The sequence below is a fragment of the Mirounga angustirostris genome, unplaced genomic scaffold (assembly GCF_029215605.1).
Source record: "Mirounga angustirostris isolate CCGP_5_RB_7025 unplaced genomic scaffold, mMirAng1.0.hap1 SCAF_12, whole genome shotgun sequence".
NCBI lineage: Eukaryota > Metazoa > Chordata > Mammalia > Carnivora > Phocidae > Mirounga > Mirounga angustirostris.
Window position 1 is genome coordinate 53,927,544 of NW_026991720.1, and position 144,179 is coordinate 54,071,722.

The following is a 144,179-nucleotide window of genomic DNA, read 5'->3' on the forward strand; positions in this document are numbered from 1 at the left end:
TGATGGCTGCTGACTGATCAGACTGTGGTTGCTGAAGCTGGAGTGGCTGTGGCAATTTCTTAAAATAAGACAGTAGTAAAGTTGGCTGATTCAATGGACTCTTCCTTTTATGAACGATTTGTCTGTAGCATGTGATGCTGTTTGATAGCATTTTACCTACAGAACTTCTCTCAAAATTGGAGTCAGTCCTCTCAAACCCTTCTGCTTTATCAACTAAGTTTATGCAATATTTTAAAACCTTTCTTGTCATTTCAACAATCTTTACAGAGCCTTCACCAGGAGTGGATTCCATCTCAAGAAACCACTTTCTTTACTTATCCATTTGAAGCAATTCCTCATCCATTCAAGTTTTATCACAAGATTGCAGCAATTCAGTCCCATCTTCAGGCTCCACATCTAGTTCTAGTTCTCTTGCTATTTCTACCACATCTGCAGTTACTTCCTTCACTGAAGTCTTGAAACCCTCCACAACATCCATGAGGGCTGGAATCGACTCTTTCCAAACCCCTGTTCATGTTGATATTTTGACCACTTCCCATGTACCACAAATGTTCTTAATGGAATCTAGAATGGTGAGTCCTTTCCAGAAGATTTTCCATTCACTTTGCCCAGATTCATCAGAGGAATCACTATGTATGGCAGCTATAGCCTTATGAAATGTACTTTTTTTTTTTTTTAAGATTTTATTTATTTGACAGAGAGAGACACAGCAAGAGAGGGAACACAAGCTGGGAGGGTGGGAGGGAGAGAAGCAGGCTTCCCGTGGAGCAGGGAGCCCGATGCGGGGCTCGATCCCAGGGCCCTGGGATCATGTCCTGAGCCGAAGGCAGACGCTTAACGACTGAGCCACCCAGGAGCCCCATGAAATGTATTTCTTAAATAATAAGACTTGAAAGTTGAAATTACTCCTTGATCTATGGTGCTGCAGAGTAGGTGCTGTGTTAACAAACATAAAAACCACATTTATCTTATTGTACATCTCCACCAGAGCTCTTGGGTGACTAAGTGCATTGTCAGTGAGAGGTAATATTTTGAAAGAATTTTTTTTCCTGAGCAGTAGGTCTCAATAGTGGGCTTAAAATATTCAGTAAACCATGTTGTAGACGGATGTTCTTGTCATCTAGGCTTTGCTATTCCACTTATGGAGCACAGGCAGAGTAGATTTAGCATAATTCTTATGGGCCACAGGATTTTCAGAATGGCAAATGAGCACTGACTTCAACTTAAAGTCACCCAATAGCTTCATTAGCGCCTCTAACAAGAGTCAGTCTGTGAAGCCAGCCTATGAAGATAGGCATTGACTTCTCTCTAGCCATGAAAGTCCTACATGGTGTGTTCTCCCAATGTAAGACTGTTTCATTTACATTGAAAATCTGTTGTTTAGTAGATACCTTCATTAATTATCTGAGCTAGATCTTCTGGGTAACTTGCTGCACATTACGTCAGCACTTGCTGTTTCACCTTGCTTTTTTTTTTTTTTTTTTTTTTTTGAGAGAGAGAGAGAGAAAGAGAGAAGGAGAGAACAGGGGAAGGGCAGAGGGACAGGGAGAGAGAGAATCTCATGGAGCCCAATGCAGGGCTTGATGTCACGACCCTCAGATCATGACCTGAGCCAAAATCAAGAGTCAGTCACTTAACTGACGGAGCCACCCAGGCACCCCTCACCTAGCACTTTTATGTTACAGAGATGGCCTCTTAAGCCTCATGAACCAACCTCTGCTAGTTTCAAACTTCTTCTGCAGCTTCCTCAGATTTCATAGAATTGAAGCGAGTTAGGACCTTGCTCTGGATTAGGCTTTGGTTTAAGGGGATGTTGTAGCTGGTGTGATCCTCTGTCCAGAACACAAAATTTCCTCCATAAATCTGTTTCACTTTTTTATCGTCCTTTGTGTGTTCATTGGAGTAGAACTTTTAATTTCCTTCAAGAACTTTTCCTTTGCATTTCCAACTTGGCTAACTGGTGCAAGAGGCATAGCTTTTGGCCTATCTTAGCTTTCGACATGCCTTCTTCATTAAGCTTAATCATTTCTAGCTTTTGGTTTAGAGTGAGACATGGGTGACTCTTCCTTTCACTTGAACACTTATGGCTATTGTAGGATTATTGGCCTAATTTCAATATTGTGTCTCAGGGAATAGGGGGGCTTGAGGAGAGGGAAAGAGATAGGGCAATGGCCAGTAGGTGAGGCAGTTAGAACACACACACATCTATCTAAATTCACCATCTTAATGCGTGTAGTTTTTGGTGACCCAAAACAATTACAATAGCAACATCAAAGATCACTGATCACAGATTACCATAACAAATATAATAATAATAATGAAAAAGTTTGAAATGTTTTGAGAATTACAAAAATGTGACGCAGAGACAGGAAGTGAGCAAATGCTATTAAAAAATGGCACCGATAGACTTGCTAAATGCAGGATTGCCACAAATCTTCAATTTGTAAAAAATGCAATATCGAGGGGTGCCTGGCTAGCTCAGTTGGTAGAGCATATGACTCTTGATCTCAGGGCTGTGAGTTCAAGGCCCACATTGGGTGTGGAGACTACTTTAAAAGTTGAATTGCAATAATGAAGTGCAATAACAAAACTCTATAAAATGAGGTATGCCTGTGTTTGCCAATCTAGGAGGGATTACAGAATTGGAGCCTGAGGTTCTCCTGCTCTGAGGCTTTTAAGCAAAGCCATACAGTACTGTGCTTTTCCTCCTGCCCTCCCTACTCTGGAAACAGAAACCACCGAGACCTCTATATCCATGTATAATAGCAAAGTAGCCACAACAAAAGACATGAACAGGCATTTCTCTCCAAGAAGACATACAAATGGCCAAGAGACACATGAAAGGATGCTCAACATCACTCAGCATCAGGGATGAGATACTACCTCATACTGGTTAGAATGGCTAAAATTAACAAGTCAGGAAAAAAACAGATGTTGGTGAAGATGTGGAGAAAGGGGAACTCTCTTACACTGTTGGTAGGAATGCAAACTGGTGCAGCCACTCTGGAAAACAGTAGGGAGGTTCCTCAAGAAGTTAAAAATAGAGCTACCCTATGACCCAGCAATTGTACTACTAGGTATTTATCCAAAGGCTAGAAGCATAATGGTTTGAAGGGGCACATGCACCCCAATGTTTATAACAGCAATGTCCACAATACCCAAACTATGGAAAGAGTCCAGATGTCCATGGACAGATGAATGGCTAAAGAAGAGGTGGTACACACACACACACACACACACACACACTGAAATATTACTCAGCCATCAAAAAGAATGAAATGTTGCCATTTGCAACAATGTGGATGGAACTAAAGGGTATTATGCCAAGTAAAATAAGTCAGTCAGAGAAAGACAGATACCATCTGATTTCACTCATATATGGAATTTAAGAAACAAAACAGATGAACACAGGGTAAGGGAAAGAAAATAAGACAAAACCAGAGAGGAAGGCAAATCATAAGAGACTCTTACCTATAGGAAACAAACAGAGCTGCTGGAGGGGAGGTGGTTGGGGGGATGGGTTAATTGGGTGATGGGCACTTGATGGAATGAGCACTGGGTGTTGTATGCAACTGATGAATCACTAAATTCTACCTCACAGTATATGTTAATTAAATTGAATTTAAATAAATAAAAAAAGTAGCCACAGGCTTTCAGTGTTAATGTTTCTAAACAATAAATCCGTTCTCAACCCCCACTCCTATTTTTATTTTTCATTTAAAAAAAGTGGCATATGCACAAATGGTTTTAGTTTTTTTTTTACAATATTTCTGATTATTGGCAACTGGCTGTGTCACTGTAAATGGAAGAAGATACAATTAAAAATAGAGATAATATCACTAGATGAAATTACATAAGTAAGTGGAAAATATGACTCAGTTTACCAATATTGTTATTTACACTGAACTTTTAGATAATATATTACATAAAATAAAGTACATGTAAAATTTAAACAAATTACTTGATTGAATAATAGAAGATGGCTTTTAAAATTTTTCACCAATAATAAAACTAACTCTTATTTTAAGTAAGTAAGTGTTCATACACAAATATGCCTGTAATTCTGCAAAACCTAAAGCTTGGAATAATGAAATCTTCAGGATGGATCATGTGAGGCATTTCACTTACTGGTAAATTGGAAGATAACTATCTAATTCTGCCAGAAATTTTACATTGTAATCCTCCCTATCCCCCTAATAAAGGGATATAGCTGAATTTTGGGAACACTGGATATTCATTAAAAGAAACATTGAGAGAGAGATGAGAGAAAGTCCTATGGTCTGAAGAATAGGACTTGCTCAAAGTGCTTTAATATGTGTTACAAAATGCTGGAAGCTCCACGGTAAAATCATTCAGCCCCAATTACATCTCTCTCTTTACTAAAATCTTTCAATTCAGTTAACTGGATAATTTTTCTCTCTTGGAATATATTCCCAATTTTATAGTCGAAGTTGACAGGAAAATAGATTCATTTTGTAGGAAACTTCTTTACAAACACATGGGTCAGAACATTTTTACAAAGGAGGGAAGCAGGCATTATCTCACATGAGTTTAGCAAATTTTGTTTCCTTTAAAAAATCTGAAGAGAAGATGTTGTGTACACAGAACGTGTCTGTACTTGAATAGCATGATTCCGGATATTGATACATGTAACAAAAGAGATCAAAGCATGCCAAATAATTACTAAGTACTTTCTTTGCATTACACAAAGATAAAGTATGTGCTAACTCCAACAGCATCACTGCACTGACTGTGCATTTACTAATTTAAAATACATATCTCGATTTCTCAGGAGTTCTTGATGAGTTCCCTGTTCCTTTATTTTCCCATTGTGCAGGACCACTATCAGATCTGCATTCTGTATTGTGGAGAGTCTGTGAGCAACCACTAGGCAAGTCCTCCCCTTTCTGGCCTTATTGAGGGCATACTGAACCACCTGGAAGAGAAAAGGACCTGTGATTGCTAGCTTGACTTAGATGCTAATAAACTTACCCAAATCAAATTGGTAAAGGTAATCTAATAACATTCTTTGTGTATTTGCTTATCCCCAAAGGCAACTGCCCTGCTTTGTGAAATACTCACCATACTCAATAGAAATCTAGAAAAAGTAATTATAGACACATTTAGACTTCTAATTAGAAAAGCTTTTGTGATAATGAATAAAAATGAGGTGGTTGTCTGTATGTAAGTAGGTGGTTCCAAACTCAAGAGTCAGAAAGTAATATTTCCACACCTAAGTAGAATGTCTAATTTACTTACTCCATTTCTTCTCATAGCATTTATTTATTTATTTTGGTAGAATTTAGCTATAAAATTATTCTGGCTAAAGTCTCAGCTATGATGGGTTATAATGTTGTACAGAAGAAATGAGAGTGAGGCTGAAAACCAGTATTTATTGAATATATAAAATATTCATCCCAATGATGGATATCTAATTTAAGTCCCTGCAATAACCCCATAAGGTGGGGGATATTTTTTTTTGTGATGAATAAACTGAGATTCGAAAAGTCCAGGTCACTTGACCAAGGTCATACTGCTAGTAACTGATGAATCCAGGATTACAGCTCAGGTATGTCTGATTCAAAAAATCATGTTTTTTTCTTTCATTAACACATTGTCTACTTAGAAGTCAAGAATGATAATCATTTACAAATACCAATTGTGTGATGGTTAACCACATAAACTCTTAGATCAGACACCCTCTATTAAACTCAGGGAAGTTACATAACTTTTCTAAGCCTTAGTATGCTAACCTATAAAATGCATATGGCTAATAAAATAAGCTAATTCATCAAGTTGTGAGGATTGAGATAATAGCATATAATGGGCACTTGGTAAATTACCAATGTTCATTTAACAAATAAGTGCCTACTATGTGCAAGAAACCATTAGAGCACAAGGACATAGCAAAATTTAACATCCGAAGGAGCCTGCAATGTAGGTCTATTGTCAGTCTCTTTTTTTCCCTTGTTTTCTTCTCAAACAGAGCTAACTGTCTATAGAAGAGGGAGTAACTAGCAGGCTCTGACACTGTAGTGTAGATTACTCTTTTAAGGCATGCAGATTGCCTTATTAATTTGTTTGGTATCATAAACATAATAATAAATAGGAAAGTTATTTTTCTTGGGCTTTTTACTTGACTGGAGAAACATTTCAAGAATTGGGCCTTTCTGATAAATCAAGTGAGAAAACCCTTCTAGAACATAAGATGCCCTGTGTCCCAACTCCCTCCCACCTACCCACCAGCCTCTAACATTTTTTTTTTAAAGGCCAGAACCTTAATTAGAACTTGTGACCCTATGATTACAATTCTCTCCAGGTCTTTCTTGCCCCAAACTGACCTTGATTTCTTCCACAATACTCCACTCTCTTATTTGATATAATATTCTGAGATGAAATAAGAGAAAGTTACCTTTTCACTCTCATTATCAAGGGCTGAAGTGGCCTCATCCAACAGTAAAATTTTTGGTTTCCGGAGAAGAGCCCTTGCGATAGCTAGTCTTTGTTTCTGGCCTCCAGAAAGCAGTGTTCCTTTCAGTCCAACTTGTGTGTTGTATTTCTATTACAGGAACATGCAATTAAGAAAGCAAGGCTTGGTTATTTAAATTAGCATGGCAACAGTGGGCGAGAACCATCTAAATATTTCAAATTTTGCTACTCTTGAAAATTTGTGTCCCAACAAGTGCTGAAATCTATTCTTGGGCTTTGTTGCAAATAAACGCTAAACCAGCAGTAAACACTACCATCTCATTTACATATCTACGCAGATCACAAACAGCAGACCTTTGCCATTAGGCTTCTACAAAGGGATTGTTTGAATTAAAGCATAAGAAAAAAATTACTGGCGAATGTTTTCAGTAAACACAAATCTTTTTGCATTAAATTCTATTACCTTCTATTTTCAGGTCAAAATGATTTAAAGTATATAAAAACAAGGAAATCATTGGGTTTCTTCACTCTGGCTCTCACCAAACTCTAGGGGCACACCTCTCCAGGGACTGAGATCCTGTTCTCCGTCCCGCAGGTATCTTCCTAGCAGTAAATTAGGCTGGTGTCTGTAGACAGTCCGTTCATCTTTTCAGGCCATAACAGTGACATTTAGCACTCCCAATGTTTCCATGGCCCTCCTACTTACTAGTGACCTTTTCTCCAGTGTTTTCCTCCACAGAAGAATAAAGAAACTGCTAGAGGAGTATCCTGAAGCTGCTGTAGTCTGCTAAATCATGACCAGTCAGTTCAGTTGGTACAAGCAGGCTCCCACTTGCTTTCTAGATTGTCCCATTGACTCTACTTTCCTCCAAGGTTTCACACTGCTTTCTAATACCCCTTGACAGTTGTCTAACAAATATATACTATTGATATCTAGACAAGAATGTGTGGATGGATTGACTCTCGTGGGAAAGCAAGTCTAATTATACAACCTTCTAAAGGTGGATCCTGTAGCAGCATCATAGAGAAGATGCAGCATGTGATTAACATGCTGTTTGTTTGTCTTAGTGACTTAGAGAAGCTTGAATTAATTGCCTTTCCCTTCACATCTGACTGCCTTCAAGGGGTACCATTTGGGTGGAGTGGGTATCGAGAGAGCCTGTGACACAGCCTTATGATAAATGTGTTTACTTCACCTCAAAGTTCATTTTTCAATTTAAAATGCACAGTTGTTTGCTTTATATAAAACAATGGTGTCTGAGTTACTAAAGCCCAGTAAAAGTGTCTTCTCTGAAGTGAATGCTCTCCAAAAAAAACCAGACTTTATCTCCTCTGTGCTTTTATCTAGGACTGCCAGCACACTGGGCCCCTTCCTTCTAAAATACATTTTATTAAATTTGGAATCACAGGACAGGATAATCAGATAAAACTATGTCATTCATTTCCACACACCACAAAGTTCCCATCCAAATTAGAGAATCCAACCCTAAACCAAAAACTGAGAGAGGATTGGGTGGAAATGATAATGGTTTATAGCTCTTCCTGCCAGTCTAGCTTAAATTGTACACGGGTTATTCTAGTGTAGCTGAAGAAGATAACAATACTAGCTTAGAAATCACTTTGCACTTCTTGGCCTTCTCTGGATTGCAGGAAGATCTTAGCATCAAGAATGAATTGGATGAAAATTAAATTCAGATGTTTTTGTCCATCATTAAGCAGAACAGATTATAAATGTCAATATACACATTGTCTCAATACCAACCTAAAAACATTTTCAGATACTCAGAGTGAAGGTTTTCATTTTTTAATGAAGAATTACAGGGGCACCTGGGTGTCTAAGTCGGTTAAGCGTCTGCCTTCAGCTCGGGTCATGATCCTGGAGTCTTGGGATCCAGCCCCGCATTGGGCTCCCTGCTCAGTGGACACCCTGCTTCTCCCTCTGCCCCTCCCCCTGCTCATGCTCATGTGACCTCTTTCAAAAAAATAAATGAATAAAATCTTTAAAAAAAAAGAACTACAGAGTTTCACTTTCCTGTTTAAAGATTTTATTTATTTTTATGAGAAAGAGCGCACAAGAAGAGTAAGTAGCAGGCAGAGGGAGAGAGAGAAGCAGGCTCCCTGCTGAGCAGGGAGTCTGACTCAACTCAGGGGGGCTCGATCCCAGTCCCCTGAGATCATGACCTGAGCCGATGCTTAACCAACTGAGCCACCGAGGCGCCCCTCATTCTGCTGTTTAAACTGAAAATCTAAATCAATTTTCTGGCAAACACTGGGATGGATGGTGAGTGTCCTAAAATATGCAACCTGTTTATGACATGCTTAAGGAACAATGACTCCTTGATACGAACCTGGGGCTAAAAGCCAATTGGGTTCTGGAGAGAACATCAGAAAGTCTAATCCTAACCAACTGTATTCTAGAGAATCCCTGCAAACCCTGGAGAGAAATTTAGGGTGGTTTCAGTGGTTGAAGTCTTATTCAAGGAGCCTTGATGTGTCCTGATCGAGAGCTACATCTATACCTGGTAAGTTTCTCAGAGGATCCTCAAGACCAAGGCCGTGTTGCTTCAACTCCCCTCCTAGGTGGGTATTTCTGGATGTCTGCAGGTCATCTCCATAGTATATAGTATAGATGTTACCCTTAGCATTCTCCAAATTGATGCCTTGCTATTCACCCTCTGAGTTTGAGTTGCCAGTCAGGTCCACAATCCCTTACCAGAAACCCTTAGGTCTTTATCTGTTTAAGAATTCTTTTTTGGGGGGCACCTGGATGGCTCACTTAGTTAAGCTTCTGACTCTTGATTTCGGCTCAGGTTATGATCTCAGGGTTGTGAGATCGAGCCCCTTGTTGGGCTCTGTGCTTAAGATTCTCTCTCCTGCTCTGCCCCTCCCTCCCGCTCTCTCTCTCAAAAAAAAAAAAAAAAGCAAACAACCTGTTTGACTTTATTTATTTTGTAATCTCTATACCCAACATGGGGCTTGAACTCACAGCCCTGAGATCAAGAGTCACATGCTCTACCAACTGAGCCAGCCAAGTGCCCCTTGTTTGTTTGACTTTAGAAGAAAATATACTACAAATTGTATATACTATAATATATATTTAGTATGTGATATATAATAACACCCCCAGAAGTTCTGGGGAAGCAAGTGGTAATCAAACATATGAATATTTGTGCAGAAATATTTGATTATTCATTCTAAGTAGGATTAATAAAGACTACATATGGCTTCACATCATTTTGGCCACCAAATAAGTCTGCACCAAACATACAAAATTTGTGTGTAAGGGATGGAGTTTAACAGCTTTTGGAAACTGGAACTGGGGAACAGAAAGTGTGGACCTGCACTGCTCTCATCCAGAATGTTGTAAAGCACCAGGGCTTGTCCTTTTAATGCCAATCTCTGCCATTACCACAAAGGCCACAGTGCCTCCTGGATGAGCAAACAAGAGGCTGAGTTTCGGCAGCAACTTTTTGCTTTAAAATCTGATCACATTATTTCTTTGCCTAAAAATGTCTAGTGGTTTCCTATTTCCAATAAGACAGAGTCCAAGCTTCTTAGCCTAGTATATCAGAACCTTCACATTTAGTCTCTGCTCATGTTTTGGCCTCTTCTCAATTCCCCAATTTATGCCTTATGCTCAGGATTTTAAATTTATTTCCTTCCAAACACCTGAAACTCTTTTATATATGTATGTTTCCATGTGAGCCTATTCTGTCTTCTAAGTATGGATTTGTCTCCTCTCTGCCTGGGGAACTTCTACTCATTTTTCAAAATCCGATTTAAAACAACATCTTCTGTGTGATTTCCTCTGAGCTCCTAAAGAATTTGTCACTCCTGCCTTTGTAAGCTCATCACACACTCTGTGTGCTTTTATTCCAGCAGGCTGTCGAGTGTATCGTACACTTTCTTGCTCACTTTTCACAGACATTCCTGAGCCATGTTTTGGTAATTCCACTTTTCCAATATCTTTTAAATCCTTTTCCTTGTTTTATTTCACTTTATAATTACTAATTCAGGCATTCATAACACTGGAAATAGCTCCTAAATCATCTCCCAACTCCCTCTCTTTTCCTCACTACAACAAATGATCATTTACATTGCTGCTAGATGTGATGTCCAATGTCCTATTCCAAAATGATATTTTGGCACCAGATTTCTTTATGGTTCTACATATTTTTTTTTTTTTTTTTTTTTTGGGTAATGGTGATATGAAGGTAAACTAACGTTAAAAACACTGAGAAACAAGTCATTCTTTCTTTTAGGAAATAACATCATCTTGGTTTCTAAAGTTTATTGTAAAAAGTTAGCATACTGAGTCTCTGCAAAATGTAGTTTTGGGTAAATTTGGGAAATAGGACAACAGAAATAATGAAAGATAACGAACAATTTAAGAGTAAAAGTCAAATGTTATGAATATGTGGTAGGTGACAGGAGTGGTGGGGACTCTTCTAAGTAAGGTGGCCATGGAGGGTCTCGGCAAAGATGACATTTCAAGGAGCTCGAAAGTTAAGGAGTTGGCTCTGCAAAGAGCCGGAGGAAGGGAGGTCCTGGCTGAAGAAACAGCAAGTGTAAATGTCCTGACGTAGGGAAAAACTTGGTGTGTTCATGAGATAGAAAAGAGGACAGTGTGGTTGGAGCAGAATGAGCATATGGTAAGGAAGGAACTGGAGAGGCAAGCAGGACCAGATCACAGAAAGCTTTGCCAGCCACATAAGAAATTTGAACATTTTTTTAAGTGCAAAGGGATGCCATTAGGAAGTTTTAAGCAGGAAGGGACAGAATCTAATTTATGTTTTTAAAAGATCCCCCTAGTTAGTGTGAGGAAGAAGAATTATAATGGGGCAGACTGGCAGCAGGAAGACAGACTAAGATGCTATCGGAGTGGTCCAGGGGTTGGAGGGGATGATGGTGGTATAGACATGAGTAGAGTGTATATGGATAAAAGGTAAAGAATCAAATCAATCAAATCAATTAATATTCAGTGAATATTAATACAGTTTGGTCTTGGAAAAACTAGTCCAGAAACATCTCAATCTTTGCTTTTTACATATAACTTTATATTAGATGCTAGCAATAAATAAGTTGTATAATTCAAGTAGCACATAAAAGCACTTAGGCTTACTTGGCAGCTTTGTAATTCAAGATTTCAGATATTTTTCTTACCTCAGGGAGACCTTCAATAAAAGAATGAATATTTGCTGCATTTGCTACTTCTTTTATTTCATCTAATGGCACAACACGGCTGTTATCACCATAGGCAATGTTGTCGGCAATGCTACAGTTGAAGAGTACAGGCTCTTGAGAAACAACTGCTATTTGGGAACGGAGCCACTGTACATTCAGTTCCTTTGCATCCACACCATCAAACAGCTGCCAAGAGCAAAATGGAGAATGGTATGTGAAGATCCAACAACTGTATCATGTTACAGTTCCTATATTCAAACATATACAAATTATAACAAGAAGGGTAGGAATTCAAGCTGCCTCACAGTAAAATGCTACCCAAGGATGTATCATAAATCATACTGCACAGAAGCAGAGTGTAACTGACTAAAATGCCAACTCCTAAACTTACTTGACATTTCTACGAACGGCCACATAGTCTAGAGACTTGCCTGGAGTCCAGAGTAAAGCTGGTGCTTTGTGCTGAAGTCAGATGGCAAATGAACAACCTCTACTGTAACAGGACCCCACTTTATTAAAGCCCAGAGAGAGAAGGTGTAGACTGATACAATAGTCCACATATAGAGGTATGTCATTTTGTACACAACCATGCTTATTCACATGAACATATAACAACATTCAACTGGCATTTGATGAGGATACCTACTAGCTGATGGGGACTTTTCAGGTACCAGGGAAATAGTGGTAAGCAAGACAAAACTCTTGCCCTCCTGCAGCTTATATTCTAGTGGGGACAGGCAGTCAATAAACACACTAACAAATAAGCAACTCAAAAAAGAGTGTCATGAAAACAGGATAATGGGATTGAGAGTGACTGAGGATGTGGGGAGGAAGTGGGAAGCAGGTTGGTGAATGTGTTATTTTCTACGGAGTAATCTAAGAAACCCTACCTAAGGAAGTAGCATTTAGATTGAGACTTGAATGGTAAGTAGTCAGCAAAGAGGTTAGAGCGAGAAAATTCCAATCAGGGAAACAGCAAGAACGAAGGCCATTAAGTGAGTTTAAAGAACACAAAGAAGCCAGTGAGACAACACACAGTATATAAGGTGGGGAGTGGTAGGAGAGGAGTTTGGAGAGAGAGGCAGGGACCAGATCATGAAGGACCATGATTGATGGAATGGACTCTGTTTTATTCTAACTGTGGTAGGAAGCCATTGGAAGGTTTAAAGGAGGGATGTGCTATGTTATGTGCAAATAGATGACTGTTACCTAATTTTGGACTAATTGTTAACTCAGTGTTACCACTGGTAACAAGGGAGCCATTCTGGACCATTTTATTTTGCAAATAGTCATTGAGAATCTGTGATGAGGGGGAACCACCCTGTAAATTGCAGGAGAATGAGGACTAATATGACAGTCTTTGACTTTTAGGGGCTTAGGATTTTTTGTGGGGAGGAGGAGGCAGAACAGGAAGGTGTGTGTGTGTGTATGTGATGTGGTGCTGGTTGTGGGGAGAGGATATTGAAAACCTGAATATATGGAAGAGTAAGAAAGGTGCCAGGTGAGAAAAAGTCACTGGGATTCTAAGGCAAGAGAGGTTGCATCTTTTTTTGAGATCAGGATGCAGGACTTAATGGAGCTGATTTAGGTAAGCCCTAACCATGCTTAAAATTTTGGGAGTTGGTGGGTGGAGAAGGCCAGTGGGAAGAGTAGGAAGCCTGAAACAGGGTGGCAGAGGAAATTTATCTCTGTCTTAAACCAAGAGAATAAAGAAAGAGCCTAGATACAGATATTAGAACCCTCCTCTAACATCTGTATTCTAAAAGAATTCCATATCTTTTAAGATCAAAATTCCTTTTTTTCTTTTTTAAAATTTCTAATTTGTAGACTTTTAATTTTTCTTAAATTTTTTAAAAAATTTGAGTACAGTTGACACTCAATGTTACATTAGTTTCAGGTGTGCAATATAGTGATTCAACTTCTCTATACATTATGCTATGCTCACCACAAGTGTAGCTACCATCTGTCATCATTCAAGGCTAGTACAATATTACTGGCCATATTTCTTATGTTGTGCCCTTTATTCTTGTGACTTATTCATTCCATAACTAGAAGCCTCTATCTCCTACTTACCCCCCTTCATCCATTCTGCCCATCCCCCTCCTTCCCTCTGGCTACTATCCGTTTGTTCCTGTGTGTTTATAGGTCTAATTCTGCTAGTTTATTTGTTTATTCATTTGTGTTGTTTTTTAGATTCCCCATATAAGTGAAATCATATAGTATTTGTCTTTCTCAGTCTGACTTATTTCACTTAGCATAATACGCTCTAGGTCCATCCATGTTATCACAAATCGCAAGATCTCATCCTTTTTTATGGCTGAATTATATTCCATTGCATATATATATATATATATATATATATATATATATATATATATGTATATGCATCTCACATCTTCCTTATCCATTTGTCTATCAATGGACACTTAGTTTGCTCCATATCTTGGTATTATAAATAATGCTGCAATAAACACAGTGGTGCACATATCTTTTCAAATTAGTGTTTTCATTTTCTTTGGGTAAATATCCAGTAGTGGAATTATTGGATCATATAGTATTTCTACTTATAATTTTTTGAGGAACCTTCATATTCTTTTCCACAGTGGCTATATCAATTTACATCCCTACCAACAGTGCATGAGTGTTCATTTTCCTCCACATTCTTGCCAACATCTGTTATTTCTTATCTTTTTGATTCTAGTCATTCTGACAGGTATAAAGTGATATGTCATTGTGGTTTTAATTTACATTTCCCTGATGATTAGTGATGTTGACCACCTTTTTATGTGTTGTTGGCCATCTGTATGTCTTTGAAAAATATCTCTTCAGGTCCTCTGCCCATTTTTAAATTGGATTTTTTTTTTTTCTTTTTGGTATTGAGTTGTAGAAGTTCTTTATATATTTTGGACATTAACCCTTTACTGGAGATATCATTTGCAAATATTTTCTCCCATTCAGTAGGCTGCCTTTTTATTTTGTTGTTTTCCTTCACTGTGCAAAAGCTTATTTTGATGTAGTCCCAATAGTTTATTTTTGCTTTCATTTCCCTTGCCTTAGATGACATATTTAGAAAAATGTTGGCTATAGCCAATGTCAGAGAAATTACTGCCTGTGTTCTCTTCTAGGACTGTTGTAGTTTCAGGTCTCACATGTAGGTAATCTACTTTGAGTTGTTTTATATATGTTAGAAAGTGGTCCAGTTTCATCCTTTTGCATAACTGTCCAGTTTTCCTAGCACATTTATTGAAGAGACTGTCTTTTCCCTATTCTATATTCTTCCTTTTGTCAAAGGTGTGGCTTTATTTCTGGACTCTGTATTATGTTCCATTGATCTATGTGTCTGTTTTTGTGCCAGTACCATACTGTTCTGATTACTACAGCTTTGTAATATAACTTGAAGTCTGGAATTGTAATGCTTCCAGCTTTGCTCTTCTTTTTTTTTTAAGATTGTTTGGGCTATTTGGGGTCTTTTGTGGTTCCATACAAATTTTAGGATTGTTTTAGCTTTGTGAAAAATGCTGTTGGTATTTTGATAGACATTGCATTAAATCCATAGATTGTTTTGGGTACTACAGACATTTTAACAATATTTGTTCTTCCAATTGATGAGCATGGAATATCTTACCATTTGTTTGTGTTGTCTTCAATTTAAGATCAAAATTTCTGTCACCATCATGACTGAAGAATCTTTGAGTCTTTGTATTTTGTATTTAGCCTCAAAGTCCTATCCATCATTTTTGTTATTGGTTTGCTTGTCCACTTAGTTAAGGGAGAGAGATTTTTTTTTTTAAACTACTGCACTGTTTACCCTATTCAAACCAGTAAGGATGATTAAGCCCAAGGGAATGTTTAAGAATAGCACCACTAAACCCTAGATAAGCAGTACTTAAAATCAGTCTTACCATTTGTCCTTGTACAGGGTCATAAAATCTCTGCAGAAGTTGGATAGAAGTGCTTTTTCCACAGCCACTGCTCCCAACAAATGCTACTGTCTTCCCTTTCTCAATACTGAGGGATAAGCCACAAAGGATGAGAACATCCTGGCGACATGGATAGAAAAAAGAGACCTCTCGAAACTCTATATTCCCTTCACATGTATCCTGCGAAAGAAAGTTGGCAGGGTTTAGAATGATAACTTAAAAGATTGTAACACATTATAGCACATTGGCTGAGTGCTTCCTGAAAATTATGCATATTTCCACAACCATTTTATTTTAAACAGTATTCCTCTCTATAGAGCTGTTGACTGCCTGATCATTTCTGTCACTTTTGTTTAGGTTTTTACATCTGTACTTCTTGTCTCCATTACTGGACTTCACCAAGTTCCTAAAAAGCACTGGTTTCCTTTGGTTTCACTACCTAGACATAGTCTAATCTGCAGACTAGCTGTTTGACCAAATGTTCTGAATAATTGTAAATATCTTTAAAAATTTAGTTTGTCTTTTACAGACCTTTATTGCTTAATTTGGAATAGCTGGGGTCCTCATAAACTATATGTATAAATGTTATTTTTCTAAGTTGGACCATGTTTTACAGCTAATATATATTATGCTTTGAATTTGGGCTTATCTTTGTTTTCAATTGATCATTATTCAGCAGTGATGCCTAAAAGTTTATTTTTCTGGGGCGCCTGGGTGGCTCAGATGGTTAAGCGTCTGCCTTCAGCTCAGGTCATGATCCGGGGTCCTGGGATTGAGCCCCGCATTGGCCTCCCTGCTCGGCGGGAAGCCTGCTTCTCCCCCTCCCACTCCCCCTCCTTGTGTTCCCTCTCTTGCTGTGTCTCTCTCTGTCAAATAAATAAATAAAATCTTTAAAAAATAAATAAATAAAAGTTTATTTTTCTCTCTATGCTTCAATCTCTTTTGTTAATTTGTAAACCAATACTTATATATATACCAAGGATGTTTACAAAAGACTTTCCAGAACTATCACTAAATGATTAACTTTCCCTTTATATATTTGGTTCTAAGATTTTGGATTCTTTTGAACTTCATGTTTGCTTGCCCTCATTCAATTGCATTTTAAATAGTCAGGTTTAATAGTCATGCTCAGCATATTCTGAACCCAGCATACAGGCAGAAGGCAGGGGTATGTGGAGGACAAGAGCATCAAAAAATGTTTGATGATGACACTGTGTTGTCAAAAGAAAGAAATGTTAGGATATATGCCAAAATGTTAAGTGCTGTAGTAGCTTATTTTTAGCTTATTCAGTGCTTTCTGCTTTTCCCTGAAATGAATATTATTTATGCAAAAATGTTTAACAAAATCAACCTGGGAACTACAGAATAATGAAGAGTGCATTATTTTTGTGTACGCTCTGTGGCTCTGGAAAAGGCATAGAGAGATTTTATACTACTAGACTTTAATACATTTTAAAATTTATTCTTACTATTTTAAATATTTTTTTAAAAGATTACTTATTTTTTTGAGAGAGAAAGAGAGAGCTTGAGCAGAGGGAGGGGCAGAGGGAGAAGGAGAAGTAGACTCCCCACTGAGCAGGGAGACTGACTTGGGGCTCAATCCCAGGACATCAAGATCACCACCTGAGCCAAAGGCAGACACTTAACCGACTGAGCCACCCAGGCACACCTATTTTAAACATTTTATTATGGAAAATTTCAAACATCTACAAAAGCAGAGAGAGAAAAATGTAATGGATTATCTCCCAGCTGCAATAATTATCAACATTTGCCAGTTTTGCTTTCCCAGATTTTAATTTTTAAAAGCACAGGGAGTGATATTTAGAAGTATTTGTATATTAAATAAAATGATTAAATAAATTAATTTTACAGTCTTTATAAGAAACATTTCCATATTCCATGCCATGTAATGTAGTTCTATGAAGACATTTATCTGTGAGATACTCAATCCCTTTACTGTAATGTTCTGAGAGAAATGAGTAGCAATGTTATTATACATCTAAATCCTAAGATTAAAGAGAATTTTTCTATATCCTTTACTTTCTAAAAGACAAATATGAAATCTTACTTTGACTATGATGCATTGTTGAGCATTTTATTTTGAGAATTTCAAGATCTTTTTATTTCTGTAACTAAGGACTGGCATTCCTTTTAATAATTAAGTAGCTTTAAGGATAATATACAATTTTAAGCTATCATACATATAAATCTACTGTTAAAATTCTAATGGGGAAATAATTTTAAATGAAAAATTTCTTCTAAGTATATACCTAATGGCTATTCTTACTTTTAAATTTAAACTGTCTAGATAAGTCTTAAAATTGAATATATATTTAATGTATAAGATACTATTAAGAGGCTTGTTTTGAAATTATACAATCTCACTATTATTTCTCTTTTAATATTCATGGTCTTTTAGAGTTTGTGGTTAAATATGTGTGTCTGTGTATGTGTGAATTTAATAAATATAGTTCCTTTTTTTCCCTCTTCTTATTGCAGATATATTTTCCATAAAATATGGTATCGAAACAGCAGGCATTATTCACTTTGTACGAATTATCAGAGAAAAAAACGAATTAACTCTAATGCAAATCTTCATCCAAGACTTCATCCAATACATCCAGCCAAAGTTTCAGCTGTCTAAATAAAATTAAATATATAAATCAATTCTTTGTTCAAGAACATTCTCAAGGCATCAGGCAAATAAACTAGAAGTATATTTTTTTAAGATAAAACATGTATATGTTTTAGTAGTAGAGGTGAAAATTTGCTTAAGACAAGGCCCCCTTTCTCTCTTTGTAGCCATAACAGTTATTTTATACAAGTTTTTAATTCTTTATAGCACTATCTTTTCCAAAGTTATCAAATAATGCCTTCATTTAAGTCTCTATATAGAGAGCATTCATGTGTATAATTAATAATGTGGACATTTAAAATCATATTTGTGCTTACTGGTTTTTTCCCTTCTTGACTATAGCTGTCTATAGTTGGTTTCTTTTCCAGCAAAGCAAACAGATGTGCAGCCCCAGATTTGGCTCTCGAATATTCAGGTGCCAAAACAAGTGTTTCTCCAATGGCCATAACTCCATAAGCAATTGCAGTAAAAACTCTATCAAAAGATAAAGCATTTGAATCTTAGGTCCATTTTCAAACAATAGAACTCTAAAAAAGTAAAAAATAGAACTCTGAAAAAGCAGGCACAAGAATATAAATAACCTTTTGGTACAGAAACACCACTAATGTTGAAGCCCCAACAATGATATCTCTTTTGTTTGTTTGTTTTTAGTAAATTTATTTATTTTAGAAAGAGAGAGGGAGAGAGAAAGAGAGAGAGAGAGAGCACAAGCAGGGGGAAGGGCAGAGGGAGAGAGCGAGGGAGGGAAATCTCAAGCAGATTCCCCAGTGAGTGCGGAGTCTGACGTGGGGCTCGATCCCATGACCCTGAGATCATGACCAGAGCCAAAACCAAGAGTCAGACACTTAACCAACCCAGGCGCCCCAATGATATCTCTTTTGTAATTTTCTACCACACAGTGATCATCCCTAGCGTTGTATACCAAAATAACCTTTGGAGTTCAGGTAATCTTAAAAGTTTCTCTTCCAATTAGAGACAAAGATCAAAGGCACTAAACTAGTGAATATAAAACTTCTTAGCCACCTTGATATAAGGCTCACTCGCTTGGAGATTTGACAGAGAATTCAACTGACAATGGGAAGAATGAGTCTCCAGTAGTGAGATCTGAATTTACACAGGAGATATGAATGGATATTTTTCCCTCTTTTTTTGCATATAATGTAGTTAGAACAGACAATTGATGCCAGATGATTTGTTATCTGACTGAAGTGCTACATGTCTTAAAGAGAGCAAAGCGTGGAGATTGTACTTTGTTAAGGTCCTTGAAAAAAAATCTGACTAAACCATACCTTAGCAAGCCTGGAAGAAGAGCTTTGATCTTTTAGGTTTGCTATACAAATTATGATCTCAGTTTCAAAACATGTTTTAATTATAAAATAGTAAGTATGCAAATGATGTCTGAAAGCATATAGAATATTCACAGATATGTGGCATATCATGTGGCCATGGTCAAATATTTTTCTCTCATTTTCATTTTAGCCATGGAAACATTTTAATAGGATAAAAAATAATGTATCTCCATAGCAGAACTGAAAGTATAATTCAGCTAAGACTGTACAAGTTCCAGTGGCAATATTTGTTTATTTATTATTGAAGTATAATTGACATACAATATTACATTAGTTTTATGGGTACAGCATAGTGATTCAACATTTTTTATACATTATAAAATGATCACCACAGTAAGTCTAGTTACATCTGTCACCATATAAAGTTACTGTAATATTATTGACTATATTTCCAGTGGTATACTTTATATCCCTGTGGCTTACTTATTTTATAACTGGAAGTTTGTATCTCATAGTCCCCTTCACCTATTTGGCCCATCCCTTTACCCCTCTCCCCTTACTGGCAAGTAAAAAGATCACAGAACCCAGTTTCTCATTTGCCGTGCTGGATCACAGCAAGGTAAACATGTTCTGGTCTCCTTGAGAATTTCTCTGGAGATGGAACCTACCAATGGGTGGATGTTGATGCAATCTCTTCAGTGACCTAAACCTCAGATCCTGAATCTTGTAGTCTTTTCAAAGATCAAGCACAATATAAAATATAAAAACCAGTTTACTTGGATGTCTGACGCTTATTGTAGCCATTAGTTCTGTGATGTCAAGGCATTTTTAGTACTAATGTATATGGAAATTGTTTAAAGCTCAAAATGCCATTCAAAATACTCAATATCCAGTTATAAATATCAGAAGTGATTACTGAGTTTAGGTAACACATCAGAGTTTTTTGTTGTTGTTGTTGTTTTTTTAATGCAAGGGAAAAATCTGACTGAATCAGACTTAAGCCTCAGTCTGATCCGAAAGTCAGCAGGTGAGATAGGAAGATCATTGGATTATCAGTCAGGAGACCTGGATTCTAGTCCCACAGGGATAGAGCCTTCTCAGAACAAAAGAGAACATCCTTCCTCCTCTGATTTCAGACATGCCAAAATATCTACCTGTCCTAAAATTTCCACCACAAAATTCAGTTTAAGCATTAAGGATAAATATACAGAAGGCAATGTCTTTGTTAGGTCCCTCTTTAAAAAAAAAAAAAAAAAGATTTTATTTATTTATTTCAGAGAGAGCGAGAGAGAGCAAGCAGGGGGAGAGGGAGAGAGAGAATCCCAAGCCGACTCTGTGCTCAGCATGGAGACCAACTCAGACCTCGATCCCACGACCCTGAGATCATGACCTGAGTTGAAATCAGGATTTGGATGCTCACCCAACTGAGCCACCCAGATGCCTCTGTTAAAATGTCCTTCTCTTAAAACGGAGGTTTACTGAGAAGGGGAGAAAGGCCTTCCATTTAGAACTTGTATCTGCGAGAGATAAATGACCCGAAGGATGCACATTAGAGGAAGGAAAGTTTCAGTAGACAAGGGAGAGTATCAACTAAAAGCCCCAATGCTGTCTTTATTGTGTATGTATTGAAGGGAGGGTAAGTCCAGATGGGGGTTGATGTTAATGAGGATTATACTGAGGAGCCTAATTTTGTGGTGAAGGAACTATCTGGGGGTTGAGTCAGGACATTAATCTTCTATATGTTTTTTCCCAGGTGGGTTCTGTATAAACATAGGCCAATGCTGGTCTGCTACAGAATGTGCCCTAGCTGACTCTGGCCCAGTTAGCTAGAATGAACTAAATTGCGATTCAACTTTATTCAAAACCTATTTATTGCACAACGAACAGTACTTCAACTTTGTGGGTTGGCCAGGGTTGAGGGAGAATATTGAGCAGGAAGAGGTCTGGAAAGGATTTTCAGGTGCTGGGCTTCTTTTTCCCTAGTTTTATGGGTTCCCCATGGGCTCATGGAGCCATTATCATTGCATCCTCACTACAATGATTCTTTCAAGCATGTCCAAGCAATGGGGGAAAATCCCCTTGCCTATCACTGCTGCTAAAATCAAATTGGAATTTTACAAAGATTCTTTGTCTAGGAACAACACAAAAAAGCACAGAAATGAATAATCCTAATTTTAACGCTGCTGATCCAAATAGGAATAACTGAAGAGTTATTGGTTCAAATCTATTTGTCTCCCCTTAATCTTGCTTCCATACCCAGTTTGTAAAACCTTTGGTGACTTACTCTAAGAGTAAGTATACTGGGGGGTTCAAAGCCTGGGCTCTGAAGCCAGACCACTGAGACTATATCCAAACTCCACTGTTTATTTACTAGCTGTGTGAACTTGGGGCATGTTCTGTGCTTCTGTTTCCTTATTGGCAAACAGGAGATAATAGGACTATCTACATCTTACAGCATTGTTGTGAGAATTAAATACATTAATAATATAAAGTGCTTAGTACAGTGCTCAACAAATGTTTAAGTTGTTATTACTCTCAGAACTGAAAATTAATGGGACACTTTTTGTTGGCAAATAAGCTCTCATACTTCTATAGAGATACATCAGCCCACCAGGTCAAATCACAACTTCTGAAGCCCACACTCAGTAAGTTTTTTCTTTTTGACTGGAAAGCAGAGTACTTTTCCTCACAGAGGTGGCCATTATAATTGTACCCATACTCATGCTCTTTTCCCCTAACATCCATGTAACACTCCAAAGATTCTTTTCTTCCCACCCTAAATCCTTTCCTCAACACATGGAAGAGAGAAAATACACAACTTTTATGTGGTACTTTGGGTTTGAGAGAATGTTTTCATATATATGATACCACTTGATCACCTAGGAGATAACTAAGGCAGGAACTCTTATCCCTTCATAACAAACGAGGAGACTCGAGCTCAGAGAAATGAAGCATTGTCCAGGATCACACAGTTATAAACATGTAGGGCTGGGACCTGAAACTCCTTGTTCACTGTACTTTCCCTTACCTGGTGTTCCTTCCAGTGGAAACTTGGTCTGAACTATCTCTCCCTGCATGTTGGGGCTTGTTACCACTTTGTTTCCCATTTTAGAATCTTCAGAAGGCCCTCGATAATCCAATCGGCCTTGATTTGTCTCCTTTAGATCCCTTCAGTGGTTGATCACTCTATCTACTCTCCTTATCTTGTCTTCTTCTCTTCTGGATAATCCCTGAGGAAGAGCTGGGTACAAGTTGGGTGGCTGCCACAGCAGTGAACACTGAAAGAAGACTTTCCTGTTTTCCTTGTTTTGGCTACTTAAGGCTGCTCTACCAATTATAATGATGACACACACAGTTCTTCCATGGCTGCTTGGCCTACCAGAGCAAAGATGGTGGTGGAGGCCTAGCTTGTCTCCTTCTATCCCTTAGTATTTCAAGGCAACAACCAACTATTAATAATCACTGAAAACCCACTTATGTTGATTATTATATGGCCAATAACCACATTTAATATTCAAAGTCCAAAGGATTTCTTGTCAAGAACTTTATTTGGAATTCTAGAGGACTAGGCCACAACATATGAAATGCCTGGTTCTGCTTCTCAGCAAGTTTTCAAAGTTGTGGCTTTTATTATTACTGCACTGAAGGTTGCTGTGCCTGATTCTTTCTTACCTATCTGCTTCCTGCTAATATGTATAGCAAAGAAGGAAGAAATAAAGATACAGGGAATTTCTGAAGTGGAGGTATGGAAAGTTACAAAAACCTCTGCTTGGACACCTACTGGTTTCTGACCTATATTGTAAAAGGCAAGTCAGCTAGAATCTAACCCAAAGGTGCTAATGGAAAATCAGACAGGAGAAAATAAACTTATTTTGTATTTTTCAAAATCTACATTTATAGTGTACATCAAAAGTTTTGCCAGGGCTAACAGAGGCGGGGGAGGTGGGGAGAGTTTTACTATACATAGGTGTGTGAAAACCTAAACAAGAGATTTTCTAAATGCCTACCCAGTGCTGCAAGCCAGCAGAATGAAAATGTTATCACCTTTTTAAAATGCTTATCTCAAGGAAACTTCTATAGTAACAGAGATGGATGAAGATAGCTTCTACCATTAGAAATGTATGTTGTCTTTTTTTTTTTTTAAGAGGAAAAAGCTAAGGCTGATAGTAGCCTTGCTGATAAACTAACATTATGAGTACATCAAAGGATTCTGCTGTTAAAATTGTGCATTTTCCTTTCCCAAGGCACACTGTCATTTCTGACAGAGACAGCTTACCCATTCCTGTAGCTATAAATCATGAAAATACATTCACATTTATTAGATGAATAAAACATCTATTTTTTAAACAATAAATTAAAATATGACTTTACCAATTTTTACATAATTCTAGGAAAGTTTCTGGTAGTGGCCAAAAGAAAACCCTAAGGTTTTAAGCAGGTATGGAGAACAGCCTGGCATTTAGTTCCTATGCTCATATTTCTTAAAGTGTGATCCTCAGATTCTGTGCCTCAGAATAATCTGGATGTTTGTTAAAATGTAGATTCCTGGCCCTATATCAAATCTACAAATCTCTGGGTTAAGTTTGTGAGGTGAGACCTGGGTATCTGCAATTTTAACCGGCTCCTTGATTGTTGAGTTGGGAAACCGCTGATTAGAGAACAGCACAAAGTTCTTTTTACCTAAGGAGGGTTCTAATAGGAGGAAGTTTTCTTTGTAAACTCCTTCCATTCAATTAGTTGATTAGATAGAAAACTGTCTGTCACCCTAGATTCTGGAAGGCACAGAGTCTACTAGGCCAGGTATAATTGAGTGTGTCCAAAGGACAATTGTAACACATTCATGGTAGTTGGGGGCCACAGTGAGTCTCTAGCTCACCCTAGATTCTGGAAGGCACAGAGTCTACTAGGCCAGGTATAATTGAGTGTGTCTAAAGGACAATTGTAACACATTCATGGTAGTTGGGGGCCACAGTGAGTCTCTAGCTCAGACAGCTCCCTATTTCTTTCTTTCCTCAGGGTACTGGGAAATACCAATGTGATACTGTTCATTAACCACTGCCTTTATATTAATAGTCCTACATATGTTCTGATAGCTAAAAATGCTTATGTCTTCAGAAATGACCCATTTTAATGAATTTAATGAAAAGAGATTCAGGAAATATGGTAGGTTAGTAGGCGGAGTGTTTGTATTGGGGCCTTTTGATTCCCCTATATTTTGGGGGTCATAAAATAACATTAAGCAAGTTACATTGTTCTATTTATGTTAAGAATCAGCCCAGCTCTGGGTATTCACATGTTGGAAAACTAAGAAAGAATTAAAAAAAAATTTTTTTACAGAAGATCCATGAACGTTTTCTATAAAATTAGTAATAACAATAATCATAATGACAATAATAATAAGTCTGCTAACAAAGCCTCTGGCATCTTGAATTGTGACTGTGAGCAAGTTAGGTAACTTGCATCTTTGATCTTTTTTATTTTTGTTTTTAAGTTTTTTTTTTTAAAGATTTTATTTATTTTTCAACAGAGAGAGAGAGACAGCGAGAGAGGGAACACAAGCAGGGGGAGTGGGAGAGGGAGAAGTAGGCTTCCTGCTGAGCAGGGAGCCCGATGTGGGACTCGATCCCAGGCAAATGCTCAACAACTGAGTCACCCAGGCGCCCTGTTTTTAAGTTTTTATTTAAGTAATCTCTACACCCACATGGGGCTCAAACTCACGATCCTAAGATCAAGAGTTGCATACTCTTCCAACTGAGCCAGACAGGCGCCCTGAGTTTTGAGTCTTAATTTTCCCCATCTGTAAACTGGGAATCATATTGCACATAGTAGTTGAGAGGATTAAGCAGATATTACCTGACAAATCCCTAATATTGAGTAAGGACTCAATCCAGGTTTGCTGTTATAGTGATTATTATATGAAACAGAATGATGTCAATTGCCAGCATGACTGTAATTAGCATGATTTTGAGGAAAATTAGGAGCCAGTCAAGGAAACAGAGGAGGAAGAGCCAATGACAAGGAAGAAAAGCTTAGAGAAGAAAATGTTTCAGGAAGGAGAGTATCAAATGCTGCTGAGAGGTCAAATTAGGTAGATGGGAGAATGAACAGTGAATAACCGTCTGGGTGGGTGAGATGGAGGCCAGTGGTGACTCTGATAATAAGTGGCATGGTGGGAACCAAGGCTTGCCTGGAATGAATTTAGGAGAGATTATGGAGATGAGAAGGTGTAGAGAACAAAAATAGGCAACTCTGGAATTTGTTTTGTTGCAAAGGAGAGCAGAGAGCCACTCGAAATAGGTAGAAGGGGACTTAGGGTCATGGGAGAGATTTATTTCTTAAGACAGATGATTATAAAACAAAAAAATAGTAGTGACAGAAAAACTAGTGTGAAGAGAGGATTGCTGGAAATTGCTGGAACTCATCATAAATAAGGACAGTTACTTCTTCCACAGAGATGGCAGGCATGATAGACCATGTGGGTAGCCTGGTGAGTTTGGTGATGGGAAGATGAGGTTCTTTTCTTTTCTTTTCTTTTTTGAGAGAGAGAGTGGGGAGGGGCAAAGGGAGAGAGAATCTTAAGCAGGCTCCATGCTGATCTCAAGACCCCGAGATCATGATCTGAGCTGAAATCAAGAGTCAGATGCTTAACCGACTGAGCCACTCAGGTGCCCCAAGGTGGTTCTCTCTTGACTGCTTTGTTATGCTACCTTCAGGTAAACCCATTAAAAATTAATTTGGTTTATAACAGGGTTTTTAAATGTATTTATTTTTATTTACTTATTTTTAAAGTATTAATTAATTAATTAATTAATTAATTTGAGAGAGAGAGAGTGCCTGAGTGGAGTAGGGGGCAGAGGGAGAGAATATCCAAGAAGACTCCCGCTGAGTGCAGAGCCCTACGCGACGCAGGGTTCCATCTCACAAACCATGAGATCAGGACCTGAGCCGAAACCAAGTCAGACACTTAACTGACTGAGCCACCCAGGCGCCCCTACAATGGTTTTTAAATATGAAAATTCTTCTGTGAGAACTGATAAAATCATTAGACATCCTACATTAGTATGAATATATTTAATTGGCTAGCCTTCAACTAATACTAAAGACCAGTAACCCTGAAGAAATGAGACCCTAGGGATTTAAAGATGGTTACAGAAAGTTCAGAGCAAAATGAGGAAAATATGTTCTGAGTCAAACATTTGGCTTGCAAACAAACTTTTGGAATACAACCAACTTTTAAGCTTGTGATTGCCTGTATCACATTAGAACCAAGGGAAAAACTTGCTAATTTAGTGCAGGCTGGTGAGCTGAATAAATTACTGTAAGTGATTCTACATTTGGCTTCTTGTTAATCTAAGTAAATTAGTCTGTGTAATCAGAATGAAGCCCAATACTAAATGTCGTACTGTGGTTTATGTATTCGTTCAGGCAATACTGCAAACTGTTTTAAAGTGTAGGAAAACACAGAACAAGGAGCCTACAATTTCTGTTGAAATTTCAAATACAGATATTCCATTTTAGAAGGAAATCTGCTTCCAGGAAACTACTAAGGGGATTTACAGTCAGGTAAGATTCAGGGATACTGGGTTGGTGAACGGTGGACTATTTTCTTCTGAGTGCCTAGCAAAAAAACTTCCTGGGAACTCAGTTAATATTTGATAAATAAATAAATACATAATCACATGAACAGAAACCAAAATTATTGCAAGTTATTCTGAAATTATTTGGCTTCCAGTGACTTAAGAAAAAAAAAAGATTTTATGTATTTATCTCAGACGAAGAGTCAGCACGAGTGGGGGAGAGGGGCAGAGGGAGAAGGAGAAGCAGACTCCCGGCTGAGCAGGGAGCCCAACGTGTGGCTATTTCCGAAGACCCCAGGATCATGACCTGAGCCAGAGGCAGATGCTCAACTGACTGAGCCATCCAGGTGCCCGGGCTTCAAATGACTTTAAGTCATTTCCTCAAATTGAATACATATACTCAAAGTACAACTATATGCCATCACTAAGGAATTCAAAAGACTGTGCATGAGTCTTGGGAGGCAAACCCCAAAGGGGAGTTCTCAACATATTTTGCCAAATGACACCATGTTTGGAACAGGTGTAATCTCCCAAGTCAGTATTCTGAAGAGGCTGATCCTTGCTTTGATGTGTGTTTTGGTGGGCTTGAAAAAAAACATAACATTACTTTTGGAGTCAAATATTGTATAGATTTCTCTAGCTCTAAATATATAGCAGTGACATTTATGATGCAGATTAGCAACATTCTGTCATCTTAGGGAGTCTTAGGAAGTTCAGAATTAACATTCAAAATTAATTTTTCTAATTTCAGAAGTTGAAGTTAGGTGTTCTAGAAAGTAAAGCAACTATGCTCAAACAAATGCCTTGAGAAGAGGCAGCCTCATTGAGATGCCATGATCAATTCCAAATGTGACTTTTCTAAAGGGAAGTACTCACTTACATGTGTTTCTTCTGGAGCAATTTGCTTAGCAAAGAACTCAACCTCACAAATGAACAGTCTTATTTGATAATGCCATCTCCACCCTGGGAGTTCCATGAAGTCTTACAAATTCTTGAAGGAATGGATGACAACAAGGCATGTTTTGCCCCTACATTCCCACATTCTAGTAAACTGAAGTAGGGAGAAATTCATCTGCGAGTTTAACTTGGACTACTGATACTATATCAGTATCAGTTTACCAGGTAGACTGCACTTAGAGATATTAAATAACAAAATAATATTTAAAAACTTTCTTAGCATGTATTTCCCACATATGTGATTTAAATGATCAATGAAGTACAAAGTAGGCATCTTTCTGGTTAATTTAAGTACATAACCCATTTACAGGATTTAAATATTTGCACAACTTACACGAACATGCCCTCTGGGGTCACTCGTCCAGCTTGAATTAAATAGGCTCCAAATCGAAACCCCACTGCATAGGCAAAATATACAAAAGCATGGCTGAATGCATAACAGCTTCCAAAGATCTGTGCTTTCTTCAAGGTATTTCTGAAATGCACAAAATTTACTAAGTAATGGGGCATAAGGTATAGCAAGTTCATTTTAATAAATGTAGAGTAATGAATACAGAAGACTAGACATGTTACTTAAGGGATATATAAGTTATATACAAAATATATGAGTTTTTAAAAATGAGAATTATTATATAGAAAACACAATATAATGATTCTATAGTTCTATATTCTACAGTTCATTGTAACAAAGTTGCCTCTGTCTACTTTCAAATGAATGGACAAGGTCTGTGAATGAACAGCTAATGAAAGGGGTAAAGAGATTTGGTTTTGAAGTATTTAGAAATATTTTCTATCATAACCTTTCACTAGCACAATAAGTAGTGGAAATTAAAGGGTGGTACCAACCACAAGCATGAGTGTAAAAGGGTATAAAGCTGTCTCTCTGACAAAGTAATACAAATAGTATCACTAAGTGAATGTGATAAGGAGGACTAGTTTAAAATTAAAAGGAGTGATAACATTTGTCATATATACATTCATTTTAAAATGTGAACTATTTTAGAAATTCAGTATAAAGGGCTGAGCAATCTTATTTTCTTTCTTGAATATGTTATTTTCCTCAATTTTGTTTCAGGAAAATAATAAAAATGTGCAATTAGTAGTAGTTCATAGCAACATGGGAGGACTAAAATATTCTACCTGTGCCTGTTCTCAGTTGCTTTTTCTCGTCTCCTCTTGGTGAAGTCATATGAAAAATTATGATATACCATTATTAGGAAAGACTCCAGAGCAAATGAATTGGCAGGCAAACCACTGTTGTCATCCAGGAAGACTGCCTTTACAGGGACAACTATAGTTAATGAAGTCAGTTTGAATCTACAATCACCTGTGTTGCATCTGAAGGGTCTCCTCATACGCTTGCTCAAAGGCTTTTTCTCTTGTTAATGACACTATAGTCCGAATATTTTCCACAGCTTCAGTTGCTATCTTATAAAATAGGACAATAAAATAAAGAAATAAAATTAGTAATGGATAAACTCTGGTTGTGATTTCCAGTCATTTATACTGGGGGCATATTCAGTGTATCATTAAGTCAATAAATTTTCCTGACAAGTTTTCTTAGCTTCTTTTTTTCTTTCCCCAAAACAAGATAGGAAAATAACATTTTAGGATAATAGGCTCAAGAAAAATTTATTTTGAAAAGATTTAGTCCACTGATCTAAATTCAGTCTCCTTGGAGTCTTCACTGAATTTCTATAAAACTGGTTCCAGGGGCGCCTGGGTGGCTCAGTCAGTTAAGTGGCTGCCTTCAGCTCAGATCATGATCCTGGGGTCCTGGGATCAAGCCCCACATCAGGCTCCCTGCTCAGCAGGGAGTCTGCTGCTCCCTCTGCCTCTGAGCCTCCTCCCTGCTTGTGCTCTCTCTCTCTGTTTCAAATAAATAAATAAATAATAAATAAATAAAAAGATTTAAACTGGTTCCACAGGCAGAGAGATCAAACATAAGCATTCTGTTCATATGTAATTATGCAAAGAAATCATGAGATAATTCAAGAAGACAGTAGACAGAATCAAATAATTGATTCTGGCACAAAAATGCAAATACCAACCAAAAAACCTCAGGAACACTGCAGTAAAGTAATATGGGTAAGGCTATTAAATGCTATATAAGTTACAGCCATTTCTCATTTTGATGTCTGCAAACTTAAAAAGGTATTTAATTTAAATATAATTAATGCCTTTCTTTCTTTCTTTCTTTCTTTCTTTCTTTCTTTCTTTCTTTCTTTCTTTCTCTCTTTCCTTCTTTCTTGCTTTCTTTTTTTCTTTCGGAGACAGAGAGAGAGCACACATGAGCAGGGGGCGGGGCAAAGGGAGGGGGAGAGAGAATCCTCAAGCAGACTCCCTGCTGAGTGCAGAGCCTAACTTGGGACTCAATCCCAGGACCCTAAGATCATGACCTGAGCTGAAATCAAGAGTTGGCCACTTAACCGACTGAGCCACCCAGGTGCCCCAATTCTTCCATATTTCTATAATTTTTGAAAAGAAGGAATAATCACATGAGAACCAAAATGGAGGAAACTTTTGGCTTAGAATAACTTGTTGGACATGAGAACACATGTTGACTTGAAAGAGAAACTTCCTGCTTTCACATTCTATTTCCATAATGGCAGAGTAGACTGTGGGACAGAGGAAGACCTAGGTGGTCACCCAGTGTTATTTAAAGAATAACTGGGTTATAGGAGAGAACCAGATTTCTGGATGGTGGGCAGGACACAGGGGTTCTGCTCTCAATTTTGACTTTGAGTTGTTCTAAATTCTCATTAATTTCAGAGTAAGTTCAAAGTAACGTTCATTTGTAACATATACTGTAGTATGCAAGAAAAATGGATAAAAATGCTGAAGGCTTGAGGGAAAAAATGAGCAAAAAAATCTTTGTGATCATTTTTCACAATGGAGAAAGGAGTAATATCATTATAGAATCCTAGAAAATAATCTTCTTGGGATGCCTGGGTGGCTCAGTTGGTTAAGCGACTGCCTTCAACTTGGGTCATGATCCCAGGGTCCTAGGATCGAGCCCCGCATCGGGCTCCCTGCTCACCGGGGAGCCTGCTTCTCCCTCTGCCTGCCGCTCCCCCTGCTGTGCTCTGTATCACTCTGGCAAATAAAATCTTAAGGAAAAAAAAAAACCCACTTCTTTAAAAAATAAAAGAAAGGAAATAGTCTTCTGTAAAAAAACAAAAAACTAATACAGCTATTTTAAGCCTGAAAAGTAAAACATTTGATGCTTTGTCCAAATCTACACATGCAACTGAAGAAGGGCCAATATGTTTTATTGGTCCCTATTCTAAGTTTTGGTGTTTGGTAAAAAGATTAAAAGCTACTGAGAAAGACACAGACTGTTTGTTTATTAGAGTTATTGATTGTATAGTCTGGGGTTATTCAAATAATCCAAAAAGGAAAAACTGAAGGACACATATACAATTAAAGCTCATGATATAAAAATTAAGATGAGTAAAATATAATTAATTAGGGCCCCAATAATTTGGAGGTTGTGATAATTTACACCACAGGCAGGGCCAAACAACTTTTCACTGTCTCTGAGGCAAAATATGCTAAAATAGTTCAGTCTGTACTGCCCAAGCAGACATTCCAACGGTCCTTATCTAGTCCAAGGAAGGTGGAAATGTCCAAGGGTCACACAAACCAGATTTCAATGAGTCATGTGCTTGGCATCCCAATTCATGAATATTCATGCTACTTATAATTTTCCAACTGTTATTGTCACTGTGATATAGACCATAACTGGTACGAAAATCATTTTCAGATTCAGAGGGTGTTCACCCAAGTGATAAAAGTCTTTGAAACTATATAATGAGAGGAGTAACTTAAAGACCTGTGTATGGATGACTTAGAGAAGACTTGGCATTTACATGATGTAGTTTCCTAAAGGCTGCGATGAGAAACAGGCTTTTGACCTCTACTGAGATGAAAGCCAAGAAGGGTAGAAGGCCACCAACAAATAGACAAACAAACACCACAACCAAAAACTGCCTACCATCCAAAGGCTATTCAAGGGTAGGCAGCCTGAGAAAGTAATGCCCTGCTTGCCACTGGGGAGAAAGGATTGGAAAAAGATGGACACTTGACAGGGATGTTGTGCAAGGGATTTCTTCTTTGGGTAAGTGGTTGGATCAAATGACATTTCTTTCAATTCTTAGATGTTATGAAACTACAACACTAATGTCACCTAAACTTCCAATACAATGATTATTTTTATAAATATGATTGTTCCTGAGAAGCATTTTCCCAGTAATTAAAATGTTGTTCATTTTGATCAGTGTAAAGATGGTCCTTGTTTCTAAAACTTTATTTTAGTCACTATCAGTAACAGCAAATTGCCTTATATTCAGTATCTTTTATTTCCTCTACATTTTGAGAAATAAAATAACTAAAATTGTTTAAGAAAATTTAATTATTCAACAATCGGAGAATGTAGCTCATGATGTTAGCCATTTCCCTCATGATATGGTAATATGGCTGGCATTACTGTGTGTCTTTCAGACACTATTCTAAGTGTCTTGCATATAATAATGCTAAGTGTTTTGTGTAATACTTAGAAAAATCTGCAAGTGGTATTATTATTATTCCCATCTTACAGAGGAAGAAATTGAAGTCCAGAAAGGTTGACATAACTTGCTCATATCACACATTTGTTAGTGATGGAGTCTGAAATCTGATTTAGCCAATTTGACTCTAGAGCCTACACTCTAAATCACAAATCCTATTACTATAGCATATCTACACCCCATCCTAAACTAGTCTGATGCATTTCAATACATATACGCCACTTTATAGATAACCTAAGAAAGGAAGTTAGCATCTGTAAAAATGGGAACTCTCATTGTTTTCCTCTTAAAATGTTATGATGGTAACAATCTTTATTTTACCTTCCCAGCATGCTTAAGTTCCTGCTTATCCTTGTTGGCAAATCCAGTCATAGCTGTGGTTTCAATCATTCCTGTCAGAGCAAGTACTGGAGCAATACTCAGAATCAAGAGTGTCATCTCCCATCCATATATGAAGGAAATGATAATTGACAGTCCCATGTTAGTTGCATTTTGTGTTAAGACACCAACCCTTGAACCTGTTGCCTATAATAAGACAGATTTTGGGGGAAAAAAAGTCAATTAATTTTAAATTTACAAGAATTCCTATTATAGTTTCTTACAAAACAAGGCAGGCTTTCTTTTATAGGATTTATACTTACATTTTTACCTTGAACTTGTACTTAGAAATTAAATAATACTCATACTTTAAAAACTGTCCTCTACTAAGGAGTCATTATGCTTTGTCTACCTTAATTATTTTTTAAAAGATTATTTATTTGACAGAGAGAGAGAGAGAGAGAGAGAGCACACAAGCAGGGGGAGCGGCAGAGGGAGAAGCAAGCTCCCTGCTGAGCAGGGAGCCCAATGCGGTACGGGGCTGGATCCCAGGACTCTGGGATCATGACCTAAGTTGAAGACAGACGCTTAATGGACTGAGCCACCCAGGTGCCCTGCTTTGTCTATCTATGTTGGATGTTGTCCTTTGACATGTCCTTATCATTCTCTGAATATGTCCTTACTTTCTGACACAAAAAGAGTCTGCAGGCTCTACCCCTGGAATCTATCATTTCTCTAAGGAGTCCTGGTTCCTTTTGGTGGATAATGTTATTTAGAAATCCAATATATGGTGTTAGTTGTGCTCATTATTAATAGCACATCAGTGGACAGAACTGGGGAGTGTGTGTGTGTGTGTGTGTGTGTGTGTGTGTAGATGCAGGCGCAAACTGAAATCTGTATTTCTCTATTTATATGAATCATGAATTCACATCGATACCTCCAATTATAATCCAGCGCCATGAAGTTATTTTCAGTTTTCCTCCTTCTTATATTTGTTATCCCCTTCTGCAACAGTGAGAAACTTCGTTCCCATTTTCTTTAATTGACTTATGTGATCAAACTCTCTGTATGTAACCAATCTGATATCATGGCCCCTGCTTCTCCCCGGCATGGACCCACTTCTCCCTCTGCTCTGGCTTGGCTTTCCCACACCAGGCTGCCAGCACACATGGAGGAGCAACTCACCATACGTGGGCTCCAAAACCCAACAGTCCCCTTTCTTCTACACTGATGGAGGGGCTGGCACTCTTAGTCACTATACCGTAGTAGTGAATTGAATGATTGATACTATTCATTAAGGTATGTACTTTGGATATCGTATCTTGTATTCCATTTTCTGCATTTTATTTGGTTTCACTGAGCAGAGGTTTAAAGGAGCATTATCAAGATATATTGAAAAGGAGTTGGAAACATCATGGTATAAGGTAACTTAAAAGAAATTCTGAAAAGAATCCCAAATAAGTAGAAATATCTTTATAACTATTTTATGAGAACTATATATCTTATGAATCAACTTTCAGTGGGACACATAAGTAATAAACTGAAATGTTGAATTCCTTTAGTGCTCAGATGAAAAAACGAGACTCCGTTTACCTAGAAAAATAGCTATAATCAACAACAATATCAATTCACATTTTAAAAGATTTGTTATGATCCTGAAAATATGACCATTGGAAAAGGTTTAGATAATGTTAACATTTACATCCTTCCAGACAAATACACATACACATACAGGTTAGGATTATTGTGTGTAGGTAGCTTTGTATCCTGCTTTTATCCCTCTACATTATACTGCAAGCTTTTAACCTGGGTGATTAAAGAGTCTTCAGAAAATATTTAGGGGGCGCCTGTGTGGCTCAGTCGTTAAGTGTCTGCCTTCGGCTCAGGTCATGGTCCCAGAGTCCTGGGATCGAGCCCGATGTCGGCGGGAAGCCTGCTTCTCCCTCTCGCACTCCCCCTGCTTGTGTTCCCTCTCTCGCTGTGTCTCTGTCAAATAAATAAATAAAATCTTAGAAAAAAAATTTAGATTGCTTCCAACTTTTCATTATTAAAAATAAAGATGGGGGCGCCTGGGTGGCTCAGTTGGTTAAGCGACTGCCTTCGGCTCAGGTCATGATCCTGGAGTCCCGGGATCGAGCCCCGCATCGGGCTCCCTGCTCAGCGGGAAGCCTGCTTCTCCCTCTCCCACTCCCCCTGCTTCTGTTCCCTCTCTCGCTGTGTCTCTTTCTGTCAAATAAATAAAATCTTAAAAAAAAAAAAAATAAAGATGTAATGAGCATTTCTGTGCAAAATCTTCATGCTCATCTTTTATTTCCTAATGTTAAATACCTAGACTAGAGTTATATGTTAAAGGGTATATACTCTTACATTCTTGATAGATATTATCAAATTGCTTCTCTAGAAGATTATATCAGATTTCACTAAAGTACCCTCAAATTAGTATCATCATTAAAAAAGCAACAATAGCGCACTTGGGTGGCTCAGTCCGTTAAACGTCTGCCTTTGACAAAGGTCATGATCCTGGGGTCCTGGGATCAAATCCTGCATATCGGGCTCCCTGCTCAGCGGGAAGTCTGCTTCTCCCTTTACCCTTCCCCCCTGCTTGTGATCTCTCTCACATACATTCTCTCTCTCAAATAAATAAGTAAAATTAAAAATAATAACAACAACAATAAAAAGCCCTGTGTCCCCCAAGGCTCTGCCTTTTTCCTAAAATATTTTTCTGGCTTCAGCTTCAAGACTCATTTGGTAATCTGCTATTTCCCTCTTTCTCACTAAAAGAAAATTCGAAAAAAGTAAAAACAAGTAATAACAACAAACACCAAACAAACCATTAAATAAAACTAAGACAGACAGGTAAACTATTTTAAGCATCTTAGGGTATTACACACTAATTCTAAGACCTGTGAGGCTGAAACAGGACTGTCATTTGCTACTTAATGCTGACTTACACTCTGACTCTTGAGATTTGAAGGATGATGCTGGAGAAACATGATATTGTATGTTATGGGATGAGTTGTGTCTTTAACCCCAAATTCATATGTTGTGGTCCTGACTGCCGGTTCCTCAGAATGTCACTATATTTGGAAATTACGTCTTTAAGGAGGTAATTAAGTTAAAATGAGGTCTTGAGTGTGAGCTCCAATGTAAGTTACGGAAATTTGAATGCAGACATGTGCTCATGCATGGGAAAGACCATATGAGGACACAGCTAGAATATAGCTGTCTATAAGTCAAGCACAGAGGACCCCAAATGAAACCAATCCTGCTGACACCTTGATCTTGGGCTTCAAACAATCAGAACTGCGAGGAAATAAATTACTGTTGTATAAGCCGCCCAGTCTGTGGTACTTTATAATGGCAGCCCTAGCAAATGAATATACTTACTTGTTCCTCTCCTCCCACTCCCTGCCTTTTGGTGATGGTGGTAGGATAAGAAGAACCTAAATATATTTTTCCTGTTCCAGGAAGAATTAACAGAAAATAATAGACATCTGGCTTTGAAAAATACAACAAGAACTAAAGGAAAACAGAAAATAGCCTTAAAGACCTAGAGGAGAGTGTACCTCTGGAAAGAATTTAGGATTAGAATCACAGGAATTTTTTTTTAAGATTTTATTTATTTATTTGACAGAGAGAGAGAGAGAGAGAGAGAACAAGCAGGGGGAGTGGCAGGCAAAGGGAGAAGCAGGCTCCCTACTGAGTAAGGAGCCCAATGTAGGGCTTGATCCCAAGACCCTGGGATCATTACCTGAGCCAAAGACAGACGCTTAACCTTAAGACCCAGCCACCCAGATGCCTTGGAATCACAGGAAATTTAAACTTCCTTAGATTCTTTGGCAACATGCACGAAGATACAAGTTTTTCTTGGAAATTAAGAGCAGAAAGTCATGATTAAATAATTATTTAGATAACAATTTATGGGTTATTACTATGTCTATGGCAATTTGCTAAATGCAGATAATACAACTTTTTTTTTTTTTAAAGATTATTTTATAGAGAGAGAGCGGGAGGGGGATGCGGTGGAGTGAGAGGGAGAGAGTATCAAGCAGACTCCCTGCTGAGCAGGGAGCCCAATGCTGGGCTCAGTTTCACAACCCTGAGATCACAACCTGAGCTGAAACCAAAAGTTGGCTGCTTAACAAACTGTGCCACCTGAGCACCCTGAGAATACAAATTTCATAAGACAATTATAGTGTACAAAGAGGAATGGTTAGTATAAGAAAAAAAAAGGAAGAAAACTCAGAATGCAATTGTAGAAATAAAATAAAATTCCATATGATAAGATTTCTGCTTCTGGGATAACAAGAAATGGATTTATCCTGTCATATGAAACAAGGGCAGAGATGGGAAACAAACAAGGTGAGCCCAATGACTGCTCCAGTTTGGCCCTTGAAAGAGCGTCCAGGCTGGAGTGTAGGGTGAGCAAACTGAGACAGAGCCCAACAGACTCCCTAAATTAAGTAGACAAAACTGAGAATCTGGGCCAGCTAAGGAACCTAGAGTTCACAGCACAGAACACCAGACAAGAGAGAGGCACGCAGAAAGAGAAATCTGGATATCTGCAGAGGGTCCTCTTTGAATATCAACTGAGAATCTTGTGTGAGGGCTGGGAATAGTGCTCAGTCACACCTGCCAGACTGGAAAACCTCATGCCCTCATGCCCTCAGGGCATTGGGTAGAGTATATAAGGGTCTTTCCTCAGTAGTAGGCTCTAATCCTGCCTAACAAACCTTAAAATTAAGACGCAAAGGATTGAACTCTTCCCAGGTAATTTAACTGAATCCCAGAACAAAACAAGAACATTTATAGAAATACAAAAATATCCAGCACCCAAAAATGTTATATTCTCAATGTGTGACATCAAGTCAAAATTTACTAGATATATTATAAAAAAGCAAAACAGGACCCATGATGGCATAAAAATCAATCAACTGAAACTGACCCAGAACTGACACAAATGTTAGACTTAGTAGATAATGACAATAAAAGTTACCACTGGATAACATATATTCAAAAAGTTAAGAGATAAGGAACATATAAAGAAGACCCACATCAAAATTTTACAAATGCAAATTTAAGTGTCCATAAGGTTTTGACTGGAGCATAGTCATGCCCCTTTTTTTACCTATTGTGAGTGGCTGTCTTAGAATTATAATGATAGAGTTGAGTAGTTGCTAGAGTAACCATATGTGCTACTGTCCTCACTTTGTACTGCTTCTCAGTGTGCTACAAATCTGTGATGCAATTATAATTTGACAGCATGTTTAGTGCCACATGAATTGCTGTACTATGACATTTTATCTTAGTTTTAAAAACTACCATTGTATATCCATCATCTAGAAATAAGAAAGGAAGAGAAAAGTAGACCTTGAATGTCCTGCTTTTAAGGCATAGTGGACTGTGGATTACTTTTTCTGATCAGATGCCACAGTGTTGTGTTTATTATGACACTCTATAGTACTACCAAATAGACAAAATATGTCAACATTTCCAGACTAAGCACTCATCACAGTATTCTTAATTTACAGGAAAGCAACATTCAGAAGACTCAGAAAATTTAAAATGGAATATCTCATTTTAGTAGAATTTCTTCATAAAACTAAAAAGTGAAGATGAAGCTGAAACCAAAGTAAGTTTCTGAGTGGCTCATTCATTAGCTAAGCAAAGAAAATCATTTACGAAGAGTGAGTTAACTAAATCATTTGTTTAACTGCAGCAGTGGAAGAAATGTGTTCAGCTAGCATAAACCTGTATCAGACGATTAGCCCTTAGGTGAGAACAGTTGCTCAAAAAGTTGACAACACTGCAGCATCACCAACAGTTAATCAAAAACCAGGTATATTTTTTTGAATAGTTTTCCCTGGCTCTTGATGGATTGACATATGTTACTGATACTGCTCAGTTGCTGGTTTTTGAGGAGCCAATGCTGAGTCTGAAGTGACTGAAAAATTTGCTGCTCTAAATGGTTTGTGTGGATCAACTATAGGTGATAATATTTTCTAAGAAGTTAAATGAAAAGGAAGTCAGTATAACCTGAAGTGGAATCTGCTAAGATATATTATAACTAATGGTGATAAAAATATTTGTGGAGTAGAAAAAAAGGCTTACTTGGACAAATCTACAAAGTTTGTGAAAATGTAAGATGTTTAGAGCCTTGGTCTATTCCCTGTATTACTTATCAACAAGTATTTTGTGGAAAATAATTTATCACACATTATTGGACCAGTATGGTCAATGATGAAGTTCATTTGGTCTTATAGATTTAACCATCTTTATTTCTATTTCTGTCAAAATTGGAAGCTGAATATCTTGACTTGTCTTACCACACAACAGTTTGAGGGTTTAGTAGTGATAGTTTCACTGCAATATTCTGAGTTCAGGGCTGAGACTAAAATTTTCCTTTACAAAAAGAATCAGCTTTAACCACTATCACTCTGGATATTAGCTTTTGCTTAGACTTGATAATGTTTCTTTTTTTTTTTTTTAAAGATTTTATTCATTTATTTGACAGAGAGAGACAGAGTAGAGAGGGAACACAAGCAGGGGGAGGGGAGAAGGAGAAGCAGGCTCCCCGCAGAGCAGGGAGCCTGATGCGGGGCTCGATCCCAGGACACTGGGATCATGACCTGAGCCAAAGGCAGACGCTTAACGACTGAGCCACCCAGGCGCCCCTTGATAATGTTTCTTAATGAATTAAAATGGTAAGGCAAAACAGCAATTATATGCCAACCTTATACTGTGGTAGAGTCATTTTGATGATGACTAACATTGTTTGAATCACAAGTAATATCAAACTGTTTTATACACTTCCCATGTCAAAAAGTTCCATCAGGAAATGAGGTCACCCCTGTCCAAATAATGATATCTTAGCTCTGGCTAGAATCCAATCAATTTATCTGGCTCTTGGAATTAAATGAAATTTTTATGATTTCTTGGGACAATATAATTATAGTTCTGATGAGAAGAATTCTTGGAACCAACATTGTATCTGTCAGTGGTATATATCAAGTGTACATTATGGCAAGAATAACACACTTTCTTGTGGACAAAAATGAGGTATCACTTTTGGGTGATGAAAAGGGGTTGCTAGAATATACAGAAATAATACTTTATAGTTTTGTGGAACCTAGTTTTCCAAAGAATCTAAAATGGCTTTGTACCCTTAATAACACTATATATTACATAGAAAATAGTCTGTTGACAAATGTATGGCAATAAGCCATTACTTTGGGCTCAAATAATATCAGTTAAATTGGTTGTATTCAATCAAGTATTTCAGGAATCATGTTGTTCTATGACTTTATTTCACTAACATGTTTTTCTCATGACTCTCAAAGTACCACAGTTTCTAAAAACGGCTAAGGGTGTATATTTTTTGGCCATTAGTAAAGGTTTCAAAGTTTCAAAGTAATTTTTAGGTTTCAAAGTAATATTTATTATTATTAGGGAGCTATTTTATGAACATTTACCCTAATACATTTGATAAAATAAAATTTAACTGAAATTGCATGATGAAGAAATTGAGATGGAATATGTCTTAAGTTGAAAAGATAGGAAATATGACCCCAAATTATTATTTCTTAATTCATCTCTAGTGTGTTTTTGTGAGAAAATAAATAGCGGATAAATAGGATTTGTAAATAATTCTTCCTTCAGTAGAAAGAGCATTCATTCAAGTTAGATATGAATCTGCCTTTATATTGCAAAGCAAGGGTTTATGTGAATTACATGCCAGTAGACATAGTCTCACTTTTGGAAAACTTCTTTGCTTGTCTTGCTTTTGAAATTCGACAGCTTTAAAATCTCCCATCAGTATTTCAACCATTTAATTTTTAGCTATTACTTTTCATTCAATGAAAATGACCTGACTTGCCCAGAAATTAATATGAGACCAACAATTACAAATTGCAACAAGAAACTTTCCAGTGATCAAATGGTATTAGCCAGATGCTTGTAAGTAATCAGGCTGACAAATATTTTCATTAATTTTTCTCAATGATAGACAACACTATTTGTTAAAAACAACTAATGAATGTAAGGAGAGTAATGTTGGTCTTTCAGTTTTAATTTGTTTTTTTGGCTGAAGTAAATACTTGATAAAAGAGAAGATGTCATAGATGTCTAACATAGCTGCTAGTAGGAATGCCTATTTCACTGGAATTTTAAAAAATTTGAATGATAGGTAGTAAGAGAAAAATATCAGCATGGTAAAGAAAAAAGTACATCAAAAACTTATGATGTATTATATGCTGGCTAACTGAACATAAAAAAAAAGTAGCAAATTTTATGGAATGGGGATTCAACTGGAATTATAGGGATATTTTTCCCTAAGGGAGTGAACCTTGTCATTCCTAAACACAGAAATTGTCATTCAGATAATTCTATTGTGCTATGGAAGATTAATGCTATGCTCATTACTTGACTATTAAGTGAAATTTTATCCATCATTTTTTCCCACTTATGCCAGTAAAATTGATCTTCTCAGCCCTATTTTAAAATTTAAATTCTGTCTAATAAATTTAGAACCTTGCCTTCCAAATAATGAAAAGGAGTTCCAGGAAGAAATGAAGATGATGCCACTTTTCCCCTTGAGCTTCTTCTACATCATAAAATTAGTTTTGCAAGCCATTATGGCTGCTTGGGATATTCACAAATGTAACCAACTTGTTCTATTTTGTGGTAAGACAAATCTATCCTTGGAAGGAAAAACTACACTTTCTTCTTTTATTAAAACTTCTAAATTATGTGTATGTTTTCATTTGGCTACGTTTTCTTATCTTACTATTCAATTCTTAGCTCTTTAACTCATTCTTGGTATCTTCTTTAGTCCTCTGGTTATCCTCTTATATGTGCCAAATCTTTTCCCCCCCCTTTTTATTATTTTTTATGTGACTATATATTTGACATATAAGGTTACATTAATTTCAGGTATACAATGTAGTGATTCAGTAATATCTTTTTTTCTTGTTGTTAAAAATATCCAGAACTGAAAGTCTTCCTTTCATTGAGAGCTCCCAGTTAGCCCTGAGACTTACCTGGTCTCCTTAAGGATGAGGGTCATCTTAGTATAGCTTACAAATATGTATAGATACGTGTATGTGCACACATACACACTACATACATACATCATTTAAGAATAAAAGCAAAAAAAAAAAAAAAACCCAAGAAAGCAATATACATACTCCTTGGATTTGTGCTATATCTATAGCTAATATTGTTGTCAAGGCTCCTGTGCTGTTTTCCTTATCATCAAACCAGGAAATATCCTAGAGAAAAAGGAGAATTAACATGTGGTTATGAAAAGAACAAAACAAAACAAAAGAAACATATGGTTATCAAAAAGATTCTTTTCTGACTTGTGATTCTGTTGTAATAAATCAGAAGGCATTTACTTGCCCCCTCACTCACAGGTATTTAGTTCTTATAAATACTATGGATCAAATGACTTCTGTTTCTTACTTCACAAAGATTCATACTTAGATACAAAATGAAGAATGTAAGCCCAATAGCTTGGAACCATCACCAATGCTACAATATTGTACAATAATCAACATAAAAAATGGTCATTTTGAACCATCAAGGAAGTTGTAATTTTACTCCACAAGTAATTTGTGAAGAGCAGACTATTAAAAAAGTTAATGCACAAAATAATTTAGAAATATTTCCAAACAAAAACAAATACTGCTAAAATGTCTGTATTATCCAAAGCAATCTATACATTTAATGCAATCTCTATCAAAATACCACCAGCATTTTTCATAGACCAGGAACAAATAATTCTAAAATTTGTATGGAACCACAAAAGACCCCAAATAGCCAGAGCAACCTTGAAAAATAAAAGCAAAGCTGGAGGCATCACAATTCCGGACTTAAAGCTGTATTACAAGACAATATGGTACTGGCACAGAAAGAGACACATAGATCAGTGGGACAGAATAGAAAATCCAGAAATGGACCTGCAACCATATGGTCAACTAATAATCTTCGACAAAGCAGAAAAGAATATCCAATGGAAAGAAGTTTCTTCAACAAATGGTGTTGGAAAAACTGGACAGCGACATGCAGAAGAACGAAATTGAAACACTTTCTTACTCCATATACAAAAATAAATTCAAAATGGATGAAAGGCCTAAATGTGAGACAGGAAACCATCAAAATCTTAGAGAAGAACACAGGCAGCAACCTCTTTGACACTGACTGTAGCAATTTCTTACTAGACACTTCTCTGGAGACAAGGGAAACAAAAGCAAAAATGAATGATTGGGACTTCAGCTTCTGCACAGAGAAGGAAACAATCAACAAAACTAAAAGACAACCTATGGAATGGGAGAAGATATTTGCAAATGACATATCTGATAAAGGGTTAGTATCCAAAATCTATCACAAATTTATCAAACTCAACACCCTGAAAATAAATAATGCAGTCAAGAAATGGGCAGAAGACACTAACAGACATTTTTTCCAAAGAAGACATACAGATGGCTAACAGACACATGAAAAGATGCTCAACATCACTCATTATCAGGGAAATGCAAATCAAAACCACAATAAGATACCACCTCACACCTGTCGGAATGGCTAAAATAACAACAAAGGAGACAGCAGATGTTGGCGAGGATGTGGAGAAAGGGGAACCCTCTTACACTGTTGGTGGGAATGCCACTGTGAAAAACATTATGGAGGTTCCTCAAAAAGTTAAAAATAGAATTACCCTATGACCCAGCAATTACACTACTAGGTATTTATCCAAAGAACACAAAAGTACTGATTGTAAGGGGCACATGCACCCTGATGTTTATAGCAGCATTATCAACAATAGCAAATTATGGAAAGAGCCCAAATGTCCATCAACAGATGAACTGATAAAGAAGATGTGGTATATATATACAATGGAATATTACTCAGCCATCAAAAAGAATGAAATATTGCCATTTGCAATGGCGGGGATGGAGCTACAGCGTATTATACTAAGTGAAGTAAGTCAGAGAAAGACAAATACCATATGATTTCACTCATATGGAATTTAAGAAACAAAACATATAAATGTAGGGCGAGGGGAAAAAAAGAGAGAGGGAAGCAAACTGTAAGAGACTTTTAACTATATATAGAGAACAAACCAAGGGTTGATGGAGGATGGGGGATGGGCTAAATGGGTGACGGGTATTGGGGAGGGCACTTGTGATCAGCACTGGCTGTTGTAAGTGATTAATCACTAAATTCTACACCTGAAGCCAATTTTACCATATATGTTAACTAGAATTTAAATAAAAACTTGAAATTAAAAAAAAAATTTTCCAAACCTTTGTCTAAACTGATTAATGATAAAGTCTATCTCCTTCTTTTTAAGACCCACATAGGCAAGATGTTCCCTGACACTTCATATTACTCCCTAGATCTTATAAGCACTGGTCATTGTGAGAGGCTAAGGATGCAAAAAGGCCAATGTAAAACCCCTGTGGCCAAGAATCATGTCATCTGAAGGAGATAGGTCAAAAATATAAGCAAAAAAAGGATAATGTTATAGCCAATTTTATTTTCAACAGCAAATAGAGATATAGCACTTCTTAGCACTTCTCAGCCTGAGGAATTTTGATTTCCTTTTATTAGCTATTGAATGTTTCCTCCCACTCACTCAAACCACTTATATCTCTTGTGGATTAAAATCATGTGGAGCCTGTCTCTGAAAAATGACTTATTTTTAGTAAGTGAAGAGTAAAAGAATTGTTGACTTACAACTCAGCCAGGGCCCTGACACCCAGGTTACATGTTTCTGCCAACTAAGTAAACAGAAGCATAACAGAGCAAGGGCTGTGCATTCATCACACAGTTATGTGAGAAGAAAGCTCCTGTGGAGGAATATGGAAACAGTGAGGGTGGGTACAACCTCAGTATGACAGCACTACTCTGAAAGCCCCTGCATTGGAAAGGTGTTCCAAAGAGTTAAGGATCCAAGCTACCCAAAGGGCATCCTATAGAGATCACAATTTGCACTACCAATCATCATTTTGAAAACACAATTCAAGAGCCTAACATACTGTGAACACACATCAGCAATGATAATAACTATAGCATTCTTGAACTGGAAGACATTACCTGTTTTTTTTTATTGTATACTCAAAAAAATTAAGATAAACTTTACATTTTCTAATTATTTCTATATTTCAACATGGCATGGAATGCACAAAGAAATTTTAGATACACTATAAAGTAAAAATCTAGAAAGGTTAATTTATTATGGAATATTACATTCTTGATTCTAGAGTAACTTGTATAACACACTAGGCATAGGCTATATATGTGACGAGTCTTAGTCATTATCTGTGTTCAATCAACAAGATGTCCAAGATTACTTTCCAACAAGTCAGCAATGTGTACTCTAGGGACTGTATTCCAGCGTAGGCAATATATGCTAAAACACTTAGAGTTTCTGGAACATAGCTGGTGTTGAGTAAAAATTAGCTTGCTTTTTCTTTTCCTGATGGTAAAATGATTGTTAAGTAAGACTATCAGGTTTTTTGAGACTAGTAAATCCATTTTTTCCCTATAATTCAATAATTATACTAGAAGTAAAAAAAATACAATAACATTATGATGCATACATAGTTGGTATGTATTTTCTCAATTAATCATCATAACTATATGAGGTAGATATTATGACTATCCATATTTTATAAATGAGGAAGCCAAGGTACTGAGGGATTAAATAACTTGCTCAAGGCCACATAGCTGGCAAGTGCTGAGGCCAGGATTTGAACTCAGGCAACCAGATGCCAGAGTTTTTAATCAACCATCATGTTCTACCTCCCATTTAACTGAAGCATTATAGTTGAGTCTCATTACCTGTTTCTCTTGCTTCAGGACTTGTTATGTCAAATCCTTTTGGAAGTATCTTTTTGAGATCCCTTAGTGATCACCATTAATTCTATCATCTCATGATTTAGAGACCCCCAAAGAAGCCCTAGCCAATCTAATTTAAAGAGAAATAGGCAAAAATACATATCTGTTCAGAAATCCAACAGATCTTTAGGTCAATATTTATCATTAAGAATATAAATTTAGCTTTGAGCAATGAATTATTTACAACCATTGAAGTCAGCAACACTTAGAACATTCTTTTCAATTGGAAGGATGTCAAGTAATCAAATAAAATACAGGTTTTATACATACAAAAAGACCACACCTGATTCCATAAATACCTCTACCTCAAACGAGGTTTCAAAATAGTTATAAAAAACAGTGCAAGTCTCAGGATGCTTTTTAAGCCTTAAAAAGTCTTAGGACAAAAACCAGGTAATAAGAGTTAGGCAAAAGTACACATTAGGAGTCCCTTAATATAGACAAAATTGAAACTGGGAAGGTATTTATAAAGAAAAGGCCCAATATCTTACTCTTCTTTTTCCCCAATTTGAAAAAGCAAAGATAAGAGGCAAAAAGAATGCTAAAGCATGAAGAGGAAAAACAAACAATGAGCTGAAAGGGACTGAGTTGAATTTATGGGCAAATTTAATAACATCTGCTGAATAGCTCAGAGTTTCTGTGTGTGTCTTTGAACGTGTGTGTTTTTTGAAGGATCAGAGTTTCTGGTTTATAAATTGGGGCATTCTTATGGGCAGAAGCTACTTTATCCAAGAATGTTACTGCCCAGCTATTCACATAGCTAATGGTAGGCAGAGCATTAATGTCTAGTATTAACCTTCAGGATATTGGATTAACAGTAACCACTGGTTAAACTGGCTTCTGGACTTGAGACTCCACCAAAAGCACACTATGAACCTCTAGAGACGAAGTTCAAAGCAGTATTTGGAAAAGTTACATATATTCTTTTGTTCAAAACATTCAGACATTCAGGGTACACTGTCAAAAATTCCTGGAAATTGAAAAAAATAAATTTCCTTGAATGTGGAAAAACAAAAATGAGCAGAAATTGTCAATAAGTGTGAAATATAGTATTAGTTAATTAAAATCCCACCTAATTCCATCAAATATTTGAGGAAAGGACATGAAGTGTTCATAAATAAAAAACAAAATTAAAGTATAACTTTTTTTTTTTTTTAAAGATTTTATTTATTTATTTGAGAGAATGAGAGAGAGAGAGCATGAGAAGGGGGAGGGTCAGAGGGAGAAGCAGACTCCCCGCTGAGCAGGGAGCCCGATGTGGGACTCGATCCCGGGACTCCAGGATCATGACCTGAGCCGAAGGCAGTTGCTTAACCAACTGAGCCACCCAGGCGCCCAAAATTAAAGTATAACTTTAACTTGAGTGAGTCGTGCAGGCATTAAATGGTTTTATGATCCCTCAAGTATATTTTTGTTTTTCTGGATTAAGGAGAATCTCCAATGATCTCTGACAGACTTTTGAGCAGAGAATGTCAGGCCCCAGCTGCTTCAGAGCATCAAGTTGCTATGAGAAAACTTGCACTTGCTTTACTGAATTTTGTAGCTTGTAGTTCCCCAAAAGCAAAAAGGCCTAGGAATTTTTTTTTTTCTTTCTTTCTCAAAGATTTTATTAAAGGTCTTTACAGATTAAAATCCAGTCTCCAGATCCAGCTGCCAAAGAGAACCTGTTATGCTGTGGGTACTGACTGCGGCATAGCAGGCGGCCCTGGCTTCCCCACCCTTCTGTTCCGAGATGGGAGTGGTGGGCAGTATCTCATCTTTGGGTTCCACAATGCTCACATGATCCGGCAGGGGCTTCTTAGAAGGCCAAGTACTTTTGTTACTAGGCAGCCCTCAGAGCACTATTGCTAAACGTCACAAGATGTAAAAACTGGCTTTGACGACTCAGCTGGAGGGCCAGTAATTCTATTTCTGAAAAGAAATGACCTTGGCAGGAAGCTATTTCCTCCTGCACAGGGAGCTTTGGTGACAGAAAGTATGGTGAAGGGCTCCAAATGAATATTAGCTTTCAGGGAACCCAATACACAGCAGTCTCCTGAAAGAATTTTAGAAGTGCAGATCTCAGACATTCCTGCCACTTGCCCCCAAGATTCACTTCTCAAGATTACTACTTGATCTACCTAGTTTTAGTTATTTCACAGGTGGGATTGATCATCTGTGTATGGCAGGCCAACCTGCCTCAATTCAGAACTTTTCTGATGAGGACAGACAGATTGGCTGCTTTCAGAAGCATGGAGTGAAAAAACTTAAGCTATGCACATGGATGAGAACTAGAGGAATTAACTCCTCCTTTTAAAATATGTTCCCTGAGATATTGTAGCTCTTAATTCTTCTCAGGTTTTATATGACCTTTCAATCTGATCCTAAAACACTACATTATACATTTTAAAAAAAGATTTGTCAAGATAAAGACAAGGAGAAAGGAATCCTGTTTTCTATTTTCAAACAACAATTTTGAACTTGCTCCTATTAGAAAAATATACTGTAAGCACTCTGATATTAGATGCTGCTTAGAACACAAAAAGCATGCTTTTAAGGGATCAAAGGAAAGATTGTGTCAAGAAATTGACTTGAAAAACTAAGTTGGAATATTTAAAAATACATTTTAAATAAAATAATAAAAAATCAACTGAACACTGACCTGATATAACATGGCTTTAAATGCCAAATGTCTTAATCTCATGGTTAAAATTTCCCCTGCTCTGCCATAAAATAATCCCTGGAAAACAAAAAGAAAATCTGTTTTATTCTTAATTCTCTTTTCTATTTCTCTGTAACATTTAGTCACTACATTTACTTATTTATATTTTATTTATTATATTATTATTTTTAACTCAGAGAGGATGACATAAAAAATAATCATGTTCAAGATTGTTTAATCCATTAAAAGCTTACCTGAATGAAATAACTGACAAAGCAAATAACACCCAAAATGACAAATATCATGGAATATATCTCAGCATCATGCTTTAATTTGGTTTTATCATTATTTTCAAACATCTGAAAAGGAATAGATTTTTTTATCAGGTGATTGGAAGAAAATCTAAAAGAAAGAGAAAAAACTGAAATGTCTATCAGGAATTTTGAATGGATTTCAACATAAGAATAAGATTATATATACATTTTTGGGGAAAAGAAGTGTACCACCATTCTATCCACTACATTCATTACACATGATAAAAAATGACTTGCTGTCAAATTTCTCACTTAAGCTATGTAAATATGAGATCAGACAATGAGTCTTCTATCTGCTATTATTATCACAGTATATTTTCAAAGAAATCACCAGTTTGAGTTACTATTTCTAATAATTGCTAATAACTTAGGTTTCTTAATATTCTTCTATTTAAAGTACTACCTGCAATGTGAGACCTTTATACATGTCCCTAGAAATTGTTCCTAAAATTAGTAATTATACATATATTGGCATCTATGTTGACAAAACGTAGCTGTGCAAATCTGGGAGACTGAAGACTTAACGTGACTGTGTTCTTGAATCCATCAACTCTCCTGAGTCCCTTGGCACAATCCCAAGCTCTTGTTATTTCCTCTCCTTGAGCTGGCTGGTAATAAAAAACGGCCATTGTTTGGACTAGTTGAGAGAAGAGTAGTTGTATTTGTCTATTTTATTGCTTCGGTGCTTTGGAATGCTGATACAGCACTGGAGTCAAAATTAGAAAACAAAGTAATTTCTTTACTGATTGCCCAGTCAACAAGGCCCAGCCAAGACTTCACAATAGAGGCTGGCTTATCCCCTGAGAATGTTAGTTAACCTTCCTATCATGGATCCTACACTATGGGTGACCCACTGCAAGTCCCAATTTCCCCATTGCTGGGTCAAAGTACAACAGGTTTGTTCTCTCAGGCTATATTTTGTTTAAAATTGTTAAAAATATTAGCAAATTAAATTAGCTTTACTTACAGTTATGATTTTTGCAAAGATGATGGAAAATACTGGATGAACAGTTCCATTTAGAACAGCAGCCAATGTCCCCAGAACCACAGAAAGCCATTCAGACTTGATTAATTTAAAAATTTTAAACAGAGAAACTTCAGGAAGACTTGTCTATGAATAAAAATACTTTGGTTAAAACCCCAGTTTGAGAGCATAATGGAACCTAGAGAAGTTAGCCAATTTTAAACAGATTTGTAATGTAAAGTATCAAATATAATAAGTGGCAGAGTAAAAGTAGAATATTTCTTAGAAAAATTTCACCACCCACATGACTTGATGTCCTCGACATGTAAATCTTACCCCAAAGTGACTATTTGTGCAATTTATCCTTTTGGTATTTCACTGTTACTGTCATTTAAAAAGTACAGATTAATTCACAAATTCTGACAGCTAATACTCACAGAAGAAATGATAGGCATATTTTCTCTATTCCTAGATGGAATATTATACCCTAGGATAAGACAAAAGGAACTAAGCATAGACCAAAAGTAAAAATTTTACTAGCATCTCAAGCTTGAAAGTTTTCCAGTTTCATGACTTATTTTCAGAAACATTTTTTCTAATATCTTAGTTTAAACTTGTTTTGGGGTTCCTATTCACAAGTAAAATTCTGCAGTATCTGAGCATATTACTGTAAGTCACCAAGCCTCAGTTTCTTCATCTTTCCAAGGGGGATGATATCAGCTCCTATCATCTCATATTATTTTTTAAAATATTTTATTTATTTGAGAGAGAGAGAGAGAGAAGAGCACAAGCAGGGGAGAGTACAAGCGGGGGAGAGGGAGAAGCAGACTCCCCATGGAGTAGGGAGCCCGATGTGGGGCTCAATCCCAGGACCCTGGGATCATGACCTGAGCTGAAGGCAGCCGCTTAACCAATTGAGCCACTCAGGCACCCATCGGATTATTTTTAGAATTAAGTTTAACTCGGTATTATTATAGAAGAAGGATTATATTATGCAAAAATCTCAGGTTTTATACAGAGAAAGCAAAAGGCAAGTAACTATTCTGGTATCTGTCAGCTCTTTCTGGGATGCGTGGAGGGTGAATGGGGAGGTAGCAGTCATGATGATCAGAGGATAAATAATACGATAATGATTTCTCCTTGCTCTTGTAAACATATGTAGTGGATTTATTTCAGAAACCTAAAAAAATCTTGATTTTGGTGAAGTCTAATTTGTAATTTTTTTCTCTTTTGTGAATTGTGCTTTTGGTGTTGTATCTAGGAAATCTTTGCTAAATTCAAAGTCACAAAGACTTTCTACTGGATTTTCTTATGGAAGTTTTCTAACTTTAAGTTTTATAGCAAGGTCCGTAATCCATTTTGAGTTAATTTTTATCTGTGATCTGAGGTATGGATTGAGGATGATTATTTTGTATATAGTTGTATAGCGGTATAGCATCATTTCTTGAAAAGACCATACATTCACTATTGAATTGCCTTTGGACTTTTATCTAAATACAATTAACCACATATGTGTGGGTCTATTTGATCTATTTGTTTATTTTGGTACTAGTGGCACTTTATTTTGATTACTATAGCTGTATACCAAGAATTGAAATTAGGTAGTACAAATCTTCCAACTTTGTTCTTTTTCAAAGTTGTTTTGCTTATTTTTTCCTTTTGATTTTCCATTTAGAAATAGTTTGTCAAATTTTACAAAAAAGCCTGCTGAAATATTGATTGGTATTGCCTTGAACCTGTAGATCAGCTTGGGGAGAACTGACATCTCAATGATATTGAATCTTCTTATTCATTCTTACTCTTGATATACATGGTATATTCCTCATTTAGCTCTCCTTTCATTTTTCTTTGTGATATTTTATATATTTCAGTGTGTGGATCTTATAATTTTTATCAAATTTATCCCCAAGGATTTCATATTTTTGATACTACTGTATATGACTTTATTTTTAAAATTTCAATTCCTATTTTTTATTTTTATATATTGATCATGTATTCTGCAACCTTGTAATAAGCTCAATTACCTGTTTTAGTACCTTTTTTGGGGTGCATTCCATAGGGCTGTTTACATAAATAATCATGTTATCTCTGAATAAAGACATTTTTATATCTTTCTTTCCTATCTGGATTGTTTTTATTTTCTGGCCTTATTGCACAGGCTGGAACTTGGCACAATGTTGATTAAAAGTGGTGGGAAGTGTACATCCTTGCCTTGTTCTTGATCTTAGTCTTTCACCATTGAGAATGATATTAGCTGTAGATCTTTTGTTGTTGCCCTTTATCAGGTTGAGACAATTTCTTTCAATCCCTAGTTTGCTGAGAGTTATCAGGAATAGACAATGCATTTTGTCAAATGAATTTTCTGCATTGATTGAGATGATTAGTTTTTTCTTTTAATTTTTTTAATAAGAGGAATTACATCAATTTCTTAATGTTAAACCAAACTTGTACTTCTTAGATAAATCCTACTTGGTGATGATGTATTAATTTTTTTTATATAGTGTTCATTAGATTTACTAAAATTTTGTTAAGAATTTTTCCATCTATGTTCATTATTGGATATTTATCTATAATTTTGTTTCCTTGTAACATCTTTGCTAATTGTGATACCAGAGTAATGTTGGTCTCATAGAATAGGAGCTCCTTCCTCTTCAATTTTCTGTTCGGTATAATTCACCAGTTAAGCCAACTGGACCTGAAGTTTTCTTTAAGGAAAATGTTTTCACTACAAATTCAATTTCCTTTTAACAGATGTAAGATTATTCAAGCTATTAATTTATTCTTTTTTAATTAATTTATTCTTGAGTGGGCTTTGGTAGTTGGTGCCTTTCAAAGAATTTGTCCATTGCATCTGAATTGTAGGATTTATTTGCTTAAATGTTTTCATAAGATTATCTTATTATTCTTTTAATATCTGTAGAACCTGTAATGATGTCACCACTCTCATTCTTGATATTGGTAATTTGTGTCTTTTTTCTTAACTTGTTCAGTCAGTCCAGTGGTTTTTCAGTTCATTGATACTCTCAAAGAACCAGCTTTGGATTTCATTAATTTTTTTTCTTTATTATGATTTTCTTCCTTCTAGTCTCTTAAGGGGTAACTATTAATTTGAGGTCTTTCCTTTTTATAAAATATAGGTGTTTAGTTGTATAAATTTCTTTCTCAATACTACTTTAAGTCTCATCTCATATATTTTTTTAAAATGAGTTATTTTTTTAAAGTTTTAATTTAAATTCCAGTTGGTTAACATGCAGTGTAATATTAGTTTCAGGTGTACAATATAGTGTTTCAACACTTCCATACATCACCTGGTGCTCATCATGACAAGTGCACTCCTTAATCCCCATCACCTATTTAATCCACACCCCCCCCCCATCGCCTCCCTGGTAACCATCAATTTGTTCTCTATAGTTAAGAGTCTGTTTCTTGGTTTGCTTCTCTCTCTCTCTTTTTTTTCCCTTTGCTTGTTTGTTTTGTATCTTAAATTCCACATATGAGTGAAATCATACAGTATTTGTCTTTCTCTGATTTGAACCTATAGATCAGCTTGGGGAGAACTGACATCTCAATGATATTAAATCATTAGCATAATACTCTCTAGCTCCATCCATGTCATTGCAAATGGTAAGATTTCATTCTTTTTTATGGCTGAGTAATAGTCTATTGTATATATTTACCACATTTTCTTTATCCATTCTTCAGCTGATGGACACTTGGGCTGTTTCCTTAATCTGGCTATTTTAGATAATGCTGCTATAAACATCTGGTGCATGTATCCCTTTGAATTAGTATTTTTGTACTCTTTGGGTAAATACCTAGTAGTACAATTCCTGGATCACAGGATATACTTTGATTATGTTTGGTTTCATTTTCATTCAGTCCAAAATACTTTTTAATTTCTCCTTTGATTTCTTCTTTGATCCATACATTATTTAGAAGGGAGTTGCTTAGCTTCCACATATTTCAAGATATCCAGGCCACTTTCTGTTCTTGATTTCTTTTCTTTTTCTTTTTTTATAAATGATTTTATTTTTAACTAATCTATACACCCAACATGGGGCTTGAACCTACAACTCTGCAATCAAGAGTTGCATGCTCTATCAACTGAGCCAGCCAGGTGTCACTCTGTTTTTGATTTCTGATGTTATTCTACTTTGGTTAAGTAATATATTTTGCATTATTTGAATTTTTAAAAATATATTGAGACCTGTGTTATGGCTTAGAATATGGTCTATCTTGGGGCACCTGGGTGGCTCAGTCGTTAAGCTTCTGTCTTCGGCTCAGGTCATGATCCCAGGGTCCTGGGATCGAGGCCTGCATCGAGCTCCCTGCTCGGCCAGGAGCCTGCTTCTCCCTCTCTCACTCCCCCTGCTTGTGTTCCCTCTCTAGCTGTCTCTCTCTCTCTCTGTCAAATAAATAAAATAAAATCTTAAAAAAAAAAAAAAAGAATATGGTCTATCTTGATAAATGTTTCAGATGCATTGAGAAGAATGTATATTCTTCTGCTGATAGGTGGAGTCCTTTATAAATGTCTATTAGGTTAACCTGGCTGAGAGTGCTATTAAAGTCATCTATATCTCTGCTAAATTTTTGTCTACTTGTTTTATCAATATTTAAGAGAGGTATTGAAATCTCTGAATAAAATTGTGAATTTTTATTGCTCTTTTCAGTTCTTGATAAATTGATCCTTTTAAAATTATGAGGAAAAAAACCCTCTTTATTCCTGGTATTTTTTTTTTTCTCTGAAATTGACTTTGACTACTATTTAAAGTCATAGTCTACCTTCAAGTAATATTGCATATCATTTGGGATCCTTAAAATAGAGTATTTCCATTTCTCTCTGCTAGTTATTTGGCTGTTGTTTTTACACATTTTTACTTATACTTCTGTTATAAACCTTATACCCTAATGTTACTTTTTCTTAGAAAAGTAAATTATTTTAAAAACATACTTAAAAAAACATTATTAGGGCACCTGGCTGGCTTAGTCAGTAGAGCATGAAACTCTTGATCTCAGGGTCATGAGTTCAAGCCCCTTGCTGGGCATGGAGCTTACTTAAAAGAATTATTAATCATTTTTAACCATTATTATATTAACACATTTATTTATTTACTATTTTTGATATTTTTCATTCCTTTGTGTAGATTCAGATTTCCATTTGGTATCACTTTCCTTCTGCCTGAAGGCCTTCATTTAACATTTCTAGTAGCCAGATCTGCTGGTGATAAATTATTTTAGCCTTTTTTTCCCTGAAAAATTCTGTACTTTGCCTTCAATTTTGATAAATATTTTTCTGCATGTAGCATTTTAATTTGAGCTTTTTTTTCCCTTTTAGTTTAAAGATATCACTCTATTGTCTTCTGGTTTGCATTGTTTCTAATGAGAAGTTTGTGATTTTCTTATTTTTCCCCCTTATATATATTATGCTGATTTTCTCTGCTTGTTTTCAATTTTTCTCATTTCAGGTTTTAAGCAATTTTATTATGATGTGCCTTCACATAATGTACCTTATCTTTCTTATATTTGGAATTTATTAAGCTTTTTGGATCTGTGAGTTTTTAGTTTTCACCAAATTTGGGAAAAAAATTCATTGTTTATTCAAATGTTTTTGCCTTTCCTTTGGAACATATGAAATACAGTTATAATAACTGTTTACTGTTCCTACTAATTCTACCAAGTGTGTCATTTCTGGGTCTATTTCTATTGATTTAGTTACTCTTCATTTTGGGAACTATTTTCCTGCTTCTTTACTTGTCTGGTGATTTTTGATTAGATGTCAGACACTAAATTTTACTCACTGGGTTTTTTTGAATTCTTTTTTTTTTTTTTTTTTAAGGATTTTATTTTATTTTTTTAAAAGATTTTATTTATCTTTTGAGAGAGAGCGAGCACGAGAGGGGGAGAGGCAGAGGGACAAGAAGACTTGTTGCTGAGTGAGGAACCCAGCGCAGGGCTCTATCCCAGAACCCCAAGATCATGACTTGAGCCAAAGTCAGACACTTAACCAACTGAGCCACCCTGGCACCCCAAAGATTTTATTTTTTTAAGTAATCTCTACACTAAATATGGGGCTTGAATTACAACCCTGAAAACAAGAGTTGTATGCTCTACCAACTGAGCTAGCCAGGTGCCTCAGTATTTTTGAATTCTTATATATATTATTGAGCTTTGTACTGGAACACATTTAAATTACTTGGAAATAGTTTGATCCTATTGATGTTTGCTTTTAGGTTTTGTTAGTTGGGTTCAGAGCTGCATTTAGAATGGGGCTATTTCTACCCCTTCCACCCCACCTCCCAGGGTAATATTTTCCTTAATATCCAACTCTATGACCCATGAATTTAGAAACTGCTCACTCTGGCTCATTTAATAAGAATTACTCTTAAACTGGTGGTTACCAGAGGGGAGGGATGGGTTAAATAGGTGATGGGGATTAAGGAGTGCTCTTGTTTTGATGAGCACTGGGTGATGTATGGAAGTGTTAAATCACTATATTGTACACTTGAAACTAATATAACACTGTATGTTAACTAACTGGAACAGTTTTAATAAAACTGTTTTGAGACAGTTTTAAAATAAAAACTTAAAAAAGAATAAGAACTACTCCTGACCCTTTGTGAGCCTTTGTGAAATGATTATTCCTTTCATCCTTTCTGGTAGATCTTTCCTCTGTCTTTGGCAGTTTTCTCAATAAATGTGCTGATCAGTACTCAGATGAAGACTCAATGGAGAACCTATGGAGATCTCTGGAACTCTGAGCAGTTGTCTCTTTTTTGTTCTTTGCTCTGAGGATGCTCCCTAATTTGGCTTCCTGTGTTCTGCATGTGTTTCCCTTCTAGTTCTGAGGCTTAGAAACAACCCAGGCAGTAACCTGGACCAATGATAAGAGTCTCCTCATTTGTTTCCCTTTCCTCAGGGATCACGATCTTGTTCTGCCTGATGTCCAATGTTAGAAAACTGTTTCACATGTGTTGTTTCGTTTTTAGGTGTTTCAAGCAGAAAGGTAAATCCAGTCCCGGTTAACCTACCTTGGCTGGAAGCAGAAATCTCTAATTTCATCTGATTTTCACAGCAATTGACACAAATGATCTCTTCCTCTTTTTTTTATTTTTTATTTTTTAGGAAACAAGGGGAAATTACATTTTTTATTTATTTTTTAAAAGGTTATTTTATTTAAATTCAATTAATTATCATTTAGTGTATTAGTTTCAGAGGTAGAGTTCAGTGATTCATCAGTTGCATATAACACCCAGTGCTCATTATTATATCATGTGCCCTCCTTAATGCCCATCACCCATTTACCCCTCCCCCAAGCCTCTCCCTTCCAGTAACCCTCAGTTTGTTTCCTAAAGCTGTAACACTTTTCTTCATCAGCTTCTATGATACTACACTTTCTTGGCTTTGCTTTTATTTTCCAGTCATTCTTTAGGCTCCTTTGTTGGCTAATGCTTTTCTACCCGAATTAACATTTTTCCTATCTTAGCTGCTTCTCCATCTATAATTTATTTCTCATTAGATAGCTTTAATCAGGTCAAACGGGTCCATTACTTAACCACCATCATCTCTTCCCTGCCCTGTTCTCCTTGATCCCACTCTGGTTCCCAAATACCATTCTCCACACAGCAGCCAAATCAGATAAATCAGTTCATGCACTCTTCTGAATAAGATTCTTCTAATGCAACAGTTCTCAACCTGCTTTGTGTCACGAACCCCTTTGGAAGACCGGTGAAGTCTGAGGATTCCTTACCAGAAGAATTTATAACAATGTGCTAAATAACCCATAGGTCTCAAAGAAAACCAATTAATTGAAATATAGTATTCAAAATATTTAACAAAAAATTCAAAGTTGTGGTAGTTATGGTTGTGCTTCATTATTAGCACATTAAATAACAAGATATAATAGTGATGAGTGTGAAGGTATTCTAACATATCTATAACAACTATAATGTGATATCAAAATTTCTGTGATTTTTAGGGGTGCCTCGGTGGCTCAGTTGGTTAAGCATCTGACTCTTGCTTTTGGCTCAGGTCATGATCTCAGAGTCATGAGATCAAGCCCAACATCGGCTCTGAGCTCAGTGGGGAGTCTCCTTGAGATTCTCTCTCTCTCTGTCTCTCTCTCTCTGCTGTTCCCCCGTTCATGTGCACTCTCTCTCTCTCTCAAATAAATGAGTAAATCTTTAAAAAAAATTTCTGTGATTTTCATTGGTGACATCATAGGCACTGGTAATACTAGTGTAGTTTATTGTTTATATTCATAATTAAATTAATTTTTTATCAACAATAGGTGGGGAAAAAAGTTACGATATTTTTTTATATTCAGGATAGTTGCCTTTGAATTCTATCTAGATTTTCCTGTGGGTCATGAACCACTGGTTAAAAACCCCTGATGACTTTCTGTTAGAGTAAGAAAAGAATCTAAAATTGTTATTGTGGTCCACAGGTGCTACCAGATCTGGTCCCTGAGTATCTCACACACCTCTCTGCCTATCCCTCTCTTCTTAGTCACTGTGACCCCCAACTCCAGGTCATTATATTAGCTATTCCCTCTATTTAAAATAATACCATCTCTGTCTTGGTTACTGATTTATTACCTCTTGGGTCCAAATCCACCCTTCTGCTTTATAAACATTTTTCCTCTACCAGTTAATAAGATGTCAAGCCCTGTCTGTTGAGGGTACTGGAAAAACATTGCAGGAGGAGGGAATTTTTCTTCCTGTTCTTTCTGGGGTGGCTTCCTGGGAAGGCTCCTCCAGGATAAGCTTTTCTCTCTGCTGCTCTGCTTGCAGTTTTGTCAGAGTAGGTGCCTGCGGAGTACAGTTTTCTCCTATTTGGCCACTAAGTGCTTTCTCCAGTTCTTGGCTTGGCCAGGAGAGGTGTAACCAGGGGACCCACACAGCATTGGCCTGTGTTTTAGCCAGGTCACAAATGCCTGCAGAGGGCAACCTCTCCAGCTTCTGGTTCCAACAGTGCCCCATAGCTTCTTCTAGCACCTAATGAGTTCTGGCATCAGGACAGATTTCCAGCAAACTCCACCAGTGAGGTACCTTAGCAACTTCTCTACCATCAGTGAACCAAAGCTGTGCCCTCTGAAGTAAGGCGTGAATCTCAGCCTTGACTGGGGGAGAAGAATGAGGACTCTTCCTTGGGTCTCTATGTCAACCTCAGTAGAGGCTGCTACTTTTATCTGCTACCTCTGCATTCTTTAGTGTTCCCTTAATTTTCACTAGCCAATTCCTGTTATGCCCAGAGGAACTAGAAAAAGAAGAACAAGTCCATTCTTAAAAAGTTTTCTTGCCCCCAAAATGACCCGTGACATAAATGGTCTTATTTGAGGGCCACTTTCTTAGAGCATCACAGTGATATTACAGTGAAGTTTGGGAAAGACTGATGCTTTTGTACACTTAGTATTATAGTAATATTTTATCGTAAATTCTAAATATTACAAGAATTAAATAAAAATTAATTGGAGAACATGTGGATAAAGCTTGTTGATAGTTAAACCATTACCTCTTTATATTGGATGGATTCCTCAGACTTGTCAGGAAGATCTGACTTGATGCTATTCATAGAGCACAGAGGAACTGAGTTGATACTTTTTTCAGTAGACACTGATTCCATCTGTTCATCAGCTTTTTTAATATCCTTAAATGAAGAATTTACATGTTACTATTAGAATAATGTTTTCAAAATTCAAAAGACTTTTATTAAGCATCCCTCTAAAACTGCATTGCTTCTGATACTGAAAGTCTATATTCCTGTGCAGCTCTTACTGAAGTTTTCAGGCTTGATAGAGAGCTAAAAAGTCCAACTTATACTAAAATGTTAGTGGGAGACAATAGCTTGTTGTGCCTTCTTTTCCAAAGACCTGTACAATTAACTGGAGAAAACAATGCCTTAGTTCAAAACAATTATTCCATTAGTAGGGACAGATTTTAGTAAAAAGAGCTTTGTGAGGGAGATGACTCAAAGATACTCTTTCTGACTCCTTTTTCCTAGCCTTTTATGGAGCTTATAAATTTATAACATATAGCTAGGCACTTAAATGTGATGCTGGCCCTGGGCCTGAGAGAAATCTCAGGAGACAATAACATTTTCCAGGCCTGCAACTGCGGCCCATTCCAAATTGTTCAGAAAGCAAAATCAGTAGCATCAGCTCCTAGAGAATAAGAAATCCCAGAGACAACAACTTAAAACAAAACAAAACAAAACTGTTTAAATCACAGGATAGGATGAAGTTCTAAACCAGATTGCTCTAAGTCTAGTTTTTGCTTTTCTTGCTACTCAGAGAAATGAGACCAAATTCCGTGAAATAAAGGAACTACATATTTTCTGCTCATCCCTATGTGGTGTGAGTAAATCTGTGGCTTCCCCATGAAGAGACGGGGAGGGGAGACAGAAAGCCTTAGGTGGATTTAGGTGCAAAGGAGAATAGGCACATGGAAAGCTTTCCAGTGACTGTGATTCTTGGACGAGCTTAACAACTGTTAATCGGGCATCTCAAAGTACAGTAAACTTTAACCAGCCTTATAGTAGCCTATCATCTTTAATCAGACATTATTCTATGCTATCACTTTCTCTTTTTTTTCTATAAATTTCTCTACCAAGAAAGAAATCTTTTACTTGGCTTTTTTCAGGAGCTATTTACTTTGTGGCAAGTTTAAAATAAAATTTTGACCTCTTCTCATAATAAATTTTTCTAAGAAGGCCGAGAAGGCTGCTAGACAAAATAATGATGACAGGAAGTTTTGGTATGTATCTATCTATACCTGTTTTTATTTAATATTCATGTGAAAAATCACTAAAGGAATAGGTCTGAAAATAATCACGTATGACTAAAGGAATAGGTTTGAAAATAATCATGTATGTTCAAGATAAATAATTACAGCATTAATCTTCATGGTTTGAACTTCTATAAAAAGTTTGATTGGATAATGCTAATATTAGTAATATAATAAAATTTAGCATGCCAACAATGATTCTAAGCACTTCACATGAATGACTCATTTAATACAGTAATTCATAAATAAGCTACTATTATTTTCCCCATGTTACAGATTGGAAAACTGAGGCACAGAGAATTTAAATAACTCGCCTAAGGTCCTAAAAACTATTAGGTGGCAGAGTCAGGATTTTCAAGTTAACAGTGTCTCCAGAGCCCATAATCCTAACCACTGCTATGTTTCCTGGGATTGATTCTCTTAGCAACATTAACTTCTTAGTACTTATGATCATCATGGATTCTAATAAACTGATTCATCTGGACACTATAGGCATGGTGGCAAATACACACTTCTAGAGTTTCAGAAATGAGTTACTGTCTATGTAGATATCATGGATTGTTATATTTACTATGCAGTACCCAGAATATCGTAGCTGTTCACTGAATATTAAAAATGGTATTGTTTTATCAGAATGAACATTATTTTAGGTAATGAGAGACTACTAATCCATTTTGAATACGGTGTTTTAAGTATTTGTACATTTATACCACAAACACTCCATTTTTATTTTCCTTACATTGTGAAACTCTTTAACCTAAGACCTAATAATAGAGTTTTTTGTTTAGTTATAATGAAAAATAAAAACATGTTACCTCAAAGAGATCTGAGTGTAGTGGTTTTAAAAAAATCTCAAAATAGGGTTAATTTAACCATAGCTATTTTCTTTTATTATTGTGATTAGTTCGAAAATATTGAACTTCATAATTTCATAAATTATTAAGTCTACTCTGGAATGAAAATCATGCAAATTCAACTGGCATATAACAGCTAACTTTTATTTTTAAAGGAATATACGGCCTAATGGGAAATAAAATTGGAACTGGCAGTTTTTGAATCAATATAAGATTATATTTTCAAACTTTTTTTTTATTATCACTGCTTTATAGCAGATGTTTAAAAATAATTCATTCTAGCATTGTAGAGAAAGCTAGGGTTTTAAATGTGAAGTTTCAAGTTTGGTGAGGAGATGGAGGGTCATAACTTTCTAAATTTCCTAATTTGTGAAATATTATTTATTAAGTTTTAAATTTTAATTCCACTATGGTTAACATACAGTGTTGCATTAGTTTCACATGTACAGTATAGTGATTCAACAATTCTATACATTACTCAGTGCTGGTCATGATAAGTGTACTCTTTAATCCCCATCACCTATTTAGTTTACCCTCCCTTCCCCCCCATCCACCTTCCCTCTCGTAATCATCAGTTTGTTCTCTATATTTAAAGAGTCTCTTTCTTGGTTTCTCTCTCTCTCTTTTTTTACTTTTACTTATTTGTTTTGTTTCTTAAATTCCACACATGAATGAAATGATATTTTTCTTTCTCTGACTGACCTACTTCACTGAGCATTATACTCTCTAGCTCCATCCATGTTGTTGCCAATGGCAAGATTTCATTACTTTTTATGGCTGAATAATATTCCATTGTATATATACACCACATCTTCTTTCTCCATTTATCACTCAATGAACACTTGGGTTGCTTCCATAATTTGGCTATTGTAGATAAAGCTACAATAAACATAGGGGGTGCATGTTTCCCTTTGGATTAGTGTTTTTGCATTTTTGGGGTAAATATCAAGTAGTGTAATTACTGGGTCAGAGCGTAGTTCTATTTTTAACTTTTTGAGGACCCTCCATACAGTTTTCCACAATGGCTTCACCAGTTTGCATTTCCACCAATAGTGCATGAGGGTTCCTTTTTCTCCACCTCTTCACCAACACTTGTTGTTTCTTGTGTTTTTTGTTTTAGCCATTCTGACAGGTGTGAGATGGTATCTTATTGTAGTTTTGATTTGCATTTCCCTATGATGAGTAGTGTTGAGTAGCTTTTCATGTTGGCCATCTGAATGTCTTCTTTGGATAAATGTCTATTTATGTCTTCTGCACATTTTTTAATTGGATTTGTTTTTTTGGTGTTGAGTTGTATAAGTCCTTTATATATGAAATAATATGAAATAATATGAAATAATATGAAATATTAATATATGAAATAATAATATTGACATCAAAAATATAATCAGAAAGTTGAAAAAGTAAAATAAACTGCAAAGGGGTGAGATTTGTTGTCTGTACATGACCCCTTGAAAAGAAGACTGCCTTCCAGGTCAAGAGAAGAAGACTGGGCCAGAAGAAGGAAGTTAGCTACAGCTTAATTTCTATAATTTACATTAATGTGTTCTAATGAAAAAACTATGTGAGATCACCTGGTATGCAGAAATGTGGATCCTAAAAAAAGGAATTTGCCAGAATGCCTCCAGCATTTTCATGCCTCCTTTTGAATGGGTACCATAAGCTTTCTGATCTACCTGAGAGGATGTGGTTTATATACACATACATTTGTGTGTACATCCCTTCATTCAGCAGGCATTTACTGAATGTCCACTGTGTGTGAGGCACTGTGTTAGGTGATTCTGACACAATAAAGTAAGTCAGAGTGAAAAAAAAAAACCTCTTCTGCCTGGTTTCTAAGAACTTCCATGATTTGGCTTTCTAATATAACTTTTTGATTGTTCTCCCAACATTCATCTTTACTCATGGAAGGAAGGTTGGTCTTTCTGTTTGTTGCACACCAAGTTCCTTCTCACCTCCATGGTGCTGTTCCACCTACGCAGACTTCTCTTCCTCTTCTAACTCCCACCTTCCAGTCTTCAAGACCTCTTCATGAAACCTTCCATGGGTAATCTAACTCCCCTTCTCCCCACCAACTTTGGTTATTTCTACATTTTGTAACATCCGTATGAAAGATTCTGCATTTTGCCTCTGTAGCTAAGTTTTCAGTATTTAAGTAGGCATTATGTGTTAAATTTGTGTTCTCATAAAAAGATGACAGTATATAGAGTTAGACTGTTCTGGATCGGCCATGTACAAGCTTTGAAGCCTATTTGCAGTGTGCCTGGCAACTATTAGGTACTAATTCTTTAATTTTCATTATATTATCTAGCACAATGAAGAGGATATTAGTCACATTGAATTTCTTCATTGAGGAATTATAAATAAGCCTTGGTTGCTTTGTGAAAACTAAGATTATGATTCAGGACTTCTGTGGTATGATCTCTGAAAAGTTAAAAAAAAACCCTGCTAACATAGCATTATGTCACATAAACATACCTGTGACATTGCAAGTGAATAATATAGACCTTGCTTTGCTATTAGTTCAGTATGTGTTCCTTTTTCCACCACCATCCCATCTTTCATAGTCACAATGAGATCTGCACTTCGAATAGTGGAAAGTTGGTGTGCTATGACAATTGTAGTCCGACCTTTGCTTGCCTACAAAACAGTAAGTATAGAAAATAAACATGAAATTAATACAAATAACAAACTCTGCAATATTCAAGAAAGGTTACTGTAGTATTATTTTATTGCTTTTAAAAATTTATTTATTTGAGAGAGAGAGAGTGTACACGTAAGTAAGAGGGAGTGGTAGGGAGAGAATCTCAAGCAGATTCCCCATGAAGCGCAGAGCCTGACACAGGGCTTGATCTCACAACCCTGAGCCAAAATCAATAATCAGATGCTCATCCAACTAAGTCACCCATATGCCCCTGTAGTATTATTTTAAATATCAAGGAAACTTATCTGTGAATATAGAAATTTGGACTTTAATAGATTAGGAAGGCCAAAAAAATTAGCATAAAAAGAAAATCAGAAAGTTAACTGGATACTAATTTGGTGGATTTATAAAATTATAGTATCTTGAACTAGACAGGAAACTAAAGATCATTTAATCTGAGCTATGTAATAGTTGCCTGGTTATTAGTAACTAAAAGTAATTCAGTAACTTAAACTCACTATTTTCTTCATCTCTAAAATGGGGATATTACTTAACTAGTGGGGTATGAATTCAAGGTAATATATGTCTTCACCTCTTTTAACAAGTATCTTATAGATGTGGAAAAGTACACATAAATGTATAGATCAATGCATTTTGACAAACCAAATACATCCACATGCATAGCATCCAGATTAAAAAAAGGTCATTACCAGCACCCTGAAACTCTTCAGGCTCTCTTCAATCATTGTTACCGCTCATCCACACCAACGGTAATCACTATCCTGACTTTAAACAGCATAGATTAGTTTTGATTTTCTGTTGTATTTTATATAAGTGGAACCATGCAATATACACCCTTCTGTGTCTGTGAGTTTTTGTTCAACATTATGTTTTTTGATAGTCATCCATTTTGTTGTATATAGTTATAGATCATTCATTCTTATTACTGAGCAAAATTCCATTTGTATATACCACAATTCATTTATCCATACTATTGCCGATTGGCATTTGGATAGTTCCAGGTTTTTTTCTGTTATGAATAGATTCCTATACATTTTTACTGGATGAACACATGTAGAGCATTCTTCTAGTTATATACTGAGAAGAACTGCCCAGCTTTTTTAGGTTCTACCAAACAGCTTTTTAAAGTGGTTTTCCCAATTTATAAACTCCCAAAACTGCAGGAGAGTTATGGCTACTCTATATTCTAACACTTGGTACTTTCTGTCTTTGTCTGGTAGGTGGGTACTATCATATTGTGGCTTTATTTACATTTCCCTGATGACTGAGAAAGTTGAACAACTTTTCATATGGTTGGTGACAATTTGGATATTCTCTGTTGTGAATTGTCAGGTTTTGCTTGGTTTTCTGTTGGAACTGTCTTATTCTTGTTAATTTTCAGGACTTGTTTATATATTCTATATATGAGGACTTAGTCACATACTATTACAATGATTTCCACCCCTAAATGGTTGTCTTTCCACTCTCTTAATGATATCTTTCTGAAGAGAATTAAAAAAAATTTTAGTGAAGTGCAATTTGTCAACTTTTTGCATAATTTATGTATTTTGTGTCCTATTTTAAGAAATCTTTTTCTACTCTAATGTCACATAGATGTTTTCCTATCTTTTACCTTACTATGTTTATCATTTTGTCTTTCATATTTAGATCTATAATTTATCTGGAATTGACTTTTGTATGTGATGTAAAGTAGGAATCAGTGTACATTTTCCCATCTGGTTAAACAAATGTCCTAACAGCATTTCCAAAAAGACCATTCTTACTTTATTGCACTTCAGATTTGTCTTTGTCATTAAATCAAGTGACTGTTACTTTGTGTCTGTTTTTGTATTCTGTATACTGTTCTGCTATTCAGTTTGTCTATTATTGCACCAATGCTATACTGTCTTAACTACTACAAATTTAAAACAGGCCTTGATATCTGTTAATCTGAGTCTTCCAGCTTTATTGCTCCTCTACAAGACTGTCTGGACTATTCTTGAAATAATGTATTTTCTATAAATGCCTAGCACAATAATGGATACTTTTGGCATACTACAGGCACACTAAAAATTTTCTGGTGCTCAAGAACTGATAGCTAATATTATTACTATTAGTAGTACTGCTATTTGCTTTTATAGTTCTTAGTTTTATTCTTATCAATTACAGAAAAGGAAATTGGGAGTTCAGAAAATTTAAGAAGCTTTCTTAAGGCTCAGCCAGTCACTGGAAGGACTGGTACTAGAATCTGGTATGGTGTTCTCTAGTCTCTGAAAAGGGTCATATTCTCTGCAGATGAGTATTTCTTTCAAATTCTATTCCAAGTCTATAAGAGAAGAAAACTTTTCAGAACAAATTATTAAGATTAAATAATAATGTGGAAACAGATTAATAACAAAATATTATATGGAAGTTTATGTATCATGTTATAACTATGTTAAAAAATTTATCCACAGAAGATTATACCTATATAAAAATATACCAACATACTCATAGTGCCTGTATTTAATTACTGGGCCTATGGATTGTATTCTTCTTGTCTCAGTTTTCTTAATTATTTAATGTAAATGCGTTTCATTTTTGTTTAAAAGCAAGAAAGCTAAATAAATAAAAATAAAAGCAAGAAAGCTAAAATAATTTGGGTAAGTTCTATTTCTAATAACTTTGTTCCTATGAGTAACATATATATGCACACTAGAAACAAATAGATGTAATTATGAAGAACTGGTCTTTTTTTACCATTATTTTTACAGTACCTTCTTTAAAATAAAAAAATAAAGGTATATTTTGAAGCATTTGGTTTATGTTATGATGACCATCTGGAGAATTATCTAGACTAGGACACTCTTGAGTTGGACAAAAGTGGCAAACTGGAAGTTTCTCAGGACAACCGGGAGATATGGTCATGTAACTATAAATTAAAACCTTTGGGATTCATGGTCTAGGGTCAGAAAAGTTACCGTGAGCCCAGAAATGGACCCTCAACTCTATGGTCAACCAATCTTTGACAAAGCAGGAAAGAATATCCAATGGAAAAAAGACAGTCTCTTCAATAAATGGTGCTGGGAAAATTGGACAGCCACATACAGAAGAATGAAACGGGATATTCTCTTACACCATATACAAAGATAAACTCAAAATGGATGGAAGATCTAAATGTGAGACAGGAATATATCAAAATCCTAGAGGAGAACACAGGCAGCAACCTCTTAAACCTTGGACAAAGCAACTTTTTGCAAGGCACGTCTCTAAAGGCAAGGGAAACAAAAGCAAAAATGAACTATTGGGACTTCATCAAGATAAAAAGCTTCTGCACAGCAAAGGAGCAATCAATAAAACTAAAAGGCAACCTACAGAATGGGAGAAGATATTTGCAAATGACATTACAGATAAAGGGCTGGTATCCAAGATCTATAAAGAACTTCTCAAACTCAACACCCAAAAAACAAATAATCCAGTCAAGAAATAGGCCGAAGACATGAACAGACACTTCTCCAAAGAAGGCATACAAATGGCCAACAGACACAGAAAAAAATGCTCCACATCACTTGCCATCAGGGAAATACAAATCATAACCACAATGAGAGACCACCTTACACCAGTCAGAATGGCTAAAATTAACAAGACAGGGAACAAAAAATGTTGGTGAGAATGTGGAGAAAAAGGAACCCTCTACACTGTTGGTGGGAATGCAAGCTGGTGCAGCCACTCTGGAAAACAGTATGGAGGTTCCTCAGGACATTAAAAATAGAGCTACCCTACGACCCAGCAATTGCACTACTGGGTATTTACCCCAAAGATACAGATGTAGGGAAAAGAAGGGGCACCTGCACCCCAATGTTCATAGATCCATGTCCACAATAGCCAAACTGTGGAAGGAGCCAAGATGTCCTTCAACAGATGAATGGATAAAGAAGATGTGGTTCATATATACAATGGAATATTGCTCAGCAATCAGATAGGATGAATATCTACCATTTACATCGACATGGATGGAACTGGAGGGTATCATGCTAAGTGAAATAAGTCAATCAGAGAAACAGAATTATCATATGGTTTCACTAATATGTGGAACATAAGGAATAGTGCAGAGGACAATAGGGGAAGGGAGGGAAAACTGAATGGGAAGAAATCAGAGAGACAAACCATATGAGACTCTTAACTCCGCAAAACAAACTGAGGGTTGTGGAAAGAGAGGTGGGTGGGGGGATGGGGTAACTGGGTGATGGAAATTAAAGAGGGCACATGATATGATGAGCACTGGGTGATATATTCAACTCATGAAATATTGAACATTATATCAAAAACTAATGATGTACTACACCTTGGCTAAGTGAATTTAAATTAAAAAAAAAAAAAGAAAAATTCCAGTGAAATCATATATATCATTCACGTTCCAAATGGCAACAGAGAGGTGGTTAACTACCTAAGTTGGGTATTCTACCTGGACTTTAATTTTTAAAATTACTTAGGGAAATAGGATTGGGGATGGAGATACTACAAATCATCAAGTCTAGGCTTCTGCATTAAGCAGATATTGTTACTAATTTTGGTTCTTGAAATATAGTCATCTGTGAATACACATACACATATAAAAATATATTTATGTCAGGAGTACATACACACATATATACATATTCAATATAGGTATAAACATGCCTGATGTGTGTGTGTGTGCGTGTGTGCATGTATGCATGTTTTGTACTCAACCATGCCAACTAAGAATGTTATAATTTGAGTTAGTAAGGAGGAATGACACCTAAAGCTCAGAACTGAGGACAGGTCACTATATTACAGTCAAAATTTCCTCCTAGTCATGGTGGCAGTAGAGACCAATTTCATGGGTATATGAACTGTGCAGTTGCTCAAGGCCCTGTGCTTAGAAGGATCCCACTCTTGGTTTATGCTCTGCTGTTGTCATCTCGTAATTCTTAATAATTTTTGATTAAGAGGCCCCACATTTTCATTTCTCACTGGGCTTCATAAACTATGTAGCTGGCCCTAACCACTGGTAAAAGTAAAAAGGTTTCTATGTAGGTGTACCTCAGCTGGTTTGTGTCAAGCATAGATATTGCGAGTCCTTAAAAAAGGTAGATTAAAAAAGGAAAAAAAAGGATAGTTTAACATCTATCCAAGGTAGGGTCTCTCCCTGTCATGACTTCAATAACATTATAATAATGAGACTCTATAATTATTATTCAAAGCATCTAAATGTGTATTATATTTAACCTACATCTCCTATCACATAGACTAGATAATACAGATAGTTGTTTCTACCTCCAGCAGCCCTTTTTCATGCTTCTTTTCTAAAAATATGAGATAATGAGATATGACTAGCACCTATGACTAGGGGCGGGAGAAGGAGAGAGAGAATCTTAAGCAGGCTCCACTCTCAGCATGGAGCCTAATGTGGGGCTCTATCGCAGGACCCTGTGATCATGGCCTGAGCCAAAATCAAGAGTCAGACACTTAACCAACTAAGCCACCCAGGTACCCCATAAATAACTGATTTTAAATTATTAATCAAATATCTTCAAGCTGCAGACCCTCGAGTATTTACCGAGGGCAATTCCAAAGCCCTTGACAGAGCTAATAACGGGGGCAAAAAAAGAATTACAACATAAAGTAAAAAGTGTATACAGGAGTTATATAAAAATATTACAGGGGAACAGAAATAATTAACTGTTTAGATGAATAGAGAAAGATTGCCAAATAGATGACTTTTGAGTAGGGTCTTAATGAATGGACAGAGATTTGCCAAGTGGGAAAAAGAGAGGAGGGGCAATTATGATAGAGGCTACAGCAAGACCAGGCAGTTGGGCCTAAAAGAACATGGATTTCTGAAAAATACTGAGGTTCACATATAGCAGAGGTGTGTGAAGAATGGAACATGGGGCTAGGAATAGAATATTTGGGGCTAGTTCATATAAAGCAATGTTAAGTAGTGTTTCTTCTGTAGGGAATACAACTTATTGGAGGTTTCAGAATGGGGGAATTGTTTATATAAATGATATTTGTCCTTTATAAACTACCCAACACTCTGTATCTACATATGGATACAGGACTTTCAAGGTCTTTCTCAACCCTTAGATTCTATTTTTTCCCCTAGAGGTCAATCTTACCATGTTTTTGAGATCTAAGAGATTATAAATATCAAGGTAAAAATGATTGATGCTGTAATGAATAAATATAGGCATGATATTTTGAATTATTTTTGCTACTTTTTTTTGTCTTTTTACTCCTTAAGAAAACCGAATATAATCATGTTAAATATTAAATACATATATTAAATTATATATGTGTGTGTATAATTTTAATTTCAGGTGACTCACATTGATTTTATCTTTTTTTAAAAAAAGATTTACTTATTTATTTATTTATTTAATTTGAGAGAGAGCAAGAGAGACAAAGAGAGAGAGAGAGCACAGAGGGAGAGGAAGAAGCCGACTCCCTGCTGAGCAGAGAGCCCAATGCGGGGCTCTATCTCAGGACCCTGAGATTGTCACCTGAGCCGAAGGCAGACGCTTAACCGACTGACCCACCCAGGGTCGTAGTTTTGTTATCTTTAAAAAAGAAGTAGGGAGGCCGTAAAATTAATTATTAATTACTGATGGCAAAAATAATTCTTACTTTTGAAAACATAAAGAGTGTTAAGAGTGTAAAAGGTTCTGTAACGTTCCTCTGTTTGGTTTTGCTCACACAGTCCTATCAGCTGTCTGGGAAGGTAGGTTTCTGAGAGACAGGAAAATTGAGGCTCACAGAAATTAAGTAATGGATGCTAGTTCATATAGTGGGTAGGTGGCAATGCTGCAACACAGCTCAGGTCCTTTGAAGGCTCTAAGTTCACAAACTCTGCTGCATCTCTGTGACATGATGTGTTCCTGTTAATGTGACTAAAGCCCTTTGCATTGACTGCTTCCCATACCCTGCAAATTTTCTTTTCCTGTATCTTGTACCAGCACTAAAGACAGGCCTTCATTTGGCAAGTGTATATCTTTGTAACAGTTCCACACATGAATGAAGTATACCTATTTAAACTCCTTCTGTTGAAATGCGGATAATGATGAGAATTACTGATCTTTAAGAGTGATCTTATAATACTCGGCATACATACCAAAAGAGCTATTTTTGATTCTATAACATATACTTCATTTAAACAATATTTATAAATATACCCTCTGATAGTTTATTATGTATGATTTAAAAGATGGGTGGTTTCTAAATTTTATAAAAAATAAAAAAGTGAATAATTTGGAAAAGGATAATACCAAAGCAGTGCCTCAAAAAATGAAGAGTAAATTGTATTTTAAAAAAAAGACAGACTTTTGTTTTCAACCCAATATGGACTATCAAGAATAAGATTTAAAATAAATAAATAAATAAATGAATAAATAAATAAAAGAAAAAATAAAAATAGACAATACTTGGGGTGCCTGGCTGGCTCAGTCACTACAGCATGTGACCCTTGATCTTGGGATCATGAGTTCGAGTCCCACATTGGGCAGAGAAATTACTTAATAAAATCTTTTTTTTATAGTATATGTGCTGCTGAAGCAAGCACAATAAAAAAGTTTTTTTAAATAAAAAATAAAACAGACAATACCTTCACATAGTTCAAAAATCAAAACAATAAATAAAAAAGTAGACATTGAGAATTCTTGCTTCCATGCATGTCCTGCCTCACCTGGTTTTCTTTCTTTTTTTTTTGAAACAGACAGGGTTTTATTAGTTTCAGGTGTACAATATAGTGATTCAACAATTCCATACATTACCCAGTACTCATCACTGACAAGTGCACTCCTTAATCCCCATCCCCTATTTCACCTGGTTTTCTAATTTCCCCTCCCATAGGTCACTGCTTTTAATAGTTATAATGTTCATTTTTGAAAATACAAGCAAATGCAATTATGTATGCCCATCCTTTCTTACACAGAGGTTAACACACTATATACATTATTAGGCACCTAAAAAAAACAAAACAAAACTAATAATATATAGTGGAGACTTTTTCTTATCACTACGTAGAGAGTTACCTAGTATAACATGGTGAAGAAACTACTCAAGGCTGGAAAAGAGCTCTTTGAAAGGATTAGAGGATACCACACCCAGCACTCATAGAGGACAGGAAATAATGCCTGTTCTAAACAGCATGACTGTAAAACTTCAAAATGCGTAGAGGTATTGAGTAGAGTACAAAGACTCATACCTCAGCAGTAAAGAATAATTTGCTCTAGACCTAACATGGCTCTAATCTAGCCTAACAAAAATTAAAAGCAAAGCCAAGAAAAAAAAAACCCCAGCACCCAACAATGAAAAATTCACTATTTTTGACATCCATTAAAAAAACGACCAGGCAAGCAAAACAGCAAGAAAATACAACCAATAATGAGGAGAAAAATCAATTAATCAAACTGCCCCAGAACTAATATAGATGTAAGAATTAGTACACAAGGACATTAAAACAATTATGGTAGCTCTATTCCATATGTCCAAAAAATAAAGTAGAGACATCTAAACTACAAAAATGACCATAATCATTTTCTAGGTATGAAAAATACAATGTCTATGAAAAAAACGTAGATGGGAATGATGAATTAAATATTGCAGAAGAAAAGGCAAGTGAACTCAAAGACAGCAATTGACACTATCCAAAATTAAACACAGAGAGAAAAGAGAATAAAAAATATATTAAGAAAATATAAGTGAGGTGTGAGACAAAATCAACCTGCCTAATGTATGTGTAATTGGTATCCCTGAGGTGGGATAAAAATATTTGAAGAAACAATGGTAAAATGTTTCTACATTTGATGAAAGCTGTGATCCCACAGATCCAAGAAGCTCAACACAAGAAACATGAAGGAAACTACTCCAAGGTATATCAAAATCAAATTATTTAGTAGTAGAGATAAAGAGGAAAATCTTAAAAGCAGCCATAGGGGGAAAAAACAAGACACATTACATAGAAAGGAGCAGAGATAAAAATGACAGTAGATTTCTCATCAGAAAAAATGCATGCAAAAAAAACCCTATCAAGCCTGAAAACTTCAGTAAGAGCTGCACAGGAATATAGACTTTCAGTATCAGAGGCAATGCAGTTTTAGAGGGATGCTTAATAAAAGTCTTTTGAATTTTGAAAACATTATTCTAATAGTAACATGTAAATTCTTCATTTAAGGATATTAAAAAAGCTGATGAACAGATGGAATCAGTGTCTACTGAAAAAAGTATCAACTCAGTTCCTCTGTGCTCTATGAATAGCATCAAGTCAGATCTTCCTGACAAGTCTGAGGAATCCATCCAATATAAAGAGGTAATGGTTTAACTATCAACAAGTTTTATCCACATGTTCTCCAATTAATTTTTATTTAATTCTTGTAATATTTAGAATTTACGATGAAATATTACTATAATACTAAGTGTACAAAAGCATCAGTCTTTCCCAAACTTCACTGTAATATCACTGTGATGCTCTAAGAAAGTGGCCCTCAAATAAGACCATTTATGTCACGGGCCATTTTGGGGGCAAGAGAACTCTTAAGAATGGGCTTGTTCTTCTTTTTCTAGTTCCTTTAGGAATTGAGATCAAGAGTCGCATGCTTTACTAACTGAGCCAGCCAGGTGCCCGGTAATCTACAGATTTAATGCAATCACTATCAAAATACCAACAGGATTTTTCACAGGACTAGAACCAATAATGCTAAATTTGTATGGAGCCACAAAGTATTTTAACTACACTGGAATTAAAATTAAAAAATAAAACAGAATAAAGAGCAAAGAATATAACCAGAGTAAGGAGGTTTATTTCATAATGATAAAGGGGTCAATTCATCAAAAGAACATGACAGTCTTGAATGTTTACGCACATAGGGCTCCAAAATACATGGCACCAAAATGAATACAAGTGTAAGAACAAATCCACAATAATAATTAAATAATTCAATACCCCTCTCTCAGTAATTTATAGAAGTAGACAGAGAATTTGTAAGGATAAGGAAGACTTGAATAATACTATTAACCAACTTAATATAACTGATGTTTACAGAACATTCTACCCAACAACAGCAAAATGCACATTACTTCCAAGTCAACATAAAATATTTACCAAGATAGATCATATTCAGTGCCATAAAACAAGTCTTAATAAAATTAAAAGGATTCAAGTCATGCAAAGTATGTTCTCTGACCACACCAGAATTATATTAGAAATTAATACAGAAAGATCTCTGGAAAATCCCCAAGTACTTGGAAACCAAATAATAATTCTCAAGTAAATGACCTCAGATTCAGCCTAAGAAAACAACAACAAAAGAGCAAGTTAAGCTCAAAATAAGCAGAAGACAGAAAATAATAAAGATCCAAGCAGAAACCAATTAAATATAAAAGAGGAAAATAAGCCATAAAGAAACAAATACATCAATATAACAGAACAGAGAGTCCAGAAAAAGACCTACACATATATGGAAAATTCAATTTTTCACAAAGGTGCAAAGGCAATTCAGTGGAGAAAAGACAGTCTTTTCAGCAAATGGTGCTGGAACAACTAGAAGTCTATATGCAAACAAAACAAACAACAATAAAACAAACTTCAAACCATATCTGGCACTGTGGACAGAAATTAACACAAAATTGATCCCAAACCTAAATGTAAGAACTAAAACTATAATACTTCTAGAAAAAAATGTAGGGAATAATCTTTATGACCTTGGATTTGGCAAAAGTTTCTTAAATAGAGCACTAAAAGCTTGATTTATAATAGAAAAAATTATAAATTAAACTTCCCAAATTAAAAAGTTCTGTTCTTTGGATGATGCTCTTAAGTGAACAGAAAGACAAATCTCAGATGGGAAGAAATATTTTCCAATCTTTTTTCTGATAAAAATACTTGTATCCAGAAATACAAAGAATATATAAAGAACTCTCAGAACTCTGTGATAAGAAAACAAATGACCCAGTTAAAAAATGGGCACAACATCTGAACACACATTAACAAAGAAGAGATACTGATGGTCAAGATAAAATATAAAAATAATAGCACATAAAAATGTTCAACATCATTAGTCATCAGGATAATGCAAATTAAAACAATAATGAAATACCACTACACATTTATTCTGATGGCTAACATTAAAATGCCTGGTTATCCCAAGTGTTGGCAAGTATGTGGAGTACCTGTAATTCTCATATATTATAGGACTGTAAAAAGAAAATAATTTGGTAATTCATTTATTTAAACATACTCCTACCATAAGGTCTACCCATTTAAATCCTAGATATTTACCCAAGAGAAATAAAAGTGCATGTCCACAGACTTACATATGAATGTTCAGAGCGACCTTATATGTAATATCCAAAAACTGCAAACAAACTAAATAACTTTAATGGGCATCAATACCAATGAGCTCAAACAGTGGTACATTCATACAATGAAATACTATTCACCAGTAAAGAGGAACTCTTGATACATTTCACAACATCAACACGTCTGAAAACAATTATGCTGAGTGCCAGAAGTCAGGCAGGACAGAAAACATAATGTATGATTCCATTTACACAAAGTTTTAGAAAATACATAGTAATCTATACCCGCAGTAAACAAATTAGTGGTTGACAAGAGTGGGGCTGGGTGGGGAGAGGGAGGATTAGGAGGGAGTGTTTACAAAAAGCGCTTAAAAATTTGGGGAGAGATTGGTTCATTATGTTGACTGTGGTAGTTTCACAGGGTACATGTATGCCCAAACTTTTCTAATTGTATACTCTCCTATGTGCAGTTTAAGTCAATTAAATATCAAAAAAAAGCTGTTAAAAAAAAGAATGTCAAACAAAAGAAGCATCTGTATTTATAGCACCCAAGTTGGCCATTCTTGAAGTTCTCTAAGAATCCTGAATGGGATTGAGGCATTTTATTGAATGTTATGCAAATGTAATGATAAAGTGGATTGAGGAACAACTAACTGTATTGTAGGTAGGAAGATTTATTTTTCTTAATTGCTGCAAGGTCTGATAATATACACATAATTATGTTGTTAATTGGCACTTACAAGCATATGTGAGTTTCTCTAGATTATATTTATGTGTAACAGTACGCTGAAAAGAGGTCAAAACACTAAAATGCTTAGTGCTTCCTTTATTTTTCATATTGCCAAATATATAGACATTTTATTAAACTAACAAGTGAAAGATAATTGGGAAGAGAGTTTTTATTGTTTGCTTTTTGTTTTCCTCAGTTTCCTATTTACTTGTATGTGGTAATTCTAAGCCTTGCTGTACAGAAACATCCTAATGAATGGTACAATAAAATTGGTAAAAATGTGATCTTTTTGGCTTTATTTTAACTAATTAATTAACTAATTAATTAATTTAAGATTTTATTCATTCACCCAACAGAGAGAGAGAGACAGCGAAAGAGGGAACATAAGCAGGGGGAGTGAGAGAGGGAGAAGCAGGCTCCCTGCCAAGCAGGGAGTCCGATGTGGGGCTCAATCCCAGGACACTGGGATCATGACCCAAGCTGAAGGCAGACGCCCAACGACTGAGCCACTCAGGCGCCCCTGCTTTAGTTTTTTTTTAAATAAACTTATTTTAGAATAGTTTTAGATTTAGGGAAAATTTGCAAAGACACTAGAGTATTCATATACCCTGCACACAGTATCCCCCAGTGTCAACGTCTGACATTTCTACGGTGCATTTGTTACAACAAATGAACCAGTAGCAATACATTATTAACTAAACTCCATACTTTATTCAGATTTCCTTAATTTTTACTTATTATTCTTTTTCTGCTCCCAGATCTCCTTCTCAATACATTACATTTAGTCATTATGTCTCCTCAGGCTCCTCTTGGCTGTGACAATTTCTCAGATATTCCTTATTTTTTATGAACTTGATAGTTCTGAGGAATACCAGATACTCTGTAGAATGTCCCTCAATTTGGAGTTGTCTGATGTGCCTAGTTTTTAGAAGTAAGACATTCAGCCTATACTAATCGCACTTTTCTCATTCAAACTTCAAGTTTAATTGTATTCTGGGTCTTGGAGACCCTGAGACTGGCCTACAGCACCCTAAAGGGGAATGAACATAAGAATGGGGTTGTTGAGTAGGCATGCATTAGGACTACCTGTGCAAAGGTGAAAACACTCAGACACCCAGGCTCCTGGCCATATCTCTTTCATTAATTCAATTACATTCCCTTGAGGTGACAAATTAAATTACAAATGTTATTTTCTAAAAGCAACCAGATCTCAAACGTTATTGATGAGGCTATAAGATGTTACCAATTAGCTTAATGATTTCACAATACTATTAAACACTTCTCAAAGCAAATTAATATGTATGAAATTTACTTAAAAAATAAAAAAGGGCACATATAACACAGATACTCTAAGGAGAATCTAGGGAAAAGGAAATTGTAAAATCAATTAGGAGACTGCAGTTAGACTAAGATTTGAGAATGGCGTGCAGCCCCATAACATAATCAGAATTACGAAGTTTCCTGATGCAGGTTGTATTATTCTAGACCTTTTCTTCATGGGAGGCTTACTTCACAGGCATTTTTGTAGACCTCTCTTCTAATATTTTTTCACTTCTTAGCCATTACATATGGAACAAATTTACTTATTTTGCAAAAGTTCGTGCTGTTGTTTGACATCTGAAAACTGACAGTAAGGGATGACATTTCTGTAGTTTTGCCTTGGTGAGCATTGATGCTCCTGCAAACTGGAAGGTCCTGCATTTACCCATCTGTACCACCTTTACTCTGCCAGGTTCATGATCTAAACTAAATATTTGATTAAGGTATATATTATATTACAGTTTATTATAGCACAGATTAGTGTCCGAGTCTTTCAAATCACAAAAATGCCTAATACTTTAAAAGGGAAAAAACTAGGGGTCCCTGACTGCTTCAGTCAGTAGAGCGTTTGATTCTTGATCTTGGGGTTGTAAGTTTGAGTCCCCACATTGGGAGTAGAGGTCATTTTAAAAAATTACAAAATAAAAAGGGAAAAAACTATGCTCTGAAAAACCTATAAAATGGGCTTCCAATTATCTTACACACGCAAGGTACTATAAAGTGCACTACAAAAATACATCTCCACTACATCATCATAAATGTGATCTAAAACTGATGTACTAGCCGTAGGAAACAACACTAATTGACTAATTGTTTCAGACTTAAAACATAGGAGAAATTTTGGAAGTCAAGACCTCCTAGAAAACTGGTTAAAGAAATTTGAGCTGATGCTTTGTTTTTTAACAAGAAGTATTGTAAAAATAAAGGAGGTAGTGGAATCCATTCCACTGATTTTTCAGATGTCTCAGAGAAGATGTGGTAGATTTTCAATGTCTTTGTTGCTATTAGTTCTTCTAGAGAGTACCAATTTGAAAGAATTTCCTAGTATCTTCTCCTCTCCTTAATATTTTAAACAAAGCTAAAAGCCAGACAATTAGGTATTTAACAAAAAAAGGTCAACAGGAAGGTAGGTCTCTATTTGACACTTTGCTGGCATTTTTTTTTTTTTAGATTACTTTGCAATTCCATGCACAACAATAAATCACCAGGTAATTAGCTTGCACTTTGAAATAGAGGGTGTTTTAAAACAACCGTCATGGAAATGCTAGGACAGAGATAAGGGCCTGAGGAGGCTAGCTAGCTTTTCACCAGTGGTGGTCATGTGCCTTGAATAAAGGTGGGCAAAAGGAAAAGAAAGAACAATGTAAAGCTGTGAGCATTTGAGAAGGCCTGAATTTAACTGGTGGGTCAATTAACAGGGGTAATATACTCTCTGAAGAAGCCTGTAAACACAGAGTTCTCATGTCCCACAGCAAGCAAGGGGTGGGAAACCTATGGAAGGCACGTTCCCACTGACTACCTCCTAGCAGGTTCGCTCAGGTTAACTTGGGGCTCACTGATGACATATACTCCATGATGCAATACAGTCTTGTGGTCTTCGAATTCTTTTTTTTAAGCTGCAAAATCCTTTTATCGAATAAAAGCACATGTGGAAGCTTAATAGATTTAAATTAACGATACAGATTAATGGTTAGTTGCCATTTGAATTTTTGGGGTGGTGGTGCACAGCCCTACCTGCTCATCCACCCTATCTCTCTACCTTCCTCCACTCCCCAAGAGGCTCCTGGAGGGGCACCCGGGTGTCTCAAATCAGTTAAATGTCTGACTTCAGCTCAGGTCATGATCTCAGGGTCCTTGGAGGGAGCCCCATGTCGGGCTCCCTACTCAGTGGGGAGTCTGCTTCTCCCTCTGCCCCTCCCCCTGCTCATGCGTGCGGGCTCTCTCTAATAAATAAATAAAATCTTAAAAAAAAAAAGAGGCTCTTGGAAAACCTAGTGCCCTAGTTCTCCAAGAATACAGTCCAAAAAACCTCTCGTTACTGTTTTACAAATTTCCATCTCTTTGAGCTACTGAATTTTAATTGACCATCTGCTATAAGAAGGTCTTTATGGTAGTTTTATGGAAACACAGGACTTTTGGTGTCTTAACTACCTTATTATGATGTTGAAAGCCAACTGGCTTGCCATTCTTCTGAGTCAACACTGGTTCCAAAGCTGAACAATACAGAATTAGTGTCAGGTCACTTCACCTGTCCAAAAATGCTTTCTCTTTTGTAAAATGGAGTGGCAAATAGCAAAATGATCAGCCCCTTAGAAGCCATATTTAATAAGTGACTCACCTCCTACTCAACCTCTTCTTTTCAGTTTGCAGGGATCTACTCATGTGAATACACACACACACACACACACATACACTTAGGTTAAGACTATTTAGAGAGTAAAACACATTCAAAATCTAAACTCTTTGATGAGATGAGGCCACATGTACTACCTAATTAGGAATATGGAATAGTACTCTATAGTACAATGTTTCCTTTTTATAACCTGAAATATCTCCATTCTCCCTTCTAAATAAGTTAACACATCAGTTAATAATTGATAATAATAAAATTATTCATAGCCATTTAATACCCTTCTCCTTCACTTAACTTTATTAAGCAAATATCTATGGAGAAATTACAACAAGAAGTAAATGGTATGCAAGAAGAGAAAATGTTACAATAATTAGCTCATCTTTCTCCCCAAAGAGAATTATATCTTATTTAGCCCAGAATACTGACCTATAAATAATATATTAGAGGTATCTTATTTGGTAGCAATTAGAAAAATTAATATCTTATATAGAAGATTTTCTTGTGGGGGAGGACGAGACTTAAGAATAATTTAAATTTATAGAAATCACCAAGATACTTACTTGTATCATGGAAAAATATTTTGCTATATTTTTAAGGCTTTTTATTGTATTTTTTTAAGACTCTGAAATGTCCTAAGTAATAACGATTTAAACCCATTTGTGGAAAAAAAAAACCCCATGAGCTATATATACAATAGGATCAAAATAAGCAGCTTAAGGGGACAAAAGTGAGTCTATTATAAGCTGACGTGGGAGCCTCAATTTGGGGTATGTTTTTTTCTTTCCCAAGGAGGCAATGTGGTTTTAGAAAAAGCCTAGTGTTTTGTTTTTCTGGTTTTTTTTAAAGATTTTTTATTTATTTATTTGACAGAGAGAGAGAGACAGCGAGAGAGGGAACACGAGCAGGGGGAGTGGGAGAGGGAGAAGCAGGCTTCCCGCCGAGCAGGGAGCCCGATGCGGGGCTCGCTCCCAGGACCCTGGGATCATGACCTGAGCAGAAGGCAGACGCTTAATGATTGAGCCACCCAGGCGCCCCTGTTTTTCTGTTTTTTTAAACTCTGGTAAAATATACATAGCATGAAATTTACCGTTCTAACCATTTTTAAGGATTGGGTCCTCCTGGATCAGAGAGGCCAATTCCTTCTGTGTCACTATTCTTTTATATTCAGGCTTAGATTGTTATTTTTTTTAGTGGTCAAATATACATAACATGAAATTTTAACCAGTTTCAACCATTTTAAAGTGTACAATTTAGTAGCATTAAGTACATTCATATTGTTGTGCAACCATCACCACTATCTAACTCCAGAACTTTTCCTTCTGGAACTCTATACCCCTTTAAACCATAACTTCCCATCCCCCCCTTCCCTTAGCCCCTGGTAACCTCCATTTTACTTTCTATCTATGAACATGACTATTCTACGTATCTAATGTAAATGCAATTACATGATATTTGCCCTTTTGCAACTGCCTTTCAGTTAGCACAGTATCTTCTAGGGTCACCCATGTTGTAGCATGTGTCAGAATTTCCTTCCTTTTTAAGATTGAGTACTATTCCACTGTATATACATATATTTCGTTTATCCATTCACCTGTCAATGAGCATTTGGGTTGTTTCTACCTTTTGGCTATTGTGAATGATGTTGTTGTGAATACTTGTATACAAAGATCTGTTGAATTCTATTTTAATTTTCTTGGGTATATACCCGGAAGTGGAATTGCTGGATCATATGGTAATTCCTATCTTTAATAAGAGGCTAATTTTAAAGAGTGATCTGGATTAAGATTTTGTTTAAGTCCCTAGCAGATGTATAATCTTGGGGCAATATAGCATGGTGGTTATATGAATGAGCTAAAGAAAAATGTCTGGGTCCACGTTTTGGCTTCACTGTTGCCTAGCTGTTATTCAACCTCTCTGTGCTTCAGTGTGCAAATATGTAAAATAGGAAAATAAGTGTTCTTATCTCATTGGGTTCTTATAAGGATTAGCTACTACCACCCATTTGTTCCTTTATTATACCTAAAATAATGACTCATGAATGGCTTCAGGGTGTCTATAAACCCCTCAATATATATTATATGTAAATCTTTGTGTACAAGTACAATTTGTAGATTTTTCTGAGGAGTTACAGTGGTTTATTTTTCCCTTTTTTAGTGAGATTCTCAATGGGGACCTGATCTATCAAAGGGGGAGAAGCACTACCCTAAAATAAATTAGTAGTCTATAATTTAACACCAAGTCTAATAAATGTGAGCTTGATTAGGCAGGCTTATAAAATGTTCCATGATGCTTTTAGAATGAGATAGTCTCTATGCTACCTTTGTTCTTCTGGCTAAATTCCAGCCAAGGAAATCCCCTTGCAGAAATTCCCTTTCTGTTCTCAACTATTATAATGTTGCTACAAATGGTTTAAAAAAAAAAAAAAAGAAAGAAGAATAAAATGAATAAATCCCTAGTTCTACATATAAAAAACAAGATATTTAATTGACAAAGATGCACCAAAATGTGTAATAATTAACCTATCTTTAACTTTGGATAGCCACTTCTTTGGGCTTAATTTAATAAAGTAGCCCACAGCTTAATGCAGTATACCAATTTTCTTATTGCTCAGTTCTCCAAGTAATATAAATATGTTAAGGGGCCTCTGAGGAAGATCAACAGAATGCATCACAGTGAGAAAGAACAGTAATGATAAAGAAAAGCCCATGAGGGCTGCAACAAAGCAGCTCTGTCTCTTCAAAGAATAAAACTGTAATGGAAACCCTTCCCTCATAATTAGCAAAGGGTCTTTTTAAAAGTTCTCCATTGATGTGGTGTAGCTGACCCTCCCTTAGTAATAATTATTCCTAGATTTGCATACCACTTTTAACATTTCAAAGAGCTTTCACAGGCTTTATCCAAAAGTCAGTGTGGGCTTCCTCTGCTTCCCCAGGGGCCTAAAGGTGTTTACTGCCATCCCTCCTCTACTGGGACTGAAAGGAAGCCTGCTGCATTGGCATGGTGGGTCCAAACCAGTAGCAGAGTGGAACCACGTAGACTGTCGCATAAATCTTTATCCACTGACCCTAGGTCCTCCTCATGAACAAGATAAGTGAAGCAAAACTACTTTGCAGCAAGCCTAACTTAAGAAATCCAGAAAATAGAACTTCAGGTCTTGAAACATTTGAAACAATCTGACTTGCAAGTGATAACAGTAACTAATAGATAATTCAATAAAGTAGTGGGCACTCTGGCTGCCAGTATCCATTTCTGGTTGCACAAAGTTAGTATTTAAAAAGAAAAAGCCTGTAATTTTCTTAGGCAGAAAAACACATTTTCAAACAAGCTCACAGTAATATGTGTCATTAAGCCTTCTGAAGGGTCTGAAGGCCATGATTTAAAAAAGGGGTTGGGGGCGCCTGGGCGGCTCAGTCGGTTGAGTTTACTCTTAATTTCAGCTCAGGTCATGATCTCAGGGTTTTGAGACTGAGCCCTGTGTTGGGCTCCATGCTCAGCAGGGAGTCTGCTTGAGATTCTCTCTCTCCCTCTCCCACCGCTCACTCTCTCTCTCTCTCTCTCTCAAATAAATAAATCTAGAAAAAAAAGTAAAAGTATTCAATGGTTTTTCGTATCACTGCCACCAACTACTCTCCCAAATGCAACATAATTTTGTAAGGGACCATCCCTGCATTGTGGTCCTGAAGCATGTCAGTAGTATGCAGTAAGCAGGAGGTCAGTGTGAGGTTAGAGGGCCCAGGGCTCTTAGAGGAGGATGGTTCAAGGGCAGGACAAACCAGACTGCTTCTCCACTGGAGGTGAAATTAAGTTAAAAAGTCTTTGGGGGTGCTCTAAAGAGGAAAAGTGGTCACAGAGGAGAACCCATAGGTGTGTACAGAAGAGGCTAGGAGTGAATGTGGTTATAGCTGCGATGGTGGTAGTGGTGTAGGGTTATTATGGGGAGGTGTAAAGCGCAGACCTATTGGGAAAAAGGCATATATGGGATGATTGCTTGGATATCAGCCTTCTATATGCTTTTAGCACCAACTATAGCATCTTCTTCTCTCATCCAAATCATTTCCATCATGTATAAGTTTTTACAAGGGTGAACACTCTGCATCAATACCTTAAAGACAGCTCTGAACTCAATAAATAATCTACTGCAGAGCCATACTTTCTTGTGCTAAAAACAGTGTTGAACCAGGAATATGGAAATAAGAAATGATCTGCTCACTTACCTTCTCCAGTGCAGCTTGAACAACTGATTCACTTTCTGTATCTAGGGCAGATGTAGCCTCATCTAAGATCAGGATCTTTGGGTTTCGAACTAAAGCTCGAGCAATAGCGATTCTCTGTTTCTGTCCTCCACTCATTTGTGCTCCTTTTTCTCCTACCAAGGTATTAAATCTCTAATGAAAAAATAGGAAAGAGCACAGAAAGAGAAGGCAGCATGATCAAATCATTTGAACAGGAAATGACAATCACAGTTGTGTTTTAATACCCAGCTTAATCACTACTTCAGCCTGGCTGCTTTTGACCTTTAATTTTTTTCTTTGTAAAAACAAACAACTATTTGAAAAAAAGAGTCTAGTAAAGAGAAATTTAGCTAGGACTAAGAAAAATTTGGCTAGGACTAAAAGAAATGAGAACGGGGACTCCTGGGTGGCTCAGTCAGTTAAGGGTCTGCCTTCGGCTCAGGTCATGATCCCAGGGTCCAGGATCCCAGGATGGAGTTCCACATTGGGCTCCCTGCTCAGCGGGGAGCCTGTTTCTCCCTCTGCCGCTCCTCCTGCGTGTGCTCCCTCTCTCTCTCTCTGACAAATAAATAAATAAAATCTTAAAAAAAAAAAAGGAAATGAGAACATATGATCATCAAGGATTTTTAGGTAGATTAACAATAATTTGAACCAATTTTCAAAGTTTTTAAAGACAATTTTATAATGTACTGATATCTTTAAAAGAAGTAATACACAGTAATACAACTACATTCTTAACTATTATTTGAAAGGTTTACTAGCAATTTAATATATTACCTACAAGTTCCTTCCTGGATATTTTGAAAAAAAGTATGAGAAGATTAATGCAAAAACAAACTTCTCAAAATATTTTTCCATCTTGGAACACTTTTTAGACCTTCTTTTGCTTATTTTATTTTTTATATTTTGGGATATACATCTTTAACAGAGTAGATATCATTAGATATTTGAAGTTGGAGATAATTTCTAGAACTAATGAAAATAGTAATATTGTATTGGAATAGGTCTATGACCTAAAGCTCATTTCTTCAAGGATATAAATTTAAATATTCTTTCTAAAACTTTGATTATTCTAGAGTCTGACCTTCACATTTTTAAAAAACATAAACCTTATTGAGAAATAATTTATACACAATAAAATGCACACATTTTAAGGATATGGTTCTATGAATTTTGACAAATGAGTACAGCCATGTTATCACCACCCCAGTAAAGATACAGAATATTTCCATCACCCTAGAAAGTTCCCTCATGAATCTTTCCAGTCTAAATCAACACAATGATTTGATTTTTATCATTATAAATTAATTTCATTAGTTCTAGAACTTCAAATAAACAGACTCATACAGTGCATGCCTTCTTTTGACTCATTTGTTAAGAGCAGTTTTAGGTTCATGGTACAATTGAGAAGAGGGTATAGAGATTTCCCATATACCTTTGCCACACAAATGCAATGTCCCCCATCCCACATGATGTCCCCTCATCCAACATCCTCCACAAGAGTGGTACATTTGTTACAACTGATGAAGCTATATTGACATATCATAATCACCCAAAAGCATAGATTACATTAGGATTCACTCTTGGTGGTGTACATTTTATGAGTTTGGACAAATGTATAATGACATGTATCCAATTGTTACAGCATCATACAGAGTATTTTCACTACCCTAAAAATCCGCTGCGCTCTGCCTATTCTTCCCCACCTCCACCTCAAACTCTGACAACCACTCATCTTTTATTACTGTTTCCATAGTTTTGCCTTTTCAAGAATTTCATATAGTTTAAATCACACAGTATGTAGCTTTTTCAGACTGGTTTCTTCCACTTAGTAATATGTATTTAAAAATTTTCCATGTTTTCATGGCTTGATTAATCATTCTTTTTAGCACTGAATAACATTCCGTTGTCTGGACATACCACTGTTTATTCATCCATTCACCTACGGAAGGACATCTTGGTTGCTTCCAAGCTTTGGCGATACAAATAAATCTGCTATAAACATCTGTGTGTAGGTTTTTGTGTGAACCTAGGTTTTCAACTCCTTTGGGTGAATACCAAGGAGCATGATTAGTAGATAATATGGTAAGAATATGTTTGGTCTTATAAGAAACCAACAAACAACTTCCCAAATGCCAGCAGTGAATGTTGTATTCACACCAGCAGTGAATGTTGCTCCACATCCTCGTCAGCATATGGTGTTGTCAGTGTTTTGGATTTTGGCTATTCTAAAGGGCATGTAGTAACATCTCATTGTTTTATTTTGCATTTTCCTGATGACATATGATGTGGAACATCTTTTCACGCACCTATTTGCCATCAGCATATCTCCTTTGGTGAAGTGTCTGTAAAGATCTTTGGCCTGTTTTTAAATCAGGTTGTTTTCTTATTGCTGAATTTTAAGATTTGTTTATATATTTTTGGATGACAGTTCTTTCTTGGATATGTGTTTTGCAAATGTTTTCACCCAGTCCATGGCTTATCTTCTCATGCTTTTCACATTGTCTTCTGCAGAGCAGTTTTAATTTTAATGAAGTTCAACTTCTTTCATGGTTTGTGCCTTTGATGTATTGAAAAAATGTTGCAATACCCAAGTCATCTCAGTTTTCTACTACATTTTCTTTAGGAGTTTTATGATTTTGCATTTCATATTTAGGGCTATGATTCATTTTGAGTTAATTTTTGTGAAAGGTATAAGGTCTGTATCTAGATTTATTTTTTTACATGTGGATGTCCAGTTGTTCCATTTGTTCACTGAAATGAGCAATAACACATTATATGTGATCTGTTGTATTGCCTTTGCTCTTTTGTCATAGACTAGATGATTATATTTATATGAGTCTGTTTCTAAACTCTATATTCTGTTCCACTGATCTATTTGCCTATTCTTTCACCAATACCACACTGTCTTGATTACTGTAGATTTATAGTGAGTTTTAAAGTTAGAGGGTGTAGTCCTTTAACTTTGTTCTTCTTCAATATTGTGTTGTCTATTGTGGGCCTTTTACCTCTCCATATAGACATTAAAATTGGTTTGTTGATATCCACAAAATAACTTGCTAGGATTTTGATTGGAATTGCACTGAATCTATAGATCAAGTTGGGAAGAACTGACATCTGGCAATATTGAGTCTTTCTCTCCACACACATGGAATATCTATTTAAAAAATTCTTTTTTGATTTCATTCATCAGAGTCTTGTAGTTTTCTTTATATAGTTCTTGTATAAACTTTGTTAGATTTATACCTAAGTAATTCATTATTTTGTATGCTAATATAAATAGTATTGTGCTTTTAATGTCAGATTCCACTTATTCATTGCTGATATATAGGAAAATGACTGACTTTTGTATATTAACATTGTATCATGCAGCTTTGCTATAATTGCAATGTGTACTTTTTTGGTCTGTCTTACCTGGCATATTTTTGAGATTCATCCATATTGTGTGCATGAGCAATTCACTCCTATTTATTTCTGAGCAGGGCTTCACACAATGTGAATCTACCTTGGGTTACCAAATTTAACAAAAACAAAAACAAAAAACCATGGGGCTCAGTTAATTTTGATTTTCAGTTAACAGTGAATACTTCTTTAGCATAAGTATATCTCATACAATATTTAGGATATACTTATGCTAAAATTATTCATTGTTTATCTGAAATTCAAAATGTATTGAAAATCTTCTATTTCATCTAACAATCATATATCAATCACAATTTGTTTATTCAGCTGCTGATGAACATCTGCACTGTTTCCAACTTTTGAATAGTATGAATAAAGCTGCCATGAACATTCATGTACATAATGTTCTTGAGGTCATATTTTCATTTCTTTTGGAAAAATTTGTGGAAATAGAATGCTGAGTCATAAGTGTATGTTTAACATTATAATAAAGTGGCAAATTTCTTTCTAAAATAACTGTACCAATTCACTTTATTCAGAATGAGTAAGAGATTTAATTGCTTTACATCCTCATCAAAAGTTATTGTTATTCTTTTTAGTTTTGGCCATTCTAGCAAGTGTGGAATGGTATCTCACTTTGGTTTTACTTTGGATTTCCCTGTTGACTAATAATGTTGAATATTTTTCATGTGTATATTGTCTATTTTTTTTTGTGGGTGTGTGAAATATCTGTTCAAGTTTGTACACTTTTTTGTTTTATAATTGTGTTATAAGAGTTCTATATATATCCTGGGTGTGTGTCCTTTGTCAGATGTGTGTATTGTGAATATATTCTTTCACTCTGTCTTGTCTTTTTACCTTCTAAATAGTGTATTTTAAAAGGTTTTAATTTCAATAAAGTTCAGTTTATCATTTTTTAAATAGTAAATACTTTTCTAAGAAATCCTTGGCTATTTCAAAGTCATAAACGTTTTCCACCTAAGTTTTTATTTTTGAAGTTCGATACTTTTAAGTTTTTCTTTTTTTTTTAAAGATTAATTTATTTTTAGAGAGAGAATGAGCACAAGTGGGAGGAGGGGCAGAGGGAAAGAATCTCAAGCGGACTCCTTGCCGAGTGGGGAGCCTGACTTGGGGCTCAATCACATGACCCTGAGATCATGACCTGAGCTGAAATCAAGAGTTGGACGCTCAACTGACTGAGCCATCCAGGTGCCCCTTGATAGTTTAAGTTTTTACATTTTATCTAAGATCCATGGCAAATAAATATGTGTGTATGGGGTGAGGTAAGGGCCACATTTCATTTGTTTTTCTCATATGGATATCCAATTTTTCCGGCACCGTTTGTTGAAAAGACTTTCTTTTCCCCCACCAAATTAATACTGGCCTTGTCAAAAATCATTTGACTAGATATGCGTGGGTCAATTTCTGGCCTCTATTTTATTCTACTGATCTACATGTCCATTGTTGTGCCATTTCCACTGCCTTAATTGCTGTCTTAAAATTAGATAGTATATATCTTCCAGCTTTGCTGTTTTTTTTTCATAATTGTTTTGCCTATTTTTGGTCCTTTAAATTTTCAAATAAATTTTGGAATCAGCAGGTCAATTTCTAGACACACAAAAAAAGACTACTGGGATTTTGACTGGTATAGCATCAAATTTATCAATTTTGGGAGAACACATATCTTTAAAAAAACTGCATCTCTAAATCAATGAATAAGTTACATTCTATTCATTTAGATCTTTAGTTTCTCTCAGAAACATTTCATATTTTTCATATAGAAGATTTACACCTTACATTAAATTTGTTCTACTTTAATATTTTTTGATGCTATTGTGAATGCCACTTTTAATTTTATTTTCATTTGTAACTGTTGCCACTATTTAGAAATCTAGTCAACTTTTTTTATAGTTATAGGTCTTACTAAGATTATCTACTTCTTTTTCAGTGAGTTTTGGCAGTTTGTGTCTTTCAATAAATTGACCCTCAGCTAAGTAGTCAAATTAATAGGCATAGCTTTTGCTCATACTATTCCTGTAATCTTTTAATCTCTTTGAGATCAATAGTGATGTACTATCTTTCATTCCTGATATTGGTAATTTTTTTCTCTTTTTTGACTCTTTATCAGCCTTGCTATTGTTTTACTGATTTCATTAATCTTTTCAAGCAAACAGCTTTGGATTTTAATGATTCTTTCTAATGTTTTTCTGTTTTTGCTTTCACCGATTTTTGCTCTAATCTTATTTCCCTTCTGTTTGCTTTGGGGTCAACTTGCTCTTCTTACTCCAGTTTCTCATATTGGAAGCTTCATTTACAGATTTTGGATCTTTTTTTCTTTCTAAAGAAGAATTTAATGCTGTAAATTTCTCTTAAAGCAGTTCTTTAACTGTATTCTACAAGTACTGATACATAGCGGTTTCATTTTTATTTAGTTTAAAATAGTCATTAATTTTCCTTGAAACTTCCTCTTTCAGGCATAAATTATCTACAGGTGAGTTATTTAATTTTCAAAGATTTGTGGATTTTCCAGTCTATGGCCATACCACCCTGAACGCACCCGATCTCATCAAGTATTTGCAGATTTTTCAGATATATTTCTGTTACTGATTTCTACACTTTAATTCTATTATTGTCTGAGAACATTTTTTATATGTTTTCTTTGAACTTGCAAAGTTGTTTTTTTTTTTTTAATGGCCCAGAATATTATCTATCTCAGTGAATGTTCATGTGTACTTGAAAAGAATGTACTCTGCTGTTATTGGGTGGACTGTTCTATAAATGTCAGTTAGATCTAGTTGTTTGATAGCATTGTTCAGGTCATCTATAGCCTTACTGATTTTCTGCCTACTTGTTCTATCAAGTACTGAAGGCTTCAATAAAATTGTGGGTTTCTCTATTTCTCCTTTTAGGTGTAGCAGTTTTTGCTTCATGCATTTTGAAGCTTTTCTTAAGTGCATAAACATTTAGATTATGATTTCTTGCTTATGGGTCATAGTTTCCTGTTTCTTTATATATCTGATTATTGCAGAATATATACTGAATTCTGTGCATGTTATGTTGGAGAAACCCTGAATTCTGTTTTCGTCTGAAAACAAAGTTGATTTTTGTTCTAGTAAGCAATTCAAATCCTGACTGATCATTTTGAACTTGTGTAATTCTGGTTTTGTGCTTTGTTGAGGTGAATCTGTAGAAAATCTCTAAACTTGGCAGGACCCAACGTATAAGTTCTATCTCCTCTGGGGATCTTGTCATGGCTTGGTTTTAGAATTTGTTAGGGCAGGTCTAGAGTCAGCATACTCTAAGGTATGGTCTTTACTCCTAAGGTGTGGTCTTTTTTGGTGTCTCAGCTATATGCCTGCGGTATTAAAAAGGTGTTAATGTTATCTCTCCACCCTGGGCTGTGCTTTCAACATCCCCATCACACTCCTTGACTTGTAGTATCTCTGTTCGATTCCCAGCTTTGTAGCAGCTGCTCTCTGGTAATCCTTGGGAAGTCTTATCCTCAGATAAGGATTCCCAAGGGGTGCCTACAGGGACGTCTACCCCAATACCGTAACTCCACAGCTCTTTCATTGCCTCTCCAGTTGCTTAAGCTGCCCTGAAATTCTATCTCTGTCTTTCAGTTTAGTCTAGTGCCATGTTCTGTCTGGATTCTAGTTCACAGAGATGGGGTCAGAGATATGTTCCTATCCAGAATGCTGCAAATCAGGGACTTTCCTCATGAGTTTTGTTTCTCTCAGGGATCACAGTTTTGTGTTACCTCTTGTCCAATGTTTGGAAACAATTATCCTATGCTTAATATATTTTAACCAGTTTTATGGTTGTTTATGGGAAAAGGTTAGAAAATATCAGTTAATCTTAATACATTAATTTAAAAATAAATAATTAAAAATTAAAAAAAAAAATTTAAAATATTTAAAAAATTTAAAAAATTTAAAAAAATAATTAAAAAATATCATAGAAGTAATGGCATTTATTTTTAAGCACCAATTTCCCCAATTTTTCTGTTGAGGACTTCTGGAAATTTTATTTATTACTGTGCTTATTATTATTTCTCTGGTCAACCATGGTTGTAGAATTTAGTTTCTATCATGATAAGCCAGTATCTTTAATTTGTTCTTTGGATTATATCTTTAAGATTTACATTAAATTTATAGCAAGGGACATCTCTGTGTAAATACTGGCCTTTTACTAAAGGCAAGTTGTAACTTATGGGTATGATTTAAGAGGTCCCAGAAAACTCCCTAATTTCAAGTGGGAAACTGAAGATCCTTGGTGTTTGAGGAAAGGAAGTCACTGAAAGTGCCAAAAGGTCAAAGAAAGGAAGTCTGTTTTTCCAAACTACAAGGCAAAGAATGACCTCAAGCCCGTTAATTAATGAGTTTGCTATTCCAATTATGACCCTAAATAATGGGGATAAAAGGTAATTACTGACATAACAAAAGTTTTTATTAAAACAAACAAAAGAAAGGACAAAATTATTATGACCCATGGGGTATGGTTTGTAAAAATATATTCACTGAAATAAACTTTTTTGTTACTGTTGCCTTTTGGTATAGTAGAATTTTATTCTGTATTTTATTTTTTAAAGATTTATTTATTTATTTTAGTGAGAGAGAGACAGAAAGAGAGGGAGATATGTGCACGTGGTGGGGAGGGGCAGAGGGACAGGGAGAGAAAGAATCTCAAGCAGACTCCTTGCTGAGCATAGAGCCCACCACAGGGCTCGATCTCAGCACCCTGAGATCATGACCTGAGCTGAAACCAAGAGTCGGGCGCTTAACTGACTGCACCACCCAGGCACCCCTTATTCTGTATTTTAATTTCAAATCTCATCCTTTTGTAATTCACAGGGTGCTCCCCACAACAGTTTCAGGTGATATTGATGAATGAATACTTTGGGAAATGTAAATAAATGGTTTTTATAGCTATCAATTCTAAATATCCATTAGGATCTGATATGTCCTAATATCAAGAGTTTTAGTTTATTATATCTCTTTCCAAATATGATTTTACATTTCTTGTCCAATATTGGCTTCATGTGCTTCTAAAAAATGGTCCTAGTTTTCCTTTTGCCTTATCACAGAACCTCTCAACACTGTCTGTGACATTCCCACTTTTAGCCACAAGATGGCCTTACAAATCAACATTCTGCAGACACAGCAATTCTCAGCTTGGACCGATGATCTTGTCTCATATTTCTTCGTTATATTTTAATACATCCTTCATTTATTTTTCTTTTACAGTTGCAGTGAGAACCAGTAAGAACTAAATATGATTTTTAAAAACTGACCTTTCAGTGATGCATTTCTTCTTTTGGTCGCTGCCATGCTTTCTCATTTATAGACATTTCATCTAGGACAATCCAACAATTATTCACACTCCCCCTACTCTATAGAAATTATTGTTTTGTTATTTTATTTTGGAATATTGCACTGCTTTAGTTCTAAGCTAAGAACACAGGCGACATAGTGTACTTACATTGGGAAATGCCATTATAAAATCATAAGCATTTGCTTCCTTTGCTGCTTTCTCAATCTCTTCATCAGTCACTCCATCTCGTCCATATTTAATATTGTTATTAATGGTGGTCTCAAACAAAACAGGCTCTTGGCTGACCACTCCAATATGTTCTCGATAATGGTGCACATTTAAAGTTTTGATGTCATTCCCATCCACTGTGATCTGCCAAACCAAAGAAATGAATCAAGTTGTGATGCCTTACACTGCATTGGGTTTAGTCTTTTTTTACTAGTTCAAACCCTAAACTGAGAAGCAGGGTATTTCAGGGATCAAAGACTTATTTTGATAAAATATTTATAGTATGTATATTGTCAACAGACTTTTTCTGATAGATGGGAACCAATAAAACATCAAAAACCTGGCTTAGAATCTGTCTTGTCAAACCACCTGAATATCTTAACTCTTAAGAAAAACAAATTAGTTCCTATGTAGATACATGCTATAGGAGCCACAAATGTTATCATGTCAATACATGTAACAAACTTCAGTTTTGTTATTTTAAGACTGATGCGACATTTGCATATTTTTCTAGGAAATACACTTTTTTTTTTTTTTAAGTTTTATTTCCCACATGGATCTCAAATTCACAACCCTGAGACCAAGAGTCACATGCTCTTCCAACCGAGCCAGCCAGGTGACCTTAGGAAATACCCTTTCTTCTCCTCAACACCCCATTTCACTGCAAAAGGCAAACATGTCTTCTATTCTTTTGTATAAATAATAGTAAATGAGCACAGTCTTCTTCATAGATAGTGCCATTACCCATTACTCCAAATATTCCAGTGGCAGAGCCAAGGTTTGATAATTATAACTCATAGAGCCTATCTTTCTCACCAACTTTGGTATTCTCTCTGGGCATGGGTATTCTATGAAACTGCTTTATGTATGGCATGCTTATCCAATTATTTATTTAATATTAGCATGAATACATGAGTCTAATATACTCCAAATGAAGACTTAGGAAGTCAAATTTAAATGAAACCAGGCTCTAGCAAAGTAGATTTTCTTTTAAATAGTTGAAAAATCTGAATAGAAGCATTAAAAATCATGCTTCTGTGACTATCATAGTCTTATTCTCTATGCTATTTACAAGGTAACAAAGTCAAGTGCAACATTATGGATGATAGAAAAAAAATGAGAGAGCATATTTTCTACAGATATTCTTCTGGGAAGTTTTGAGAAACTGATAATCTTATAAATTCTGGGTACTACAAATTATGTTATTTTTCTCCACAGCTTTCATCACCTTCTATCATACTATATGGTTTACTTATTTTATTTGTCGGTCTCTACTTACTACAGTGTAAATTTGATGAGGGCAGAGGTTTTTATGCTTTGCTCATCAATGTTCCCCAGGACATAGAACAGTGCCTAGCACACAGTAGGTGTTCAATAAATATTTGGTGAATGAATGAATATGCAGGAAAGAAAATGATTTGGCTTTTCTCAGCTCCACTGTTAAAAATTAAAAATTGATGTATCTGTAAGCTCTCTGTTATAGGTCGTATTTCCTAATTTCATCATGTTGGCTATGAATGATTTTGCTAGGTGCACTTACAAAGCCGTTGTCAGGATCATATAACCTTTGTAGAAGCTGGATTGTAGTACTCTTTCCACTGCCACTGGGGCCAACCAAGGCTACTGTCTCTCCAGACTGAATTTTGAGATTCAGATCTTTCAGAATCTATTGGGATGTAGGAAGAAAAATTCTATAAAAGTAGGTAAGTGAGAATATGATTCACATATTTTCAGAAATTTAATGTATAATTATAAACAGAAAATGAATTCTGTGACACTTAAAAGCAAATTTAGATCTTGTTTTGTTTCATGTACATGTATAATAAAAATTTACATAATTTTGGAAAATGATATCAAAAAAATCTCTTACCATCTCTCTATATAAAGAGATCTAGATTAAGAGTACTCATAGAATATTAACTAGCGACAGCAAACTGTTCACATTTTGAATTTATATCAATTTAACGACTACCAAGTTAGTGAAAGCTTTTATCTTCTAATTTGCAACAACTGAATGAAAACTTGCCAGGTATTTTCATGAGGTATTTAAGAAAATTCTTTCTTAAAAAATATATTTAACATTATTGCAAAATATATTGCAAAGTAAAGCAACCAGCAAGACTCCCTAGGTGCTCCCATGAATGGGATTCCACCATTAGAAACCCTCTTTTTCTGGTAGATCTTATGGGGACATTTCAACTTCGGGTAGCACTTTAAAATTTTTCTCCATAACTGAGGGTTGCTACCAGCTTTAAGTGTCCTACAGACCTGCAATGTGAGAGAAGCCTGACAAATAACTACCCTACCAAAATGACAATAGCAATCAACTTTCACCTATCTTTGCTTGCATTTATATGTACTCAGCCAGAAAACATGGGAATCTCTCCTTGGACTCTCTCACTTTGATTTCCCCATTTGTAAAGAAACAGATCCCTTAAATAAGCTAAACTTTTTATAAAACTTTCAAAGGGTCAAGCAGAGAAGAATTCTGTCAAGGAGGTGAGAAACTGGGGACTCCTGGTGGGAGTACCTCCTCTCCCATCTGCACTTCTACTCTGGAGTTGGTTTCTGTACTTTCCTTGGAAGAATCTGTGTTTGTTTGTTTTTTAAAGATTTTATTTATTTATTTGTCAGGGAGATAGAGAAAGAAAGAACACAAGCAGGAGGAACAGCAGGCAGAGGGAGAAGCAGGCTCCCCACTGAGCAAGGAGGCTGAAAGGGAACGCAATCCCAGAACCCTGGGATCATGACCTGAGCTGAAGGCAGCCGCTTAACCTACTGAGCCACCCAGGCATCCCAAGAATCTGTGTTTTGTTTATTTAAAGTGGTAGACTTTTTCTTTGTTTAAAATTATTCATTCTCTGGCTTAATAAAAGGGCCATATTTCAAAAGTTCACTTAAAAATAGTTGTTTAAAACCCAGAGAGCATTTTACCATGCAATATAATGGCAAATTGGTACTTAAGTGTTCAAGAACCAACCTAAATGTAGTTGCAAATGTTGTGTTTATGTTAAGAAAAATGGTAGAAGACAACACTATTCCAGTAATGTGATTAAATAACAAAAACTTAAAAAAATAAAGAGCTTTGAAAAGAGAATTTCAACCAACGACTTAGAGAAAAATAAGGAAATAGGAGTAGATGGATCTTTTCTGGATGCAAATTATGCAGGGGGCATGTGGGCACTTTAAACTGTATTAAAGGTTGATGTCATCAGTAATTTTTATCAATTTTACTTAAAATCATAGTCTCCTTTTTCTTTTTTTTAAGGGTTTTATTTATGAGAGAGAGAGAGCATGAGCGAGCAGAGGGAGGAGTAGAGGGAGAGGGACAAGCAGACTCCATGCTGAGCATGGAGCTCAACACGGGGCTCAATCTCAGAATCCTAAGATCATGACCTGAGCCAAAACCAAGAGTCATACACTTAAAGGACTGAGTCACCCAGGCACCCCATGGTCTCCTTTTTCTATGAAATAGGTGTTTTATTAGTAATTACTCTTTGCAATTTTTAGCTATAATTACTTTTTTTTTTGGATATATACACAAATGAAACAAAAAGAAAAAGAAAAGACAGATACATATTTTCACAAGAACGTGTCAAAGACTAAATGATGGAGGGTGGAAAAATTCTGTGCTGCACGTGTGCCTGCGCACGCACATGAGTGTGTATATGTATCTAAAAGTGAGGAAGAAAGTACTTGAGACACAAATGCTGGGCAGGAAAGGGAGAAGGGAAAGGCACAACATGTGCATAATTCCTCCAGGTTAGAGGCTAGAAGCTTAAAATGAGTTATCTCTGGGTGGGATAATACCCAGGGACCAGCAATAGGTAATGCCATCAATCCAAGACATTTTGGTACGCTCCCAAATGCAGAGTAAAGGAATTTCAGGGAATTGAAGATGTTTTGGTCAGTTGAATGTAGAAAAGAGGCTGCAAAATGTAACTAGCTCTTCCAGAGTTTTTGGTCCATTACTGATCTTTCTTTCCCTCCTACTCTCCCCTCATCCCCGCTTTCTCTTTCCCTCCCTCCCTCCCTTTCTTCCTGTCTTTTTTTTTCTTTATTCTCTCTCTTTCTCTCCTGAAGTCTCAAAGAAGAGTAGCAAAATCTTGGTCAAAATGATCCTAAAATAATCTCTTAAGAAGAGATCTTAGCCAGTATAATATCAGAAAACTGCACAATTCTATAATTAAATTAAGCTACCTTGACAGATGGTCTTGATGGATAACTGAAAGAAACATTTTTAAATTCCACAGTTCCTTCTATGCATTCTGGTTTATATCCTTTCCTTGAGAAGTTATCTATTGCAGGTTTCTTGGAAAAACAAAGAGAATGTTACAAAATCCTCAATGGACTAAGTTGACACTCTACATCCTAAAAATAGTTTAAAGATGGTTTTCTTTCACAATGTTTTCTTTTCTGTTTCAGAAGTATATTGAGTTAGACATGAAGGTTTCCATAAAACACAATGTCCTTGTAGAAGAGTTAAAACAATCTCTTTCCATAGCCAATTGTCCAACATGGATTTTGCCCATCTTTTTGTTTTAGTGAAGAAAGTGTGTCAATTTTTTGGTTTCTTTCTTGCAGTAATGGTAGTTTTCTTTCAAAGCAGTTTGAAGTCTTACCTTATCAATAACCTGGAAAATACTAAAGGCAGCTCCTCTGGCTATAGTGAAGGTTTCAAAGTTAGGGGCTGCTGTTCCAATGCAGTAACTACTATGGATTACACTAAAAAAAACCTATAGGAACAAGAAAATAGTATTTACCCTCCTCAGTTATGTAAGAGAGACAACAGAATGAAGTGTATACGTGGTTGAGATCAGAGAGACATTTGAGAAGTTAGGTGGGAAGGAATGGAAGCTGCTGTCTAAACATAAAGGAAACAAAAGTTAATTCAAGTATGATGGCTTTTTTTAATGTGGAACAACTTTCAATCAGACGTCTTCAAGAAGACGTCTTATCACCTGGGAAGTCTGAGTAGGAAAATATGCTTACTGAGGAGTGCTTACTGGTTGAATGAGGAGGTGAGTTGCACTTCCTCCTTGCTGGTCAATCCCTTAAACTTTACAGAAAAGGATGTCATAGATTTCACTAGCATAGAGACACTGTACTATTTCTGTTCAAACTTCTCTGAATTCGTGTATTATTGGACAACTTTCATTTTCAGACAGACACATGTTTGCAACAAGTGAAATAAGGAAAGAACCCCATAAGCCAGGTGCATTTCCCCTGTATTACAAATGAGGAAGCTAAGGTTTAACAAGTCATTTGCCCAAAGTCATACATAAATTGAGAAGTAAGGATGTGCCCCAAATTCCTCATGCTCAAGTTTCATTTTTATAAAAGTTTTAATGATGAAAGTCTCAAATCCAAGATAACTTTAGTTGACAGAAAAGAAATCTACATAAAATGGGAAGGCCAAATAAGAACTGAAGTATATAGACCAGATCAATTCAGTTCAGCAAGACAAATTGGTTCTTAATCCTGAACTGTTTATTGTTGAAACTTGGGAGGATAACTGAATAAATTAAAATTTAACGCAAAACCCCTAACAGTTTAAAAAAAATCTATAAGGGCGCCTGGGTGGCTCAGTTGGTTAAGCGACTGCCTTCGGCTCAGGTTATGATCCTGGAGTCCCAGGGTCGAGTCCCACATCGGGCTCCATGCTCGGCGGGGAGTCTGCTTCTCCCTCTGACCCTCCCCCCTCTCATGCTCTCTATCTCATTCTCTCTCTCAAATAAATAAATAAAATCTTTGCAAAAAAAAATCTCTAAATTGTGATGTTGGACGGAGCTGTAGATAGTCTAACTTTAACATTACTATGCTGAAAGGACAAAGGAAGGGCAGGAGAGTTTAATCTACAGAATATTTCCAGAGGAAAGACATTCAACAAGGTAAATGTAGAGTGCCATCTTACCTCAGCAAGTTTGAAAGGGAAAAGTCTCACTAGAGACTGGCCTTTTTGATTGCTGGATTAAGAAAACTCTATATCCCAGTGGAGAATTCATTTATGATTCTTCTAAAAGCATGGTGCTTTTAAAGAGCACCATGGATGCTGAGCACACTGGATGAATAAATCCTGCCAATTCATAACTATAATTTAAAGGTATATACAAATCATTTGATGGAAATAAGTATTTGTTAAAAACATTCATTTTGGATATTCATCGTCATTCAAAGACAAATTTTTACTAAACTCTAGATAAGAAGAGACTATATAGGCCAGTTACCTTTGCTTTCAAACAAGACTTACAGCAAGAACAGTTCCGATGGTATAACCAGGTTCTCCACTAAGAATCAAGGAGGTTCCATACCAAAAAGCAAGTCCGTAGGTTCCATTCATAAAAAAGTACACTGCACCAAGAGAGAGTTTAGAAGCTATTGCCTTTCTTATGCCAATATCCTTTGCGTATTTTAGATTCTGTGTATACCTTAAAAAGACAAAATGCAATGCAACAGACTTTGGGAAAAATAAAACCAAGCAAATATTGTCATAATTAAAGGAACAGACCTTTGAATTTCTTTTTCCTGGGCCCCAAAGGCTACAACTGTTCGGATTGAAGACAAGACTTCTTCTGCCACAGCCCCAGCTTTGGAATAGGCATTTAATTCCTTAGTGGTCAATGAGATGATTATCTGTAACAAACCATGACCACAGTTAACCAAAAAAATGACCCTGAGGCAGTAACAACGTGCAGAGAATTTAATTCAGGTAGAATCTAGAATAGCAGAATATTATTATTGAAAAGGCACTTAAGATCATTTGATCTAACTTTCTCAGTTTGCAAATGAGGAAAGCAATGGCCAGAGATATTAACTGACTTTTTAAAGTCTCACAGCAGTGGAAGAGCTTAGTCTGATGTAATCTTCAATCTAAATCTCTACTCTGCCTTCTACAAGTAGCACGTCACTGTTCCCTTCCTATATTTTTAAAACCTCAGAAAATGGGTACTTACATTAATAAAATTGGGAAAGACTTGATTTGGAGATGGGTGTTAGGGACACAGTCCTTTTTGGGTGCACTTTGGAAACTGGTAAGCCTAATTTGACTTGATTTGTTATTATGTAAAAAGCAAGTCTTCCAGAGGCTATGGGTCACAGAAGCAGCAAGAGGAAGATGATCCTGCATAGGTCTGCAATGTGACCCCTGAAGCTATTACTGCATAATGCAGACTACATAGTACATGCTATATCTCTAACAGTGAGAGGTGAGATTTAAGAGACAGAGAGGAAGCAGAATATCATGCTTGTTGATATTAGGCAGGTTTACCTGATTTTTCAAAATTTTAAAATCAGAATATGCCTTTTTCTCTATTATACATCTCACTTTCTACTCCTTTAATAGTAAAGGATTTCATTTAGTTTAGCACAATGGTTCAATGAAATGGAATAGGAGGGAAATTGTCCTCTGAGCTGTGAGTCTTTATTGCCTACTCACATAACAAATTTCATTTTCAAAACATATTCCACATAATTGGAGATGATTTTATGTAAGACATGCTTAGATAGTTGTTAAAGTCAGGAGGTAGCATAAACTGAGTAATACTCATTATTTTCTGAATTCACATATGTATTACTGGAGAGGAAGCAGCACCTAGCAAAAAGCCTTGCACATAGCAAATGTTTAATAAATGAATGAAAGTAAGCTAGAAACCACCCACCCTGGCTTCTTTAGTTATTTGGATAACTTTGACCTTTATTTGCTTCTTCTTTACAACCAGTTAATAAAATAGCAGAACTTAGATTTCCCACTGTTGTTCCTTTTAAACTTCTTATCCACTTTACTTTCCTGGGCAGTTAAGTTTAAGTTCTGATCTCAGTAACACATAGTGGGTAATCTTCCTATTGAGCAGGTCCTCATTTCAAATATGCTGGGGATGAAGTTTTTACAAGGGTTATAAGGTCAATACTAGAAGTCTCATTAAATAAAGATTTCTTGTGTAAACATTGAAGCCTGTTAAGAAATTATTCAGCCAAAGAATATTTTCATTGCTGCAAATTCTCTTTTGGTTGAACTTGTATAATGTTAGCAAATAAACTCAGTGAATTTTATGGCTTTTATTTCCATAAAGAATAATTAGCTTTGCAAAATTAAAAACCTCCTCCATCCCTAAGAGTGCACTGTGTTTCCAATCTGGGCGATGGGTATATACATTGCTAGAATTGCCAGATTTGATTTGGAGAGAGATATTAGGGATATATTGGTTGTTTTTGGACTTAACAAAGAGCATTGGTTTCAAATCCAGATTATAAATAGATTAATATCTTGTGGTATACTCACAATATTGCTAGAAATATAATTTAAAATGAAAATACATAATTTGTTTAAAAAATTGAAACAGATTTCTAAAGTACATAAAAGCAGACATTAGAAGACATTTGCAATGTAATTCAAGAGTCTTATAAAAAATATAAACTTGAAATGGCTGACATGAAAAAGTGTTTACAGTTTTAGGATTTTCTTATTCTGGTCTAGTGAAATGAATTGCACACATTTATCTGGAAATTTAGAACACATAAGGCTCTTCTCTATCCATGCTATCATTTGAAGTTGCACTAGGCTACTAAATGAAGAGGAATTTTTTTAATGTTAGTAAGATATTAAAATTAACCTCTTTGTGGCCAAATAACTTGAAGACAAAAAAGTGATTAATAGTGAATAAAATCAAAAGTATTGGTGATGTTTAATATCCCTTTCCATTTTTAGACACAGGATATGAATAGAAATTCCTTTTTTGACAAACTTAGTAAAACACTTAGTTCACACTCCCGTTTCCAGTCAACACTGCATTAGCCATCTTGCCTACCCGAGAAAATATGGCTGCTGAAGCAATTATAAGAGGTGATGTGGAGAGAGTCACCAGGGTGAGTTTCCAGCCCTTGACCAAACCAATTGTCAGGCCAATAGAAAAAGTAGATATGTTTTGAAACAACAGAGCAATCTTCTCTCCAATACCATCACTGATTTTGTTGATGTCACTGAAACAAGTAAAAAAATGCAGTTAAGTCACTGATATAGCATATATGAAAACAAAGTTGATATACTACACATCCATCCTCTTACTCAGTCATGCGAGTGTTAAGTTCACCAATGTCACAACCATCAAACCATCTGATGTCCTGCGCCAAAATTGAATGGAAAAACTGTTTTCGAATTCTTTTGGTCTGTCGTGCTGCTGTCATAACCCAAAAGGAAATCTGCATGTAGCCAAAAACCAAGGCAGTAACTCCTATTCCAATATAATACAGAGTCAACCTGAAAAAAGATTATTGGAAATGTTAGTGAGACTCAAGTGCAGTTTTTCCCTTTGTTATAAAAAAAAATGCAATCTATCATAATATTTGATTGAAAGATTTTGTGCTAGAACCTATAAAATAACTAAAAATAAACCTCCATGAGAAGTAAAGTACATTGAACATAAAAATCTAGGTTTCCCAATCTAGAGTATATCTCTCTTACATTACCAGTAAAAACTATTTTAAAACATTTGCTATTTATATCTTCTTTCAATAATTTTTAACTTTTACTTGAAAAGTTACATTGAAGTAATTAAGATAGCTGTACATGGAACAGGTGGATGAAGAAATGATAGCAGTCAAAAGCGCTGTAAAAAGTATTTTATTTTTTATTTTTTAAAGATTTTATTTATTTATTTGACAGGGAGAGACACAGCGAAAGAGGGAACACAAGCAGGGGGAGTGGGAGAGGGAGAAGCAGGCCTCCCGCTGAGCAGGGAGCCTGATGTGGGCCTCGATCCCAGGACCCTGGGATCATAACCTGACCCAAAGGCAAATGCTTAATGACTGAGCCACCCAAGCACCCCTGTACAAAATATTTAAAAAATATATAGATTATTAAATACAAAATTTAACTTCAGGAATTTGCCCTAAGGAAACATGTAAAAAGATTAATCTAGCTGGATGGTCATGGTAGTTAACAACAATAAAGAAAAGCTGAAAACAATCTAACAAGAGACCAGATAAATGGAATCATTTAAGAAATGTACTGGGTACCAACTATGAGTGGGGTTTTAGAGATACAGTCATGAGCAAGATAATAAGGCCCTCCTTATTCATGAAGAGTTTTCTTTCTGGTGGGAGGAAACAAACAATACACATAGAAAAAGAATTTCAGGTTGTTCTATGAGGGAAGTAAACAGGGTGATAAGTCACAGAATAACCAGTGAGTAAAGGTGGGTTGGGAGAGCTAGTGCAGAAAGAGTGGTTAAGAAAAACTTTTTTGAGGAAGTAATATTAGAACTGGGTTCCAAAGGGTAAAATGGAACCAGCCCATAAAAAGCAAGAAAAGTGTATTCTAGGGAGAGAGAAAAATAATAAGGTCTGAGGCAGGAAAAAGCTTAGCATGTTCCAGGAACAAAAGAACTCCAAAGTGGTATGAAATGATTAGGTCAGAGAATTTAGCAAATATTGTAGGGCAGCCATGGTGCATTGCACAGGCTTTAAGAAAAAATGTAGACCATTGGAAAATCTAAGCACTGGATGGCCTTATCAGTTCAACTTTTAAAAAGATCACTCTGGCTCCTCTATGGAGAATGAATGGAAGCAGGCAGTTTAGTTAGGAGGCTATTGCAATGGCCAGTGTGAGAAGGCTAGGGACTTGGATGAAGATGGTGGCAACTGATGTATAAAGAAATGGACAGATTCTAATTATATTTTGGAAATACAGCAAACTGAAATTGCCGATGTACTGACTGTGAGGAATGTAGGAAGGGGAGAAATTAAGGATAACTCCTTAGATTTTGTTTTGAGCAACTGGGTGAATGGTATGCCATGTACAGCTGTGGGCAACTGGGAATGGAATAGATTTGTAGGGGATTGTTTTGAGTTAGATACATTAAGACCAAGATGCCTATTAAACATCAAAGTGGGGATCAAGTAAGAAGCTGAAAATGAGAGTCTGAAATAGATGGAGCAGGGTCTAGGCTAGAGATGTAAATCTGAAAGTCATCAGCTTACAGGTGGTAATTAAAACAAAGGACTGACTGAGACTATTCACAGAGAGAGAGAATTAAGAGTAGATAAAAAAGATAGAGGACTAAAGAATGAGCTCAGGTAGACATGGTAGAGTTTGGGATGAAGAGAAAGAGCCTGCAAAAGCAAGCTGAGGAGTGGCCAACATGGTAGGTAGAAAGCCAGGGAAGTGAAGTATCAAGGAAAACACAGAGGAACATACAACTGCTCCCCATTATTCCCAGATTCGGTGTTGGCAAATCTGCTTGCTCATTAAAGCTATTTTTAACTCCCAAATCAATACTCAGATGTTTTCATTGTTACTCATGGACATGTACAGAGTGTAAAAAATCTGAGTTGCCCAACAAAGATGTTCCCAGCTAAGGTTGAACAAGGCAACACTCTGCCTTCTTCTTGTTTCAGCTCTCACATCGTAAATAAGTGTCCTTTTTGTGGTATATGTAGTGCCACCTTTTCCTGACTTCTGTGTTTTTGTTTAATTTTTGATGATTCCACTGTTTAAAATGACTCTTAGGCGGCCTACTTAAGTGCTGTCTAGTATTCCTAAGTGTAAGAAAGCTGTGATGTATCCTATGGAGAAAATGTATGTGTTAGATAGGTGTCATTCGGGCATGAGTTACAGTGCTATTGACTATGAGTTCAATGTTAATGAATCAACAATATATATTAAGTAAGTTGTCTTTAAATGGAAATACACATAAAATGAGGATATGTGTTGAATGATGAAAATGTTGTGACCAGAGGCTCACAGGAACCTAACCCTGTATTTACCCTAGTAACAATGGTTTAATATTTGCTAATTTAGTATTCATGACAACTTAAATAAAACTATTGCAAATAATAAGAGCTGACTGTTTCCTAATGTTTACAATATTGTAAGAAGAAAATGGGTTATAAAAGCAAATCAAAAGAAGAAATGCAAGATCTGAACACTGAACTACAAAACACTGTTGGGAGAAATTAAAGAAGATCTAAATAAATAGAGAGGTAATCCATGTTCATGGATTGGAAGACTCAATGTTGTTAAGATGAAAATATCCTCAAATTGATGTATAGATTCAATACAATCCCTATCAAAAATCTCAGTAGACTTTTTGGCAGAAATTGGCAAGATGATCCTAAAACGTACATAGAAATGAACAGAACTCAGAAGAGCCAAGGTAATTTTTATGAAGAACAAAGTTGGAGGACTTATAATTCTTGATTTTATTTATTTATTTATTTATTTATTTTATTTATTTATTTATTTTCTAAAACTGCACTAATCAAGACAGTATAATACTAGCATAAGAATAGATATATCAATAAATGCAGCAACACTGAGAGAACAGAAACTAATCCTTATATTCAGACAAATGAATTTTAGCAAAGGTGCCAAGGCAAAGGAGAAAGGAGAATAGATAATTTTTTCAAGGAATAGTGCCAGGACAAATGGATATAGCCATATACAAAAAAGTTAGAACCTTATCTTATAACAGTCACAAAAATAAACTCAAAATGGACCATAGACCTAAGTGTAAAAGCTAAAATGTTCAAAGTCCCAGAAGAAAATGTAGGAGAAAATATTCATGATCTTGGTTTAGGCAAAGAATTCTTACATCCAAAGGTACAATTTCCATAAAAGAAAAACTTGGTAAACTGTACATCATCATCAAAACTTAAAACTATTGTGCCTCAAAAGAAACCTTTAATAAAATGAAAAGACTAGCTACAGACTAGAAGAAAGTATTTGCCAATCACACATACGACAAAGAACTTGTATCTAGAATAGAATTCTCATAATTCTCATAATTCTGTAATAAGACAAATGACACAATTAAAAAATAGGCAAAACATTTGAACATTTAACCAAAGAAAATATATGAATGCCTAAAAAGTAATGAAAAAAATGCTCATTATTAGTCACTGGAGAAATGCAAGTTAAAGTCACAATATGATACCACTCCATTATAATCACTACTATGATTATAATAAAAAAGACAGACAATAAACAAATGTTGACAAGGATATGGAGAAATTGGAACACTTACACATTGGTGAAAAAGCAAAATGGTGTAGCCACTGTGGAAAACAATTTGGCAGTTTCTTAAAAAGACAAACATAACTTACCATATGACCCAGCTATTCCACTGCTAGGTATCTACCCAAGAGAAATAAAAACATATGTGTACACAAAGACTTCTATATTGACATTCATAGAAGCATTATTTTTAAATAGCCAAAACCCAGAAACAATCCAAATATCCATCAACTAGTGAACAGATCAACACTACAGGTGTACCCCTGCAATGGATTACTACTAAGCAATAAAAAGGAATAAACTACTGACACATGTTACAACATGGATGAAACTCAAAAACATTATGCTAATAAATAAAAGAAGCCAGATACCCTACATATTATATGTTTCCATACACATGCAAAGTCCAGGCCATGGAAATTTTTAGAGATAGAAAACAGATAAGTGGTTGCCTGGGGGCTGGGTGTGGGAATGGGGATTGACTACAAAGGAGGGATCTCTGTAGAGTAATGGAAGTGCGCTAAAAAGGATTGTGGTGATGGTTGCACAACTCTGTCAGTTTACTAAAAATCATTGAATTGTACAGTTAAAACTGTTGAGTTTTATAAGTAAATTATGCCTCAATAAAGCTGTTAAAATCATATGAACAGTATAATTCCAATTATACTAAAATTATAAATGCATACTCATACATTTAAAAAAGTTGTAATAATATAAACCAAAACTAATGTTTATTATCTATTAGTGGCAGGATATTATAAGTGATTTAATTTTCTTTGTGCATTTTTATCTTTTTACACTATGTACAATAAAAATATTAAGCATTTAATCAGAAAAAGTAAATTTTTTACAGAAAAAATAATTTTTACAGAAGGCTTGTTACACTTTTTAAGAGACTATTCCTTAAAAACAAAGAAAACAACACATTCAATTTATTCCAAATGGAAGATACTATACTTATTAACTCCTCATTTATCCAGTGATCAGACTTCCAAACTACCTGGGACCCAGGAGAAGAAACCCCAGTATCCTAGAGCCCAGGTATTTTATTTTGTTTGTATCAGGAAATGAAACTACCTTCATAGTCTAAGTCTTCTCATTCAAAACTGCATGCAAATTAAGGTTGATTTTATGGCTTCATTTATTGAGCATTTATTTTGTGTTAAATATTATGTCAGGCCCTTGACATATCTGAGTATCATTGAATCTTCAGGAAGTATTAACATCTCATTTTACAGATGAAGAAACCAAAGCTTACAGAAGTTACTTAACAGCTTGTATAGTTAAAAAGTGGCAGAGCCCAAGATCTGAATCCTGAATCCGTGATCTGAATCCTGAACTTAAAATCTGAATAACTTTAGCAATATTTCTGAGGAAAAAAGGTTCTCAAGTAGATTTGGGAAACCCTGTATACCTAGCATCATTCCTCCTTGGAAACTGATAATATACATGAACATACCAAAAAATCAAAAAGTAGAGAAATTGTTTAATTTTGTTCAACTCTTTTGTTCAACTCAACTGTCTCAGACCAATTAACTATGAACATCCACCTCCTTTTACAATGTATCACCTATTAACAGTCCCATTGTACACAATCTGGGAATTATTCTAGGCCACTACTTGATGCCACTAATTGCTATCAGCCAATATCCGATTTTATCTTCTTCCTAAATAAGAGAACCTCCATTGTATTTGAAGTGGCAATACGCCCAGCTAAAATGGATGTGGTCATAGGACTAGTACAAAAACAGAGGGCGCCCAGCCCCTAACGGCTTTTGAGCCATATTTCATACTTAGACTACTTACTTTCAGATATTTATATGTGAGAGAAATAATTTCTATCATGGTTAAAGAACTATTACAAAGGATTTTACATTAAATGCAATTGAGCTAAATCTAACACAACCATGGATATAGTTCACCCCTTCATTTTCAAGTAGATTATGAAAGATATATCAGAAGCAGCAAAAGGGAGGGAACAAGTTGCTTAGAAGTTCATATGGAATTAATCAATTAACTCTTGAGGGAAGAGGAGGCATCATATTTACAGCAATAATCTTGGGACTATTTGGTCTTATGATTTGGATTCAATAAGAAAATATTCAATTATTTTCAGAATATTTGGTAAATAAAACAAGGATACAGGTTGAACATTAAAATGTTAAACTTACATAAAGCTATGAGTCATTGTCTTTGGAAAATAACGTAGGTGGAATAAAATTCTTTGTTTCCTGATGATTATAGCTGAAACAGGTATTACTTTATCCTCATCAAAAAAGAAGATATAAAGCAATGATTCCCAGAAATGTGTTCATCAAAACATTAGTTTCACAGGATGTTACCAGGTGTGTGGGGGGAAAATTGGGTCTTATAGTCAAATAGGTTTTAATAACTTGGGAGTATATGGAGTTTTACTATACTTATCTGTCCTGTATGTACCCAAGAGGAGGAAAACCAGTTTGACCACGGAATCTTTTTGTCTTCACGTATCCCAAATATTCCAAAACAGAACACCAGTTTGAGAAACAATAGCATAATAAATACTACAGTATAAATGTTAAGAATTTTTTGGTAAATTTTGTAACCTTCTAATAATTGTATACAGACATATCTTTTCATTTTATTCTCTCTTTTTAAAAGCTGTTCTTTAAATGGATGCTCCTATTTTTAAAAGTTCCAAACTTCTTTGTAAGAAACTCAAACTTCATGATTATATACCAGAACCCCAGTATGACATTGTAGGAACAGAATTTAGTAGAAGGCAATACACTGGATTTCAATCAGGAATTTTCAAAAGAACCAATATAAGGAAATTTTATGTAAAAGTTGCTAAAAACCAGAACTGTCTCTCAAAGAAAGTTGAGGCTGCAGCAAAGTACAACTGGAGAGGACGCCATTTACATTGCAAAGAATAGTACTGTACAATAAAATTTTCTGTGACGAAGCAAATGTTCCGTATCTGTGATATACAAGGTGGCACCAGCCAAATGTGGCTACTGAACACTTGAAATGTGACTGAGAATGAGGAACTAAATACTTAGGTTTTATTCAGTTTTAATTAATTCAAATTTAAGTAACCATATGTAGCTGTGGCTAACATACTGGACAGTGCAGGTCAAGAATTATGGCCCAGAGAGCAATGTGATCGGTGTCCCTTGGGTTGTGCAACATGCAGGCTTCACTTTTGGGAGAAAAATGAGGGATTACTTAGGTCTGTAGCAAAAGCTCTCACAATTTTAGTGAGACGCTACGGGAAGTCCAGTGAATATACTCAGTAAAGCAGCATCTAACAAACTTAACACATGACAAAGGAAACGATACTGTTTCATACATAAACTACAAAAACTGAATGTCCTTATAAATTATTTACTTCAGATTTTACAATTTTTAGTTTGAATACAACATTACCATAATAGTCTGAAAATTAGTCTTCAAAATTAGTCAATAAAACTTTATGTTTTAATTTTTAAAATTATATTATTATTTTTACTATTTGCTGCACATGACTTTTTGGTTTTTAAAGTTTATAGAAGTAGCATTTTTCTATAAGGCTTGTAAGGAAAATAATTTGAAAATAAGGAAAAACAAATCCTTTAGCCTTTAGGATATGTACCTTCAGTTCTAGAAGGCAAAATTGGCCTAAAAATGCAAATCCCAAAATGAATTTTCTATTGATGAAAATTCTGTCAAATACAACTTAAAGCATATGAACCTACATTACCTTTCAAATCAAAGAAAAAATTATGTATAGTTATATTTTATATATCTAATGAAAGGAAAGGTCTCATTTGCTTTAATCACTTATATGTGATATTAATAATGATCAAACCTCAGTTTTCTCCTTGTAAGTACTGAATAACGCAATATGCAATAAACATGATATTAACATTTTATTTGTACTTACTTAATCATATCTTCATTCAGTTTCTCTTGAGACTGAGTACAATTCTGGTAATTTGCTGTAAAACAGTGTTTTAAATTATGAAAACAATTAATTTATAATTGGCCACACTGTTTCATACATAGCCCTCCAAACCAAATATAATGCATTCTCAAGAAAATGGACTTAATATCTTAGATTTATAATAATATTAACTTTCTATTCTTTAAACTAAAATTTGAAATCGTTATCTCTGGTCTCAAAAAGAACTCCTGCAATGTGAAAAATTATAAGGAAATATTAACCATGTAGCTCATACCTGGAAAAAATTCATTAGGACAGCTCTGATTTCAGATAACAGTTGTGTAAGTAATAGTAATAGAACTCACCTTTCCTGATGAGATTATGCATTTAGAATTCAGTTTGAGGTACCCCAGGAAATAATTTAGAAAGTCCAAGAAAAGCAAGAACACATGTGACAGTTTTAGAAGTAACAGTCATAGCAAAAATTTAAGTGAAGCTCATTGAAATATGTTGGGTATAACAAGGACAGCAACATAATTAAACAGTATTTAAAATAATCTTTGGTTTATAAGTTTTATATGTAAACTTTTCTATATATCTTCTAGTAAAAAATATACCACACATTAATTATTATATCAAGGTCGTGATTTCACAAACAGCACAAAACAGTGGTCAATATCCACTATCATAATCTTCTTTCTTAAACCTCTATAATTAGCTTTTTTCCTAGATTTTTTTTTTTTTAAGATTTTATTTATTTGCGAGAGAGAATGAGAGAGAGAGAGCATGAGAGGGAGGAGGGTCAGAGGGAGAAACAGGCTCCCCGCTGAGCCGGGAGCCCGACGCGGGGCTCGATCCCGGGACTCCAGGATCATGACCTGAGCTGAAGGCAGTCGCTCAACCAACTGAGCCACCCAGGCGCCCTCCTAGATTTTTTATATATTTATTTTAGACAGAGAACGTGAGAATGAGCAGAGTGAGAGAGAGAATCTCAAGCAGACTCCATGCTCAGTGTAGAGCCTGATACGAGGCTTGATCTCACAACCCTGAGATCATGACCTGAGCCGAAATCAAGAGTTGGGTGCTTAACTGACTGAACTACCCAGGTACTCCAAAACCTCTATAATAAACATTTGAAATGAATTCCAGACATCTTGTCTATTCTTTTAGATAACCACAACATCACATATGATAACGTCTATGATCTTTATTTATATGCAAACAATAATTTTTCCCTTATTCCATTTATGGAATTATGGTAGGAAAAAATTTTAAAGCAGTTTATTCCATATATTAGAATTAACACAGAAGTACTAAACTCTAGTGGAAAGTTTTAATGAGATCAACTAAACTAATAAAGAGAATAAACATTGTTTCTAAAAATGAGACCTAAAAATCACATAAAAATGGCATATTCTCATTTTGGAGATTATATTAACAGAGGTAGTATGTGCAAAAGTTCAGTGCTGGCACAAAAATGGGCCATCAGTGAGCTATTATTCATATTTTCATTTGTAGGAGCAAATAACCCTCCTCTACATTCCTCCAGAAAATCAATGCTAAGACGAAGGTATATTATTTAATGTCCTCACTTCTCTTTAATAATATGTCATGATATACTAATAATATCAATGTATTTATTGAAACCTTTAACAAACCTCTTTACATGTTCACTGCATTTGACAGACTACATAATGAAATTCAAAAAACCTGGAGAAGCCTTAAACAAAATCAAAAATTAAAATTCAAAGCAGTATCAGTTGCTATGTACTGCCCATCCTATCTAAAGCTGGTAAGAGAATCAATTATAGAGTAGCTCTAACAAAAGGAATACTCCCAAGCCTATTGATTTAGGTTGCTAGGGTTTCTTTCCCCTCCTTCATTCACTCATTAATTTGGAGAGGGACAGTTGGCAGTCAATAAATATTTACTCAGTGAATTGGTGGCTCCATTTGTTTAATAAACAGAATAGCATCCTTAATTTACTATCATTAAAATATTAAAAATTAATAACTGTAGACAGGAGATCATCACATGAAAGGATCTAGAGGTGGAAGCGATGGTTTTATTCTGCTCAAACAAGACTAGTAGGACACTTGAAAGATTAGCTTTCAGGTGGAAAACAAGAGGATATAAATTAGTATTTAAAGTTAAATAGGACACAGAGGGGGTACAGTATAAAAAGCTAGGCTTATGTCTAAAAGTCCAGTTTTTCAAAAAAAATTTATTAAATTCAATTTAACATATAGTATATTATTATTTTCAGGGGTAGAATTTAGAGATTCATCAGTTGCATTTAACACCCAGTGCTCATTATATCAAGGGCCCTCCCTTAATGTCCATCACCCAGTTATCCCATCCCCCACCCACCTCCCCTCCAGCAACCCTCAGTTTCTATAGTTAAGAGTCTCTATGGGTTGTCTCCCTCTCTGTTTTTGTCTTATTTTATTTTTCCTTCCCTTCCCCTATGTTCATCTGTTTTGGTTCTTAAATTCCACATGAGTGAAATCAGATGTTATTTGTCTTTCTCTGACTGACTTATTTCACTTGGCATAATACCCTCTAGTTCCATCCATATCATTGCAAATGGCAAGATTCCATTCTTTTTTGATGGCTGAGTAATATTCCAGTGTGTGTGTGTGTGTGTGTGTGTGTGTGTGTGTGTGTGTATGCCACCTCTTTATCCATTCATCTGTTGCCGGACATCTGGGCTCTTTCCATAGTTTGGCTATTGTGGTCATTACTGCTATAAACACTGGGGTGCATGTACCCCTTCAAATCAGCACTTTTGTATCCTTTAGATAAATACCTAGTAGTGCAATTGCTGGGCTATAGGGTAGCTCTATTTTTAACTTTTTGAGGAACCTCCATACTGTTTTCCACAGTGGCTGCCCCAGCTTGCATTCCCACCAACAGTGTAAGAGGGCTCCAATTTCCTCCCCATTCTCGCCAACATCTGTTTCCTGAGTTGTTCGTTTTAGCTGTTCTGACCGGTGTGAGGTGGTATCTCATTATGGTTTTGACTTGTATTTCCCTGATGCTGAGTGATGTTGAGCATCTTTTCATGTGTCTGTTGGCCATCTGCATGTCTTTGGAGAAATGTCTATTCATGTCTTCTGCCCATTTCTTGACTGGATTTTTTGGTTTTTTTGGGTGTTGAGTTTGATAAGTTCTTTATAGATTTTAGATACCAGCCCTTTATCAGATATGTATGTCACTTTTGAGTATCCTCTCCCATTCTGTAGGTTGCTTTTTAGTTTTGTTGATTGTTTCCTTTGCTGTGCAAAAGCTTTTTATCTTGATGAAGTCCCAATAGTTCATTTTTGCTTTTGTTTTCCTTGCTTCTGGAGACATGTCTAGCAAGAAGTTGCTGCGGCTGAGGTCAAAGTGGTTGCTGCCTGTATTCTCCTCTAGGATTTTGATGGATTCCAGTCTCACATTTAGGTCTTTCATCCATTTTGAGTTTATTTTCATGTATGATGTAAGAAAGTGGTCCAGTTTCATTCTCCTGCATGTGGCTGTCCAATTTTCCCAACACCATTTGTTGGAGAGACTGTCTTTTTTCCATTGGACATTCTTTCCTGCTTTGTTGAAGATTAGTTGACCACAGAGTTGAGGGTCCATTTCTAGGTTCTCTATTCTGTTGCACTGATCTATGCATCTGTTTTTGTGCCAGTGCCATACTGTCTTGATGATTAACAGCTTTGTAATATAGCTTGAAGTCTGCAAATGTGATGCCTCCAGGTTTGGTTTTCTTTTTTTAACATTCCTCTGGCTATTTGGGGTCTTTTCTGGTTCCATACAGATTTTAGGATTGTTTGTTCCAGGTTTGTGAAAAATGCTGGTGGTATTTTGATAGGGATTGCACTGAATGTGTAAATTACTTCGGGTAGCATAGACGTTTGAATAATATTTGTTCCTCCAATCCATGAGCATGGAATATTTTTCCATTTGTGTCTTTCTCAATTTCTTTCATAAATGTTCTATAGCTTTTAGAGTACAGATCTTTTACCTCTTTGGTTAGGTTTATTCCTAGGTATCTTATGGTTTTTGGTGCAATTGTAAACGGGATTGATTCCTTGATTTCTTTCTGCTGCTTCATTGTTAGTGTATAGAAATGCAACAGACTTCGTGCATTGATTTTATATCCTGTGATTTTGCTGAATTCCTTTATCAGTTCTAGAAATTTTTTGGTGGAGTCTTTCAGGTTTTCTACATAGAGTATCATGTCATCTGCGAAGAGTGAAAGTTTGACTTCTTTGCTGATTTGGATGATTTTTATTTTTTTTGTTGTCTGATTGCTGGGGCTAGGACTTCCAGTACTATGTTGAACAACAGTGGTGAGAGTGGACCATCCCAAGACAGTCCAGGTTTTAATGACACATTTATCTCTGATATAATAAATAGTTATAAGGATGCTTTCTACTGTGTAATTTGTAGAAAAACATATAAAATCAGGGAATTACTAATATTTATAATATCCATCATATAAAAAAGACTATGGATACTCAGTATGTCAGTGCATAGAATTGCTGGATTTACACCTAAAGAATGTTACCTTTGGGCGCCTGGGTGGCTCAGTTGGTTAAGCGACTGCCTTCAGCTCAGGTCATGATCCCGGAGTCCTGGGATCGAGTCCCGCATCGGGCTCCCGGCTCGGCGGGGAGCCTGCTTCTCCCTCTGACCCTATCCCCTCTCATGCTGTTGTTTCTCTCTCTCTCTCTCAAATAAATAAATAAATAAATAAAATCTTAAAAAAAAAAAAAAAAAGAATGTTACCTTTAAGGACATGACCCTGAAATAGGATATTAAAAAGGTAATGATATATGAAGCACATCTATAATTATGGGAAGACAGAACCCCCTTTTTCCCCCACACCCATTAGATTTCCCTCCTATCTTTTTTCAGGATTTTTACCATAATTTTATTCATGTTCATTTTGGCTTCCCTGCTGCATTATGTTCTACAATGCCATGCATGTCCATATACTATTAATGAAACTCTAAGCAGCTGAGAGATTTTGTCATTCTTGGCCTCTCCTTTTTAAAGGGTGAACTATAGATTAGGGCCCTGGAATGGCCCAAGCCTTTGGTTAAATCATGATATAATCACCACTTCTGATGAAAATTATTTAATTTCCTAGAGAGAGAAGTTGAGGTACACTCAGTCTCAGATGATTTTTATATACCATGAGCAGTTCACTCCTGAGTCTCTAGCCTGCTGGTCCACCCTGCAGATTTTGGACATGTCAGCTTCCATAATGGCATGAACCAATTCCTTAAGATAAATTTCTTTCTCTCTGTCTCTATCTCTATATTTACACACACACACACACACTCACATCTTATTGATTCTGTTTCTTTGACAAATGCTAATACACATTTTGGTTCTTTAGTCCCTGGATATATAGAAGAATAAATGATTTATATACATATTATGTAGAGACTGTGTGATAATACAAAAATCTGTATTATGAGCTGTTTTATTTAATGCTTTTGCGTCCCCAGAAATAGAGAAGTAAATACTGAACTCACTTGTATTGGTTTTGCCTAGACATCCACCAATAAGGTCATCACTCATTTCTCCTAAAATCAGTGACATTAGAGGAAGACAGGCTCCATTTACTAGTGACGCCAGTAATCCCAAGATCATGAGTGTGATGTCCAGTCCATCAGCAAAGCGGAACTGAGGGAAAAAAAAACATGGTGGCATTATAGCTACAAAAAACAAAACCAAAATGAACCTACAGTTTTTGCCATTAAGTAAATGTTATTTTATAAATTAAGAAACTAAATAAACGTATAAAATCATGGAAAAGTATTTGTAAATAAAGTAAAAAAAAAAATCCCTGATCTTAAAGATTTACAATGTATTTTGAAGAAGTGTTGAAAAATATAAAGTAGCAAAATCAGTACAAATTATACATCTGTGACAACATCTGTGACACAGGTCAGATCAGATGTGTGTATGAATCAGAATCTTCCTTCCATTTGGTTGATTCTGGAATAAATTAATATATTTTAAAACATTGCATTGACAGTATCTTGACTTATGGACAGCTGAACTTCAAACTCTCAATTCCTTAGGCTTATCAGCATCATAGCAATGATACAACTAAGTGCAGTGAACAGTAACCATGTGGTAAAAATTAGTTCATCAATGTAATAAATTATATTTTTTATATTATTTTAAATTCTTTGGATTTTTTTCTACCCAGGACAACATCTATTCTTTAAATAGGGGTCTATAATAATTTGTAAGGCTGTTGAGAATAAGAAAGAAAGAACTGAAAGCCAAATACTGATTGCTTTATATTCTATTCTATAGCAGATCCCAACAATGCTATTCCAAAACAAAAACATGAACAAAACTCGAAAATGTGGATTATTTATCTTACTGAGAAGTCAAGACAAAATGTATAATGGTACTGAAATGAAATTAGATTTGTATAACAGCAAGAGGAACTTAGTACATATTTTATGAGTGGAGACTGAAAAAAAATTTTTCACTTATTCATGTGATTGCTCATAAATATTTATGGAGTAACTACCAGAGTGTTGTACTTGATACTACAGATGATAAGAGGGTATCTGATTCTCCACCACCTTCCCCCAGAATAGTGTGTTATCTCCTTGATAAAGTTTGTCATGTTCTGCTACGTCCCATGTTTTTTAAAATTTGACTTCTGAAAAAGCAGTTACTGTTCCATGTGAATTTCTAATGACACTGACAGCCAGGCTGACACAGAGATTAGAGTAGGTAGAGGAGTTGTTTTGGAAACACATTCCTGAAAATGTTCCTTGAACATAATCCTAAAGAAATGTGCTCATATACTTTTTTATGTATAGGTTTTACAAAATATTTAGATAATTATTTTTTTTATTTCAAAAGAATTTATACACTTTAAAAATAACAAAGCAACTTACATCAATGTATTCTCATTAGAAAATACTGAAATATAAGCATAAAATAGTAAAAGTCACTCACAATTTTTCACCACTTAGAAATAGCCTCTGATAACATTTATGCATCACATACACATATACACTTTTTTTTGTTTTTTGCAAAATTGGGATCATTGTATAAATACTGTGTTTCTTTTCTTATCCCTATTATGGGAATGTTGGGTTGATTATATTTTTTCTTATTGGAGATAATATATATATATATATATATATATATATATATATTTTTTTTTTTTTTTAAGATTTTATTTATTTGAGAGAGAGAGACATAGCCAGAGCAGGAACACAAGCAGGGGAAGTGGGAGAGGGAGAAGCAGGCTTCCCGTGGAGCAGGGAGCCCGATGTGGGGCTCGATCCCAGGATCCTGGGATTATGACCTGAGCCGAAGGCAGATGCTTAACGACTGAGCCACCCAAGCGCCCCTGGAGATAATATTTTGATTAATTTTTAAATTTCCCTTTACCCCCCAATAGATGTAAACTATCAATCATTTTATGCACTACTGACAATTCCCTAAAATTTTTGGATACACATACTTTCTAACTGATTTCACTTACTATCTCAATAGGTCCAACAACTTGTTTTCCTACTTTGGGTAGTTCTTGTGGTTTTCTGGAAAATAAATGTTGAAGATGGAAAGGTTACAATATGAACATAATTTGCAAAATTTTCCAGTTAAAATTGTTCTGAAATACCAAATTTTACTCTTGATAGCAAATCTGCATCAACACTGAAATTTTAAAAACACACTTACTGATACACAGTACAAAGACTTTTATTATAATCAATGGGAAAGTAAGTTGAAACTGGCTGTCTCTACATTAGTTAGACTAACAAATGAAGGCATGCCTCTGAAGTAGAATTTTTTCAATTGTGGTAAAATACATATAACATAGAATTCACCATCTTAACTAATTTTAAGTGTATAATTCATTAGTATTAAGTACATTTATATTGTGCTACCATCACCACCATCCATCCACAGAACTTTTCATCTTGAAAAACTGGCTCTGTACCCATTAAACAGTAATCCTCCTTCTCTCTTGCCTTCAGCTTCAGGCAACTATCGTTCTATTTTTCTATCCCTGTGAATCTGCCTACCTTAGGTGCCTCATGTAAGTGGAACCATATAGTATTTTGTTCTTTTCTGTTGGGTATGTTTCCCTTAGCATAGGATCTTCAATGTTCAGCTCTGTTGCAGGGCATGTCAGACGTTTTCTCCTTTTTAAGGCTGATTATTATTCCACTGTATGTGTATACCACGTTTTGTTCATCCATCCATCCATTCATCAGTCAATGAACACTTCAGAGTGTTTCCACTTTTTGGCTACTGTGAATAATGCTGCTATTAATATGGGTATACAAATATCTTTTCAAGTCCCTGCTTTCAATTACTTTGGGTATATAACCAAGAGTGGAATTGTCAGATCACATGTGATTTTCTAATGACACTGACAGCCTTGATAAATTCATTTTTAATTTTTTGAGGAACCATCATACTGTTTTCCATAGTAGCTGCACCATGTCACATTCCTATCAACCATACACATGGTTTCTCTACATCCTCACGACCACTTGCTATTTTCTATTTTATTTTAATAGCATCCACCTTAATGGGTATAAGGTGGTGGATTAGAATTTTTAAGCTTTTCTAACAAATTGCTCAAGAGCAACTGTAAGCTTTAAATGAAAGAAGTCCTAGGAAGTATACATTAAGTATACTGTGAATTTTGTCCCCCACTGAAAATTTCATTTCTTAGCTAACATTTCAAGAAAGTCCAGATGAAAACTGTAAATTGTATTCATTGATTTCAGGGAAATCTGTCAATTAAATACACACACACACACACACACACACAAAAGATTCTTTTTTGTTTGTATTTTGTTATCCTTATATCTTATGGGTATACATTTTTTTAAAAAAATTTATTTAAATTCAATTTAGTTAACATATAGTGTATTATTAGTTTCAAGAATAGAATTCAGTGATTCATCAGTTGTATATAACACCCAGTGCTCATTGCATCAAGGGTCCTCCCTTAATGCCCATCACATAGTTACCCCCCCACCTCCCCTCCAGCAACCCTGTTTGTTTCCTATAGTTAAGAGTATCTATGGGTTGTCTCCCTCTCTGTTTTTGTCTTATTTTATTTTTCCTTCCCTTCCCCTATGTTCATCTGTTTTGGTTCTTAAATTCCACATGAGTGAAATCAGATGTTTTTGTCTTTCTCTGACTGACTTACTTCACTTGGCATAATACCCTCTAGTTCCATCCACGTCATTGCAAATGGCAAGATTTCATCCTTTTGATGGCTGAGTAATATTCCTGTGTGTGTGTGTGTGTGTATATATATATATATATATACATGTATATATATACACACACACACACAATACACACACACACACATATAATGACTGGAGGTCATCAGATTAAGTTTTCTAAAAAAGACATCACAGAAAGATGAACTTCTGACTCTTCTCTCCAGCTTTATAACATATTGTTATAACATATTGTTCTGTCAGGTTTGATAAATAACAAGTCACTTAATTTTATTCCCTCTGAGGTTAATTACTTAAGTACTGGGCCAATATGCTCTGAGATGTTCCATAGATGACAACAAGTGCTTTAAGATTGTATAGCCCTTACATTATCCCAAATGCTGATTTTAAAGTTTTTTATTTTATTATTTAAGTAACCTCTACACCTGTTGTGGCACTTGAACTCATGACCCCTGAGATCAAGAGTCACATGCTCTTCTGACTGAGCCAGCCATGTGTCCCTCAAATGCTGATTTTAAAAAGTAAGACTCAGTATGCTCTCTTTTGATAAATTTTGTTTCAGAGAAACATTTCTGTCACCCATTGACCTTCATGAAAAGCCTTTGAAGGAGGGTTCACATAGTCTTTTGAAAGTCTCTCTTCTATCAAAGTTGAGAGTAGAGACGAGTACATGGGCAGATACAGTGGGAACTCCCTTTCTGGCTATTTGCAGCCCTGTATTAATGAAACAGGCGATCAAAAGGGGTCTCTTGAATTTTACAGTTTATATATCTACATATAACACAATTATTATGGTAAAAGTGAAACTAAAATAGACTTTAAGCCATTTCAATTTTAAATTTATAAATTAATGGATTATAGGTATAGAAAAATTTTTAACACACACACATACATATACACACAGATATGCATTTAGTGAAAAAATAATCAGAATCCAGTATTTTCTTTCATTAACTGTACCACATGGATTAAGTTTCCATAGAGAATTGAATTGAAAATATTCAGGTATTTCTCCCCTTATATTGGTAAGGTACAAGAAATTCAGAAGAGAGATCTGAAGAACTAAAAGTACTAAATCAATAAATCCTAGTTATTACACTTTCTAAAGTTACTATTAAGCCAGTTGTAACAGTGATTAAGAGGAGGTCCATAAAAATGCAAATAGCACTGTTATTTTTGGAAAAAAATGATAAACATTTTTGTTACAGCTTTGAAAAGGATAGGTATATTTGAAGTTGCAAACCATTTTTTGTGGAACTTAGGCAAAGCTTACCCATTTCTCTGATAATTTTCTTGCATCTCTTCATCTCTTTCAGAATTTGCCATCATATTTACAATTCAATTCTTCTGAAATATTAAGAAATATATTATGACTGTGTAAAATGTCATCATTTAGTTGATATAAAGCATTCTTTACATTCCCTAAGAGCTTCTGAAAAAGTATGCCACTGAGTTCCATCTTGTCTTTATACTCTGCACCCCACATGAAGTTTCTGGTTAGGAAGCTCATTTTTTTTTCAGATGTTATCATTGAATAATGAATAAATAATTTTGTTGCTTCATTCTGGGCTTAGATTTGGAGCTAATAAAAATTCTAGAAATGCGGGGCGCCTGGGTGGCTCAGTCGTTAAGCGTCTGCCTTCGGCTCAGGTCATGATCCCAGGGTCCTGGGATCGAGCCCCGCATCAGGTTCCCTGCTCGGCGGGAAGCCTGCTTCTCCCTCTTCCATTACCCCCTGCTTGTGTTCCCTCTCTCACTGTCTCTCTCTCTCTGTCAAAATAAATAAATAAAATCTTAAAAAAAAAAAATTCTAGAAATGAAATAAAAGGAAAGCCAGATTCTATGGACAATGCATGTTTTTTCAGGACACTGGATTTTAGTCCTATTCTGCCACTGATTTGGTTGTAATTGATGAAACTTTTAAACTTCTCATGTTTAGTTTTCTCTATAAAAAGTTGATGCAATAGTTTCTGCTAGTCAGCAGTTTGTGCGAGTAGGGTTTTCTAATTTACCAAGTATAAGCAAGTTAGAGCTTCTATCATGTATAAATAGCTGTCAAAAAATTAGAATATTTTGAAAACTCATTGATCATTAAAATTATATTAAGAATAATTTATTCTTCCTTTGGATGACACTTCAGAATTCTAGCCTGTCTTAAGATTGCAATTATGTACATAAATTTTCATTTCATTGCAAATGTAAAGATATTTTTACTTAATCTCATTTGTTAGGCAATATAACATATTACTGATATTGAGATGATTATAAGTAATATGGATTTAAACTCTAGTGTGTAATTACTGATTAATGAAATACTACCCAAGTATCCAAAAAAAAAAAACACCAAAAAACCAAACAGTACACTTTTAAATGGTAAGCTTCTCCATGAAGGAATGAATCTCAATGGGTCAGTTTTTAGTGGCTGAGAAATAAAGCATGATATGAATACATTGGCATATTATTTCCTTTTCAATAATCAGTGGTCATAACTTTATATATATAAGAAATCTTTACAATTGCTATACTGACTTTACATTATCTCCAGTTATTTGGCATATGTGTAAGGAAAGTAATAAAATAGACTCTACTGATCATTTGCATTTTATAGAAATTAACAATTATGTAATAAAACTCACAAATTCATAAAAAGAAATCAAAACAATTATGACTTACCTCAGTCAGTGCATGGAATGTTCATCTACACCAAAATCATGTGTGGTTTCTCTCCTCAACAAATAACTAACTGTACTTTCACGCTGTGCTTTACCGAGCTTATTTTCTGACCATGCTGTAATATCAGATTACAACAATGGTGAATTTCCAGGTAAAGCACACTATGTTCTTCATGCCGTACCGCACATGGTAAACCAAAGTTAGCTTTAAAAAAACCTCACTGATCCAAAGAAACACTTTTTAAAGACCTGGTAGTGTCTCTGATTTTCTTTTGGGCTTTTCTCATATCTATATCATGTTCACTGACACATTCTGTCTTATATTACAATTCTTAGTTACCCTATTTGATTGTATTTCTTTATCTATTCCTTCATATTCACTGAAAAAGGTACTGAGCTTGTATTAGGAATCATCTGTTAGTTTACAAAAATAGAAAGACATGGTCCCTTTTCCTGAGAAACTCACACAAATCCTTCCCCCCTACCCTTTTCCTCTATGTTACAGCCTTGTTATTCAGTGTGGTTCCAAGACCAGCAGCATCAGCAACACCTGGGACTTTACTAGACATGCAGAATTATTTTTTTTAATTGTGGCATAATATACATAAAATAAAATTTAACATTTTAACTATGTTTAAATTACCATTCAGTGGCATTAAGTACATACATAATGTTGTGCAAGCATCATCAATACAAAACTTTTTCATCATGCCAATTGAAACTCTGTACCCATTAAACAATAACTTCCCATTCCTTTCTCTCCCCAGTCCCTGGTGACTACCATTCTACTTTCCATCTCTATGAAGTTGTCTATTCTAGATATTTCAGAGAAGTAGAATGGGTATAATATTTGTCCTTTGTGTAAGGCATATTTCACTCAGCATGTGTTCAAGATTCATCCATGATATGGCATGTATCAAATTTCATTCCTTTTTAAGGCTAAGAGTATTTCATCAATTATATATACCACATTTTGTTTATCCATTCATCTGTTGATGGACATTTGGACTGTTTCCACCTATTGGTGACTGTGAATAGTGCTACTCTGAACATTGGTATGTAAGTATCAGAGTCCTTCTCTAATTCTTTTGGAATTGAAGTGGAAATTGTGGATCGTATAGCAATTCTATGTTTACCTTTTCAAGGAACTGCCATATTGTTTGTTACAGTGGCTATACCATTTTACATTCCCACCAGCAATGCACAAGAGTTCCAATTTCTCCATATCCTCACCAACACTTTTATGTTCTGGTTTATTGATAACAGTAATCCTGATAGGTGTGAAGTGGCATCTCACATGGTTTTGATTTGTATTTCCCTAATGACTACTGATATTGAGCAACTTCTAATTTTTATTGGCCGTTTTTATGTCTTCTGTGCAGAAATGTCTATTTAAGTCAGCTGCCCATTAAAATTTTTTTTTCTTTTGTAGTTAAGCTGTAGTTCTTTATGTATTCTGGATATTAAACCACTATCAGATATAGGCTGTTCAAATAATCTCTCTCATCCTGTGGGTTGTCTTTTTAACCTTGTGACTGTATCCTTTGATGCACAAGGTTTTTTATTTTGATTAAGTCAAATTTATCTGTTTTTTCTTTTGTTGCCTGGGCTTTTGGTGTCATAGTCAAGAAATTATTCTCAAATCCAATGTCATAAAGCTTTCCCCCTGTTTTCTTCTAAAAGTTTGATAGTTTTAGCACTTACATTTAGGTCTTTAATCCATTTTCCATATGGTGTAAAATGAAGGGTCTAACTTCATTCTTTTATATGTAGATATCCAGTTTTGCCAGGACCAGTTTCATTTTGTTGAAAACACTTTTTGTTCATTTTGTCAGTTTCATTTGTTGAAAATGCTATCTTTTCCATATTGAATGATCTTGACATCCTTGTTGAATATCATTTTATCATATATGTGAGGGTCTATTTCTGGACTCTATATTCTATTCCACTGGCCTGTATGTCTTCACGCTAGTACTACATTGGTTTGATTACTACAGCTTGGTAATATGTTTGAAATCAGGAAGTGTGAGTCTTCCAAATTTGTTCTTTTTCAAGATTGTTTCTGCTATTTTCAAGATTGTCTTTGCTATTTGCTATTTTGCTATTGTTTTGCTATTTGCTATCTTTTTCAAGATTGTTTTGTTATTTGCTATTAAAACTGCATAGGAATTTTAGGATGGGTTTTCCTATTTATGCAAAAAACATTATTGGGATTTTGATAAAGATTGTATTGAATCTGTAGATCACTTTCAGTAATACTGTCATCTTAAAAATATTAAGTCTGCCAGTCCATGAACATAGGATGCCTTTCCATTTATTTGTGTCTTCTTTCATTTCTTTCAGCAATGTTTTGTAGTTTTCAGTGTATGCATCTTTCACCTCCTTGACTAAGTTTATTCCTAAGTATTTTATTCCTCACGATGCTATTGTAATGGGATGGTTTTCTTAATTTTCTTTCCTGATCATTGTTAGTGTGTACAAAAGTAATTAATTTTTTTTTTTAGATTCCATATATGAGATCATATGATACTTGTCCTTCTCTGTCTGACTTATTTCACCTAGCATAGTGCCCTCAAGATTCATCACAAATGGCAGGATTTCCTTTTTTATGGGAGTAATATTTCAGTGTATGTGTGTGTGTGTGTATGTGTGTTTGTGTACACACCACATTTTCTTTATTCATTCATCTGTTGATGGACCCTTAGAAGTTGTTTCCATGTTTCTGCTATTATAAATAATGCTGTAATGAACATGAGGGTGCAGATATGTCTTCAAGATAGTGATCTGCTTTCTTTCAGATATATACCCAGAAATGTAATTGCTGGATCATATTGTAGTTCTATATTTACTATTTTGAGAAACCTCCATATTGTTTTCCACAGTGGCTGTACTGAATCATGCTTTTTAAAATCCATTCCAGAAATGCAGAATTTTGGGTTCCGCCCTAAAACTACTGAATAGAATCTGCATTTTAACAAGATTCTCCAGGTGGTTTGTATGTACATCAAATTTTGAGAAGCACAATTCTACAGCATTTGATACAAAGTCTTGGCAAATAGAAGGCATTAATTCTCTAGAGGAAGTTTTATTTTTTTTGCTAAAACTAAGAATATAAAAATAGGGCGCCTGGGTGGCTCAGTCAGTTAAGCGACTGCCTTCGGCTCAGGTCATGATCCTGAAGTCCCAGGATTGGGTCCCACATTGGGCTCCCTACTCAGCAGGGAGTCTGCTTCTCCCTCTGACCCTCCTCCCTCTCATGCTCTCTGTCTCTCATTCTCTCTCTCGCAAATAAGTAAAATCTAAAAAAAAAAAAAAAGAATATAAAAATAAAGTTCAAAATACAATGTAATGGTAACATATTGTTCTTATCTACTGTCCATAGCATGGTTTTAAAGTGTGAGCAAAGGACCTCTGATATTGGAATCTCATGGAGTGCATTTAAAAAAATGAGATAGTGTTAAGTTTTAGTCATAGAATTTAAACAGGGCAATATCATAAAGAGTAATATGGTGATTAAACTGTCTAGTCAGAGAAAACCTCTTATACAAGGTAACATTTAAGGTGAATTACAAGAAGGGGGTTGCCATACAGAGATCAAGAAGAGTATCCCAGGCAGAGGGAGTGTGATTAAATGGTAGAAAGAAAAAGTGCATTGAGGCAAAGGGACACAAGATGAAAAAAAGTCACAGGACATTATATGTAAAGATATAGGTTGGCCATGATGGCTGCCCTTTTGTTCTTCCATATCATACAATGTTTCAAAAGGAAGATAAGATTAGTTTGAAACAAGTCAAGTGTGTGATACTGGTGAGATAGATAATCAGGTAGTAATATCCAAAAATCAGTAGGTAATGTGGGAAAAGAACTCAGAACACCTTATTTAGCCAAAGCAGAACCTGTCAGTCAGCCAATCCTTAGTGATTAATAACTATGTAGAGGTTATCATAGCAAGTACTACAGAGTATACAAAGAAATATAAAATTAGAAAGAATTATTTTGTTTACAGGGGCTCCTGCTTTTTTTTTTTTTTTTTTTTTAGTAGACTCCATGCCTAGTTTGGGGCTTGAATTCACACCTGAGATCAAAAGTCAGATATTCCACTGACTGAGCCAGCCAGGCACTCCAGAGCTCTTGCTTTAAAAAAAAAAATCTGATTTCATATGGCAAAATGGAAAGTCATATGACAAAATATCACTGTGGGAAGAAATTTTCTGAGTGGCACTTAATTAAGCCTGCTGGGTAAGAATAACTTGATGTATAGCTAAAAGACTGGTTGGATGGAAACCACAGGAGTTGTGATTAGATAAAAGATAAGAATTTTACAGAAGCTCTGAAAGGAACAAACTAGTAGTGGAAAGATTATTGTTGTGTATGGACAAATTTCACAAAATTTTTTGTTTCCATTTTCAATTCTTAAAGCTATTCTTTCTGAAATGGAGGAGTGTTTTATTCTCTTCACAAGCTCCAACTGTTTTTATATCCTGCAATATTTACACTTCGACTTACTTCAATTCCTCAAATGCTGTTCCATTCTCCCATCCACATGTGGAGCTGGATTGTGGAATTAAGAATTACATATAAGAGCTCTAAAAATACATACACCTAAAGTGATAGTTAATTTTATGTATCAGTTTGGCTAGGCAGTGGCATCAAGTTGTTTGATTAAATACCCATCTAACCTAGAAATAAATCTAACCAAAGAGGCAAAGAATCTATACTCAGAAAACTATAGAATACTCATGAAAGAAATTGAGGAAGACACAAAGAAATGGAAAAACGTTCCATGCTCACAGATTGGAAGAACAAATATTGTGAAAATGTCTATGCTACCTAGAGCAATCTACACATTTAATGCAATCCCTATCAAAATACTATCAACCTTTTTTTCAAAGAAATGGAACAAATAATCCTAAAATTTGTATGGAACCAGAAAAGACCTCGAATAGCCAGAGGAATGTTGAAAAAGAAAAGCAAAGCTAGTGGCATCACAATTCCAGACTTCAAGCTATATTACAAAGCTGTAATCCTCCAGACAGTATGGTACTGGCACAAAAACAGATGCATAGATCAATGGAACAGAATAGAGAGCCCAGAAATGGACCCTCAACTCTACGGTCAACTAATCTTCGACAAAGCAGGAAAGAATGTCCAATGGAAAAAAGATAGTCTCTTCAACAAATGGTGTTGGGAAAATTGGAAAGCCACATGCAGAAGAATGAAACTGGACCATTTCCTTATACCACACACAAAAATAGACTCCAAATGGTTGAAAGACCTCAATGTGAGACAGGAGTCCATCAAAATCCTGAAGGAGAACACAGGCAGCAACCTCTTCGACCTCAGCCGCAGCAACTTCTTCCTAGAAACATCGCCAAAGGCAAGGGAAGCAAGGGCAAAAATGAACTACTGGGACTTCATCAAGATAAAAAGCTTTTGCACAGCAAAGGAAACAATCAACAAAACCAAAAGACAACTGACAGAATGGGAGAAGATATTTGCAAATGACATATCAGATAAAGGGCTAGTATCCAAAATCTATAAAGAACTGATCAAACTCAACACCCAAAGAACAAATGATCCAATCAAGAAATGGGCAGAAGACATGAACAGACATTTTTCCAAAGAAGACATCCAAATGGCCAACAGACACACATGAAAAAGTGCTCAACATCACTCAGCATCAGGGAAATCCAAATCAAAACTTCAATGAGATACCACCTCACACCAGTCAGAATGGCTAAAAGTAACAAGTCAGGAAACGACAGATGTTGGCGGGGATGCGGAGAAAGGGGAACCCTCCTACACTGTTGGTGGGAATGCAAGCTGGTGCAGCCATTCTGGAAAACAGTAGGGAGGTTCCTCAAAAAGTTGAAAATAGAACTACCTTACGATCCAGCAATTGCACTACTATTTACCCCAAAGATACACATGTAGTGATCCAAAGGGGTACATGCACCCCAATGTTTATAGCAGCAATGTCCACAATAGCCAAACTATGGAAAGAGCCCAGATGTCCATCAACCGATGAATGGATAAAGAAGATGTGGTATATATATACAATGGAATATTATGCAGCCATCAAAAAACATGAAATCTTGACATTTGCAATGATGTGGATGAAACTTGAGGGTATTATGCTAAGCGAAATAAGTTAATCAGAGAAAGACAATTATCATATTATCTCACTGATATGAGGAATTTGAGAAACAAGACAGAGGATCATAGGGGAAGGGAGGGAAAAATGAAACAAGATGAGACCAGAGAGGGAGACAAACCGTAAGAGACTCTTAATCTCAGGAAACAAACTGAGGGTTGCTGGAGTGGAGGGGGTGGGAGGGATGGGGTGGCTGGGTGATGGACATTGGGGAGGGTATGTGCTATGGTGAGAGCTGTGAATTGTGTAACACTGATGAATCACAGACCTGTACCCCTGAAACAAATAATACATTATATGTTAATAAAAAAATTTTCTCAAAAAAATACCCATCTAAAGGTTGTTGTGAAGGTAATTTTTTAGATGTAATTTAACACTTAAATCAGTAGATTCTGAGTAAAGCAGATTACCCTTCATACTGTAGGTAGGCCTCATCCAATCAGTTAAAGGCCTTAAGAGAAAAGTCTGAGGTCCCTCAAGGGGAAAGAATTCTGTCTCCAGAGTGCCTTCAGACATAAGACATCAACTTCTTGCCAGAATTTCCATTCTTCTAGCCTGCCCTGAGGATTTCAGACTTGGCAGCTAACATACTCATGTAGGCCAATTCCTTAAAATCAATCTCTCTGTTCCTCAATCTCACTCTCTTTCCATACAAACACACACACACACCCATACACAGATGCCTAAATACATAGGGACCCAACAGGATATATATATCCTATTGGTTCAGTTTCTCTGTAGAACCCTGAATAATACACTTAGCAAGACAGAAAGTTATATGATGACTAGTACTAGAGTGACTACTCTAGCAACTGAAAAGAACATTATGACCTAAAATGGTTTCACTCCACAGATGAGGAGGGCCCTGAGGTTAATCCTTAGAGGATGGTTAAGATTTCAATAAGTGAAGATGTGTGGAGGAGGAACAAGAACATAATTTTAGGAATGCAAAGGTGAATTTTATCACAATGGAGGAACGAGACCAGTCTGGTTAGAATGAATAGTTCATGCAGAAATGGAGAAACAGATAAGGTAGATAAGATTGTAGAAGGCATTCAACCAATTTTTAAGGGCAAATATTGCAGTTTTCTGACAATGAGAGGGACAAGGCCACTGGTATTTGGTATTATTAACTTGATGTCACGGGTAGACTGGAAGGACTCGGGGAAAAACAAGATTCAAGTACACCCATTATGGTCCAGTGATATGAGTACAAAAGTCTTATTTCAGAGACTTTTTTTTTTAATTTTAGGGAGACAAAGCATGTGAGTGGGGGGTAGGGGCAAAGGGAGAGGGAGTGAGAGAATCTTTCTTTTTTTTTAAAGATTTTATTTATTTATTTGACAGAGAGAGATAGCGAGAGCAGGAACACAAGCAGGGGGAGTGGGAGAGGGAGAAGCAGGCCTCCCACCGAGCAGGGAGCCTGATGCAGGGCTCTATTCCAGGACCCTGGGACCATAACCTGAGCCAAAGGTAGATGTTTAATGACTGAGCCACCCAGGCACCCCAGGAGTGAGAGAATCTTAAGCAGGCTCCATGCTCAGTGCAAAGCCCAATGTGGCACTTCATCTCATGACACTGAGATCATGACCTGAGCCAAAACCGAGAGTCTTGAATGCTTAACCAACTAAGCCACCCAGGTATCCCTTGAGAGACATTTTTATGGGTTGATAGGATATAGATTCAGAGAACAAGCAAGAAGGAACAAAAAATAAAAGTTCAGTGACTAATTTCATTATCTGGAAATAAAAAGTAACAAAGACTGAATTGGGGAAGTCAAGAGAGGCAGTTGGTTTTAGGGAAAAGGTAATATTCAATTTAAAAATATGTTTGGATTGATATCAGAGTGTCCAAGTGAACATATCTGGCATACAGATAGAAATGTGGCACTGATAACTAGGAAAATTGCCAAGCTAGAGATATAATGGTCATCTGCAAAGAAGGAATAATTAAAACTTGGAGAATAATTTTGCTTTAATAATCTGACAATGGTATATAAAAGCACAGGTGAAGTGGTATAGTATAGAGACCAAGAACTTTGCTTCTACAGTGGTGTCATCCAATAGAACTTTCTGCAAAAATGGAAATATTCTCCTTACTGTCCAATATGGTAGCCACTAGGCATGTGTAGCTATTGAGCACTTGCACTGTAGCTAGTGAGGGAAATGAATTTCTTTTTTATATAATTTAATTTAAATTTAAAGAGCCACATATGGCCAAAGGCTATCACACTACAAACCACAGTTCTAGAGTCAAACTGCCTAGACTCAAATTCTGGATTCCCCACTCACACTACACCTATAATTTTGGGCAAGCCATTTAATCCTTACTGAACAGCAAAAGTGTCTACAACTTAACAATACCTGATTTCCTTATTTGAATTACATAACTACTTGCTTTATTTTGTCACTTTTGGGCAAACAAGCCGTACCAATTAACACAAGATGTGATTGTAACATCACTATTAAAAAAAAAAAAAAAAAGGGAAAATCAGAGTTAGACAGGGATCAAAATGATGAAATAGGAGCTTTCTATCATCTTCTTCCCAAAGCACACCAATTTAGAAATTATTTACAGGTAAGAATGTCTTTGTGGAAGCCCAGGAGTCCAGTGGAAAAGTTCCAGCACAGTGTTAGAGCAAAAAATTATAAGATAGGATGGATTGAAGAAGTAAGAGAAACAGTTTCACTTTCCAAGCTGGGTGGGAATCTGCTAAAGATACTTATTCCTTTCTCACCCCATCCACAATATTGAGGCATGCTATTTGACTGCAGGGCAGGGAGTGGCTTGGAGAAGAGCAGTCAGGGTTTGGAATGGAACATATAAAAGGAATGCAGACCCTATTAACTGCATGGCAGGAAGCCAGCTCACAAGCTGCTGGGAACATCTTGCCTACAGATCCTCCCCCCAAGTTGGCCCATGGACACCCCAACATTCTGCATGCCTCACTCGCCCTGCCCCTAACCAATGGGGGTTGTGGAAGTAAGCCTTTGCAAACAGCTAGTGAGCATACACGTGCATAAAAAGCTTGCCTGATTCTGTGGGACTGGGAGATAACATACAAAATTGAGCAGCATTCTAGGGAAAGCAAGTAAGCTGTCAGCACCTGGCTTGGCTTTGCAAGATCAAGAGAAGGTATACAATCTTAAGAATTTCCAAGGGAGGGCGCCTGGGTGGCTCAGTTGGTTAAGCGACTGCCTTCGGCTCAGGTCATGATCCTGGAGTCCCTGGATCGAGTCCCTGGATCGAGTCCCTGGATCGAGTCCTGCATCGAGTCCCGCATTGGGCTCCCTGCTCGGCAGGGAGTCTGCTTCTCCCTCTGACCCTCCCCCCTCTCATGTACTCGCTCTGTCTCATTCTCTCTCAAATAAATAAATAAAATCTTAAAAAAAAAAAAAAAGAATTTCCAAGGGAACAAGAAGTGAGGAGCAGGTATATCCATAGGAAAAGCCTGAGAATGCCTCAGAATCCCTAACACTGCTGATGGAGGTATTTTTATCCTTAAGCCAGTCAGTAGACAGGAGGAGATGACTGCTTCTTTAAAAGTAAAATCAATTTTAAGAAGACTGTTATGTCCATAATGTATTTTATGTTAATTCTCCCTAATTGAAATACATGGTGACAACAAGCAAATACTTACAAAAGACAAAAAGAAGGTGGGGCATCTGGGTGGCTCAGTCGGTTAAGTGTCCTACTCTTGGTTACAGCTCAGGTCATGATCTTGTGGTGGTGAGATCAGAGCCCTAGAGTGGGCTCCGCGCTTAGCACAGAGCCTGCTTCAGATTCTCTCTCCCTCTCCCTTCCCCTCTCCTCCTCCCCCAACTTATGTGCACACTCTCTCTGTTTCTAGAATACATAAATAAAAATAAAATCTAAAAAAAAAGATAGAGAGAAGGCAATGAAAGTATACCACTACAGAAAATCATTAATTCACAAAGGAAGGCAGCAAGAGAGGAACAAAGGAACAAAGAAGCTACAACACTGCCAGCAAATCATTGAAAAGATGGCATTAGTCAGTACTTATTAAAAATTACTAATTTGTAAATGGGTTAAACTCTAATCAAAAGGCACAGAGTGGCTGGATGAAAAAACGACAACAACAACAATAACAAAAAACACAATATATGTTGCTTACAGGAAATTCACTTCACCCCTAAGGACACATATACGCTCAAAGTGAAGAAATGGAAAAAGATATTCCATGTGTATGGAAATTAGGGGTGGCTGTACTTGCATCAGACAAAATAGACTTTAAGTCAAAAACTGTAATAAGAGATAAAGAAGATCATTAAATAATGATAAAGGGGTAAACTCATTAAGAGGACATAACAAATGTAAATATTTATGTACCCAACCATGGAACACCTAAATATATTAAGTATTAACAGATGTAAAGGGAAAAACAGACAATGACACAATAATAAATGGAGGCTTCAATACTCTACTTTCAACAATGGATAGATCATTCAGACAGAAAATCAATACAGAAACACTGGACTAGTACTTTATTTTTAAATTTTTATTTATCTTTTATTTTTTGGACTAAAACTTTAGACCTAATGGACCTGACAGACATCTACATTACATTCCACACAATAGCAGTGGAATACACATTCTTCTCAAGTGCACATAAAATATTTTCCAGGATACATCATATGTTAGATCACCCAACAAGTCTTATCAAATTTAAGAAGAATGAAATGATAACAAGTGTCTTTTCTGACCACAGTAGTATAAAACTAGAAATTAATAATGCAGAAAAACTGGAAAATGTTTGGAAATTAAGCAACATACTTCTGACAAGAAATGGATCAAAGAAGAAATCAAAAGAGAAATCAAAAAATATCTTGAAACAAATTAGATGGAAATACAATATACCAAAACTTATGGGATGTAGCAAAAGTGGTTCTAAGAGAAAAATTTAAAGTGATAAATGCCTACACATAAAGAAAATGCAAGATCTCAAATAAACAACCTAACTTACACCTTTAGGAACTAGAAAAAGAACAAACTAAGCCCAAAGTTAGAAGAAAGAAGGAAATAACAAAGATCAGAATGAAAATAAATGAAATTGAGACAAGAAAGACAATATAAAAGAGAAAGGAAACTAAGAGCTGGTTTCTTGAAAAGGTAAACAAAATTGACAAACCAATAGCTAGCCTAATTAAGAAAAAGAGAAGACTCAAATATATAAAATCAGATATGTGAGAGGAGATACTACAACTGACACCACAGAAATACAAATGATCAAAAGAGACAATTATGACATAATGAACAACTGCACACCAACAAACTAGATAACCCAGAAGAAATGAATAAATTCCCCGAAAAAAATAATCTATTGAATAATGAGCAGAGGGATTAAATCAGTAATCAAAAACCTCCCAACAAAGAAAGGCCCAGGACCAGATGGTTTCTCTGTAAATTCTACCACACACTTAAGAAGAATTAATGCCAATCCCTCTCAAACTATTTCAAAGAACTGAATAGGAGGAACACTTCCAAACTCATTTTACAGGACAGCATTATCCTGATACCTAGATGAGGATACTACAGGAAAGAAAACTACAGGTCAATATCTCTTTTGAATAGAGATGCAAAAATTCTCAACAAAATACTAGCAAGCCAAATTCAACAGCACATTAAAAGAATCATATACCATGATCAGGTGGGATCCATCTCTAGGATGAAAGGATGGTTCAATACATCCCTATCAATAAATGTGATACATTACATTAATAGAACAAATGATAAAAATAATATGATCAGCTCAAAAGACACATGATAGAAAAAGCATTGGACAAAATTCAACCTCTTTCATGATAAAGTTCTCAACAAATTGGGTTTAGAAGGAATTACTTCAACATAATAAAATCCATGTATATTAAGCCCACAGCTAACATCATACTCAATGATCACAGTTTAAAAGCTTTTCCTCTAAAATCAGGAACAAGACAAGAGTGGGAATGGAAATTGGTTCAGTCACTATGGAAAACATTATGAAGTTTCCTTAAAATATTAAAAATAGAACTATCATATGATATAGTAATTCCACTTCTGGGTATATATCCAAAGGAAACAAAAACAGTATATTGAAAAGATATCTGTACTCCCATGTTTACTGCAGCATTAGTCACAATAGCCAAGACATGGAGACAATCTAAGTCTCCATAAAGAAGATGTGGTAAATGTATACAGTGGAATATTATTCAACTATGATAAAGAAGGAAATCCTGCCATTTGGGACAACATGGATGGATCTTGAGGGCATTATGCTAAGTGAGATAAGTCAGACAAAGAAAGACAAATACTGCATTGTCTCACTAACATATGGAACCTAAAAAAGCCGAACTCATGGAAATAGAATAGAATAGTTATTCCCAGTGGCTGGGAGGTAGGGGAATCAGAGAGATGTTGGTCAAAGGGTATAAACTTGCAGTTAGAGGATGAATAAATTCTTGAGGTTTAATGCACAGCATTGTGATTACAGTCAACAATACTGTAACACATACTTCAAAGTTGCTAAGAGAGATTTTTTTTTTCACTTACTAAAATCACTTTATTTGAAGCCCAGATGGGATAATTAGCTTTTTTTAGGATTATAGTAAATATTTAATAAGTGAATATAACAAGTTGGAGTTATTAAACTTAAGAGACTAGATCTTAAATGTTCTCAACACAAAATGAAATTATCGTTTTGTGATATGATGCATGTATAAATGCTATAGCAGTAATCATATTGCAGTATATAAATGTATCAGATCAACACCTTAAATTTACACAATGCTCTATGTCAACTATATTTCAATAAAAATAGTTAACAAAATAAGAAATTTGAATGAGGTGTTAATAGTAGAAAAGTTACTTTAGCTAGATTTAAGATTATGAAAAATAATTACTACATGATTCAAAAGATGAATACAATAGAAATGAAGTAGTATTATTCTTTTAATCTTTACAGAATTACTGGATACTAACATTTATTATAACATTAAACAATGTTAGCATTATAAGATATTTAATTTTTAACCTTTAAACTATATTTGAAATGTGAGTTCTCTCAAGAAAAAGTTTCATTGGAAATTCTTCACAACTTATGAGCAAGAATTAAAAGCAGAGTATCAGTTTGCCATCTCCAATATTCCTGGGGATGAAAAGTTCCAAAATCACAGTTTTCAGACATAATAAATAATATAAAAACTATGGAGAAAAGACTGTTGTGAGAAAATATTTTTGTCTTTCACTTATCTCATAAATTTCTATGTAGTAAGACAAATATGCTGTGTAGTCACTGTAGGGCCTATAAGCAGCTGACAGTGGAAAATTATGGCTCTTCACTGCAATGTTTATTGCAGCATTCACTGTCATGACTAAAATTTTCACTACCACTCTCAATAAAAATTTTAAAGTTATTCTTTTATACTAGAAGTTCATTTTATGATTTGATTTTCAGCAAAGTATCAGTTTTTATCACTCAACTTTTGGCATTGGTATAAAAAACATACATGTATGTGTTTATGTGTACATGTATATTTATATATTCAAAACACCTCCAATATTATGGAGCATAACATAGTCGAAAGTTAAAAAAAGAAAGCCTTTGTGAGAAAGTTTCTCTTAGTGACACCATGGTCTTGCTTCTGTTTTATAGTATCAATTCACAGTATCAACTAAATTCTCAGTAGGTTTGCTCACCACATTTTCCCCTGAATTCTAACCCCTGTCCCTCTAAAATGCATGGGAATAGAGTGGTCAGTTTACTTTGGTTTGAGCCTAAATGAACACTTTAAAGTGCCTCTTTAAAGAAACCCATTAAAAATCCTCCTACTCTAGAAGTGTTCTGCCAAGACTAACTCAAAGCCACAAAGATTGAGGGTTAGTGCCAAATTGGAACCTGTAAGAACAGTGTGGGCCTTTAACTCAGCAAAAATTCCATCTTTAACAGAAACTCAGAATATTAAACAGAAGAATACAAAGTAATTTTCCAGACCAAAACCATGTGGGATAAAACCATGGAACTCTATGAGGGAATTCCCCAAGTGAAATTCTTTCTTTGGAGTAAAATGAAAGGATCATAGCAATCTCTAGAGAAGAGAGAAGGTCTTGCACAGGGCGGAAATCTGACCTGGCCATAGGGTCATTTTGCGATCTGGGCTTAACATAGTCTCTTCATATTTACTCTGTTCCCTAATAAAGTAAGTACTTATAATGGTGACTAATTATTTGTCTATTAGCTATCTCTTCACATTAGAAAAAATCTACTGTTTCACTCTTTGAGTTGACAAAAGTAACAAGAGCTCCCAAACATCAGCAGTACTTGTAGCTTGCATTAGTGGGTGGCTTATATACCATCTCTATTTTGAGCATTATTCTGCTATGCCCTGTGAAGAGTACTTTATGGAAGCTTCAATAAATATTAGATATTACTACTATTATGCTAATGTTCTCATTTAGTCATTGCTTTATTAGCCTTATTTTTACAAGAGGAAATTAAAGCTTAAGACTTAAATAACACTGTTAACACAACTATTTTTTTTAAGATTCTTAAAATTTATTTACTTGAGAGAGATAAGGAGAGTGCACCAGCAGGGGGAGGGGTAGAGGGAGAGAGAGAGAGAAGCAGACTCACTGCTGAGCGCAGAGCCTGATGTGGGTCTTGATCTCACGACCCTGAGATCATGACCTGAGCCGAAATCAAGATTGGACATTTAACTGACTGAGCCACCCAGGCACCCCAACACAACTGTTAAAGTGGTGGAATCAAATTTGTCTACTCTAAAACCTAAGAGCTACTCTGCCATTCCATAAATCTGAAACTCACTAGGAGCTCTGACGTTTACAAGGGAATTCTGGGGCACACTAATTTCTTGGCTTCAAAAGGCAAAAGAAACTCCTACTCTTTACCCTTTTTAGCTACTTTCAGGCTCATTTTTTTCCCCACTAAGTCTGTGAGCAAATGCTCATGACAGCAGACTGAAGTTGAATCTCACTTATAAATTGGAACAAAGTCCTATACCCTCTATTTCACATACATATTGTGAAAATATAATGACATGATGCGTGTTAAAGAGCTCTGGAAACCGTAAAGCAAACGTAAAGCATCACGGGTCATACTGCCTTTGCCCTTATCCTTTAATAGTAATACCTACTATTTACTGAATCCTTTACTCTTTGCTATATATACATTTACTCATTCGTTCCTCACCATAATTCTATGAAGCAGGACTGTAATCCCATTTTAAAGATAAGGAAACTGAGATTCAAAGTGTTTAACCTGACTTAACTTGGATAGTCATTTACTGACTGACCTGGAGTTTTTACCCATTTATGTCTGGATCTGAAGAGAGCGTATTAATGATATATCTATATCTAGGTATATGTATATATTTATCTACGTGTAAAATTAATATTATCAGCCCAACATTTAGAGAGAAGATGCTACTAAAAAATAACTTATGACCCAAAAGCTGATGGCTGATTGTAGACGTGGCTCAACAATAGGTCTTTAGAAGAAGGTAATGAAGGCTACTGGTTTCTCTGGAATTATTAAACTGTGATTCTTGGAACACCTGTGTCAGGATGCAGACTTTTTTTTTTTTTAAGATTTTATTTATTTGACAGAGAAAGACACAGCGAGAGAGGGAACACAAGCAGGAGGACTGGGAGAGGGAGAAGCAGGCTTCCCACTGAGCAGGGAGCCCGATGAGGGGCTCGATCCCAGGACCCTGGGATCATGACCTGAGCTGAAGGCAGACTTGCTTAACGACTGAGCCACCCAGGCGCCCCAGGATGCAGACTACTTGATAAAAATGCAGATTCTTAAGCCTCTGCTCAGATTATTGAATCAGAGTCTCTAGAGAGTATGAACCACAAATACATTTTTAACAAGCTCTACAAATGATTTAATGCAAATTAGAGTTTGAGATCCATTGCATAAAGTAATGAGCACTTTATCCCTGGTTGTTTTATATATAGAACTTTTGTAAAGTTTCTCTTTATATGAAGGAAAAATAACATCTCAGGGACAGTGATGCTTTTATTTCAAAATGTGAATTTATTACATAATATAAATTATAAAAGATTACATTAATGTGGCTCTGGTGTGTAAAATATCCCAGCCAGACAGCAAGGCACTCATAAATAAATGCATTTTTGTCTACTAATAGGCCATCAACTCCATTCTCATTTAAACATCAGTTAAAAGAAAAGATATAATTGATCACAAGATTATTTCCTCCAGGCAAAGAAACATCAGCTAGTCACATGTGGGGGCCACTTGCTTGTTAATAGCTCCTTCTGTAAATAAATTATAAAATTAAATCACAGTATCTAAATGAACAATTAGGGAAGTTGTTAGAAGCAATGCTTTTCCCCTCTGAGTTTTATAACGGTTTCTGAAATCATTTTTAATTCACAGGAAGGAAAATTGCTTTTCCTTAGATGATTCACACTATTTTCTTCATTTCAAAAACAGATTATAGAGACTTTCATATACCACAAATCCAGCTTAATGGACTTTGATTGTTACTGAATTTTTCCTAAGAAATATAGAAGTGATTCATTCTAAAACAGTCTCAATCGAGTTGGATTTTCCTCTCTCTCCTGAAGTTTTACTTAAAAAGGAAAATGTATCTCAAGGAAACCTCTGAATATTATCAAAAATTATTAGACTGGTAATATATTTACTAATGTAAGTTATTTTGTCAAACAGTTAATAAGATTGGGAGGGGAGGCTGCAGTTTAAAATGTACCCAGGATTTGTTTTAATCAAGTATGGTAAAACATCCAGATAGGGAAATGATTGTCATGAATAAAGAGTATAAACTCATAAATCCCTAGAAACATGAGGCATGCCGCTGCACTGAGTGCCACACAGGGAAGTACCAAAGCTGGCCAGGAGGCAGAGACATCAGGGGAAACTGTGCACAAGAGCCTTTACTGTGGTTTTCATGGGAAAGGCATAGCAAAACAGGATAAGCAGGTTTAGGATTGGCTAGTTTAAATGATTTCATTGGTCTAGGGGCACTTTCTAGTTGTCTGGTACTGACGCTGGGGCGATTAGGGCAGGGGGATAGTGGCTTGCTCAGCGTGTGAAAGCCTAATAAAGGAGGTGTTTGAAGGTGTGGGCTCTGGATTGGTTTACATATGAAAGGAGCACTCCAGGATGAATTGTTTGCCATCTCTAGGAATTAGCTAACTCTGGGATGGGCAGTCCCTCCAGGGTCAGCAAGGCCCTAAGATGTCAAAGCATCAGAAAATATGGAAAATTAAAAAAAACATACCTAACACAGGCAAGTTCTTATGCTGTTGCTAGAAAACTGGACAAATTTCTGAATTCAAACGCTAGATGTACTCGTAGATGTGTGGGTGGGTGGTTTCCTACATAACAACTCTATTCTGAAGTCATGTTTTAATGTTCTACCACTTCTCAGAGAGTGAAAGGGCACTTTTTAAAACTTAGTTAAATTCTGAATAAACGGTTTTATTATGGCATTTTAAATTTAGAAAAAAATTAAACTCTACAGCAGTATTTGGCATCCAAGCCCATCTGTTCTGAAATTCTGTGTGTGGCTAAAGAGAAGTACTAATTGGTTTTCTTCCTTGCAACACCAAACACCTGAATATCATAATTAGGGTGGAGCAGACCTGAGAAAACTTGTAAATCTGAGGAACTGCTACATCTCAACAGTAGCTACCATTGGCATGGAGGGAGGGCATTAGCTAAGATTCCATTGGTTTCTTGATGAAAGGGATACAGAGCTCATGCTGTCTGAAGAATATCTGAGAAAAGCGGAACTGGGTAAAGGGCCCAGATGTGGAGTAGAAATGATCAGAATGTTAGACAAAAGAAACAAGAAGGGAGGAGTCAGAGAAGGTTTAGAAAGGACGGCTCTTTGACTAAAGCATTACCCTATTTTCTAAATGTCCTCATCCGGCCAGAAAGGTGGTTTCCCTTTTATGGTACTGGAACACGTATGACAGATTTTATATTTCTTAGAAGACTAGCTTCTAGTACCACAGAAACTTTTGTAGGTGACTGAAAGGCCTCAGCATGAGGAGCAACAGTGGTATAGCAGCAATTGTTGTAGCACTGATAGTCTGAACTGGGTTACATACTTGGTTTCTTCTTCAAATTTTATGTACTAAACAACAAGAAAAACAACAAATTGATTATTCCTGAGGGAAGTATATTAATTAGGATTCTTTAGATTACAAGTGACAGAAATCCAACACCAAGTAGGTAAACAAAAAACAGTCTTGGGAGTTTGCCAGCTTCAGACACAGCCAGACTCAGGGACCAGAATTATGCTTAAATTTCACCCTACCAAAAGATGCAAAGCTCTGGTAGGCCAAAGTACTTATGTTGGAAACCTCAAAGTGCTCCCTGGATTAGGATTATCTTTCCTGTATGATCACCTGGGTGAGGACCGAGAGGCAGAATTCTGAAAATTGACTGGAGAAGCAAAACGCTTCTTGGTGGACACTGGGATCATGAAAGTCAATCAGGAAGCCCTGATTTTCCTTTTTAAGTTGTCTAATAAATATTTATTGGCCACCTACTTTCTGTTACTGAGGACAGAATAAATCAAGGAGAATATTTTTCTTTAAGTTGCTTTAAGGCTAGTATTAGATGTTAAGATGGTAAGAACAAATATTCTTGATCTTAGCAAAGGGCCAAAAGAGATCATGGGGAAATGGAGCAGCTAGATGACCTTCAGCTGGAGGCTTTCTCTGAGCCTGGCAATGGCAGTGGAGGACAGGATCTCTTGGATGAGTCTGCTATTCCAGTGAAAAGTTCTCTCTCTGGGAATGACCTTGACCTCTCTATTTTGAAAACACTCCTAGGCCTGACAGAGGTCCCTGGATTTTGTAAAGAAAGGTTCTTTAGCTAGTTTTTTGTTTTGTTTGCTATTAAATGGTCTGCTTCTCAGCTGATTAAAAAGAAATTTTAGTTTAGAAATGCTCATCCATGGGGAAATAAAAAAGCTCATCCATGGGAATCTATACCATAAAATCACTATTCTAATTTGATAGTTCAGTCAGCACTGCTAGACCCTGTGGGAAGTTTGGCATAGAGGGTGAAGAAGATTCATGATCTAAAGATTGGCATGACAGAAGCACTCTTCTGAGATAATGTGATGGCGAATAGATGTGACCATGGGACAAGATGTGCCCTCATCATATGATGTGGATCAGTAATATGACTTCACAGGAATTTCAACAATGCTTAAAATTATTTTTAAATGGCTTTGAGCCATAAAATTATGATAGTCACCTCACATCTTTATGCTTTGGCTCGCTCATCAGTAAAATAGTCTCCCGGATGTCACTAAAACCTTTAGGCTCCAAAATTTTGTTTCTAGGGAGGCTTCAGGGATGCAATGGGACGTGCACTAGTTTGTAGCCACAAGATGTGGGTCAGAGAGTACTTTTTACCTGTTTGCTGCATTGCATCACTTTAGGCCAGTAATTCGAAACCAGGCATGGTTTTGTCCTCCATGGGACATTTGGTAATGTCTGGAGACATTTTTGGTTCTTAGAATTGGGGGTGGTGGTGTATCGAATGGGTAGAATCCACAAAAGTTGTTATCATGCAATGCACAGGACAGAGCACCACAACAAAAATTATCCAGTCCAATAATACTTAGGTTTGGAAACCTGCTTTAGACAAATCACCTCCACCTTTATGATCCCTGGTTTCTGCATTTCTTAAATACTGCTTATGATGACAGTAAATGAAATAGCTGTGAAAACACTCAGTAAATGTTAAAGTGTGACTACACTGTGGTCATTAATCTGAATGTTGCCTTCACAGTGACAACAGAGAGGGAGGTCTGTAAGTAGAGCAAAGGCATCTGGGACACAGCGATGAGGAGAACTCGTGAAATGTTGTTACCTGGGGAGGTGTTACAAAGTATAAAATATTGCTTCCTTGACAATCCTGTTACTATTGACTTTCCCCCTTTTCTTTTGTGGCCTCTGATGGAATTTCCTGGAAGGTTTTGGGACACTGTCATCTGGGTAGTGCTGTGGCTGAAATCCTGCACTTTAATTAGATAAACTTGAGTGTGAATACTGCTTGACCATTTCTAGTCTGTGTGACTTTACTTTTCTGGCACCCAGATTAAGATGGGTATATTTCCTACTTCATAAGGCAAATCCTGAGGCTTCAAAGAGAATATTGTATGTTAAGCCAGAGCCTGTGATCATAGAATAAATGGGAGCCCTAATCATCACTATTTTCTGCATCAGTGCTATAATGGTCACTTTAAGCATCTTTCCCTTTACTTTTCTGTCACACAGCTCTTCCTCCTACTGAGCAAACTTTCATTATGTTTTCTCATGAGCAAATCAGTACTTGTTCTTTTTGCCTGATTAAAATCAGCCAACTAAATTTGTATTAGATTGAGATACAAATAATCAAGTTTAAACAAAGTTACAAAACAATACAACAAAAATTGCCTCTCCCTGCAATAAAAGGGGAAGTCATTGACTATAGGTTGCAGAATTTTGTTGCTAGAAAGGATCCTATAGCTCAAGGGTTCCCTGCCTAGTTTTACATCAGAGTATCTCCTGGGGAGCTTTTAAAAATACAGAATCTGGAACCTCATCTGAGCTCTATTGAATCAGAATCTTTGGCATAAGGCCCAGAAATATATATTTTCTACTAGCTCTCCAGGTTTCTAAGATGTGTGGCTGGGTTTGGAGATGACTGATCAGAACTTTATTACCACAGTTCCTCTCAATACTGGAGCATTGAAAAAAATACAGACATCAGGGTTCCACATGAGATCTATTGGACAGAATCTCTGGGAAAGGATATAATAACATGTATGTATTAACATATGTACATATACACACATATAGATACATACATATATACACACATATATGTAATATAATAATAGTCTTACTTGATCTTTACTGTAATCCTGAGCTTTGTCTGGAGAAAATTATTATCTCCAGTGTTTGGATTGAATCTTATAGGGCTAGGAGACCATAGTGGTCTGTTCATGCTCACAAGAGGGGGTATATTTCATTATTTGTTCAAAACATTTGCTGTCCCTCCCTGCTACGCCCTTCTCTGGAGCCCCTCCAGAGAGGTACAGAGAGTACATTTACTGTTCGGCTGACATCAGCCTTGGTCCTATAACTTGCTTTGACTGAGAAATGTGAGTGGAAGAGGCGTTGTGCCTCTTCCAGGAAGAAATTTTGAGCCATCTCAGTTGTCAATTTATTTTTTCCCTCTGCCACCAGACTAGCACACCTGTTAGTGGCTGCTACTTTAGCCTGCATCACAGAATAAAGACTTGAAACAGAGCTGTAGCCAACCTGCAATGGTTGTTAATGTGAGCACGAAACAGACCTTGTTTAACCCCGAGATTTTGGAATGACTACCCCCTACTTCCTTTCCGTAACAGATGGAAGAATGAAAATTAGAACCCAGGTCTTCTGTTCATGCCCTGCTGTTTGTATAATAACCAATAGGAGAAGACAGCTACATCTGTCCTAGATGGGGAGGGGATTATTTGCTCCCACTGCTAGAGTTGAAACAGGGGGAGGGGGGGTTGTTTTTGGTATACCGAAGTAGAATTTAGAATAGAGACCTCAAATTTCTTCCAACCCAGAAATTCTGTTGTTCTTTGACATTCCCAAAGAAACATCACTGCCCATTGTTGTTACTTGGGCTAGTACTATTTGTGGAGTTATATAGTTGAGGTCTAACTGTGGCATTAATCTGTGGGATTGACTGGGAAATAAATCACAGTATCTAACATGCTTTACATGGAAAAAAGTCTGTACAAGTTCCAAATAAAAGGCAAAAAAGGTCAACTTTTGAAACAAGCTCTTGCTTTTTTTTTTACTTCAGGCTTCAGATAAAACTGAGAATACTCAAGTGATGTTTTCTAACAAAATATATACATTTTAAAAGGGTGATTGTGATTCACATTCTGCCCACAGGAGGGCCACACAAATCAGTATTTCAAAATATTTTTTTTGTGATAAATTGATTTACATATATATTTACTCCTAGAGTTTTTTCTCCCTCCACAAATTCAGATTATCTTTACAATTTATAACTTGAGTTAAAATTTTTCAAGTTCTCTATATAAATATAATTTCAGTCTATTCCAGTTCTTTTAAACCCTTCATTCAAATTTTGATGTCTATGGTATATCAAATCTTTGATGTCTATAGAATTCTTATTTCATTTTCAGAGACTTAAAGTATTTTCCCCAAATGCATTATTTTGCAGTTTAAGCAACTGAAACCAAGAGAGATGAGGTAAGTTTACTCAGAATCAAAGTTAGTTATTGACAATTCAAAATTTAAAAACCA

The 144,179-nt window shown here is 35.8% G+C and overlaps 1 protein-coding gene across 1 annotated transcript; it reads right to left on the reverse strand.

Moving 5' to 3' along the window:
- Positions 1-4,674: 4,674 nt before the first annotated feature.
- On the reverse strand, positions 4,675-120,338 carry ABCB5 (ATP binding cassette subfamily B member 5). Its single transcript, XM_045865130.2, has 27 exons — positions 120,286-120,338; positions 117,287-117,341; positions 115,299-115,449; positions 109,765-109,819; positions 101,913-102,104; positions 101,656-101,827; positions 99,360-99,484; positions 99,102-99,279; positions 97,474-97,587; positions 97,052-97,162; positions 94,392-94,517; positions 92,792-92,995; positions 83,891-84,061; positions 63,810-63,971; positions 59,207-59,341; positions 49,700-49,843; positions 48,673-48,777; positions 48,419-48,496; positions 42,063-42,146; positions 32,881-33,084; positions 29,319-29,419; positions 28,326-28,466; positions 18,486-18,642; positions 15,516-15,713; positions 11,593-11,799; positions 6,413-6,559; positions 4,675-4,936 (listed from the first exon to the last, which is right to left on the reverse strand). Exons 1-27 carry the CDS (start codon positions 120,336-120,338, stop codon positions 4,739-4,741), a joined length of 3,768 nt encoding a protein of 1,255 aa, XP_045721086.1. The 3' UTR covers positions 4,675-4,738.
- Between the last annotated feature and the right edge of the window lie 23,841 nt (positions 120,339-144,179).

Coding starts and splice junctions, on each gene's coding strand:
- ABCB5 (XM_045865130.2), bottom strand. CDS start 120,338: ATGGCAAATTCTGAAAGAGATGAAGAGATGCAAGAAAATTATCAGAGA. Junction 99,280..99,359: donor CAGGAAAAAGAAATTCAAAG/GTCTGTTCCTTT, acceptor TGTCTTTTTAAG/GTATACACAGAATCTAAAAT. Junction 59,342..63,809: donor ATTCACTTGCAATGTCACAG/GTATGTTTATGT, acceptor TCTTCATTTAAG/GATATTAAAAAAGCTGATGA.